The sequence below is a fragment of the Micromys minutus genome (genome assembly GCF_963924665.1).
Source record: "Micromys minutus genome assembly, chromosome: 27".
Taxonomy (NCBI): Eukaryota; Metazoa; Chordata; class Mammalia; order Rodentia; family Muridae; genus Micromys; species Micromys minutus.
The window spans coordinates 21,480,439-21,623,385 of NC_137962.1; the positions used below are offsets into that span (position 1 = coordinate 21,480,439).

The 142,947-nt window shown below is 48.0% G+C and overlaps 6 protein-coding genes across 8 annotated transcripts in view; 1 reads left to right on the forward strand and 5 right to left on the reverse strand.

Moving 5' to 3' along the window:
* The window catches only part of KCNH3 (potassium voltage-gated channel subfamily H member 3), a gene marked incomplete at both ends in the record, with an annotated part of 16,869 nt that extends 6,316 nt beyond the window's left edge, over positions 1-10,553 (reverse strand). The window contains 10 exons of one of the 2 annotated variants that reach the window (XM_080939100.1): positions 1,393-1,642; positions 2,033-2,232; positions 2,472-2,756; positions 5,783-5,990; positions 6,080-6,237; positions 6,616-6,859; positions 7,251-7,384; positions 8,039-8,173; positions 8,611-8,840; positions 10,407-10,553. In XM_080939100.1, the coding sequence (XP_080795226.1) occupies positions 1,393-1,642; positions 2,033-2,232; positions 2,472-2,756; positions 5,783-5,990; positions 6,080-6,237; positions 6,616-6,859; positions 7,251-7,384; positions 8,039-8,173; positions 8,611-8,740 (1,744 nt within the window). Of the gene's footprint in view, positions 1-1,392; positions 1,643-2,032; positions 2,233-2,471; positions 2,757-5,782; positions 5,991-6,079; positions 6,238-6,615; positions 6,860-7,250; positions 7,385-8,038; positions 8,174-8,610; positions 8,845-10,058; positions 10,135-10,406 lie in introns of those variants that run through there. The other variant, XM_080939101.1, reaches the window with a different exon arrangement.
* A 10,965-nt stretch (positions 10,554-21,518) lies between these two features.
* SPATS2 (spermatogenesis associated serine rich 2) lies at positions 21,519-87,483 on the reverse strand. Its single transcript, XM_080939111.1, has 13 exons — positions 87,359-87,483; positions 64,531-64,841; positions 56,404-56,483; positions 52,666-52,774; positions 51,752-51,801; positions 48,405-48,663; positions 47,426-47,605; positions 42,196-42,331; positions 31,117-31,175; positions 28,310-28,419; positions 25,038-25,140; positions 23,197-23,411; positions 21,519-22,540 (listed from the first exon to the last, which is right to left on the reverse strand). The coding sequence occupies exons 2-13, from the start codon at positions 64,553-64,555 to the stop codon at positions 22,241-22,243; spliced, it is 1,626 nt and encodes a 541-aa protein (XP_080795237.1). The 5' UTR covers positions 64,556-64,841; positions 87,359-87,483; the 3' UTR covers positions 21,519-22,240.
* A 17,164-nt stretch (positions 87,484-104,647) lies between these two features.
* DNAJC22 (DnaJ heat shock protein family (Hsp40) member C22) lies at positions 104,648-107,724 on the reverse strand (the record flags this gene model as incomplete). The annotated part of the gene is made up of 2 exons (XM_080939128.1): positions 104,648-104,833; positions 106,885-107,724. 2 exons carry the CDS (start codon positions 107,722-107,724, stop codon positions 104,648-104,650), a joined length of 1,026 nt encoding a protein of 341 aa, XP_080795254.1.
* A 12,310-nt stretch (positions 107,725-120,034) lies between these two features.
* Positions 120,035-122,918, forward strand: C1QL4 (complement C1q like 4; the record flags this gene model as incomplete). Its single annotated transcript, XM_080939135.1, has 2 exons — positions 120,035-120,571; positions 122,739-122,918. The coding sequence occupies 2 exons, from the start codon at positions 120,035-120,037 to the stop codon at positions 122,916-122,918; spliced, it is 717 nt and encodes a 238-aa protein (XP_080795261.1).
* Positions 122,919-124,333: 1,415 nt separating this feature from the next.
* Positions 124,334-131,341, reverse strand: TROAP (trophinin associated protein; the record flags this gene model as incomplete). Its single annotated transcript, XM_080939463.1, has 13 exons — positions 124,334-124,381; positions 124,502-124,695; positions 124,872-125,496; positions 125,651-125,785; positions 126,183-126,242; positions 126,391-126,474; positions 128,105-128,220; positions 128,645-128,721; positions 129,042-129,121; positions 129,495-129,632; positions 129,717-129,874; positions 130,894-131,086; positions 131,198-131,341. 13 exons carry the CDS (start codon positions 131,339-131,341, stop codon positions 124,334-124,336), a joined length of 2,052 nt encoding a protein of 683 aa, XP_080795589.1.
* An 8,562-nt stretch (positions 131,342-139,903) lies between these two features.
* PRPH (peripherin) overlaps positions 139,904-142,947 on the reverse strand; it is a gene marked incomplete at both ends in the record, with an annotated part of 3,305 nt that continues 261 nt past the window's right edge. The window contains 9 exons of one of the 2 annotated variants that reach the window (XM_080939123.1): positions 139,904-139,969; positions 140,573-140,652; positions 140,817-140,866; positions 140,947-141,167; positions 141,253-141,378; positions 141,479-141,646; positions 141,950-142,045; positions 142,235-142,295; positions 142,652-142,947. The exon at positions 142,652-142,947 is cut by the window's right edge and continues 261 nt beyond it. In XM_080939123.1, the coding sequence (XP_080795249.1) occupies positions 139,904-139,969; positions 140,573-140,652; positions 140,817-140,866; positions 140,947-141,167; positions 141,253-141,378; positions 141,479-141,646; positions 141,950-142,045; positions 142,235-142,295; positions 142,652-142,947 (1,164 nt within the window). Of the gene's footprint in view, positions 139,973-140,572; positions 140,653-140,816; positions 140,867-140,946; positions 141,168-141,252; positions 141,379-141,478; positions 141,647-141,949; positions 142,046-142,234; positions 142,296-142,651 lie in introns of both variants that reach the window. The other variant, XM_080939122.1, reaches the window with a different exon arrangement.

The window sequence follows — 142,947 nt, forward strand, 5'->3', positions numbered from 1 at the left end:
TCTCTCCTAAGTTCCTCAAGGGTCACTATCCACACTTGTGTTGTATATAACACTATATTTCCTTCCTTCCTCCTTCCTTCCTCCCTTCCTCCCCCTCCCTCTTCCCCCTCTCTTTCAGATGGCCTTGCTGCTTCCTAGGCTGGCTTAGAACTCAAGTCACTCAGGCGGTTCTCTTGTCTCAGTGTTCCACCTGCTTTGGACTCTGAGCAAATGCCACGATACACGGCCATAGCTCCATTTTCTCAGTTCCGGTATATGTTGTGTCTAAGCTCAGAAGCTGCGCTAACGAAAGATGGAAAAAAAAAGTGCTTTAACAGTCTGCCACCTTGCTCAGGCTCCGAGTCCCCTGGCAACGTTTCTTTCATCTAATGCTGTCGGAGGGCCCTCCTTCTCAACTGAGGGGGATGAGCACCAGGAGCTGCTAGAGTGGCCGGTAACACACATGTCACCACCTTCGGTGTTCTTTTCTGTCCTCGTCTCCATTGTGGCTGTGGGGCTCTAGTTGTCCCCAAAGCAAGGACTTGGCTGTGACCTGGTCATTACCTCTCTTCCCCCTGGATATGAACCCACCTGAATTACCCAGGCTACCTCGGTTCCTTGCCCTCCAGGGTTGCCAGGGAGAGCCTCCCACCACAGCAGAGCGCAGCCCCTGTGCAGGACTTTTACCGCAGAGGCTCTCCTGGTGCTTCTGTGCACACCTGGCCCTCCTCAAATGCTTGCCTTCTGAGGATGTCACTCTCCCAAGGCACCGGGCTCTACCACACATGCCGGCCGGCGCCTAGCTGGGCTGGGTGAATGATAATGGTCTCTGTACTGTTTCTGTGAGTTTCCAGAGTCTCTGAATGGAATGGACAGGCAGACAGTCCTCTGTGAGCCTGCTGTTTCCTCTACTGTGCTGGTCCCTCGTCCTCACTTAGGAAGCTTAGGTGCTACTTCCCCTCTTCCTTTGCCAAAGGCAGGGTGTGTTCTTCATCTGAGACAGTCTGCCCTGTCACGTGGAGGCTGAGCTCTGCTGTTGCCCCATCGGGGCTTTGGGTCTGCTCTGTGTGACCTGCCTTCTTTCTCCCTTACTAGAGCACTGTCCTCTGTACTGTCCGACATGGCTTCTCAATCCCATCATGCACTGGTTCTTCTTAAAAGCTGGACCCCCTCACTGGCCTCATCCTCGAAACTGCCTCAAAGTTGCCACCTCCTCCCATGTTGCTACTTTGTTACCACTGGCTCATCTTTTGAGCTTTGTCTAGGGCTCTGGCTCTTGCAGACTCCCTCCTGTCCGTTTTCTGCCCTCAGTGGCTTTGTATACACCCACTCTCTGATTTTTCCCTTGGAATAGCCGCCATGACTTCCCTAGACACATGAGCCCCCAAGCACCCTTTCTCCCATGGCACGAACCTAGAATGGCGAGCACGGTGCCACCTTTGAGGACCTCCATGGAGCCCGAGCACACAAAGTAAAGAGCCTGGAGAGCGTCGCCTTGGTGAATGAGGTACTCGCCAGGCGTGCAGAAGGCGGGCCTCAGGGCCAGGGACAGTGCCCGCAGACAGCCACGGCTCGCTGCTTCGAACAACGGTAGCTGCAGGACCTCCTTGTGCAGGTGCATAGCGATGTCTGCACGAAGCTCATCCGGGAGGCTCTGCAGCAGCTGCAAGCAGGCAGTAGGGGACAGTTGGGGTGGCAGAAGAGGAGGTCCCGGTCCCTTCCAGCCAGCCCCTGGCCACCATTTCCAACCTCAGAAGCAAGAGGGGGAACTGAAGGGGTTGCCAGTTTCCCACCCAGCATTAAGGTGCAGAGGGTACAGTCAAAGGACAAAAGCTCTTTGCAGTCCCCTCCTAGCCCCTTTCCTCCTCCTGGCCTCAGACTCTGACATCGGTAGGCACAGAGCCCACAGACCTAACTAGGGTTCTGCCAAAGAACCAGGAAAGCCATATTTCTGTATTTCCTACCCACCCACACCTCCACTCCGGATCATTGAGGTCAGGCACAAACCCCTTGAGGAGGTAAAGTCTAGGAGCAGCCTAGGAGGTCACCACACCTCAGTGGTATCGATGCCATTGTTCACAGCCCAGGTGGCTTGGAAGTACTCGAGCATCCGCTGCTTGAGGGGCTTGGGGATGCGGTGGATGCGGATGTAGTCTCGCAGGTCACGAGTGCGGCTGTGGTACAGAAAGCGCCGCGCATACATGCGCTGGATGATGGCCGTCACATTCCCAAACACCACTGCATGCATCAGAGCTGGTCAGGGATAGAGAGGAAGCGTCACCTCAGGCCTGGCCAGGCCTGATGTCCTAATGTAGTGCTAGCAAATCTGTCTTCCGCTCCCTGCCTATCCTCCTGTTGCTAGGCAGGGTGTGTGGGAATCTCTCTCTGCCCTGGTCTGGTAGATCACCAGAGACAGACTCTAGATCTCCAGTTGTGGGAACCCGGAGAGAGGTGGGCGTGGAGGGACCCAGAGGGCCATGGCCCAGCCTCACCTCCGATAAGCATGGTGCAAATGGAGAAGATCTTCTCGGTGTCCGTGTTAGCGGACACGTTGCCAAAGCCCACACTGGTGAGACTGCTGAGTGCGAAGTACAAGGAGGTGATGTAGGCGCTGCGGAGGGACGGGCCACCCAGCAGCTCCAGCCCGGTCCCGTTGGCTTCGCTGCCTTCACGGCTGCTGCAGTTTTCACTGTGACCAGAGCTGTTCCCTCCATCTGGACTCCGGCTCACCAGGTAATAGGGGGTCTCCAGCCTGCGTGCCAGCTCCTGCAGCCAGCCTGGGGGACCAGATGGGGCACTGAGACAGCAGGACACGTCCTGCCGCTCTGCGGATCTAGGTGTCCTAGTTGGCACCCCTGAAAATGGAGTACTTGCAAATGCAGGCCCACCTCTGTGGCTTCCGTCCAGCCTTCCTCTTCTTTTCTAGAACATCCTTATCTATTCCTTCACCTCTCAGCAAGACAGCCCAGGGGAAAGGCTGTCAAGCTCCACAGCCCGATCCCATAGGTGCCTCACACCCTCTCCAAGGCTGCTTGTCAATATCCCAGAATGCATCCAACAGGAGGAGGTAGGTGGCCAGGCAAAGAGGCTGGGGGTAGGGGTGGCATCTGGTTGCATTTAGCCTTAGCCTGGTCCTCAAGTTTGGATGGCTAAGGACACATCCTCTGTCCCGTTCATTCATACTATTTTTCTTTGTCCAAGCCCATCTGCTACTGAAAGCCCCGCCCCAACCATGCAGGCACGTACCTCCCCTCAATGCCACAAACCACTCCGTCTCACATATGCTGTCACCAAGACGCCCACGTGGATGTGTACACATATGCCACTGAAGTACCACACATGCTCTTCGCAGTGGAGAAGGCAAGGGCACACGTGAAAATATTCTACGGATGTCCAGTCACAACCAGGGCCACGCTTACTGCAATGGCCTGTGCATGCCTGAACGACTAATGACCACAGGACTCTGACACACGGGTAGAGATGGGGACACGCTTGCACACAGATGAATCTATATATGCACACTCACACCCATACACCCCCCACAAACAGACATTGGATGGTGTCCAAAGCTACTCAGTCTTCTCTGGACAATGGAAAAGAAGGGAAGCAAGTGCCAGTTCCCAGGGCCGACACACAGACCCTGTGCCACACACCAACACACAGACCCTGTGCCACACACCAACACACAGACCCCGTGCCACACACCAACACACAGACCCCGTGCCACACACCAACACACAGACCCCGTGCCACACACCAACACACAGACCCCGTGCCACACACCAACACACAGACCCCGTGCCACACACCAACACACAGACCCCGTGCCACACACCAACACACAGACCCCGTGCCACACACCAACACACAGACCCCGTGCCACACACCAACACACAGACCCCGTGCCACACACCAACACACAGACCCCGTGCCACACACTAACACACAGACCCCGTGCCACACACCAACACACAGACCCTGTGCCACACACCAACACACAGACCCTGTGCCACTCTAACACACAGACCCTGTGCCACACACCAACACACAGACCCCGTGCCACATTCCAATACACAGACCCTGTGCCACACACCAATACACAGACCCTGTGCCACACACCAATACACAGACCCTGTGCCATACTACCCAACATTTCTGTACAGGATTCTGAGGGAAATCCACATCCATTCTCTCAGTAGTAGCTGAATGCACACAGTGGCTGGGCTCCCACAGAGGGGCAGAGAGGGGCAGAGGGGCAGAGAGGGGCAGAGGGGCAGAGAGGGGCAGGGGGCAGAGAGGGGCAGAGGGGCAGAGGTTACATTGTAGGATAGGAGCTAAACTGAAGAGGATCTCCAGGAGGGGTGTCAAAGCTAAGGGTTCGTGGGCAGGGGTTTGGCAGCTTCCTGGGAGAGGAGATCAGTGTGCTTAGCCTTAAATGGTAGGGAGGATATTTTCTTAAACTTTCCTTCTTTCCTTCCTTCCTTTTTCCTTTCTTTCCTTGTGTGTGCACACATCCTGGTGTGCATGTGAAGGTCAGAGGACAATTTGTGGAAGTCCGTTCTCTCCCTCTACCATGTGGGCCCTGGGGAGCAGACTCAGGTTTGCAGGGCTTGGCAGTAAGCACGTTTACTCCTTAAACCATCGTGTGTGGACTCTAGACCAAGGGTTCCCAGATCTGTTGCAAAGAACGGGGTGCACCTGGAAATTTAGTGATTCAGGGCCACTTGGAGGTGAGCCAGAGATAGGGACAGGGACGGGCACAGGGTGGCAGCTGACCCTAGAGCTGCCTCATTATAGAGTCCCCCTGGGAAGGGGAGGTGCCAAGGAGCTGGCACAGCTGGAGTGTCCCCGTTTCCACATGCTCAGCAACTAGAGGGCTCAGGGGAGCAGCCAGGTGGGCCCTCTGAGCACGCACCTGTCTCCATGCACCTGTCAAGGAGAGGGTTCACAAGTACCTCATCGTCTCTTGGGGAGCTGGTCAGAGCAGGTTCTAAGAATGGCTGGTGACCCCACTGAGGTCACTGGACATGAGAGGTCACCCAAGCAACTAGGAACTCGATAAATGTCAGTCACTGAGAAGCCATCAGAGGGCTCGGGGTGTGATAGAAAAGGCACGCTCAGTTTGGGATGCACCGGAAGTTAGAAATGGCTGCGGTTGGGTTGGAGGAATGGGAAGGGTGAAAGTTGTGATGTCCTTACAGTGATGTCAGTGGAACCACTGTGGGGGGAGGGACACAAATAAAACCTGTCTGCTGTCTCTGAGACTTGGAGAGGCTGGAAAGAGAGCTCGGCACCAGAGTGGTTGACAGAGTCAGGAGCTACAGCCTTACAGCCCCAGAAAAATCACCGCAACCTCATGGGTGTTCTGGAGCCACGAGGGTGGAAACGCTCAGCAAGAGTTTAAGACCCAGTGAGTGGGAGGAAGGCGGAGAGAGGAAGGAGGGAAGACGCTGGGATAACAAGGCTGCCTTTAAGTTCAGGGAGAATTCGGATTCGGGTACCATAGTGAAAGACACAGGAAATGGGGCAATGGTCTGGAGAGGCCGTGGGGACCTCCAGGAAAGAAACTATCAGGCCAGCAGGTCCTTACCTGCCCATCCACAGCTGGACAAGAGCTTGAGAAATGTGACCAAGGTCACCAGGAGGATACTAGGGGTGACTATGACTCCAGGTCACCAGGCTGCCTCCACACCCCGGTGGCCACCGCCTACACGCACACCCCGTCTCGGACATCCCCACATCCATACACTTCCCCCCCCACCCCCCCCAGCATGCACGCAACCCTCCTCTCGGTCTGCAGTACCGATCTCAGGCAGCTCCGCCTCGCTGCTCTCGATCTCCTGTTGGCCGATGTAGAACCAAACGCAGGCCACCCAGTGAGCGAGCAGAGCAAACACAGCCATGAGCAGGGTCAGTACAACCGCACTGTACTGGGAGTACCGGTCCAGTCTCGGCAGCAGGCGCAGCAGCCGCAGCAGCCGCACCGTCTTCAGTAGGTGAGCCCCAACGTACTAAGACGGGAAAGGGAGGTTATCCCAGGCCAACTCTAGCCCTGCCCGAATCAGCCCAAAAGCTCACCGCCCAACTCAGCCATACTGACCACGTTGACCTTGAAGGCGTGTAGAAGGTCAAAGGGCAGTGCTGCTATGACATCCAGCAGGAACCAGGTGGTGACGTAATGGAGGCAAATGGACTTTGGGGCAAACACCACCTGGCCTGACTTGGACACAAACGTGGTGCGAAAATTCAGCACAATATCTGTGTGGGAAACAGGCAGTCAGCACTAGGGGAGGAGACAGCTCCACACCCAGCTGTCCGACACACGGTCCTGCCCCAGGCCTTTCCAGTCTGTGGCCTGACTAAGTTGTAACTCTAGCATGCACGCCGTGCTATGCCCATTTTACAGAGGGAGAAACTGAGGCTTGCTGAGGTTCTCCTCGGCTCAGGGCCGTAGAACACTTTATTGACAGAGAGATGCCTTTAGGGTCTAGGCTTGATTTGAAAACTCCTGGGTGACAAACCACAGAAGGACAAGGGAGAAACTTGTGGGACAATGGAAACCATGCAAAGGATCGTCCTTACAAAAGCCAGAGAGGCCTGGCCACAAGCAGAGCAGCGAGCACAGACCTCACATACCTAAGATGAAGAGGACCTCCACGGCCAGGTCACAGACACTAGGTGGGCCACGGGCAGCACTGGGCTCCCGTGCTGTGCTCACACACACGCTGTATGGCACAGTGACAGCCACGTAGAGTGTAGCAAGCAGGATGAAGCCATCCCAGGTGGCTCTCAGAGCCCCACAGTGCAGCAGAATAAAGGGTGACTTCCGGATAGCAGCGACTTTATATTCCGGCAAATTTGGCTTCTCTCCAAACACTCCCTTGAGTGAGGAGGGGCAGGGCCAGGTAGAGAAGAAAGGATACAGACAGAGGCTAAGTCAGGATGGTGTCACTCTCAAAGTGGTCCTGGCCCCTGCCTTATTTACAAGCTGAGCATTGGGAAAGGGCTGATGACTGAGCTGAAACCAAGCAATGGCTCAGGAGTAGAGCCAAAATTGAACCCAGGCCCATCTGACTCCAAAGCCAAGACTTTCTTTTTGAACTCTGGTGGATCAGAGTTGACTTATTCCCTCATCAGGTCCCACCCACAAAGGTCCCACCCAAATGGCTTTCTGGACATTTTCTCTGAGGTGGGTTTAGCTACCCTCTCGGATCTCTCAGCCCGCAGTACCCTGCCCCCAATCCAAACACACACCCAGGCGCTCAATTCACCTTATTGAGTTTGTGCTTGCCCTTGGGCTGCTTCTGCAGGTGACCAGAGAGGTGGTAGAGAACTGCCCGGCTTCGCCTGCGATTGGCATTAAAGCCTTTGGATCCTGCCCTACCATACCGGCGCCGGCCACCACCTGCAAAAAAAGAGGGTCCTGTGACAGTAAGCTGTAGGGTCCTGGGCATAGGACACTGGTTGCTCTTCTGTGAAGTGATCTGGCTTGTTGACCCCTTTTGTCTTTTCAGAGTGAGGGGTTAGGCATCCCCCCATGTCACTGGGTCACTTGTCAACCAGAGCTATGGAGTCCCTGGGGTACTCAGTATCCTAGTTCCAGGATCAGCTGCCTGGGAAATCTCTAAGAGGCTCTCAAGATGCAGAGTCGGTAGAGGTGTTGAAGCTCAGAGGAGCCCAAGCTAAAGACCTGCAAACCCCTGGCTGATGGTGTGGACTGCGCTCCCCAGATCTCCAGATGACAATGAGAGTTTGAACCAATGGCTAATGACAGCTCTGTGATTTAGAAAGCTTGCCCCAGCCCTTGGAGGGGGCTTTGCCCTGGGCTTTCCCAGATCGGGCAGGCTGTGTGGAAAGAAGTCTGGTGAGGAAGTTCTACCTCACCAGTCGGTGGGGAAGGGGAGCTTCCTGGCACAGGCGGGGTTTATTTGACAATCGCAACTTTGTTTCAACTGGCCTATTAGGACAAGAAGACCAGTGGGCGCCTTATAACCCACACTGAGTGTCACAATCACCTGAGACCAAGCCTCTGCGTCTATCAGAGCGACACAGCACCCACCTCTCTCCTTCCAGTTGTCAGGGCCTCCTCGGTTCTTGGTCTCGCTGATGTCCTTGTGAGAGACCAGGAAGAGGGCCACCTCCCCCTTCTCATTTTTTATAGGTATCACATCCAGGAGACACCAGAATGGAAGCCCTAGGCAAAGAGACAGACTTAGCTGCCTTCCATTCTTACCTTGTCCTGCCTAAGGCAACAAACCGGCATTCCCTGGTAAGAAGCTAGCAGAAACGGAGCTTCCTGGGGGCGGGGAGAGCAGCTGTATTGGGTTCACTCAGGACAAGGCTTTTGGGGGCGGGGGTGGGAGGTGGGGAGAGCAAAGGGAGCAGACGTGACTGTCAGCCACATTGACATGGGGTGGCTCCCCTCCCCCTTCTGAATTTGAGAAACTGACGAATGGAATGGAGTGGAGGGAAGGTTGAGACCAGCATGGGAGGCAGAGTCCAGGACAAGAGGTAGGGGCAGAGAAAAGGATAGAGGGGCAGATGGGTACATGAGAAGATAGGGAATGGGCGGGTTCCCTGCCCAGCATGGTGACACTGTAGGTGAGGCAAACTGGTGTCACCGTGCCTTACCGCTCTTCCGGTACAGGATCAGTTCAGCCTTGAATTCTTTGTGCTCATCCAGGGCCTTTCGGATCTGCTGTCGGACCAGCTCGCTGGTGTCCGGCCCATAGAGGAAGGAGCAGGCGCAGCCCCGCTGCATGACCTCAGCTCTGGAGAAACCCGTGAGGTCACAGAAGCCATCGGAGCAGTAGACCACAGGGAAGAGCCCCGCCACCTGGGCGTTGCCCAGCACGAAGTTACTGTCTGCAAGAGAACACGAGGGGCTCCCTTACCTACTAGCTCTGCTTCCCAAAATACCCGAAAAACGGTTTTTTATCCCCAAGGAATGCTGTGTGTGCTGGTCACGACCTGTTCACGAATGAGACTTAGCATGTCCATCTGTGCCAATCCCCTGCTGGATGTATGTGAGCGTATTTGAGAATCAACACAGGGCAATGCAGTCTGTTGAATGCAGTCCTGTGTGGGCACTGCTGTATAGTGTCCTGAGCAGTTTGAATAAGGGGTGGGGCTGGAGATTTCCAAAAGACTGCACCTCCTGCTTCTGCCAGGCTCACCCCCTAACTGGACGACCAGGCTGGCTGTGTGCCTCCTCCCACGGAGACCCACTTGGCCTGGGAAGCAGGTCACTGTCCATCCTATGCTGTGTTCGCACCCCCACTGCATGCCCTGGCTCAGGAACTGTTGAACGAAATCAAGAATGGCAGTGTGTGGACGGTGGTTGAACAACAGAGCCTGGAGCCAAGCATGTATTGGGGAGTGAGGGGTGCTGAATCAGCAGGCTTCAAGCCCAAAGCAGATGGAGAAGCCTGGGGTGCGGGGGGGGGGGGGGGGGGGCTCCGTGATGAGTTCCTACAGGCTGTCTACAACAGGAGGGAGAATGCTTGTCAGAACTGGGAAGCCCCACTGTGAGTGAGGGGGGAGGGACACTGTTTTCATGACTTCCCTGTGTTCAGAGCCAGAGGAACTCAGAATCTGGAAGCTCAAGTTGCCTTTTCCAAACTTCCCCAGTCTGGATGGGAGTCCCCAAGCTCAGCTTCTTTGGGGCTGGGTGGGCATTCCAAGCGATAGGTTTAGACTGTGTGGTGTGCTTGCAGACACAGTTCTCTGCTGAATCCCGCCTACTCTACCTTCCTTTGCAAATCTTATTTCTAAATCTGGGCTGTGAGCCCTCTGCGCTGTCCACCAGTACTGGTTCCGCACTTCACCCGACTCGGCCCTTGCAACCGCGCCAGGTCTGAGGACGGTATGGACCCCATTACTCACGGCCCGCACCTAGGGACATCTGCTAGCGGTGTTGACCCTGAAAACCTCCCAGAAACCTTCAGTTACTGGAAAGAAAGGATGGCCCTAGCTTCAAGAGGGGTGAGGAAGGGGATGGCTGGTGGGCACCAAGCAGCAGGTGGCAGTTCGGACAGTGGATTGCTCCCCGGAAGCTAGGGAGCTAGGGCCTGACTCACGGGTCCCGTCGAAGCGGGTGGCGATGGTGTCCAGGAAGGTGTTCTGCGGCGCCAGGAGCCCCCGCATGGCCGGCATCTTAGGCGGCGGGGGCCGCCCGCCCCATCCCTCCGGGGCGCGGGGACTCAGCGCCGGAGGAGGGCGCCTGGCTCGGCCGCCCCCCGCCGGGCCCCGCGCCCCTTAGAGTAGCCGTCGGGGTCCTATGCCCGGCCCAGGCTCGCAGGCCCCAGCAGCTGCCGGCGCGCGAGGGGGCGTCCGCGCCGTCGGGGCTGGGCGCATGGCGCGCGCGCGACCCCTCGCCGCCCACGGATTCCGGGCTGCAGGTCCCGCGGCCACCGCGCACTCTGCACCTTTCGTCCGCCCGCGGCTCCTGCTTCTGCTGGCGGGGTGGCTCCCGCTCGGGCTCGGCTCAGCGCCGGGTCCCCGCAGCTCCCTCCGTCTGTCGGGGAGAAGCGGCAGCCTACCTCCCGCACCGCCGCCTGCACCGGGGTAACCATGGAGACGGGGCACACCCAGTCAGGGCCGCCTCCTTAAAGAGACAGGCCTCCTGCAGAGGGATCCCCCTCCCCTAGGGACCTCGGTGGGGGCAGGGAAGGCTGCGGCCCCCTAGCGCTGCCAGGCTCCCTGAGGCGAGAACCACGGCCCGGTGGTCTCAGCCTGACAGCCTCGGGCTTCTGTCTCCTATAGTGGGACCAGGGGAGGGCTTGGGGGCGTGTGCGTGTGTTGTAGATGTGTTTCGGAACCAGAATAATGCCACGAGAACGGGAACTGGCGACCAGGCCGCGGGGAAGGTCCAATTGTTGAAGGTTTGGGCGCCCTGGGGAGCGCTTCTCTGAAAAGGGGGCTTCTGAACCTGTTTTTCCGTTTCAACCGAGCCTTTCCCAGACTCAGCTGGACTCCCTGAAAGTGCAGGCAGGAGCTGAGGAAACCCGAGGGTGGTTATCCCAAGGAGCGAAGTCCAGATACCTTGGGCTAGACCCTGGAGCACAGAGGGCGCATTTGGTAGGTGAACCCCAAGCCCTCCGTCTCGCCCCTCACATTTCTTCAAGTTTCTGTTGCCCCGCGAAGGTCGGAGACTGGTCCAGGCCGGACCCCTGTGTGTGCTCGGCTAGCCCCCGCTTCAGTCACTGACTTCGGTTCTCCCCGGAGCCCGCACCTCCAGCGAGGAGGCGGAAAGCAGGGGCGGACGGCCGTCTCCTGTCCCTGTCCCCGCGCGCCGCGACCGTCCCCGCGGCCTCTCCTGCCAGCGCCGCTCCTCCTCCCTCCTACGATTTGCCAGTGAGCGCGGCTGCCGCCCGCGCCCAGAGGAGCCGCCGGGGCCAAAACTGCAATTTGCTCTCCAATGGGTGAAGCCGGAGCTCAGCACTGCTCCCCTGCAGGAGACACACCCACTGCCACCAGAGTCGGAAAGAGGAGTGTATCCCGCTCCAACTACCCGTCAGCAGCTAGTATAGCCTAAGCTCAAGGCACCTGTATTTAAATGAGCAGGAGCTTTGGGAAGAAAGGGAGGAAATGTCCCCTCCCCCCCCCCCAGGCTGCTGCACCCTGGACTCCCAGGCGAGCCTAAAACGTCTGTAGATCTCATCCTGATGGGCCAGAGCTAAAGAGTAACCTCTCCATGCGCGCCTCTTTCTCTCCAGAGGTTAGATAGCATTCCGCTAACTAGAGGGACATTTTAAAACTCACTTAAGCCACGGTGAGGCTGTTGTCACCTGCGGAAATCAGCTAGCTAGGTTTAAGCACTGCTCTGAACTTGCTGTCCACGAGGTATTTTTTTAAGACAACTTGCTAACATGTCTGTGACTCAGTTCTCTTCATCCGTGAAATGAGAAGAACAGTAACTACCTCTGTGGGTTCTGAGGAAGGAAAAAGGGGACATATATACCTAGGGCAGTGTGTGGCACTTGCTTCATGCAAATGTTTATATTGTCTGATTTTGAGTGTCAGAGGGATCCTGAGAAACTCCCAGGGTAGTTATTTCACAAAGGGAGAAGAGAAAAGAAGGAAGAGAAGGAGAGAGAGAGGAGGAAAGGGAGAGGGAGGGAAAGGAGGACAAAGTCAGGGCTCCACACCAAGCCCAGACCCTGCTCCCAGCACACCTGAAGCTGGCCTTGCTTATACTGATCTGGGGTCCAAGCCATTCCTGGGAGGTCAAAAGATGGTCAGTCTTCTAGGTTGCTGACCTGGACTGACCTGGGCCAGCTTAAGGAGGTCAGGGATGCCAGAGACATCAGGTGGGGTGGGGTAGATGGGGTGGGAATTACCGAGGGTCACATTTACTGAGGCAAGTTTGCTGTGCAGAGTAAGTGCCCTCTGTGGCTTCCCTGCCGATCGAACACAGAGCAGTTCCTATTTGCCAGTGTGGGGATGCAAAGGGAGGTCATGGATCCTGCCTGACACACTGTTTATAGTAGCGACATTCTGTGTCACTATTGCTAAGCCTGGCCACATACTGGACGTTATGACCACTCTCTTCCTCCTCCTTTTTCTCTTTCTTCTTCCAAAGCAGGGTTTCTCTGTGCAGTCCTGGCAGTCTGTAACTCACTCTGGCCCCAGGATTAGAGGCTGTGCCAGTATGCACAGTATTGGGACCGCTCTATTTTTCTTTTAATATATGAGTACACTCTAGCTGTCTTCAGACACACCAGAAGAGGCATCAGATCCCATTACAGATGGCTGTGAGCCACCATGTGGTTGCTGGGATTTGAACTCAGGACCTCTGGATGATCAGTCAGTGCTCTTAACCACTGAGCTATCTCTCCATCCGGGACCACTCTTACCCCAGAATGAAATTGCAGCCTGATGTGCCTTTCATTCCTTCAACCCCCCACCCCACACACATATCTATATACTCTTAAGGTGGGTCATTTTTTTCTCTGTGGCGTGGCCTTTCTGCTTAAGCCCTGCATTCAGACATCTTCTTTCCACCTATGCCAGCCTCTCAGGTCTGTTCAGGTCGGGCACTTATTTGTTTATGTAGCTTTCCGTGGCTCTTAGTGATTAATGTCCTACCCACTCCTTCCACCACCCCTAAGATACACTTACACACGAAGGGATGGGGTGGGGGTGGGGTGGAGTACCTGTGGTTAGGAGCCAGGGAAGAGGAGGAGGTGGGGGTGTTGAAAAGGAAGGGAGCATCAGGCCACATGGCTGCTTTCTTCCCTGACATCATCTCTCTTTCCCCCAACCCCTGTACTCATCCTGGGCCATCCTTGGAAGGTTTGGGGAGGGACGAGGCTGAGGGGGAGCCCTACTCGGAGACAGCTCAAAACCTTTGTCAACAAGAAGAAACTCAGGAGGCTGCATTTTGGAGCTGCTGTGGGAGGCCCGTGGGAGTATTATCTACAAAAAGGAACATGGAGAGAGAGAGCGCAGAGCCCATCAGAGCAAGGAAAAAACTGCTCAAGACACAAAAGATGGAGAAAGCACTCCTCTCAACCCCAGAGCGCAGGCGGAGTCAGACATCCTATGCAGGGGGTGGGAACAGGTGGCTGTCGAGGAACAGGGCCCAGGGGCTCCTCCTCTCTGCCCACTCTCTGCACCCTCCTTTCAGGGGCCCCTGGCCCAATGGAGCCTGGCTCTCAGCCAATGCTGCTCTGGTGTGGTGGGAAGGTCTGGAATCAGCAGGATCTAGGGTGTGTTGCAGGGGTCTCTTTGTTTGTAACTTGATATTTATAAACAATGTTGTAAGGGCGGGGGAGGTAGAGTACTTGCCTTGCACTCACAAAGCGCTGGATTCCATCCTCAGGATCACATCACATATACTGGATGTGGTGGACCAGGTCTATAATCCCAGCACTTGTGGAGGCAGGAGGATCAAAAAATGTAACGTCATCCTCCCACACATAGAGAATTTGAGGGCTATCCTGGGCTACATGAGACCTTGTCTCACAAAAAAGAAAAAAAAAATCTAGTTATACAGGTGATATAGGTGGATGTCAAGGCAATACATGATTGGACAGTAGAAAGTGGATCAGGGACAAAGTTTTTGTGTAAGGCAGGAGAGAGGAAGAAGGGGGAGAATGAACATGGAAGATGAGGATAACCCATCCCCACCCGCACAGCTCTGGTTAGCCATGGGTAGTTATGTATACTGTCTAAGGGATGGATTTCTATAGGTCATTTTATCTTATCTAGGTGGGCAGTTTACTGTCTAAGGGATGGATTTCTATAGGTCATTTTATCTTATCTAGGTGGGCAGTTTACTGCCTAAGGGATGGATTTCTATAGGTCATTTTATCTTATCTAGGTGGGCAGTTTACTGCCTAAGGGATGGATTTCTATAGGTCATTTTATCTTATCTAGGTGGGCAGTTTATATCTTTGTCAACTGGTTGTAAGCTTATTGTGTAGATGGATTGTGAACTGAGAACTTAACATATAAACCTGATTGATAAATTATTGATTATTGAGTCATGATTTTATTGGGCTGTGGGGAATGTCAGCAAAGTTCCCGGCTGGCAGGGAGACAGCTAAGAGAGGGCAGATCATGGACCATGTGGCAGAGAAGCAGCTGGGGTGCACAGAGACGGCTCTGTGGCCAGTGGACCTCGCAGGTAGATGCTCTTTTAAAAATAATTACTGCAATAGGGTAGTGCTGTATAAGGTATAAGGTGCAGGTATACAGCTGGTGCTAAGACCAAGAACACAAACTCAAGGTAAGGCCTGGTAGAAGTCCTTGAGACCTGAGTTCTCAGTATCCCCCCCCCCCCCCCCCCCCCCCCGTCTTAGTCAAGGTTTCTATTCCTGCACAAACATCACGACCAAGAAGCAAGCTGGGGAGGAAAGGGTTTATTCAGCTTACACTTCCACACTGCTGTTCATCACCAAAGGAAGTCAGGACTGGAACCCAAGCAGGTCAGGAAGCAGGAGCTGATGCAGAGGCCATGGAGGGATGTCACTTACTGGCTTGCTTCCCCTGGCTTGCTCAGCCTGCTTTCTTATAGAATCCAGGTCTACCAGCCCAGGGATGGCTCCACCCACAATGGGCTGGGCCAGGGATGGCTCCACCCACAATGGGCTGGGCCCTCCCCCCCTTGATCACTAGTTGAGAAAATGCCTTACAGCTGGATCTCATGGAGGCATTTCCTCAAGGGAGGCTCCTTTCTCTGTGATAACCCCAGCTTGTGTCAAGTTGACACAAAACCACACACACACACACTTCTTTTTTTAAACAAGTTTTATTGGTGGAAAGGTCTAGCTTTTAAACCCCAAGGAAAATTCCTTTCACAAGTATACTTCATAGCACCCCATTAGCCTCCCAGATCCCCAAACTCCACACCAATCAGACTGCCTTTAAACTGCTCTGGAATGTACTGCTGCTGATTTTAGCCACTCAGAGACAAGCCCGCCTCCCCAGAAACCAGAGGAATGAAACATCTGTCCTTCTCCTCACCCACAGAGCCCACCTGCCTGTCCATCATGTCTAAAGTATCTCCAGCGCCTTCCAAAGTATCTTTTTCATTAGAAGATTGTGTTCAGACCACTTCTAACAACCCTGCCATCTTGGTCTTGACCTGGCCTTCTTCATCCGTGATTGATTTTTAGAACATCCCTTCTAGATGGAGGGTTCGGCTAGAGCAGAAGAAGTAGAGTAGAAGTTAGTTTTTATCACGGAATCCTAGCAGCTACGTGGTTTAGATAGAGAAACACAATACTGAGCACACAACTCAAGCAGAAGAACCAGATGGGCATCAAGAGTTGGCCAGGCTGACGGCAATTTTGCTCCTGCAATGCCCCGAGAGCATCCTTCAATAAACAGCCTAAGTGGGCTTGTTTTGACGGGTAGGCTGCTGCTGGCCTATAGAGTACCCAGGAAGAAGGCTCTTGACTGCAGCTCCCCAGAGTGGCAGGAGCCAATGAAGGAATACTCGACCCCCAGTGCATCTCATCTCCCCAGACTCTGTGTTCTACATCAGCCAAAATCAGCCAGTTTAAAATCTGGTTAGAGAGAGCCTAAGTCGGATTAAGCTGAAGAGACATAGAAGGAGACTTGACGTTTGCTTTAAGGAGTGGGTGGCATTTGTTCTTGTTTAGACGGCAGCAAAGGGGTGGGCAGGCGGGAAGAGCCACTGTGCTGATGATGGCGGTGAGTTTTCTCATCTAGAAACATCTTCGGATAGGCTTCCCTCATTATCATAAAATCCCCTCATCATCCATACGGTAATGACATTCTGACTTTCCCGTGGGGGATTCCGACCTGAGGGTCACTCCTGCAGCCTGTGGTGACTGTCCCTGAGCTCAGCTCTGCCTCCAGCCTGTCTCACCCATACAACCCTGAGGCTAGGCCAGGGGCTGCTGTCCTGGCAAGGAGACCAAAGCCCACCCACATGAGGAATGTGCACAGTAGAAGACACTGGACAGTGATGTTTCTGATTTCTTCTTTTGGATTAAGCGAGTCTGAAGAGTTAGAGGCAGGGCAGCCCCTGTCACAGGCTTTTTAGTAAGGGAGGGGGACAGAAGCAGGGGATCAGTGGGCACTGAGCTTGTCAGAGGTCAGGGGGCTCTCAGTATGCCTAAAGCACTCACAGCCATAACATAACAACTTCAGGTCTGGCTCAGAGATGTTTTATTACGGTTCAGTGCTCCGAGGGCAGCTAGCAAGCTATGAGACAGAGTAAGAAACAAGTCTCATCTGGACTCTCTTCACTTTTGTTTGCTGGCTGTCAAGCAAGGTTTTGCTGGCTGGGGGACGGTGGGGGAGAGGGGGGAGAGGTAAAGCCATTTCCTTGCCTTCGGCCTCAGTGGGGTGCAGGACCTATAAATACCACATGCAGGTATCCATGTGCCCAAAAGGCTACAGCCGGAAGCTGTAAAATATTCAAGTTTCTTTAAAGAATCCTTAGCCCCTGAAAGTCACTGGGTAAATGGACACCTGTTCCTTTCAGGGAGCGGGCTGCCACACAGACACACCCCACACTGAGGAGAGGCTGCCCGTATGAAGCACACAAATCAAACCCTCACTTTTGTTGGTCAGATGAGTTTCCACAAATCACTGCTTACATAGCTGAGCATCTCAGATACTCTAATTCACATCTAAGCTCCAAACTCTTTGCCCTACTCCCCACACATATACACAAGACTGTGTCCTCACCCAAGAACACCTGTCACAGCCATGACATGACCTCCATCCAACAGTTCTGCATTGTGCCTGTGTGTCTCAGCTGTCTCCTGTCCTCCTCTGCCACTGGGCCTCAACTCCAGCCTCTGAACCAATCAGTTTATCAGCTACTTGGGACTCTTAAGTTTTTTGTGTGTTGTTTTGTAAATAGAGTCCACTTCAGGTACTGTTCCTCAGATTCCTTGGTTTTTGAGACAAGGTTGCTCACTAGCCTGGAGCTCACCAAGTAGGCTAGGCTGGCTGGCCAGCGAGCCCCAGGGCTGTCTGTGTGTCTGCCTCAACTCTACCCCACCTGACAACGCGTTGGGGGATTAAACTCAGGTCCTTATTCCTACAGGCGAGCGTGTCCACTGACTGACCTGCCCCCACCTCTGCAAGCACTTCTGTTAAAGAACAGCTTAAACAATTCGGAAATATGATAGCAAGCAAGCTGCTCTGGGTGGTTGATCCCATCTAAAGAGGTGTTCTGGTCTCCATGATCCCCCGACCTCCCTGTAAATAAGGATATTGTAAGAATGCAAGCACAGGACCTGCCTCCACACCAGTATGTATGAGCCCGCCCAAACAGCCCCTTCTCCCTGTCACATTCCTCCAGATGAATTAATGATTGATGTAACGAGGTTAACTGGTTCCTGGTGATCTGTTCCATGGTTTGTGAAGGTTGTTTGTTTTCTATTTATAAGCATTGCTAAAACAAACACTGAGTGACACAGAAATCACTTCCCACTTGTGAGATCCATCTGTAGGACAAGTGACAAGAAATAGAACTGCTAACCCTATTGGTTCCTCATAGACTTCTTTTCTGAGACAACTCACTGCTGTGTTGTCCACGCTGACATCAAACTTGCAACCCCTGCTTTAGTTTTCCAAGTGTTGGACACCGTGGCCAGCTGATATCACTATGGGAGATAGTGCTCCAGATGTACACACCACTGTGTGTGCACGAGTATACACTCAGCATTAAGCTGTACACACATGTACACACTCAGCACTAACGTGTGAGTGCTTGTACACACTCACCATTAATGTGTGTGCACTGAGCTGTAAGCTAAGAGAGATAAAAACAACTGAAAGAGGCCGTGTGCAGGCTCACGCTTTTATTCCCTACACTTGGGAGGCAAAGGCAGGCAGATCTCTACGAATTCACACCCACCGGGTTTACACAGTGAGTTCCATTCAGAGTTCAGTTACATTGAGTCAAAACCAAGATGAAAGCCACTAAGGTCAACAGCTAAGGCTGACCTCTGGCTTCTCCATGTGTGTGTACATGGGAGCAAGCACGCTAATCTAATCCCCACCCCCACACAAACACCCACACGTTTTACTTTTAGAGTTTGTTTTTGAGACAGGTCTCATGATTAAGCCCAGGTTTGTCTTGAGGTAGTCTTTCTTGGGGTGGGCAGAAACTATCTGGTAAAGTGGAAATTTCTGCTTTAACAACTCAGTTGTATCATGCAATATTTTTTTCTGGAAGCTGTGTTATGAGAGGTATGTGGTTTTGCCAAAAACAGACAGGGAGTGTGATGCTTAGAAAGAATATAAATGGATCCCCACAAACGCTGAGAGGACACTCTTGATAGCTATACTGTGTAATGTTTTGCTTCTTTAGTGGTCTTCTTAGAGGTAAATGTGCAAAGAACTTCTCGTGGTATCACTCGTGCTGATTCGGCGGAGCCTTGCTGTTTCTACTGGATTGTACTGCAGCTACGGAGTCATGGCTGCTGTTTGCTATTGAACTGGACGGCTGGTTTTCGGACTACGAAGAGTGGAACTGCTTCTAACAGGTCCACAGCCACCTTTTCCTAATTAACCCCCACCTTCTGTTGGTGGGTTAGAAGGGAGGTTGAGGTTTTTAAGAACCCTAAATAAAGTAGGTTTGGAAAACTAAGCTTACAATCAGGTCCTCTGTTTTCTTAGACCCATGACCTACCTCACTATGTATCTGAGGACGATCTTGAACTTCTGACTCTCCTTCCTGCTCCTCCTAAGTACTGCCTTTATGGCGATATGTAGTCAAGCTTGGGGGACTAAAGGAATACACCAACATTCCCAGCTTTTATGCGTTTTCTTAAAATCAAAGTCAGTAGTTAAAAAGCAAAGGTAATCAGGGAGAAAAAAAAGTTGTTAAAATGTATGCATAATATAATTACCCATTATACAAAAGGAAGAAAAATAGTTACGTTCATGTCTGTTAAGAGTTCTAGAATGTCTCAGGAGAAAGTACATCATTAAGTACAAGCATGGCGTTTGGTTCCCAGAATTCAAGTGAAAAGTCCAGGCATGGTGGCTCACACTTGAAATACAAGCACAGGGAAGGTAGGACTTACAGATCCCCTGGGCCTTACTGGCCAGCGATCCTAGCCTGCTAGATCCAGGCCAGGGAGACCCTCCTTTAAGACAAGGTGGCAGTCCGGTGGGGGACTGCAGAGATGGCTCAGAGGTTTGGAGAGCACTGCTCCCGCGGAGGAGTGGAGTGTGGTTTCTAGCACTCACACTGGGCACCCCAATTCCTGTAACTCTAGCTCCAGGTGGGATGAGATCTGATGCCCCCTGCTGGCTTTCAGAACACCTGCGTGCATACATTCACACACAAATACATTAAGTCTAAAAACATCATTTAAAAAGCAAAGGGTTTGTTTTGACCACATATCCTTTTTGGTTTGGGGGGGGGGGGTTGGTGCTAGGGTCTAAACCCAGGGCCTTGCTTATGACAGGCCAATATCTTACCCCCAAGTCACATTACTATGACTAAAACACTGCCCCTCTTTTAAAGTTTTTGAGGAGGGTCTCACTGCTTAGTCCTAACTGGCACTGAACTCACTATGCAAGCCAGGCCAGCACTGAACTTTTGGGGACCAGCCTCCCAAGTGCAAGGACTATAAGCATTCACCATATGTCCAGCCAGTATATATATAAATAGTTTGTATGTATGTAAAGTGTATATGTATATAGTATGCATGTATATGTTATGTGTATAGTGTGTGTGTGCTGTGTGTATAGTGTGTGTGGAACATGCAGGTATATGTGTACACAGGTCAAAGTTCAGGTCAAACTTATTGTCTATCAGTTTTTGTTTTTACTTTTTATTTTTATTATTTTGTCTCTCTCTGTGCATGTGTGCGTGCATCTGTGCCCACCACATAGCACAAGTGCCTGTGGACCCCGAAGATGTTGGCTTCCCTGGAGCTGGAGTTGCAGGTGGTTGTGAGGCACCTCCACCTGGTTCTGTTGCCGTAGCGTCTCTCACTGAACCTGGCCTGCTGACTGGCCAGAGCCCGGGCCAGGAAAACCCTGGGACCACCTGTCAGTGCCTCCCCAGCTCTGGGATTCCAGATCTGCACTGAAGTCAGTGTCTGGCTGGGGATCTGAACTTGCGTTGGTACATTCACTGAGCAACTTTGCCAACAACTGTTTCTCCATTTTTTCCCCCAAAGGTAAGGTTATGAGTAGGCGCAGTGGCATGTCTCCAATTTCAGCTCCTCAGGAGGCTGAGGTGAACACGGCACAGGCTCAAGGTTTACCAGGGCAGCTTAGGAAGACTCTGTCTCTGAAGAAAATATAAGAGTGAGCTGAAGGTTTACTTCAATGATAGACACTTCCTTCCGTGTGTGTGTCCTTGGATTTAACTTCTAAACTAAAAAAAAAAAAAAAAAACCAAAACGGTAGAATTTCAATGTTGCTAAAAAGTAGGGACCTAAACAGACAATGAAGGGGCAGAGAAGGGAGAGACGCCCGCTTACCCTTCAGGGTCACTTCAGTGTCTAGGTTCCTGTCAAGGCGATTAAGAACGACAGGCTTTCTCCTGAGCCCCTGCCACAGGCCCTTGGTGCTCAGCCCCTTGGAAAATGGCTTCCACATACTGTGACTGCTGTGTTATTGGGTACATCTCGGTATCAGTGTCTCCCACTCCTCCTTTCCTCTTCAGCCAGCAGTCTTGGGTCTGTGAGCCAGGAGGCCCGAGGCGGCACAACTCAGGACTTGGAGAGAACATCCCACAGGAAAGAAGCGGGGAAGGAGGACACATCTACATCAGCCACATGCCAGAGCCAATGACACTCACTACCCCTGCGAAGGGACAGCTGTGACGCTCCTCTGAAGTCACCCTCGCTGAGGATCCTCCACTCGCTCACCCTGGCTTTGGCAGCGGACAAATGGGATGGGGATCGGATGCCGTCATCTACCCACGAGGCCTAAAGAGAAGGGGCTGAGGGAGTCACGTGATGCACTGGCTTTTATTTATTCACTTATAAAGATGACCGCAACAACCGTGACGAGTAACACCTCAGATTAACACTAATTATAGCATATAAATTTGGTTCATAACAGGATTCGGGAAGGGCAGGGAGAACAACAACAAAAAAACTCAAAATACTGAAACAAAGAAAAACATTTCTTTTAAAAAATTTAAAATGCTACTTTCCCATAACTTCCTTAGACTGGGTTTCAGCCTAAGGTAAGAGGAAACAAGGCTTTGGGCATTTGGAAGAAACTGCAGGTTAAGGTATGGTGCCAAGCATGGGACGGACCCTGACCTGAGTGTCAGATCTCAGGCACATTCCAGACAGAGGCAGTTCTCAGGTGTTCCCTGTGCTCTGTTTCACGAACTAACATATATTTCCCTTTTCTGGATGACCCAGTATTGCATATAATCCCTCACTCCACTCCCTTTCAAACTGTCGCCTAGTGGGAACCTGGCAGGCACCTGTGGCATCTGCTCCGAATGGACCGGAGACAGAGTAGCGCAGACATTCTTCCTCCTGGAGCCTCTGTAGGCAGCTGGAGGACAGGAGCGCTGGGAAGAAGGCTGCTCACCTTTGGGAAAACTGGTGATAGCTGCCCTGGTTCTTGGTGAAAACAACCCACCAGAGTCAGTCCTATCACTAGGAGAGGCCAAGGGAAAACAGCTTTCATTCAAAAAACGAGAGAAGAAATCAAAAATATTTAGGATGGCCCAAAGAGATATGCATAAATTTCTTTTTGTTATTAAATCTAAGTATACATTTCCTAAAGTCCAGTTATTAGGTTGAACCGGATGGGAGAGAAGAGAGGTCAACTGGAATTCCCTTCAAGAGTTCGCAGCTTCGGCCTGAGAGGCCCTTGGTTTGCGCTGTGGGAGCCCCCTTTTGAACGAAGGCTTGGGTGGGCTGGCTCCCGTTCCATTGGTCCCTGCAGAGAAAGGGCGACTCCACTCGCCAACGTTTCCTTGAGCTTGAGGAGGAACGCCCTGATACCTGGGCCCAGACGAATACCACGAGCTGTTTCTATGGCGACCCACGTTGTCATACCGTCCTTGGTTTGGGGGGTCAGCGGTCTTTTGGCTTTGTGGCCTGTAGCTTTGTCCTCCTCTCCTGTTGCCTGAAAATACCTACGGTAACAAAACAAGACACTGCTCACAGTGCTGACCTGACGACGCCTCGTTCTTCAGTGGGTTTATAGCCGTGTTCTGAGAGCAAGCCCACTATGCTTGGGATTCAATCCTATCTAGTCCGGCCTGTCTTAATCACAATGAAAACACCTTCCACTAATCTTTCCAGGCCTCTCATGCCTAGGTCTTCTCAAGAGGAGTTTCCGTCTCTTTAGACGCCCACAGGAAGAGTGAAACAGAAGAAAATCCCAAGCTCAGAATCAGATGAGCACCGCGTCACACAACGTCACAGAAGCGAGTGCACAAGGTCTGCTGTGCTGCCTGTCTCATACGGGACTCTCAAGTCCTGTAGCTCTCAGATGCACGGTGGTGAACTTGCACTTGAACTGCTGTCTACCCTGAGATGGGTGCTCAACTCCCAGTGTGGCTAATTACCAGACAATACAACCCACAACAAACTGCTAACAAGCCAAAGTCAGCTGTCTGCGGCAACAGGAAGCCTCAGTCAGCCGATGGTTTAGAACACCAGCTCAGAGGATTGCTAAGGAACAAAGCCAGCCAGGAAGAAGAGCTGAGAGGAAGGCAGCCAGTGGGCTACGAGCTCTTAACAACTGGCGCCACGCTTCCACGGCACGCTCAGGGTAAAGCCAGCTTACCTCCCGATGAGTCTGGCAGGGCCGGTCGCTGGGGTTCGTCATGGTTGCAGAAGCCTCTCTTGGGGCACAGTTTCTCTTGTTAGCACCTGGGAGGCTGGGAGCAGAGGCATTAGGGGAGGAGGAAGCAGCAGAGGTGTCACTTGGGCCACTCAAGGACGCAGGTACCAGCGAGCTGCACCGAGAACGGGTTGAATAGCTGTTCTTTGGATGAGACACTGAAACAGAAACATGAGGACTATGTTGTGGTCATGATACATTTCACGATGAGCAATTTAAGGAAAAGAACCTTTTGAGGGATGTCTCAGTGGGTAACAGACTTGCTGCACAAGCCTGACCAACAGACTGTAATGTCTAGAGCCCAATTCCGAGAGAGGAGACCAAACCATCCCACCCCCACCTTCCTGCACTGCTGCCTTCTCAGCATTTCTTCTACCCCCACTCCTGGCTGTAGACTAAACCCTGGAACTGGACAGGAAGGGCTGTATGTTCCTCAAGGACAGACTTTGCAAACAATCAAATCTCTGCTAAGTCCTTTTAAGATTGAATGGTGCAGGTAAAACAGAGCAGTTAAGTGAACTAGAACCTGGGCCAGTTACCTGAACAGAACTGTCTTTGCAACAAATGTGTCTTTCCAAGTTTCCTTCTGCTAAAATAGCCCCAAATTCAGTAAGCCAAGAACTATTCTTATTTTCAATTCAAATGCTGTCAGACATCAGTGATTTAAAGCTCTCCTTGGAGGTCCTCTTGGCTCTCTGCCTGGACTGTGATGGGTTAACAGTCACTGCCCTGAGGCCAGCACTTCATTCTTCTCTGTTACAGCCCCAGTGTCAACACTGAGAAGACAGGGGAGCAAGTTCAGAGCCTGATCTATTATTAATATATGATTACAAACTCTCACTCGGAGGCCCTCTATCCTCTCCTACCTTAAACAAAGTTTTTATTTTTTGTGTGTAAGTGTTAGCCTGAATATAGATACGTGCACCATGTGTATGCCTGGTCCCCATGAAGCCCAAAAGAAGACGCTGAATCTCTCGGAACAGGAGTTAAGCATGACAGTGCTCTACCATGTGGGCGTTGGGGACTGAACCCAGGTTCTTTGTAAGAGCAACGAGTGCTCGTAATCGCTGAGTCATCTCTCCAGCCCCAGGAAGATTTATTTTTATTGGTTTGTGTATGTCCCTCTGTGTGCTAGTGCTCTCAGAGGCCAGAAGGATGCCTGGGGATGGAGTTACGGGTGGGTCACAGCTATCAGATGTGGGTCCTGGAAACTGATCTCTGGCCCTCTGGAAGAGCAGCAAGTCCTATCTACCCCAAGCTGTCTCTCCAGCCCCAGCTCTTTCCCACTTGTGTGCCCAGCAAGACAAGAGCTGCGTCTCTTGAAGAATGAACAAGGTCCAGGACAGCGATGCTGAAGCAGGCTTGCCCTGCTGTGCCTCAGGTGCCACCCTCACACTATTGTACTGTGCCTCAGGTGCCACCCTCACACTATTGTACTGTGCCTCAGGTGCCACCCTCACACTATTGTACTGTGCCTCAGGTGCCACCCTCACACTATTGTACCACAGGCCCCTCAACTCATAGAAAGTAATGAGACAGTGCTCTGCCGGGGTGGGCGCCTGAGAGATGGAGGTGAGAGAAGTGCGTTTAAGACCAGCCTTGGGACTCAGAAAGTCTGTAGCCAGTGTAGCCTCCAGAAGAACAGAAGGTATCTTATACTTCAGGACTGAAGAGACTCCTAATGTACCCCAGTGACTTCACAAACCCACGACAAGAGAGGAGGCACCTAGGAGCGCGAGTGCCTCCCACCACCAGAGGACAGTGTCCTTAGCGTCCCCTCTCACCTTGTCCAAATGAGTCAATGCTCTGCTTCACAGTCTCCACGTCACAGGTGAAGCGGGCCACTCTTCCGAGGTCCTCGTCGTACTTGCGCTCACTAACAAAGTGCTGGAGGGAAGAGACACGGTTCCGGTAACAAGCATTGCATACAGAATCGAAAACACATAAACATACACATACATGAAACAGAATTATCTTTAATTTTCTCACTTTACTACTAACCACTCCATTACCAATGCCGAGTTATCAGACAAACATACTCATTCTCAAGGGTCTAAAGACAAGCTGCAAGGTTTGATGAAATTCTGTAAATGGCCAACACCCAACGGTTCAACCTAAAAAAATGTTAAGGAAGGAAAAAGAATTTATAGCAAAGGACCATCTCCCTACTGGGCTATTCTCCACATGAATCCATTTTACACAGAAGCAGAGGCAGCCAGAGTAATCATGGCTGCCAAATGACCCCGTGAGGCAGAGGTTTGTCTTTCAGTAGGAACCGCATTAGAAAAGCCACATGGTCTCGTTGTGAAGTAGGACTTCAGAGTCTTTGAAATAGGAGCAATCTCTTGAGATGGAAAATCATTCACATGGAAAGGCAACTCTCTGCAAACGAAACGTGTATGCTGCGAGTGATTTAATCCTTTTAAAAGCAGACTGTGCTGCCTAGCCCATTGGGTCAAAAGCTCTGCACACTATGAAAACTGTGACAGGATCAGGAATGAAGCACCTGTGGGGACCTACTAGATGAACAATGTCTCTGTGGTCTGGATCACTCCTCCACCGGCCCACACAGCACATGAGAAGGTGAAAGAGCAAAGTTCAGAGGTCAGAGAAAATGTGCACCCATTGAACTCAGGCCTGGAGCAGACATGACCTGGGAGTCGACTCCCACTTCAAACACATCCGAATTCTTGGAACGCATCCAGAATTACCAATACGGAAAGAAGAGAAAAATTACCCTTGAGATTTGACATCCTAAAAATTCTGAGCACACTGCAGCTTAGGAAAGCACACAAACCTATAATGGTGCTTTCAAATACAAAATATCTGTCTCATATTAATTCTGAAACAAATTCTAGGGTTTGTTGAGCCAAAGACATAATAGAAATGACAGAATACAAAGATCTGGAAACAAGACACTTAAATTGCACAGCACCCACTTCAGTGCCTTACACGGGAAAGAAACGGATTAGATTCTTAGTCAGCCCGCAGGGATATTTCTAGAACCCTTGTAGCCTTGTCAGAAGAGAACAGACGAAACCCATGGGAGGCAGAATTCTCATCTAATTACAAAGGAGTTTCTGGTGTCTCCCAAACAGCTGATGGAGACTGACAGACGCCAGTGTGAGGAGGACGCTCCATCCAGTGTCTCCTCGGGGACTGCCGGTGACTAGGAGACAGTCATTTAAATTTACACCTTTCGGCTCTTTTACCCCAGTCAGTTCTCAGGGAAGCAGCGAGGAACAGGGGGGTCTCAGCAGGTCTGTATGAACACTGACCGATGACGCCTGGAAGGTCCTAGGTCACCTCACTGCCATGCCTGTGCTTCCTGCAGACCACCTAAGCCTGCACATGAAGCATTCCTCTCAAACATGGCAGCAAAGTCCATGTGCAGAATCTGCAGTGATTAAAGGCTTAGCCCTACCCCGACTTCTTGCTCAAAAAGCATTCTGTTTATAAAGAATGACTTAGAACACACTTTCCAGGAGAACCTACAAACAATCCAACTTCTCTTGGGGTCACACACTTATTCTCAGAAATACAATTTCTTTTTAAAAACAATTCATTTACTTTCCTTTATGTGTAATAAGCATTTGCTATGCATATATACTTCATGTGTGCCTGGTGCCCAAGGAGGCCTTGGATAAAAGAGGGTGTTGAAGGCCCTGGAATTGGAGTCATAGACAGTTGTGAGCCACCACGTGAGTGCTGGGAATTGAACCTGGCTCCTCTGCAAAGTATTCTTAAAAAAAAAAAAAAAGAGATTTATTTATGAATTATATATAAGTACACTGTTGCTGTCTTCAGACACACCAGAAGAGGGCAGCAGATCTCATTACAGATGGTTGTGAGCCACCACGTGGTTGCTGGGAATTGAACTGAACACTTCTCCTTGCCCCCTCCTCAAGGCTTACTTATTTTTATTTGATGTATATGAGTGTTCTGCCTGCATGTGTGTACGTGTGGCTTGTGAGGCCAGAAGAAAGCATCAGCTACTCTGAGACTGGAATTACAGATGGTTGTGAACTACTATGTGGGTACTGGAAAAGCAACCACTGCTCTCTGTGAGCCAGCTCTCTAGGCCCCCAAACATTATTATTTACAGATATCAGGCCAAACATGTGCTCACATTTGTAATCCTCAAATTCAGGAGACCCAGGCAAGAGGATCTGAAATTGACATCAGTTTGAGCTACACATGGAACAAGGCCTTAAACTAATAAGGGTATGAACGCCAATCTTCTGCAATGGTTATGAGATTAAGATATAATAAAGGTCTTAAGTTGTTAACATTTCTCTATAAAACCAGTTGATCAAACTGTTAAGTAATGCTGTGTTCTGAGGCAGTGTGCTAGGCCCTCGTTAGTACAGTTCACAGTCTGGTGAGCCAGACAGATTAGCCACATAAAACTGTAACTGTGCTATGAAAGCCCATACAGAGGCCATGACAGGAAGGAGGGAGGTCAACAGTGGCTGGGCACAGATGGGAAGCATGTGTCAGTCCTTCTAATAGGAGGGCTAGCGAGTATGCACCAATGGTCTGTTAGGAGCCTGGGGTGGCACAGGCTGGTGTCAGAGCCAGTGTGCACAGAGCCCAGCAGGCAGTGGTAAGGATTACAGTGCTTAACCTAAGTGTGAGCAGGTCTGAGGGAGGCTCCTCACGTGTGAGAATCAGATAAGGGGTAGAAAGATCAGGACAATGGGAAAGACTCAACCAAGCCCACCACAGAAGGCTAAACCTAAACAACAGGTGAAGGTGCTTCATCTTGACAGCGAAATGGGAAGGAAAAACAAGACTCAGCAGTAGGTCCAAGGATGGGCAGGGTCTCCTAACAGACTTAATTCGTAAAAAGCAGATGTTTCCTAAGATTTCCTACCAGGACAATTGGATAGATAGATAACAGAACCATTTAAAGAAAAAGTCGGGAAAGGGGCCAAGCTTAGGAGGGAAGTTCATGGGTTTAGGATGTTAGGTGAAGCCATGACTCCTGGAGATTTGCTGTGGTGGAATTTCAGGAATTTTCAGATTCCTGAAAGCCAATGAATGGAGGTTTTACCTTGATGTCAGCCCTGAGTTCAACCAGCTGCTCCTCTGACATCCGGACGGCCACGTCTGTCATCTTCTTTAGAAGCTCTGCTTTCTTCTGCCGGCCGAGCAAGATTTCCACTGTGGAGGAAAAAGGAGCATCAGGTTTCTGCTGCGGTTAGAGGAGTTAGAGCCTCAGTGCCCACCTAGACAGTCAGGGGCCTAGCTGCACATTCATGCGGAAAATCAAGGCCCAGTTTCCAGCTGAGGGGTCTCTGAAGGTGGGTAAAAGACACACACTTCTGAATCACAAAGACTTATTATAAAATCACCTTCCATTTCTCTCTCCTCTTTCTACCCCCCATTTGTTCTCAAGAAGCATACAAATTTTTAAGACAGAACTATGTATAACATTTGAAACCAATTCCGCCAAGAACGAGTACAAAATGAGAAGCAGAAGTATCCATCCCTCCCAAGCCTGCTCTGTTGTCCTCTGCACAGAGAACCACTAACGACTTCCTTTGCATAGTCCAAACACTATCTCTTTATGTAGAGCACAGGCCTCGCCCGCCCTCAGATGGGGTCTACAGGACACGGCATCTTCCTTCACCAGGGCGGCTGTTTACCCACTGTTTGTGTCTTACTTACTCTACAGACTCCACAGACACACCCCCAGTCAGTGAGCACATCAGTAATGACAGGTATTCAAGCCCCTATAAAAACCCGTGTCTACAGATATGGTAAATATAAAAAATAAAGTCCTCCCTAAGAAGCTGAACCTGGGAGGGGTTGGTACCCAACATTTTTATTTTGGTTTCACACGTTTTTGGTTGATTTCTCAAGGCAGGGACCAGCTGCATTGCTGAGACCAGCCTAGAACTCAGCAATAAAGTTGGGTAAAATTTTGTAGCTTTTAATGTAAGAACTGGTCCAAACTGGGTGATGGGGCATTGCTGTGTCCATGCTTGTAGGTGTGTGAGCAACGTGCAGAGAACTGCTGGGTGCTTTCCTCAGCTGTTCTCCAAGGCATACAATGTAACAGTCTCCCAGCAAACACAGAGGCCATGTTTTGTCTAGACTGGCTGGACACTGGGCCTGTCTCCTACTTGTCTGTGCCAGCTCTAGGGTCACAGATCCACACTGCTGCACTCAGCTTTGCTGTGGGTACTGCAATTTGAACTCAGTGCCCCCTGCTTGTGAAGCAAGCATTTTATACCACAGGCATTTCCACTTCTCGGCTCAGGACATGGTCTCTCACTGGGATCTCGGCCTTGCCAACTGGCTAGGCTGCTGGTCCTTAAGTGTCAGGTGTTTGTTTCCTCTTCTCCAGGGCTGGAGTTATAGACATGTGCCAGCATGCCCAGCTTCTAACACATATATTCACGATAGAACACAAGAACATCATTGGTGGAGCCATCTTCCTAGCTCCCTAAAAGATACACACTTCTTTGTGTGTATATCATATATTTTTATCTGAACGTTTTACCTGAAGGTAGTATGTCTGTTTATCCCTGTATGCCTGGTGCCCATGGAGGTCACAAGAGGGCATCAGATCTCTTGGAGCTAGAGTTACAGGTGGTTCTTGGCTGTGTGGATGCTGGGAATAGAGCAGCTGGTGCTCTCAACTGCTGACCACTGCTCTAGCCCCGAAAAGATACATTTCTAAAAAGCACCTTTTCCTCAAAAGTAAAAACTGTGTCTTTTCACTAATTTTACTTTATCTGAACCACTATCTTGTTAAAACAAACAAACAAACAAACAAACAAAAAAATCAAAGGACAAGAACAGGCTATAGCTGGGAAATTCAGAGGTTTCAAGTGTGCTATTTAGTGCATACGCACTCTATTTCTGAGAAACTGGAGACAGAATCTCTGCTGTGCTCTCAACATCTCCCTCAGAGTGGCACTGAGTGTTTTCAGGTCACAGGCACAGTGACTTGTGAGTTACCACACCAACCTAACAAAGTACTTCTATTCTTATTTGTTTGAGGGTTGGTTAAGCAACCTTCCTATATCTTCAATACCATGAAGATAAAGCCCACTTCAGAGGGGTAAAGCGCCGCCACACAAACCTGACAACCTGAGTTCAATCCCTAAATCCCCTGGAGAAAGGAAAAAAATCAATTCCTTAAAGTTTTCTCTTGACCACCACACCTGTGTGACGCGCCTTCGCTGAGAACCACAACGGGTGTCTGCTTCTTCCACAAAAAGCCACACAAATTACCCCGGCAAGACTACTGCTCTACTTGAGCAAGCATCCGTGGCATCCCGGAGTCTCGGCCCACGGCCTTTTCCTTACTCTCTGACTACAGACACTGAGTAAGAGCCATCCTGAGATGGAAAAACAAAAAACGTCCATGACAGGAGACAAGGCACAAGCTTAACTGAAGGAGCACGGGGAGGCCCTCCGGACCATCCTGGTGGTTCTGCTTTATCAAAACATAAGAATAACGACAGTAAAAAATCCAGCGGACTGTTTAATCACTAGAAGGAAAAGCAAAACAAACAAGGCTCGGGTGGTTTCGGGGTGCTTCCTTTTCCTTAGGCCGATGCAAACGCTGTTATGCAACTGCTCAAGACTAATTTATAGACTCATTTTTGTTGTACTGATTGCTTAGCACATAGGCAATGACAACTGTCGGTGTAGATGTCCACTCTGAGCTCTGACTGAGAGGCAGAACCTTTTACTTGTGCGGCTGATAGTTTTTAAGTCTATGTAGACCAGGCTGGCCTCAAACTCACAAAGACTGGCCTGCCTCTGCCTTCCAAGTGCTAGTGAAGGCTTGTGCCACCACACCCTGGCTCTGTCCCACCTCTAATTAAGTATCGGTCATCTTACTTGCTTCAGCTTTCACTTTATCCATCTCAGCAAGCAATGCCACTTCTCGATCCATCAAACTAGGGGAAAAACGAGAAGAAAAAAGGGTTAGATGAGAAACTCAAATACCAAGATAGTATATCATTAATAATTAAGAAACAGCAACTGTTTCACTGAAAGCATACTTCTGAGAAACAATGTATGACCACATGAAAGTCTGGTGTCATATTCTCATCAAAGAATATTTTAAAAGATTCTCAATACAAGGACCCCACTCCCTTTGTTCCTTGTCGCAGTCCAGCGACTGTAAATCAGTTTAGAACCAGTAGGTGGCAGCAGCAAGCCACAAAACTCCCTTAGTTATGCTAACTTAAGTATTTCTGGAAATTACTTACTTCCACAATTTTTGGTTCATCTTAAAAAATATTATATATATGGCCTCATTGTGTATCTTAGCTGGTCTGGAACTCTATGTAGACCAGGCCAGCCTTAAACTCAGAGAGATCCACCTGCCTTGGCGTCTTGAATGCTGGGATAAAGGTGTGCACCACCATGCTGAGCTTGGTTTATATAGTGATACTGCTTCTAGTTCTATGAGGCAGAACGTCTGCAAGGGCACAGGGAAGCGTTCCAGTGTTAGGATCGATGCACCCAATGTGTGCAAACTGCTGTGCCTAGTCCAGTGGTGCTATAGTCCTTACAACAGACACAGCCCTTAGGATACAGTACAGTCTTTACGATACAGTGTAACCCTTTCTGATAAAAAAAAAAAAGTTAACAGTAACCAAAAAGGGTTGAATTAAAAGTTTCTCATTTTTTCCCCTTCTTCAGTGTTGGGTATCAGACCAAGGGCTTTGTTTATGTGGGGCATGTACTTGGAACTTTTTCTTTCCTCGCAGAGTTGGAGCACAGGGCCTCGTGTGTGCTATGCCAATTGGAGACACCACCATTCTCCTGTTGCCAGCTCCCCTAAGATGCACACATTGCGCCTATCAGATGACAAATTCTTTGACAAAACTTATAAAATATGTATTAAAGACTCCAGGAAAACAAGCAAGCTGTTCGCATCTCCCAGTCTTTATTGTGAAACGTGGAACTATACAGAATGTTGTCAACAAATCAAGTTCCACTATGACAGGACCAGGCCTTCCTTGTGGAAATATGAGCTGCTACATTGTGACGACATTCTTTCCACTGTAACAGTGAAGAGTTATTCATTTATAAACTTTAGTTTCTTAACGGATTTATTGAAGAGCACACACACACACACACACACACACACACACACACACACACACACACAATTTATAGAATAGCACACTGACTAGCAATGCAATATTACGAAAACACCTCTTACATTCTGCCAGACTAGAACACAGCCAGAGTTCACCTAGTCTGTGTGTCTAGCCCTCCTTTAGGAGAACAATGTAACAACCAACCTTACCTGTCTTGGACTTCCCACTAAGCAACTTTTACTACCTAAACTGATGCATCACCGTGATCTTAAACTACTAGTTCATGCCCCTGACCTAGAGCAATGCATATATTTAAGGCAAACATAGAGGTAGAAAGCAATCTCATCTCACAATGAACACCCAACATAAACACTGAACACATTCATCGATAATGTTGGGCACAATATTTGGTTGACTGTTTGATTACAAACATTTGTAATACTGTTTGTCATCTGGGTTAGTTGTAGTCAGTGAGTTAATCCCTTGGAAAACTTTTTAAAAAGAGTTCTATAAAGTATTATTTCTTCTATATGTGATGCTTTTTGTACTGTTCAATTAAGAGAAAAGCCCTTTTAGGGACAGACACACATATACAAACTTCTTTTTTTTTTTTGGTACCTTTTATCTTTTTTTTTGTATGAATGCTTTTCCTTGCATGTATGTCTGTTCACCATGTGTGTGCCTGATTGTATGGAGGTCAGAAGAGGGCACCAGTTCCTCTACTATAGGAGTTTCAGGCAGACAGGAGCCATTTTGTGGGTGCTGGGAATCAAGCCTAGGTCCTCTGCAAGAACCACATAGCCATCTCCCAGCCCTTAGACTAACTCCTGATTAAATGATACCAAGGGGGATACTCTGGTTTCTCTCCTATATGTGACACCAATCCACTGTTCATCACTAATGTGTTTAATCCATGCAAATGACAACATGAATCTCTCTCAGAGTTACTTTACATTTCCATACCAAAGACCAAGAAAAACTTGGTAAAGTTGTTTGCCTTGCAAGTCCAAGGATCTGCATCCAATTTACAGAACTCATGTAAAAGGGCTGGACTTGGTGACAAAGTACTTAGAACCCCAGGGCTGGGGAGGCAAACACTAGTAGATGCTTGGGACTTGTCAGCCAGTCTAGCTTCATTGGTGAGTTCTATGCCAGCAAGAGATCCTCCCTGAGAAGAGGTGGAAAAAAAGCTGGGCTTGCACCTCTAATCCTAGCACTCTGGAGGCAGAGGCAAGCAGACCTCTGAGGGCTCAAGGCCAGCATGGGCTACACATAGCAAGTACTAGGCTAGCCTGTCTCCAAAACCAAACCAAAACACCAAAACTCAAAACTGTACATATACATAAAAGGAGGTAGACAGGAGGAGCTGCAGAGATGACTCAGTGGTTTAGAGCACTGGTTTTTCAGAGGACCCAGGTTCACTCCTCAGCACCCACATGGAGGCTCTCAACTGTTCAGGGGATCCGATGCCCTCTTCTGATTGCTAGAGCCACCAGACACAAATGTGGGACACAGACAGGTATGCAGGCAAAGCATCAATACACTTAAATCTAATTTTTAAAAAAAAGTAAGAGAAAGAGAAGAGGGTGTGTTTCTAAGGATGGACCGAGGCTGCTCCCTCCTCCCCCAGTGCACAAAAATGCATTTAAAAGACCAATGAAAAGTGGCAATTACTTCCTTTTGTTTGTCATGTTGCCAAGGCAACATCTACTGAAATATCTTGGCGTTGGCTCAGAGTAAACAGGAATGGAAAACAGAGCTTGATCAGTGTTTGTAACTTCCCATTAAAGACTTTACAACTCTTTAAGATATAAAAACAAACATTAAAGACTGCAACAGCTCTCATTACAGGTACCTGACAAGATGGCTTCATGGTGGCAAAGAATGCCATCTTCTTGGGTCGTTCATTTAGGGAACGCCTCTGGGACAGTGCTATGACGCTCTGCCAGCACACAGAGGCACATACGCTACTTACTGTCTTATCCTTTTACAGTTTCGGTATTTTTCAAAGTTTTCATCATAGAAAGGTGGAGAAATGTGTTTACCACAACATAACCAGAGAAGGAGGAAAGTTAAAACAAGAACAACAAAAAGGTTAGGTATCAGGTAAGAGGTTATTTTTTTTTTAACCAATTAAATCCAGTAATTTAGTGTAATTCAACTTTGTAAAGCAGACATTTAACTAGTTTCTTATCTGTTGCTGAGATAAACAGAGGAAAGGCTCATCCAGGCTTTCTGTGACACTGACACCTCAGGCCCTGGGCTTCTCAGAGCTGCGCTCAGCGGCAGTGAGCACCACTGTGCTAACGCAACTTGCCCATGGCTGGGACCTGCCTGGAAAGACACTGGATTTTTTTTTTTTTTTTGGAGACAGGGTTTCTCTGCGTAGCCCTGGCTGTCCTGAAACTCACCTGGCAGAGCAGGCCTCGAACTCACAGAGATCCCCCTGCCTCCCAAATCCTGAGATTAAAGGTGTGCATCAGCACCACCTGGCTTGTAAATCACTGTATCTTTTCTTCAATTAAGTAACCTGCTTTGCATACCTGCCCACTAGTCTCTCCCCCTCTCAGGACTTCTTTTAACACTGCAATTGCTGAGCTGTGAGTGTTTGCACAATTCATTGTTCAGAGTAGCTGCTGCTGCGTGCAGCACTGGCGTCTCTAAGGTGCATTCTGTTCCAGTGGCTCCACGCAGGGCCTTTGGCCGATGTACCTTACGCGTTACTTTCGTTTTGATTCCAGCCTTGCCTTAGGAGCTCCTTGATACTAAAAACAGTTATCCCTTGTTTACAGTTATTGCATTAGAGAAACGGTATTTTAAATGCAACTGTGGTAACCCCACAGCCAATTACATATCTGGATAATACTCTAAACTGCACAGTAATGTTCCCAGGTAATATTTTTATTTGATTTTACTTTTTCAAAACTTAAAAACAGTCAGGCAGAGTGGCTCATGTCTTTAATCCCAGCACTCAGAAGGCAGAGGCAGGTGGATCTCTGTGAGTTTGAGGCCAGCCTGATCTACAGAGAGTTCCAGGACAGCCAGAGCTACACAGAGAAATCCTGCTTTGAAAAAAATTAACCAACCAACCAACCAAAAAATCCTTAAAGCATATTTTCTAACAGTATTTGTAAATCAAAGCAGAAATTGAAGCAAAGCCAATGAAAACAATATTTTTTCCCTCTGTTTAAGACTTTATTCTTCCCATTTAAAGTACATAAAAGAGAATTATCAATAGCTTTTGTTTCTTACGATTGTTTTTTGATACGGTCTCTGAATTTCCATGGCTGTCCTGGAGTTCACTACGTAGACCAGGCTGACCTCAGACTTGTAAGATCTGCCTGCCTCTGCCTCTGGGGAACCAGGATGGAAGGCGTGTGCCTCCGTGTCTGGCAATGGTTAAGTATGTTGGTGATTTACCTGCATGAATGTCTGTGGGCCACCTAAGTGTCCTTGGAGGCCCCAGTGCTCCAGATGACCATGAGCCTCTCTGTATGGGAAAACCACAGGTGCTCTTAGCTGCTGAGCCATCTGACCCCCAGTGGTTTTCATTAGCAGAGAACGAACACTCGCTGTTTTTAATTCTCCACATCCCTAGCACTGACCTGACTTTAGCACATTTATTCTCCTGTGCTCAAAACAAAATGGAGCATTTAAGGAGCCAGATAGGCTGGGAAGAGAGACTGCAGCAAAACCAAGCTGAAGAGCTAACCTCACATATTAACCTTGTCATAAAAATTCTGCTGTTCTCTTTGTAAGGAGGTTTTTCAGAGCCTCTGGATAGGTATTCCTCCCCCCCCCCTCTTTTTATTAAGAAAAGAAAAATTTTAAACTTAAGTGTGTGTTTATGTGAATGTGCACACATCTGGGTGCCCGTGGAGGCCAGAAGAGGGCACTGGACACCCTGGAGCAGAGTCACAGGCAGTTCTGCGTCCTCACTGTGGGCTCAGGCACCGTTCTTGCCTCTACAAGAACAGCGAACACTTTAACCACTGAGCCACCCGTCCCTCAGTCCTGTTTTCTGTTTTCAGATCACAGTTTTGGTAGGCTTCTCAGCAACCCTTTTGTCTCCGGCTCCTGACTTCTGGGTTTTTATAAGCACCCCGTACTTCAATTCTCCCAAACAGCTTTTGAGAAGTTTGCACTTTCCTTTCTGCCCTGGCCTGAAATGGCTGCACTCAGGATGTGAGGAGGTTGTGAGTGTGAGGCCAGCCTGACACAGTACACACAGCAGGACCACGAGACAGAGACATGGTGTTTTAGAATCTGCCAGGGAAAAGCAGCAGCACGCCTCACGTCTGCCTGGGCTTTCGTTTGAAACCACCGCTGCGTCTGCACAACGATTTTAGAGAATGACATCCACTCTAAGGCTCCAGAACAGAAGACTGTGAACTAGCAAGGCCAAGATGGCAGAACAAACAGCAGGGACACTCGCTTAGACAAACTCCATAAATCAACCAAAGCCGTGGGGAGGTGTTAATGCCAAGAATGACTTAGTTTTTGTAGAAAATAAAAATTATTTTTATTATTACATTATGACTTTTATTTCTACTCTAAATCATTATAATTTATGGGCAATGAAGTAAAAAATGAGAATAAAATGTCTTTAAATTTTCATGGTTTTTATCCAGTTTGCATATGTGTGTGGACATGTACCGTGGCACACACAGGTCAGAGGTCGGTTCTTGGGCATCTTTATACCATTTGGGTCACTAGACCCAGCAAGTGCCTATGTTTGCTGAGTCATCCCACCAGGCCCATAATGGAACTTGGTTTGTTGTTTGTCTTTTAGTTGTAGTTTGCTCTATGTGTATGACTGTTTTGATGGCGAGTATGTATGTGAACCACGTGCATGCCTGGTACCTGCAGAGGTCAAGGAATCAGATCCCTTGGAACTGGAGTTATGGAAGGCTGTGAGCCATCATGAGTGCTGGGAACAGAACCCTGGTCCTTTGCAGGAACGACAGGTGCTCTTTTAGAGACCGAGCCATCTCTCCAGTTCCCTCCACCCCTTGAGGCAGAATCTCATGTAGCCCAGGCTGGTCTTCAAGGCGTTGTGTATCCAAGGGTGATCTCAGACCATTGATCCTCCTGCCTCTACCCACCAAATGCCAGATTACAGACACACACCCCTGTACTTATTATATGCATAAAACAGTGCTGGAGGACAAACCCAACTTGGTACCTGCAAACAGGGAATCTCTATCAATTGGACCTGTGGAAATGTCTGTAAGGATGTTCTTGATTGCTAACTTGATGGAAGCCTAGCCCACTGTGGGTGGGCTGTATGCCCTGGGCGCCCCAGGCAGGTGGTGCTGGGTTGTATAAGAAGGGTGGCTAAAACAAACCTTCTAGCAAGCCTGGGAACAGACTTCCCACCCAACTTGGTTTGGCCAGTGTTTTATCACACCAACAGAAAGGAAACTAGAACCATATTCTTCATAGCAATTCTCACAGATGGTTAAAGAGACTCTCTTAATGTTGGTTTTTCATAAAACTAAAACCTTATTTTTATTCAAAAAAAAAAAAAGCCTATCATGTCTTCTGTTGGCCTTTTCTAGCCAACACACTGAATGGCAATCTTCCACCACACACCAAACCTTCCAGGACATATTTATTCTATATCCTGCTTCCTTAATAGTCTAAACTTAAGCAAGGTTACTCCTCTTGCAAAGTAAATTTTAACAAGAAAAGTAAACCTGGGTTGAGACAAGGTTATTGCTAAGTCACCTTACAGAAGGACAGATTATTAAGTTTAGACAATGAAGCTCTGATTCTATCCCCTTTAGCAATGGGTCAGCTTTTACTTAGCATTAATGTGAGAGACGTCACCACAGACATTTCTAAGGTGCCTGACAAGAAATGTCATCTTACTGTTGTAAATTTGCTGGAGTCTTTGCTTTTTTTTGATACTGTAACAAACCAACATGACTTTCTAATTGGCATCAATTCCAAGTTGGTTGGTGCCAAATGAAGTTAGCTTACCTGACAATTAAGTCTCCAAGTAACAATTACAAGGCACATGAAGGAAGGAAGGTAGCTGCTGTCAATCAACCTGAGAGAAAGGACTATCAGGAAGGGGCAGGTGATCTCTGAGTTCAGTGGGTCTGGTTGTTACACCTGCTCAACACTAAACACAGTGTCCAGGGAGGAACCATTTTATTTGCCACTTTTGAAGGAGGTTCCTCCTAGCTGGGTTCTGCAGGAACTCACAAGTCTCTCTCACAGACGTGTGTTTCCTGGTGTGGGTTTGCCGAGTGGGGTCAGGCCCTGTGGCTAAGTAAAAGCAAGAAGCTGGATGATCTTAGGGGATAGAGACCTATCAAAGCAGAGTTGTGGTAAACTATACATATCTCTGTTTTTCTCAAATATGCCAATAATACGGTAATAATCCTAAACAAAGAACATTATACTTTATCCTTGAAGATGTTCAGAACAGGGATGCATCGATTCCCTAGTAAATTTATCAGAAGTCAGACCAGAAAGAGTGGGGGCCTGGCTGAGCTCAGTGTGAGCCCCAGAGCATGCATCCAGTGGAGAAACGGCACCGACCTGCGAACGAAAGAAATCCGAGTGTGGAGATGAGAGATTTGGCAGGAGCAGAGATGGACACTAAGAGAAGACGCCACCCAACACCGGCTATAAAGCCGGAAGGTGGAAACGGCAAGGTGGACAGCGAGGCATCTTAACAATGCTGGGCAAGTGGCACATGCTTTAAACCCAGCACTTAGAAAGCTGAGGCATAAGGGCCACAGGTTCAAAGCCAGCCTAGGCTATATACAAAGTCCTCCCTGCACCAACAGGTAAGTACTTTCTCATTACTTCACTCTGTCCAACCCCAGAGACAAGGAGGACTGAGGGGCCCAACCACAGTCCTCCCCACCCAGCTCTCGCCCTCTGCAGTGGGACACAGTGACCTACTGGTCCACAGTAAGGACACCGATGAGCGGCCGTGGGGGCACTGTTAGTGTAAGTAGTTCTCACAGACACACAGGACACAGTCCAAATCCTCCACCAGGCTTGTCCTCCTCACATCTCCTTTCTAAATTAAATTATATTTATTTATTTGTATGTTTGGGGAGGTAGGGATGCATGCCATGGCACACGTGTGAAGTCAGAGAACAATTTCAGGAGATAATTCCTTCCAGTACATGAGTCCCGGGTATCAGAGTCCGGTATACGGGTCAGGCTTGGAGGCAAGCACCTGCTGAGCCATCTTGCCAGCCTGTTGTCTTTTCCTGACTTTTTAAAAATTTGGTATAAACAAACAAAAACTCAATTCCCCAGAAAAGAGCTAGGGTTTAAACACCACCTTAATTAATGTCTGACTAAAATAGGCTCTAATGGATCAGCATAAATTTCCCCCAGGAAAGATTCAATGTTCACATACATTTGAGAAAAAGAACTTTTAATTCACAATGCAAACTTTACAATTTGGAAAGCACTGAGGTTCAGGGTTAGATGTTTTAAAAAATTATTTTGAGGGCTGGGGTGATGGCTCAGTTGGTAAGAGCATTTGCTCTTCAACCATGGACCTGAGTGTGAATCCTCACAAGAATTTGAATCCACTAGCAGGAGGGCTCTGAGAGCTCGCTGGCCACCCGCCCTGGGGGGGAAAGCAAATGTGCAGAACAGCGAGAGGAGAGGTCCTGCCCTGAAGCAATGTTTCGGCACAGAGGAAGCCACACAACACCCTGCCTTGGCCTCCACGTGCCGACTCTCCAGTGCACACACAAAGTATTCATAGGGCTCAGTTTGCTGGGGACAACATACCATGACATACAAGGCGCCTGGGACCCTGAGAAGCAGGAGACACATCCCTCTAGGGGTGTGCCATCAAAAATAAAGAACTGCCTGCAGCAGGCCTAGATGGAGACATCTCAGAAGCCTTCAGGCAGCTCTTTGTAAGAAAGTTGTTCTCATTTCTCCTAACCTTAGCCCTGGACAACAGCTGAACAGACTTCATTTTTACATGACTACTTTTCAGTTGGCCTTGGTGTGCATAATTTTTCTATTATATCTGGCTTTCCTATTTCTTTCTCCTTCTGCTCTTGTGAATTCTGTGAAACTAGATGTGCCTTGATGTAATGATTCCTAAACCATCAAAACTTGAGGCACAGCACAGCACAGCACAGTCCTGATGGCCCAGGTGCCTGCTGTGTGCTCTCCTCCTGGAAACAATGCAATGACTGCACAGTGGCAGTTTGGATTAATGTTTGACTTGCAAAAAAGTTTGAAGAAATTAAGAAAATGATGCAGTGCCAATATTGGAAACCCCCAAAAAGGGAAAAGCTATTGAAGTTATGAAATGAGTTTTATACAACACTTGAGAGTAGTAGTTCCTGGTCTCCTTTGAACTGCATGAATAAGAAAATATAGAATACATAAAATGACAAATTAGTAAACCAAGTCAAACACTGGGGCTCTTAGGAGTGTGCAATGTGCAGAAGCAGAAGCTGGCGGAACTGTGAAGGGTTAACCTGACTCCTGGCCACGGCCTGGCAGCTTTGCCCCTGTCATTTATCATTAGAAGTTCATGAGAAACTGCTGGCGCTGACCTGGGAGCTCTGAGCTCTGAAGTATGGTAAGTTAAAAGTTAAGGTTTAAATGATAGCTTTGCAATTATTATTTTGGCCACAGATATAGGAATAGGAAAAGCTTGAAACTTTGGGGAACAATCATAATTCTTAATTCTTTGTGAGATGCAATCATTCTGTTGAACTTTTGAAAATGATTATACCATGTCTCTGTTTCTACCTGCTTTTTGGAGTAATAAGAGACTGAGGCAAGTTAAAGGCAGAGGAGTGTGTCTGAGTGAAAGGAGACCCCATGGAGGTGGGTGAGGAGTGTGTGCGAGTGTGCAGAGTGCACAGGATAGTGCAGAACGATCAGCCTCAAGCTGTGGAGTGAGCAAAGAAGAAAAAGTGCAATTTCAAGTCTTGAAATCTGCCTGTCAGCTTGTACCTGGAAAGTTGTCTGTGTATTTCTCATGCGCCTTCCAGACATCCCTGCTTCCAGCTGAGAACCCCGATCCTGCGTCAAGGCTGGACCCCAGCACTCGGTGAGTCAAATGTGAAGATCTACATCTGAATCCCCAGACCTGACAAAGCGGGCATGTGGCAGCACGTTTGTAACCCTAGTGTTCCTATGGTCATATGGGAGGCAGGGACAAGAGAATTCATGTGAGCTCCTGACGTATGGCAGGGCAAGCAGGAGGCCTGCTCCACCACGGTGGAGAGGAGCACTGATGCCTGAAGCTGTCCGCTGACCTGCGCACACACACACTTTTTCAAATCTCTACCACACCCGCTCTTGTCCTCACAGAACACAAACTGGTTCATCTTAGGAAATGAGGACAGAGGACAAGAGGAAGCACAAGATCAAAATCGAATCCTGATCAATATGACCAACAGGGTGAGAGGTAAGAAAGGGTTAAACAGGCATCTCTCCTTCACAGGTTTTGGTTTGTTTATTTTGTCTGTCTGTTTTAAAGTAAGATCTTGGTTGCAGGCAGGCTGGCTTCTCCTGCCTCAGCCTCCCCGGTGCTATGATTCCCAGGTGGACAACAGCTGACTTTCTCCTGTTCGGCTTGGTTGTAGCAGAGTATCACTTGCCAGTGTTGGTTTCTGACACACAGGCCCTTTTCTAGAATTATTTGTCTTCTCTAAAGCACTGAGAGTTCTCTGTGCCCCTCAACCCCACACTGGCAAGAGCAACAGAACAAAGCAGGGGGTTAAACACAGCACAGGTTTCCAGACTCTCCCCACTGTGGAGTTAGGAAGGGAGGAAGGACGCTAGAGAGTGTCTGGCCGTGTCCATAAACGGACTCGGGGCTAACGATGTATGAGCGGCGACTTAATCTTACCAGCTTTGCAATTCGGCAAAGGCTTGCTTCATTTTCTTAATGGACGCATCCATCTCTTCTTTAACAACAACTCGATACCGTGCAAGAGAAACAGTGCAGCGCTGGAGGTCTTTCACCGACTTCTCAATATTAGAACCTTGGAGGCAAAGAAAGATTATTTTTAAAAAGAAACATGTAAATTAAAAGATGAATCTGAATGTTTTAGGTCAAATGTCATATAAACTAAGACCAAATGATGACCCATTCCAACAAAAAAACTTCTATTTTTCAAAATTTCATGTTTATTTTTTGAAGTACCCTAAACAAAATGAAGTAACAGAACTGGATTTATCCTCCCGTCTTAAACAAGGAATGCCCAACACAGATGAAATATATAAAAACAATGGCTCTTAGCAATAGACAGCAGATAGTGCTTTCCCTGTAAAGCAGACGAGTGAAGAGAACCTCTGACTGCCCCACTCACCGTCGGGACAGTGTCTCAGCTGCAATAAAGAGAGAAGAGATCCCAGGCCTGACAGTCGCCTTGAGGTGAAAAAACGAGGCCAAAGCTAGAATTCCCGAGACTGGGGCTGGAGAGACGGCTCAGTGGTTAAGAGCACTGACTGCTCTTCCAGAGGTCGAGTTCAATTCCCAGCAACCATCTGTAATGGGATCTGATGCCCTCTTCTGGTCTGTCTGAAGACAGCTACAGTGTGCTTATATATAATAAATAAACAAATCTTTAAAAAAAGAAAAGCAATTCCCAAGACTGAGCACACAAAGAAGGACAGCCGTGGGTAGACAGAGCCCCAGAAGCTCAGCATTAGCGAGTGCAGACTTGAGGACATCACCGAGTCAGCAGAGGAGTGGACAACTCCAGGCTCCACCCAGGCCAGGGACAGTTCACACACTCATATAAACAGAAGGACTTCACAATGCACACAGGCTGCCTGGGAGGAGTCAGTATGAAAGGACAACAAAAGCTGAGGGTCTGGGCTCAGGGGTTAAGAGCACTGGCTGCTCTTCCAGAGAACCTGGGTTTGATTCCCAGCACACACTTTGTAGTTTATAACTGGATCCAATGCTGTTGCTTGGCTTCCATGAGCACTGAGCACATACATGACAGACACATTTGCAAGCACGTGGGTTGATGCTAAGGTGATACATGATTGGACAGTGGAGAGGTAGGCAGAGAAAAAGTAGGAAAACGGAAGAGGAACAGAGACTGGGAGAACAAGATGGACCTGGAGAAAGCAGATGTAGATCCAGGTGGACTTAATTAGCTATAGGTAGATATGAATACTTTAAGGGTTTCTGTAGGTCATTTTATCTCATACAGAAGGGCAGTTTGTATCTTTGTCCATTGGATGTAATCTTATTGTACAGAGGGTTTATGGATTGAGAATGTAATATATAAACCTTCATGAAAAGCACTTGGGCTAAGGAGTGACATTTGTGCTGGAGCGGTGATCCCACCTGGGACGGAGGCAGCAGGGCAGGCGCAGTGAACCGCCTGGGAAGGGGACTGTGCAGACCGAGTGACACAAAGTAGAGCGGCATCCTCGGAGTGAGACCGAGGGGGCCAATAAAGAGATAAGCCAGATTTTTTCTAATATTTACTGCAACACAGGCAAAGCACTCATATACATAAAATAAATAAAAATTAAGGTGGGGCTATTGGGTTAGTGGTAGAGTGCCTGGCATGCCCTGGCATTAATCCTAGGACTATAACAAAGTATTTTGGGGAGAGATATCAAACAGCTACCATCAGACAAATACAGACATGTTAAGCAGAAATATAGAAGACATTTCAAAATTCTTCAACTGAATTTTCGGAAATAAAAATAACAACAGAGTAAACTGTTAAGGAAAAAAGAGCAGTGTGGGTCTCAATAGGCCCTCTGCATACACGGAATGGCTGTGTGGCTTGGTCGTTACTGGGACTCCCACACGACACCTCTGACTCTTGCCTGCCCTTGGTACTCTTCGGCTACTGTTGCCTCATCCAGCCTTAACATGAGGGAAGATGCCCAGTCTCACTGCAATTCGATGGCCATGTTCAGCTGATGTCCTGAAGAGAACTGAGGAGTAGACTGGGGGGAGGAGAGCTGGAGAAGGCACTGTGGGGGGAGGGGACACTGCAGTGGATGTAATACATGAAGAGGGAAAAAAGAGCAGCGAATCTTAAGACAGCAACTTTAGAAACCATTTCAAGTGAAATGAAACACAGACAAGAAAGAGAACTATCTGAATAGATACCATATGTTCAAAGCCCCACAAATGACAGGGTCTAATCAAGTAATTCGCCCACCATGCAGACTTGAAGCTAGAAGGCTCTCGAATGACACGCCATCGAAGAGAAAGAGGAAGTCGATTCACCTACACAATATATTGTAAGTTTCTAGGAGCTCTGCTAAGCTTTCTACCTAACAATACCAATGTCACAGAAACAGGTGATTAGTTAGAATCACCACTGCAGAGGCTTACAGTTGTACAAAGACACACATTTTGTTTTTGTGCTTTTTTGTTTGTTTCTCTGTCTCTCAAACCTCTAGTTTTTGAGATCAGGTCTCACTCTGTAACTGTGGCTGGACTTGGAACTCATACATACACACACCAGGCTGGCTGTGAGCCTGCACCGATCCTCCTGCTTCTGCATCCCAAGGGCTGGATTGGATCAATATTTAGTGTGTGCATTGAATGTGCATGAATATGGGCATGCACACCATGGCAGAGGTTAGAGGTCAAAGGGTAACGGAATCAGCCGAGCACTTTTACGTCTTGAGTCCTCTTTTTGGCTCTGTTTTTATTTTTGAAACAGGGCCTCACATATTTCTGGCTGACCTTGAACTCAGTATGTAGCTGCTTCTTCCTTTCCTTCTTTCCTTCCTTGCTTCCCGCCACACCCAGCTTAGGACAAACATCCTTATTTTCTTCCTTCTTCTAGCTGCAAGCATGGGAATCACACCTAGTGCCCTGTACGAAGTCTTTCTCAAGTGTCACACTGAGTTAAACCCTAGCTCGGTCTGCATTTTTGAGACATGACCTCACTGCATACACCCTAGGCTGCTCTCAACCTTGTGATCCTGTCTGAGCATCCTGAAGGGCCGAGGTGATAGGTATGCACTACCACACCCAGCCCACACTTCCACTTTTGTGTGTCTGCCCATGTGTGAGTGCACCAGCATATGCCAGAGGCCAACCATAGGAGCTACCCTACTTATTTATTCATATATATATTTATTTAAGACTTACTTGTTTTTGGACTGGAGAGATGGTTCAGTGGTTAAAAGTACTGACTGCTCTTCCAAAGGACCTAAGTTCACTCCCCAGCAACCACATCTCACAACTAACTGTTCCTCACAACTATCACTCCAGTTCCAGGGGACCTGGCACCTTCACACAGACATTCATGCAGGCCAAAAAAAAAAAAAAAAACAAAAAAAACAAAAAAAACTTTTTTGTTTTATGTATGAGTATTTTGCCTGCATGTATGTGTGTGTACCATGTGTGTGTACCATGTGTGTGCCAGTGTCATCAGGTCAAAAGAAGGCATCAATCTGATCCAGTGCAACAAGTTATGTGAATGTCTGTGATTTATGTGGGAGTTGGGAACCAAACCCTGGTACTCTGCAACAAGTCTTCACTGTTACTCATCTCCCCAGTTCTCTGCCTGTTTCTGAGACAGTGGGAACCCTTGGCCATGCCAACAGGCAAAGCAGGCTGGCCTATCAGCCGGAGGCCCTTCTGTCCCCACAGAACAGAGCTCTTCATACACATGGCCACATCTAGCTTAGCCATGTGGCTCCTGGGCTCCTAACTCAGGTCCTCGAGACTGCTGACCATCTCTCTGATCCCTACACTTTCAATTTCACCAACTGTTCAGTGACTACTGGGACACTGCCCAGGCCAACCATAAACTCCCCGGCTTAAGGGACCCTCCTGCTTCAACCTCTGGAGCAGCTGGAACCAAAGTCTGCGCCAATGGATCTGTTTAATTCTTTAATATAAACTTATCTCAATACAATTTGACTTCCTTTGGAACCTAACAGTTTTTAAGCCCAGTGCAAACCTTATTTTTGCTTCACTAGATAATTCTCAGACCAGCCGTTTGGCAGCACGTTGAACAGGAAATGCTGACTAGAATGTCAGAGGGCAAAGGCCCTTGTCCCCAAACCTGACAGCCTGAGCTTGATCCACAGATGCCACAGTGGAGAAACAGAACTGACTTTTTCTTAGATGTCCACACACAGGTATATAGCAGGTAGGCACAGAGACAGACATGTACACACATACACATGCACACTCTTAGATTAAAAAATGAATGCAGCTCATGGAATAGATGATTTAAAAAATAGCTACAATTTATGACAGTCCTCTACATTTCTATTCACTGCTCACTCGAGTAGACCACCACACTTAGATATATGAAGTACTGAGTGGTCTCTGTTTAGTAACTAGTTGCTTATTTAAATAGTTCTTATAACATATAAGAAAAAAAAGTTGTTCAGTGTGGGAATCCACACCTTTGATCCCAGTTCTCAGGAGGCAGAGGCATGTGGATTTCTGTGAATTTGAGACCAGCCTAGTGTACACACAGAATTCCAGGCCAGCCAGGCTACACAGTGAGACCCTACCTCAAAACAACACACACACAGACACACAGACACAGAAACACAGACACAGACACAATACTAGTTGGTACTAAGTATTTCTTGCTGTTGAGATGACATCGACCACCTTAGCCCAAGCCCTGGAAAGCGTGGTCTTCTTTCCTCAGGCTCCTGAGTTAGGATTACAGGCATGCTCTAACACTGCAACTTTCTGCCACAATGACTACAATAGCCGGATATTTGAAAGTTAAGAGCCATTACCACTCAATAACAAGCATTTCAGGGGACATGCTGTTGTGAAAACCTCAGTCTGCCTTCTGACTTCAGTAAGGTCAGGAAGCTGCAGAGAGCAGACTGAAGGACGCAGCATCAACAGCTGCAGTAAAGCTCAGGAACAGCAGTGCTAGCCAGGTCATCCTACAGTAGCACTGGCTGCTGCTCACAAAAGGCCCTGCTGCTGAGGCAAGACTGCCCAGCATCTGATCTCTCGGACGCGCTGCAGCAGTGGGGACTGCAGCACGCGACAGAAATGATTACCCAGGGCATCTGCAACTTCAGCTTTAGGAGTGGTGGTCAATCTATTCTCTCTGCACAGAAACAGTTGTTTTTTCTCTCTCCCAAGTGGGACTTGGACTTACCTAGCTTTTTATTGGTGGAAGAGAGTGGAACATTCTCCATTCCCAGATTTGAGACCTGTGTTCCTGTGGCAGCTCTGGAGAGAGATTTGGCAGCATTCCGGGATTGCTGGACATTCGAGATAGAGTGCGCAGTCAAAGATTTGGGCTCAAAATCAGAGACACCATTCTCCAGCACAGATCCTGTCCAAGAGAGAACAGTGGTTACAGCACAGTGTGGGCAAACGGTCTGAGCCACCTTCAGTACAGAAAGAAAGCATAGAAACATGTTAGACAAAACCACGCCTATTAAAAAGGATATCAGCTTCCATAAGCTGCAATGAGGAAAAAGATTTTATAACGTCTCAGAGGGGGAAAGAGAATTAAAAGCTCCGTGGAGTAGACAGGGCAAAACTGGAAAGTGAGACAAATGCTGTGCACGGTGACGCGGGAGCCAGTGATTATCTTTGCGTTGATCGTCTGCAGTCAGGTACATCGTTTTTTTGAGTGTGTGTATTATATATATATATATATATATATATATATATATATATATATATATAAAACAGTACTAAATTCCAACACTAGCATTATATTTACAAAATTAGGAATACTAAAGCAGAGGGAACAAGATTAATAAATAAGTAATTTTTAAAATTTTAAATAAGTGTTTCTGAGAGTGACACCATCATCTGTCCATCACTGACTTGGTAGTATTCTATCATAGTTTGAAAGTCACCCTCTTATTTCTAATACTAAGGTACCCTCTGTCACTCAATGTCAGCAGTGTTGGCACTGTGTATTCAGACAACATTGAGACAAATGAGCAAGAGTTATATTTAAGTTCTTTGGTAAGTTATTCAACATGAACTCTCCTGTGCAGTAGGTAACACAAACTATAAAGTAAAAGACAAGTTACACTTGATGTAACGAGAAGTGTCTCAGGCAGGACCCCAGTATGTTTTGAGTGAATTAACTTCCCCAAATATGTCCACAGACTCACCGGTCTGGTCCAGCGTGTCTGCTGTGGCAAACTCGGAGTCCTCCAGTTCTCTGGCATCTAGTGAAAGCGTCTCCAGACCTTCACTGAGTGAGTCCACAGACTCGGAGTCGTTGATGGCACCGTTAACATGGTAACCATTGATGCTGCCTTTCTCTGAAGATGCAGGCTGCTCCTCTTGAATAGGTGCAGACTTGCTGGAGTCTAGTGCACTGCTACTTGCTTCTGATGCAGGTTTTGGCTTGCTTTTCTTCTTTTTGTTCTAAGGTTATCAAAGATTTGAAAAAAGAAAAAAGAAAAAAGAAAAAAGCAGACCCTCCAATACAACCCAGAGGTAACCAATGCCAGCTACCAAAACAAGTCAGTGTGACCAATTTTTCACACACTCTTCTAGAAACTGAAGATAATTTTGTTTACATCTAACTACTGTCAAAAATAACACTTTCTGTGTAAAATTGTATTCTGAATGAACTCAAGATCAACATGAAATATTTTTCATCGCAAAACCTATCTTAAAATAAAAAGTTTTAAAACATGAAAAAATTGTAACTATATTTTAAAGTGAAATATAAACAGAATGCTAAATAACCACAATAACCCAAAGGAAAGAATGTAATCTATAAATAACTGAATGAGACGTAACCTCAGTTCAACAATCGACAAACAATGAAACCTGTGCTGCAGTGTGGCTTTCCATCGAGCAGACTGGCAAAGGTCAAGGGGTTGAAATATGTAAGGCCGCTGGCGCCACACGACAGGCAGCTTGGACTGCTCTGGAAACCACCAGGCACTTCCATAAACACCAGCATGAGTGAGAATCTAGTAACGCTTTTCAAAGTTACAAATGCACATATCTTTCAACAGCAAGTCTAATGCTAGCAATTTATCCTGGCCAGGAATGACAAATGTATACAAGATTATTCAGCGCAGCCCCGTTATATTAATATTAATAAAGACTAGAAGCCATGCAAATATAGACCAGTAGGGGACTTATACATTCCAGGATCTGTTATATACAATGTGCAAATAAGAGAATATATATTCCTAATTATTTAATGTGAATGAAGTATCTTAGAGGCTACATAAGAAATTCCTAAGAGCCCGGGTTGTAGGTCAGTGGTGGAGCACTTGCCTAGCATACACAAGGCTGTACATTTAATCTCCAATGCCGAAACAAGCAAGCAAGCAAAGAAAAGAATGAATTAGTAAATAAAAAACCCAGCAGACACTTCTCTCTAAAGCTGGGGGATAAAACTCATCTGTCCTCCTGCCAGGCCTCAGATGGCCCTGTCCAGCAGGATGACTCCTGAACTTGGCATTCAACTTTCTCCTCTTCCTCCTGTTTCCTCCCATGTAACCTGGCCAAGGCTTCACACTATCAGCCACATATGGAATTCCTGCCCACAATCACTTCTTACTCAACGGACAGCGGAGACAGGTAACTGTTACCGCACTGCAGAGCCCCAAACAAAACCCAGTTTCCTTCTCCAGATTTTAAGAAATGTGCATACGATCTCACATACATATTTTTCAACCATGTACATATCATGTGTTGTTAATAATTTATATTCTGGGGTCAATAAATTATGACACTGGTGTTTTCTTGACTATTTAAAGCTATATTTGCCGGGTGCAAGAAAGTTAAATATGAAAAGCAACAGAAATAGAAAGCCTCATGAGAGCCTGGATAGTGTTACATGCCTCTGGGAAAAAGTTCTAAGGTTAATCAGCCAAGCCTGTGCCAAGACAAACAACTACACAGAGAAACCAAGAGACGGGCTAATGATAATAATAGTATTAATAAGAAAGCCAAGCCTCCTTGGTCAAGAAGTCGTTTCAGGGCTGGCAAGACCTCTCATGGTTAAAACCCATGCCACACAAGCTTGACAACCTGAATCCATGTGGAAGGGGAGAGCCAACTCCCTAAAGCTGCCATCTGCACCGTGGCAGGTACACCCCACAATAACACTCGTATACAACACAACAGTGAAATTTAAAAGAAAGCATTTCAGAAGCCAACACTAACCTAATGTAGGAAGGACACTCCTAACTGAGTTGGTAATTAAAAACCCATACTTGAGCATTTCTTAAAGGAACTACTTCTGGGTAGAGCTGTAGAAAGAATCCTGAACCCAGCTGATACCTTGTGAAGGAAGCATTTGGATTTAAATGAATATAGGTGGGGGATTAAGTACTAATACTTAGGCATTGTAACAAGAGCCCATATATGTTAATATTATTTTATTTTTGTTGTCTTTTCACAGGATTGTGTTATGTAGCCCACAACAGCCTTGAACTCCTGACCCTCCTATGCCCCTCTTCCACGCTAAGATCACAGGTATGGAGCACCACATCTGTATCTTTCTGCTTTATAGAGGAGCAAGCTCAAGTTAGCAATACCCACAGCCCACAAGACCAAAGTAGGACAGAAGACCAGCTCTGACCGACTGGAAGCCCACGTGCCTTCCACTCTTTAACACGGAGCAGCTGTCTCTGCAGCTGGAGGAGCGAAAGCTGGAATAGAAAGATGGGCAGCAAAGGTGCCAGTCGGACCTGGAGCCCAGAAAGCACATTCAGGTGAAAAGGAGGACAAATCCACAAAGCTGTCCTCTGACCACTGTGAGCTCACGCACATGCCAGCAATCAATCAATAAAGAGACAGGTACGTTTTAAGAAGAAAATGCTTCTTAAAAGGGGATAACATTTAGAATGTAAAATTTTTAAAAATTTAAGAAAAGAAGGAAATGTTGCCGTTTGGCTTTGAGTGAGAACTCACTAGTAGTGGGGACTATCTATACCAAGGCTACCTGGCTGCAAATATAAACCGTTCTAGCTAATGTAGGAAACAGATCCTGTTGAAAACCAGTTGCCCTTCGACATGCTCACTTGTGTCTCCTCTGTCTACAGCACCGCAGCAACTGCACCAGCAGACTTAGCTGTCTCTGCTGTGAAATCGCAGTGTCGAAATTGGCATTTGTGAGATGGAAAACAGAAGACATGTGTAAACACTTCTCCCAAATATCATAGGATGTGCAGGCAAGAGGCATGTCACCCAACCATGCCAGCAACGGGGCAGATTTGGCTGGCGAGGCAGGCCATGAACCTAATGCCTGTCCTCATGTCTGTCTGTGCACCATGCACACACCTAATGTCTGTGGAGATCAAAGAGGTCCAGATCTCGTGGAACTGGATTTGCAGCTGGCAAGCTGCCATGTGGTGCTGAGGACTGCACCCAGGTCCTCTGGAAGAGCAGTATGCTAATCTTACCTGTTAAGCCGTCTAGCCTAACATCTAATTTTAAAAATAAAAACAACATAAATATCACGTTCTTACATGTAATTCATTTTTACCTTTTTTTTGCCGGTTACTATCCATTCTTTGAGAACTTCACTGGCACTACCTGAAAAAGAAATCAAATGGAGATTTCCTCCTCTGCCGCACAAGGTCAAGAAGGAGTCAGTGCATTGCATCATTGCTACACGCTGGACTGAGCAGTCGGTGCTGTGCTGGCCTGAGGCCTCCAGGGCACTCAAGAATCTATCTGTACAGTCTTGGTCTGAGTATAAAGATGACTAGTCTCTACCCAAGTACACCGCCTTGACTGTGGTGTTTGGGAAATGCTGTGCCCTACACTAGACCCAACCCTAAAATTATAAAGAAAACATGACTACAGGAAAAGTTCATCCTAGACTTGCAAATTCAGGAGGAAAATGCACTAGAAGCCCTGACCTCATACCGCACTGTTCAAAGGCAGAACAGCTTCAAGTAAGTTTTTTTCAAACAAGTTCTATGGAAACAATTTTAAGAAACACTTATTAACTACAAGTCTAGGGAGTTGGACAAGGCTGTCATTTTTCCTATCTAACATAGAAAACCTAAGGAAACCAAACTCGCACATTTGAGTTCCCTGCCAGAACCAAACTAAATCATAGTGGAGTTTGGAAATAAATGCTGGGTCTTGAACTGGTCGTGTGTTCCCGGGCCGCTGATGGACTGATTCCTTTGCAACAGTCTCTTAAATTACTTTATCCAATTCCATTCAAATCCCACAGCCCATCAGATGCACAGTTTCTTTGTTTGGGGACGGGGAGAACATGTCTAATAGGAACTGAGTTTTCTTAGCTTGTCTCTTCCAGTTTTTCTAAACTTTTTCATTCTTGGGAATGAAAAGGTGTCCTATGTTAATGGAAGATCACAGTATACGGCGCTGTCATGAGACTGCGCTGCAGCTCAGTCTCAACGTCTAAACTTGAGATGACCTTACCTTCCATGAACGCTTGGACTGTTTTGTCCACACAGTTATCAAAGTGCTGCAAAACCAGGATGATCTCATTGTTGCTCTTATTGGGAACTATGGCACGCACCGCATTTATCTGCAAAAGATGACACCAGCAGGTCAGCAGGCAGCAGAAGTACGTCAGGACGCATGGCGGTGTCAGTGTGATCACTGTGTGGCGTCAGGAAGAACACACGTGACCAGTACGCAGAGAATAGTGAATAGAAAATAGTGACACCACATGAAAGCCTCATTTTGAAATTTAAAAACACAACATGGAGAGAAATAAAAGGGAGCAACTGAGAGATGGTCAGTGGATAAAAGCATTTACGGCCGTGTGGGAACCTGAGGGCAGTCTCCAGATCACATGGAGAGAACTGACTCTCCAAGTTGTCTTCTGACCTCCACAGCAGCTGCCTGGTACACATCTGTTCTCTCTCTGTGTCTCTCTGTCTCTCACACACACACACACACACACAGAAATAATAATAATTTTTTATATTTTTAAAGTTAGAAAGTGCTGCATATGGCAGCACAATCTGTTAATCACAGCACGGGAGGCAGGGGCAGGCAGATCTCTGTGAATTTGAGGCCAGGCCATTTTCAGAACAGCCAGGGCTACAAAAAAAAAAAAAAAAAAAAAAAAAAAAAAAAAAAGGGAAAGAAGAGAAGAACGTTACTTCAGTACTAGTGGCTCATCACTATCGTCACTACACTGTAGGGAAAGCAGAAATTTAATGACCCATTGACCCTAACAGCTCAGTTTTAAAATGTGTGTGGTACGAATGTCAAGCGTGTACATGACTACGTACATGTGTGTAGGTATACGCACCCATGCGCACTGCAGAGACTGTTCTACTCTGTAAGTCTCCGCCTTATTTCCATGAGACAGGGTCATTACTGAACCTACCGTGAGGCTGACAGCCAAGAGGCTCCAGTGATCTCCTGTCTGCCTGTCACGCCGCTGGGGTCATAGGTTTATCAGGTCTGTCTGTCTGCGGATGTGAGTCCTCTGCACACACTGCCCTTCCCTACTGAGGTAACTTACAGAGCAGCTGAGGTGATGACCCAGCTTAACACAACTCAAACGGAGCCCAGTGAAGACCTGCTAAACCACACTTCTCTCTCCAGGAATCTCTACTCAGAATTTGATTTCATTTCAATATATTTGCATTTTCGCGATGTGTATCTCCATAGGCAATATATATTTTATATTATATAAATATTATTCATCATGCATGCTTGTTTTCAGTTTTGTCAGAGCATTTCTTCATATTGATTTGTACATGTTATTCATATAGTTAACATGTATCTGTTATTCACATAGCTAACATACACTGTACATATTACTCACATAGCTGACACACACTGTACATGTTACATAGTTCACACACACTGTACATGTTACTCACATAGATAACATGCACTGTACATGTAACTCACATAGTTCACATACCCTGTACATGTAACTCACATAGCTAACATACACTGTACATGTAACTCACATAGTTCACATACCCTGTACATGTAACTCACATAGCTAACATACACTGTACATGTAACTCACATAGTTCACATACCCTGTACATGTAACTCACATAGCTAACATACACTGTACATGTAACTCACATAGTTAACACATACTGTACATGTTACTAACAAAGCTGACACACACTGTACTTGTTACTCACATAGCTAACACACACTGCACATGGCACTCCTATTGTATACTACACAACTTCACTCACTGCTCGTAGATAATTAGACATTTTTGTTTGCTAGTCTTCTGTTTGGTTTTTGCAGTGCTAGAGGTAAAGCCCAGGGTCTCAGTCATGCAAAGCAAGCACTCACTCTGGACTGCCGATCCTAGACCACTGCTTCATGTCTGTCTGTTAATGAGTCCTTATTCCTAGAACAATGTAAAAATCAGGTCTTCTGTGTAACTATCAGAATTCTGAATAGCACAAAGCCTATCATCATTTACTGATCAATTTACTGACCAATTACTGATAATTTCAAACTGCTCTATGACATGGGTACACCCGACTTGCTTGTTTTTGTTTGGGTGTCACTATGTGCTGAGTGCTGTGACTAAAGGCATGTGCCACCATGCCTGGCAGATATGCAGTTTTGCTAGACATTATGTCTTGAAATGAAAAACTAGATATAGTTTATAGGTGTTGGAAAGATGGCTTGGTGGTTAAGAGCGCTGGTCGATCTGAGAGGACCCAGCACCCACATGGTGTCTAACATCCGCCTGTAACTCTAGGTCAAGGGATCCGGCCTCTGCAGACACTGCAGGACCATGCTGCACAGACAGCACGCACGCAAAGCGCCCACTCACATCAAACAAACAAAAGCACATGGTTTATAGAATATTCACATGGTGTGGAGGCCAGAGGATAATCTCGGGTGTCCATCACTGTTCTGAGACAGGCTCTGACTGCCCTGGGCTGGGCTGGCAAACTCCAGGGGTCACTTCTGGGCACCACCAGTGCTGGGATCACAAGCATGTAGCGTATCGCTACATCCAGCTTTCTGTTTCTATGATGTTCTCTTCTGACTTGACTGTGTCAGGCACATACATGTCACATGTGCCCATACAGGCAAAACATTCATATACATAAAACAAATAGTTAAAGAACTGAGCCCTCTCTGCAGCCCCAATATTTTATTATTATGTATCTGTTTTACAGCTTGCAATTTCAGTGAGTGCTTTTTTTTTTTTTTTTTTTTTTGGATAAACTCTTGTGTGTCCTAATCATTTGTTGTTTTCATAGATTTTCCTGTGTAGATAATTGTATTTCCTTCCTTTTCAATTTTATTTGTCTTACAGTGCAATGTATAACTAATTATTTCTTAAGGAAGTGCTACAAGTAGTTTTGGTAGAAAATAATAGAACAAATGATCCAGGAGCTACATGAGCTGACTGTCACTAGTAAGTCACGGTTCCTACGACCTTTCAGTGGCCCCAGCTCACACACAGACATCTTCAATTCAAATACAACAAACACTGTTACAGAAGTTTAGACATGGGTCATCTCTTAACATTTATACCCTAGTCCATTATCATGTATAATTCATATCTGCCAATTAAAAGAAAACATTAAAAGTTTGGTCTCTGAGTAGGTGTGGTAGCACAGGTCTTTAGTTCCAGCACTCAGGCAGACACAGTCTGAACTTCCATAAGTTGAGGGCCAGCCTGGTCTACACAGTAAGTTCCAGGACAGCCAGGGCTACATAGAGAGACGCTGTCTCCAATAAAAAAGAAGAGACAAAGAAGAGAAGAGATGCATTCTCAGTCATAGGAATATTAGTAATGGCATTAATACTGGATGTCTTTAAAGAATTTAGAACAGCCATATATGGAGATGCTCAAAGAAAAGCATTCTGCACATTCTGATAAACTGTTCCCTCAGAGACACTGATTTATAGTGGTATTCTATTTTGTTCCTAGGATTCCATTTTCTTCTTTCTTCTCCCCCCTCACACCACCTCCTTCTTACAAATCAGGCCTCACAATGTGGCCCTGGTTGGCTTAGAACTTGCTATGTAGGCCACATTGCTGGTTTCAGAGCTCCACCTGCCTCTACCTCCAAGTACAGAAAGAAAGGCACATGCCTCTGTGCCCAGCAGATTTCATTTTCAGAATGCAATTGTGATAGTCACTGCTTATATTAATATATTTTCCTATATTGTTCAAATATCCATGAAAATTAGTCTTACCTTCTCCTTCATGTTCTCAAAGGTTCCTCCCTGGGCCAGTACAGTATTGGACTGCAAATCAAAAATGAATCCTGATGAATCTGAAATATAAAAGAAAAATATATTCAGCCTGATATAATCTATGTGCTCTATTCATCCAAGACTAACTACTTTTCCCTCATATAATTACTAACGATGGGCTGGAGAGACGGCTCAGTGGTTAAGAGCACTGTTTGCTCTCCCAGAGGTCCTGAGTTCAATTCCCACAGCCACGTGGTGGCTCACAACCATCTGTAATGGGATCTGATGCCCTCTTCTGGTGTGTCTGAAGACAGCAACAGTGTACTCATAAAATAAACAAATCTTAAAATAAAATTAAAAAAAACAGGTTTATATGTTTATATATAATTACTAACGACTTAGAAACTACTTGGAAATTTACACTACATAGATAGCTCATATAGTGATAAAACAAATTTTAAAAAAATGTTTGTTTTTATCAGGCTGGTGACGCACACCTTTAATCCCAGCACTTAGAAAGCAGAAGCAGGTGAGTTGAGGTCAGCCTGTTCTACATGATGAGTTCCAAGATAGCCAGAGCTATACAGTGAGACCTTGTCTCTAAAAAAATAAAAATAAATAAATATTAAAAAAGGTATTTTTATGTGTATGTTTGCTTGCATGTATGTATGTCAGAAGGACAGAAGGCATTGGAGGCCCTAGAATTGGAGTCCTAGGTGGTTGTCAGCTGCTATGTAAGTCCTAGAACCAAACGTAGGTTCTGTGCAAGAACAACAAGTGCTCTCAACTATTTATATTTTAAAGTATGTTTTGAGGAAAGTAGCAATATGCTAAGCATGTTAAGAGTATGCTACAATCCTTCATCTCTTTCTTAGCTATCCTACCTTAATTTGTAAGCCCCCTAAAATGCAAGTAACTGCCTGTGATGTTGTGGAGTGTGGGGGCATCACTAATTCACAACAAATAGAAGTAATTTGTCTCCTAGACTACCATGTATGTACTCTTAAGACTCTGAATTTCATGAATGCATTCACTGACTGATGTTCCCTGACTGGAGGTGTGATGAAGCAATATATCCAAGCTTGTATTACCAACACTATATCCAAGTTTGTATTACCAACACTATATCCAAGTTTGTATTACCAACACTATATCCAAGTTTGTATTACCAACACTTTACCAACACTATATCCAAGTTTGTATTACCAACACTATATCCAAGTTTCTATTACCAACACTATATCCAAGTTTCTATTACCAACACTATATCCAAGTTTCTATTACCAACACTATATCCAAGTTTGTATTACCAACACTATATCCAAGCTTGTATTACCAACACTATATCCAAGTTTGTATTACCAACACTATATCCAAGTTTCTATTACCAACACTATATCCAAGCTTGTGTTCAGCAAATAAAACTTAATCAGCAAGGCTAACAAAATCAAACCTCTAACAAGTTATTCAAGTTTTTTACTAAATTGTAAGTATATAATCAATAAATTACCTCAGCACACGTGTGTGCATTTGTGTGTGAGCTGCCAGCTACTGACTTACACCCGGGTAACAAGAGCTCTGGCACTGAGTCACACCCATAGCTGCACCTCTGCTTCAACACTGAATGCTTCAATTCTGTGAGAGGCAATCCATTCCCATGTGCACGGTTACCTTTTGAGGACGCTTATGCCAAAATGTAGGCTGTGCCTCAACAGTCTAGACTAAGGCCTAAGATCCCTTCCAGATGGTTTCAGTATGACTGATTCCTGAAACCCATGTGGGAGTAGTTTGAGAATTAAAATCTCAGCAAAGCAAGTGATAGGGGAAATTCTGACAAAGGGAGTATAAAAAACATTAAAATGCAATAGTATATTCCAAATTCTTTTGCTATTATTGCAAATGTATGTATTTCAGTTAAAGTTTCATTTAGAGTTTAAATTCTACCTTCATTCTAAATACCTCCTGGTTGCTAAGGAAGATCAAGTTCTGAAGATCTGAGTACGAGCGTCAAAGAGACATGACTAGAGCCCATGTCATTTTTAAGAGAATTCATTTTTACCATTACCAATAAACAGTGAATCCATTTAGATAAAACCTCTGTTAATGTAAAAAAATTCTTGGACACTTACACAAACTCAGCGTGTGTAAGCCTCGGTCTTCCAGATGACTACACAGCACGGTTAGTTCTCAATTACGCTTACCAGAGAAAGGGACGCACTGTACAAAGACGAAGACCCCATTTGACCAAAACACCATCACCTAGATACCTCCTCAGACTTATGGCCGATCAGCCAAATGATGTGATCTGAAGGCTGTAGTGCCAGCAGGGGACACACAATCGTGTGCTCATTTTGGAGATGCAAGCCACAATCTCTAGGACAGGGGACACACTTAGAGCAAAATATCAATGTATAGCCTATTTTAGACACAGATTCTTTCTAGCCTGTTAACTGTTCTCCTAACAACACACCAGCAAACAAAAAACTACAGAGGAATCAAATGGCAGGTCTGCAGTCAGATCCCACATTATTGAGTTTATCCAGCATGCTGATTAACAAAAATCAAGTATATAAAGTAAACCGGGGACGGTGGTGCCTGTTTATAATCACAGAACTAGACGGGTAAGTGAAGGGAGGGGGAGGGAGCAGAAAGGAAAGCCGCAATGGACAACACTGAGATAGTTTAAATACAGGGGCTGTTTTTGAAGGTCCTGGTGCACCACCACATCTTGGCTCATAAATGCAGTACTCATCCATACCCCCAAGGCCTAAAGAGTTAGGGGACCAGGAAGATAGCTCAATGCTCGTGGAAGCCAGAAAAGTATGTTGGATCCCTGCACTAGGGTTATGGGTGGGTGGTTATGAGCTGCTGTAAGGAACAGTTAGATCACCAAAAACGTTCGAGTAGAATGACTCAGACTGGGAGAGCTGTGTGATGTTCCCTTGTAGTCCGCAGTTCTGCTTCACTAGCAACGGTGCTGTCCTCCTGCAGCTGAGAACCACAGTAGCCAAAGTGAACGCACCACTTGGGAATCAGTGATTTCATCTAACAGGAGGGGCCTTTGGATGTATGCGTGTGAGTACTGTGTGCGCAGCATCCATGGGGCCAGAGAGCTTGTCAGCCCCTGGGCCTGCAGTTACAGGTGGTTGTGCCTGCGTGTGGGTGCCGAGAACCAAACCTGCTCCTCTATGAGAGCAGCCAGTGGAGGCTTAAAATTTTATTTCCTTTCTATTTCAGATTATAATATATTACTTCCTCCTCCCTTTACCCCTCCCAGGCTCTCTAATCTATCCCTCCTTGCTCTCTTTCAAACTGGTGGCTTCTTTTTCAGTGTTTTTGCTTTAGGAAGGTTTCCAGAGCATACTGCAGTGGTATTATTCAGAGCGAGCTAGAAATCATACCAAGTGGCATTTTATCATCTAAATTTCCCATCTCTGATTTGCTCCCTTTCCAAGCATGATTCTCTATTATTTAAACATTTGAAGGTTTGTGGTTTTGTTTGGTGTGCATGCACACGCATGTGCTCAAGCAAACACACACACACACACACACACTCGAGACTAAAGACAACCTCAGGTTTGTTCCTCCTTAGATCCTGTCCAGGTGGTTTTTAAAACAAGGCCTCTCCATAGCCCGGGGCTTGCCAGTTAGGCTAGGCTGACCGGCCAGCAAGCTTCCAGGCACGTGACACAAGCCCAGCTTTGGTTTGGACATTAAGCCAGGATCTCATCCTGTGCAGAAAGAACATTATGTATGGAGTGTGCTATCTCCTCAACCCCGTATTTCCTTTATTTTCTACGCGTCCTTTGTTTCTTACTATGATAGTCCTTTCTCTCGTTATTAAGTACTGTTAGTAGAATAGAAGATTATCACTCTGATACTAAAATCGGTGGCTTGAGAATACTGTAGGCGTAAGTTAACAGTTTCGTGACCGTGGCTTTCTTTCTGTTTTTTGAGACGAGCTCCCTCCACACAGCTCTGGCCTGCCTCTGCCTCACATGGGACTAAAGCCGAGCACTGCACACTCGGTGCCGCAGCTTCTGCCCATGTACATCTGCAGCAGAACCTGAGCTGCAGGTTCCAGTAGTTCATGTGAACAAACAGCTCCATTTATAATTTTGTAACAGTTCTCCAAGCTGGTATCAAAGTAGCAGGTCTAAGGCTCACTGATAACGAAAGAGCTAAGATATCACCTTATTTGACATGTATTTATTTCTGGCAACTTGCTGACCTACCTTTATGACCTACCATGTAGGTCACCTCTCTGCTTTGCCCTTCATCTGCACATAGCTGTCCCCTCCCTCCATCCCCTCCCATTCCTTTTTCCCCTTCCCTCCCTCTTTTCCTTCCTTCTTTCCTACCTTTCATCCCTCTCTCCTTACCTCCCTTCCCTCCCTTTTCCTTCCCTTCCTTCCTATCTATCCTGTAATCCAGTGCTAGGGGTGGAGATGGTTTGAGAAGCTGTCGCTGTGGTCTGTGCAGCTCACAACCACTTCTACTTTACACCTGTTCAGACACTCCTTTCAGTTTACATTTTAAACACGTTTTATGTTTGTTTGCTTATTTGTGTGTGCGTGTATCCGTATAGGGACATGTATGACATGGTTTTGTGTATGTGTATCTGTGACGTGGCTTCCGTGTGGAGCTCAGAGGACAACCTGGAGGAGTCCACTTTCTCCTCCTACCATGTGAGGTAGATCATCAGGCTTGGCGGTGAGACCTTTGCCTGAAGATTTGTTGTGTGGACTCCTGAGTTCACTTTTTAATAATTCTCTATGTGGCCTTGTCTGTCCTGGCACTGGCTCTATAGACCAGGCTGGCCTCAAACTCACTGAGCTCCCTGCCTCCTGAGTGCAGGGATTAAAGAGTGCACCACTGTGCCTGGCTTACTTTTTAATTTTCAAAAGACAGTTGAATAAAAGAAAGGTGACTAGTGATAGTCTGATGACCACTATCTGGGCTTCCAGACTCCTTACCACTAATTTAACTGCCTTTACCTGCATTTAATTGGGTCTCATCGTTTCTTGCCTTTCTTTGGCCATAGTAAATGTAAATCATATTGTTCCTCATCTCATTTTCTGTCCGTGTAAGGAATATCAGTGAGTTATATAACAAGAACCTAAGAAAGCTGACATGCCACGCTGGAGTAACGGGACTCTGCAGAGCAGAGGGTCAGGTGAACGCCAGCAGGGACGCTGGACGGCATGGGACACCGACTCCCTGGCCACTGCACCGGACTCAGCATGTTCCTTTGGACAGGGACAGTACTATAACTCATTTTCTCATTTCTCATCAGTGAAAACTTGAGCAAGCCCCCAGTACTGGGAGTGCCGCTCAGTGACAGCTTTCACAGGCGGAAGCCTCGGTTTGAGTACGAGGGACTCTCAGATTATAATCCCATTTTTCACCTCACTTTGTCAAAGGAAATACTTTGTCACCATTTATATGGTGGGAAATAGTGTAAATCTAAATAAAAGATACAAATTTAGTATCTCCCGGAGAATCTCTAGACATCCTCCACCTGAGGCGACTCTTCTGTGCACTTAAGTTTGCTCTAAGCAGTCTAGAGTGGAGGGTGGGATTCCTGTGAGGAGCAATCTGTTAAAAGTCCCCTTCAACACTTCACAGAGCCTCTGTGTGTTCATGTTGCCTTTGGACTTCTTGGAGCAGAGTCCAGCTGGTGGCAGTTTTAGTAGTCTATACCAGAAGTGGTGTGCTGGGAGTGTGTTGCATGTATTATCATCATCATCATCATCATCATCATCATCGTTATTATTTATTTTTGTTGTTGTTGTTAAGTATTTTGAGACAGGGTCTCACTTTGTAACCCTGGTCGGGCTGCGTGAGATTTACTGTAGGGACCAAACTGTCCTGGAACTCACAGATCACCTGGCTCTGACTCCTGAGAGCTGGGGCTGTAGATGGGGCCAACTGAATTGTTTGGCAGTTCTGTTTAATCTTCAATGGAGCCACCATTGGTTTACAGCAGTCATGCACCAGTTCCTAAAACAACTTTGCCTGTTTTCTTTCCTCTCTTCTCCCCCTCCCCTTTTCTCCTTTTTCTCTTCTCCCTCTTTTTCTTCTCTCCCTCTCTTCCTGCCTCAGCCTTCCAGGTGCTGAGGTGATAAGCCAGACACCATTTCCTGAACCTCTGTCTGGTTTTTGAAGCCCACAGAACAAAATTTTATATGTGGGGTTGGCAGGTGGGGAGGTGGTGCACACTTTTAATCCCAGCACTCGGGAGGCAGATTGCTGAGTTCGAGGCCAGCCTGGTCCAGAGTGAGTTCCAGGAAGTAATTCAAGTGACACTGTTTTCTGAATGGTCTTAAGTGTGTGCTATTTGAAATGACTAAGAATTTCAAGCTGATTCCCAATAGTCTGAAGCGAGTAATGATAAGGAAGCTCAGGCAGGCATGGGTGCTTTTACCAAAGAGGGTGGGGTCGAAGTCAGAGGGCTCTTCATCTTGTTTGAATCTTAAGAATAATTTAACACAACTTCTTTCTTTAAAAATGTATCTCTGAAGACTTCTGACCGGTCAGCAAACAGAGAAAAAGGGCTGTTGAGTGCTTGGCAGTAAAGGGGATGTTTTTATCACTTCCTCCAAAGCCCAAGGCATATATCTTGGAGGAAGGACGGAAGTAGTGTGACCTCATGACAGCTGTGATAACTTCCACAAAATGTACCCACGATTGAGCCTTGCTGTGGTGGAAGAGGGAGGGGCTCATGGGACCCACATCCCTCCCTGAGACGTGCAGTTAATAGTTGATGTGGGAGGAAGATGTTTTCTTTAGTGGTGTAGTCACAGCCCTCCATGCTCCTGTGACCAACTCTAATGAAATGTATTGGTCGGTTACAAAAGGGGTAGTGCCTCAGGGTTAAGAGCAGGGGTGGTTCTTGATCATCAGGTGGGTGGGAGCTCAGTAAAGGGCTTACAGCACAAACATGGGGACGTGAATCCATCTTGAGTTCGGGTATGCACTGTAAAGCTCAGCACTTGAGAGGTAGAGGCAGGGGGACCACTCCTTAAACAAGAAGCATGCTCTTACCACAGCTAAATAGAAAACAAATTCCGTTAGATTTTGTGTGTGGGTGCAGATGCCTGTGTGTTCACACGGTTGTGGACCCAGAGTTCAGGCTTGGGTGTCATTCTGGAGCCAATGCCTTGGTTTCTGAGATGGTCTTTCATTGGCCTGGAGCTCACTGAGTAGCTCTGGGATCTGCATGTCTCAGCGTCCCCTAAGCTGGGGTTACAAACAACACTTGTGGCTTTTTGAAAATGAGTTCTGGGATTGGAGAGATGGCTCAATGGTTACAGGACTGGCTGCATTTTCAGAGGACCCAGGTTCAGTTGCTTTTTTGGTAATCTAAATATTCCTTACATCTTATTTTCTTTATGAAAATCTGTTATATGACAAAAGGATAGCTTTCAAAGCTGAGTACCTTTACCATATTTCTTTGCTTCCCTCTGTGTAACCTCTCCTCATACTTCCTGCCTGAGTCTTCCATTTTGCCAGGGTGGCAAAGCTAGAAGGAAAGCTAAAGAAGGAAATGAGCCTGGAAGCCCTCACTCTTGCACCATTTCCTTCCCCCAGTGTCTTAGTCAGGGTTTCTATTCCTGCCTGCACAAACATCATGACCAAGAAGCAAGTTGGGGAGGAAAGGGTTTATTCAGCTTTCACTTCCATATCGCTGGTCATCACCAGAGGAAGTCAGGACTGGAACCCAAGCAGGTCAGGAAGCAGGAGCTGATGCAGAGGCCATGGAGGGATGTCACTTACTGGCTTGCTTCCCTGGTGTGCTCAGCCTGCTTTCTTATAGAACCCAGGTCTACCAGCCCAGGGATGGCTCCACCCACAATGGGCTGGGCCCTCCCCCTTGATCACTAGTTGATAAAATGTCTTCCAGCTGGATCTCATGGAGGCATTTCCCCAACTGAGGCTCCTTTCTCTGTGATAACTCCAGCTTGTGTCAAGTTGACACAAAACCAGCCAGTACACCCAGGAACAGGAAACATCAGGCAGGAAGCATCTCCCATCACACATCTCCCTCCCTAAAGTATACTCCACTAAGCAACACACATCCCCAGAGTTATTCTTTTAACAATTTACGTACATATGTGATCTTACCTTTCTGGCTTTGTTTCCTAGACATTGCCGTTTTCTCACGATCAAATTTAAAAAAAGAAAAAAAGAAAGAAAAGAAAAAAGAAAAACAAAAAGAGAGAAAAAAAAACAACCAGAAGAAATTATCTTTGTCCAAGTTCTGGGAATCCTGCTAATTTAAAAGTGGCAGTAGAAGTCTATAGTTGAAGTAATGAATACAGAATCCTGTTGTTTAAAGTTCTGTTCACTAGCTGTCGGTTTCCTTCCCTTCTCTGGTATCAACTTCTTGTCAGGATGTATCATTGCAGTCAGTCATGCCTTTCTCCAGGGAGATTCTGGAAGGAAAATACAAACACACTTACTATTACAGTAACGAGCATGATTCATGGGATCTGAAATTCTACCAAACGAGTTTCAGTTAATAAAAAGCACCATTTTCTGAAGCAAGCCTAATCTAAGAGTCTGATGGTGTTAGTTGAGAAGTATGCTTCTTCTCTTGGCCCCTTCTCTCTGGGACTCAGATCTCTGGCACTTTAGCTTACCCGCATGGCACGGTGCTCTAGTACAGAGCAAGTCCTTCACTAGAGCGTCTTTCTGCAGCAGATGGAGATTATTACAGGAAGCCACAAGTGACCAAAATGCAAAGAACTGCTCACCAGTGGCGCCCAGCCCAAGCTGAGGACCACTCACCTGGGGCCCAGGCCGATGTATCTGAACAGCCCCTATGCTTGAGGCTTGGGGAACACTGAGAAAGTGGGGGGAGGATTGCAAGAGACAGAGGACCAGAAGACTGTCTAGATATGACACTCAACTATAAATACAGCTGTCCAAACAAGACCTGACAATGACAACAGCAGCTGGCAGGCCATGGATGAGGGGCTCCCTCAGGCCTCATCCTTAGACGAGGAAACACAACCAGTAACTGCTGAGGGAGGGTTAGTCTCCCCAGGGACCGGCCCCTAAATGGCTACCCAATACCAAGGCTCGGCCCTGAAATATACACAGGAAAGCAACACCCAATGGACTCAGCAGACAGCATGTATGTATCTATTGCATACCTACATGTAAGAATAATAATTAAGAAAAAAGAGGCCATGACTTTGAGACAGGAAGGCAGAACATGGAAGAGGTGAGACAGAGGAAAGAAATGATATGATTATATTTTAATGTATTTTAAAAGTACATTTTCATTTTTATTTTGAAATATATTTATGCTAGGTAGTGTGGTGCATGCACATCTTTAATCCTAGTACTCAAGAGACAGGGGCAGATGGATCTCTGAGTTCAAGACCAGCCTGGTCTACAGATTGAATTCCAGGACAGACAGGGCTACTGAGAAACCCTGTCTCCAGAGGGGGTGGGGAGAGACTGGTTTTTATTTCTTCTAATTCATAAGAAATAACTCTATAAAAAAAAAATACAATCAAGGGACTGAAGAGGTGGCTCAGCGGTTGAGAGCACTGGCTGCTCCTCTACAGGATGAGGTTCAATTCCAGCAACCACGTGTCAGCTTACGACTGTCTGTAAGGCTAGTTCCAGGGACTATACATATACACACAGGCAAAATACCCATACATAAAATAAGATAAAAATACAGTTGATAGTCTGGTGTCTGTCAAGAATGCTCAAAATACACTATACAACAGGACATGCCTATCACAAGAGAAAGCCTTGGAAGTAACTCCTGTGAACTCCATTCATTTATTTATTCTTTCATTCGTTCATTCATTCTTTCACTATTTACGGGTGTCTGATTAGCTACATGTATGTCCATGCACCATGCACAAGCGGTACCCTGAGTCAGACCTCTTAGGTCTAGAGTTACAGATTGTGAGGCTTCTTTTGGGTGCTGGGAACTGAACTTTATTCCTCTGGAACATTAGTCAGTGCTCTTAACTGAGCCACTTTTTATATAAGTCTTTTATTGTACTTGTACAACTGAGCCCAAATTGTACTTGTGACCAGGATCTTGTTTCTGGAGCTAGGTAACTGAGGTCTCATTCATCAGCCTGCTGCACAGTTCCCTTCTTAGAAACATAGATGCCATCCAAACACTCTCTGATATCTTGTTTTTAACTCTTGTGGCTTGATGAATCAGTCGCTGAATTTGAAACAAGCTCAGTATCATTTCCTTCGAGGATTAATTCATCCTTCTGGGCTTGAGAGACAGAACAAGCAACACCTGTCCTCATCTGAACCCTGTAGATCTATTTTTCACACAAGAAATTTCAGATTTCAACCAAAGACTCCTTCTCCTGAATAACGACGTTGAGAGGGAAGTGAGCATCCACAGACCTCATCTTGTAACAGAAGCCCAGCGTAACACCCTTGACCATGTTCTGATCATGACTGCACAGTACCCTACCATTTGTCAATCCGAACCTCTTCTTTGTCTTTCCAAGGAGATTCGGCTCTACAAAGATGTGATTGAAGTCCCCCGTAGAGTTCCCCTAGGGCCCTTCACAGTGACTGTGCGCCCCTCGGAGGGATGTTCAGTCTGATTGCTGAGAATGGTCTTCATTTCCACAGTAGATGGGGCAAAGAGAGAACGTCCTTCATCATCACGTTCATCTATCAACTGCTTTACTGTATCCTATAAAACAAACACATGCAAACCACCCATGCCCGTGGCAGAACCCTGGACTATGTATCCTTTAAAAAAGATTTGCATCCTTCTTATACAAATGACAATATCATGCTGGGGTCAGAGGCCTGTGAGTCTTCTCTCAGCCTAGTGTCTGTGATAAATGGTATCCTTGGTAACAAGCAAGAACTTGGCCTAAAGTTACTGTCATAGTCGACACAAATAACAGACAAGGAGATTAAACAAAAATTAAAGGGGAAATCTGGAAGTAAAACTAGGAAACCTTGAAGTATGCCACAGATTCAAAATAAAGATATCACAGAGGGTTAATATTAATACCCAAACATCTCTGGCTGACCCCCAGCCTGCACATAGGTGCAGAAAGGTCATGAGAAGGTCTCATGAAAAATAAGTTAAACTATACTCTGAAAGAGTCTCAGTTTCGAAAATACTCCCAACACACACACACACACACACACACACACACACACACACACACACACACAACCCTGCAGGCAGGGGGTGGAAACATAATCCTTAACCAAGCATTAATTGGCCACTAAGCTAGCAGACACTCACATACTGGTGTCCTTCTAGTAAGCCAAACTTAAAACTTTTTAAATTTAAGAACAGTAACAAGCCAAGTGTGGTGGCTCATGCTTTTAATCCTTTCAGACAGATCTCTGTGAACTTGGGGCTAGCCTGGCCCACCCAGCAAGTTCCAGAACATCCAGGACTGTGAAGAGAGATGCTGGCATTGAGGATACAGCTCACTGTACACTGCTTGCTTGCCAAATATGCTCTAGGTCCCATACCAGAGGGGGGCGGGAACAGCAAACAAATGGTAAAAATATAACTCAAAGTTCCTACAAAGTACTGTGTGCAATTAAAAAAAAAAGTGCCAGGCTTAGTGGTGCACACCCTCAACCCCGCACCCGGCGGTGAGAGCAGGAGGATATGAGTTTGAGGCCAGCCTGGTCTACACAGTGAGTTCCAGGACAGCTGGGGCTATGTACAGAGACCTTGGCACAAAAAGCTAATTTTAAAATTAAAATCTGGGAGTTGGAGAGATGGCTCAGCAGTTAAGAACACTGGCTGCTCTTCCAGAGGTCCTGAGTTCAATTCCCAGCAACCACATGGTGGCTCACAACCACCAAATGGGATCTGATGCCCTTTTCTGGTGTGTGAGGACAGCTACAGTGTACTCACATACATTAGGCAAACAGACAGACAGACAAGGTTGTACCTCATACTGCAGCTGGATTTGGTAAAGTGCTTTGAAGGCAAGAAGTGGTCACAGAGAACAACAGAGATCTAGCACCATGAGAAGCCAGGAGAGGCCATTGGTGAAAGTACAGAGGTTCAGTCCATGGCAGGACTGTTGAGTCATCAAGGCGGGAAGCATGGCAGGGTCCAGGCAAGCATACATCTTGTTCTGCAGGGAAACAGAAGACTGTCTTCCAGACAGCTAGGAGGAGGGTCTCAAACCCCTCAGTGACACACTTCCTCCAACAAGGCCACACCTCCAGAAGAGCAGCAGCAGTGGAGTGGAATCAACCAGAACCTAGAGTGCTACAGAGGGCAGAGCTGGAGAAGTGACCCAACCCTGCTGGAGGAGCCCAGAAGATCATGTGTGGATCCCAGACATTGGAACAAGAAGCTGTAAAAAGTTGCCTTGGAGTCCCCAAGATGTTAGAGATGCCAGAGTCATGGGAGACCTACCGAAGAAAGCTGCTAACAGGGGGGAGTAGAAGCAGCTGAGGAGAATGAAGTTTTTTTCTGGTGAATACCAGATCTGCTAGCAGTCAACATGGATGAAAGGAATTGGACATCTTAAGAGCACTTTGACATCAGACGTGGAATCTGGAGTTTGTTCTACTAGCTTTGGCCTTGCTCTGGTCCTGTATTTCCTAACAATGACATTTTGGAATGGCAATGTACATCCTGTCATGATGGAGGTATCTGACCTGCTTTTAGACTGTTAACTGATTAGATTAATCTCAGAAGAGACTTTGCACTTTTTACATTGTTGAGACTGTAATAGACATAGGGACATTTGAAGCTGGACTAAATGTATTTTGCATTATGCTATGACTAGGTATGACCCCCACAGACTCATGTGTTTAAAACAAGCCTCTGGGGGACAGAAGGTGCAATGTGGCAATTTGAATATGCTTAGTCCAGGGAGTGGCACTATTAGGAGGTGTGGCCTTGTTGGAGGAAGTGTGTCACTGAGGGGGTGGGCTTTGAGACCCTCCTCCTAGCTGTCTGGAAGAGTCTTCTGTTTCCCTGCAGAACAAAAGATGTATGCTTGCCTGGACCCTGCCATGCTTCCCGCCTTGATGACTCAACAGTCCTGCCATGGACTGAACCTCTGTACCTGTAAGCCCCAATCAGACGGTGTCCTTTGTAAGCATTACCTTTGTCATGGTGTCTCTTCACAGCAACAGAAACCCTAACTAAAACAAGAACATTTGCTGCTCATGCTCAAGACTCAGGTTCAATTCCCAGTACCCATATGGTAGCTCACTACTGGTCTGCATCTGAGTTCCAGGAGATCCAACGCCTTCTTCTAGCCTCCACAGGCACCAGGCATGCAAGTGGTTATCAGACATACATCCAGGTAAAACATCCATAAACATAACATTTTAAAAATTCTTCATGTACAGATTGCAATTACAATTAAGCATAACTTCTGCAGGAAAATTAAAACCACTTCAGACAAAAACAAACTGGTTCCAACAGAATGGAAAAGGCACAGAAAAAGAGAAAGCAGGAGAAAGGGCAAGGCAACATGTACCTACAGAAAAGTAATAGCTTTCCTCATCATGCGAGGACTTCCAAATAGAAATTTAAAAGTGCTAGCTTTCATCTGCTAAGTCACTAAAACACCCTGAATTATTTAGCAGCAGTTAATTAATCTTTCTTTGCTTTTTCCTAGACAAATGTTAATGTTAAATGTTTGTTTTAGCAAATATCAAAAAATATATAATCATAGTTTGGTAAGGCATCTTAAGGAACAAGATATATATCCCCCTTTATGATGATTCTTTACATAGTGAATAATACAGATATTTGAAACTATTTTTAAGATTTATTTTTATTTTATTCTGTGTATGAGTGTTTGGAAAGCATGTAAGTGCACCACGTGCATGTGCACCACGTGCATGTGTACCGCGTGCATGCATGCAAGGCCTGCAGAGTGCAGAAGAGAGCAGTCAGGTCCCCTCAGCCCCTATCCAAGACTATTCCACGTGCTGAACTATTTAAAGAGACTGTACATCGCTGTACTGAATAGTTCATAAAAAGGAAAAAGAGGTTGGGGCATGCCTGTAATTCCAGCACCTGGGGGCTGAAGCAAAAACACTGCTGGGCGTCCAAGGCTAGCCTGGGATAAACAGCAAAATCTCATTTGAAAACCACCAAAACCATCTATTTAACCCATAATGTACCTGGGTTTTTGTTTCTCTTCTGTTGTTATTGTTTGGGGCAGGTTACCACTATGCCACTGGATGACCGAGCTCTCAGACTGGCCTGCTTCTGTCTCCTCAGTGTCGAGATTAAAGGCACGCACCACTGCAACCACACACCGTGGTTGATTTAAATATTTGTCTGGCTTTGGGACTAATAGCAAAGAAAGGTCTTCTAATCCAAAGGGAGATGGGATCTTTCCTGCTCACAAGGCAAATATTTAGCTCTTACTTTAAAAAAAGAAACAAAAAACAAAAAAAAAAGGTTTGTTTGGTTTAGTTTTGTCTTGTCCATGATGGCCTGGAACTCACACTCCTCCGCCTGCTTGTGTGTGATGCTGCGTCACAAGATGTACAGCCATGCAGCCTGTCCGTACACTTTCAACCTGGTAAGCACTGCTTTCACAACGAGCCCCACAACTACCTAGTCACCTCTGCTTTGTCCCGAAGTTCTAATATTTTAAAACTAACTGCAGATTTGTCACAAACTGCTGAGCATGATGGTACACATCTGTAATCTGAGTGCTAGAGACCAACCTGAGCTACACAGTGAGCCCTTGTGTCTCTCTCTCTCTCTCTCTCTCTCTCTCTCTCTCTCTCTCTCTCTCTCACACACACACACACACACACACACAAGAAAGAGAGGACAGGACAGGACAGGAGAGGACAGAAGAGCGAACCTTGGGGCTACAGAGACAGGTGGCTCAGCAGCTATGAGCACTTGTTGCTCTTGCAGAGCACCCAAGTCTGGATCTCAGCACCCACCCACATGGTGACTCACAACCAACTTCAACTCCAGTTCCAGGGATTGGACACCTTTTTCTCATCTCCTGGGAAGCAGGCACACACAAGATATATACATATACATGCAGGCAAAACACTCATGCATATAAAATAAATATAAATAAAAACTAAAGGCTGGGACGTAGCTCAGTGGTAAAGTACTCACCCAAGTGCAGATGAGCCTGAGCTTCATCTCCAGCACTGAAGAAAAAACTCAGAAACTGCCAGGAGTCCACGGTGGCTCATAAATAATATCAACACTCAGGAGGCAGAGGCACAGACCTAGAGGGTCAGCACTAGCCTCAACTACTTTTTAAAAGAACTAGAGATTGAGTGAGTCAAGGTGGTGGCACATGCCTACAACACCAGCACTCAGGTGACAGAAGGACCAAGTTCAACTGAGCCAGTCTCAGGAAAACCACTCCTGGGGCTAGAGAGATGGCCCAACAGTTAAGAGCACTGGTTGCTCCAGGTTCAGTTCCCAGTACCCACAGAAGTTCACATCCATCCCTAACTCCAATTCCAGTGGACCTGAACCTTGTTTGGCCTCTTCAGGTACCAAGCACACTCGTAGTGTGTAGACTTACACATGGGATATGCAAAATATTCATACACATTAAAGAAAAGTCTTCAGAAAAATTTCAAGCTGTTCCTAATACTATAAAACATAATTTGTCAAGATCAAGACACAGCCAGATGGTAGAACATGCCTAAAAGGCTAGCACAGGGGGCTCGGGGAGAGAGAACTCCAGCTTGAAACCAGCTTAGGACCAGGTCTCCTGCAAGAGCAGCCAGTGCTCTCAAGCCCTGTTTATGTGTTTGTGTGTGATGTGCACGGTCAAAGGCCAGGAAGACACTCAGTTCCCTGGAGCTGGAGTCCCAGGCAGCTGTGAGCAGCCTGACTTGAGTGCTGAGACCCAAACGCATGTCTCTGGAAGAGAGCAGTTAAGTGTTCTTAGCTTCTAAGTCATTTTTCCAGCCTCCTTTTTAACAGCTAAATATATCTGAAAATCAGACGCAGCTGACAGATTTTTTTTATCGTTATGTGTGTATTTCAAGTTCCTGGGCCACTACTATCTTGGAAAAAGAAAAAAACAGGAAAAGCAATACACGAAATGTATTACATGCTTAAGAATGAAGGCACCAGACTCTCAGACATCTGCCTGCCTCTGGGTGGCAAAGTCTGAGTGTTGGGGTTAAAGGCATATGCGCCACCACCAGGCTGGTACTAGACTCTTAAAATAACTTTCTCTTTAAAAACAGGCTCTCATACATCCTAGAATAGCCTTGAACTTAATACACATTGAAGAATGACCCCGGCGCCATCCTCTACTCTGAAAAGGCTAGATGGGTGCCACAACTCCAGACTTACGCACTGTTGTGGGTCAAGTCCACAGCTTCTTGAAAGCTATGTGAGCGCTCTACCAACTGAGCTACATTCCTGACCTTGAAATAGCTTGTGTTTTCTGATTTTTATTTATGTGTACAGATGATCTGCTGTGTGTCTGTGCAGTGTTCCTGGTGCCCACAAAAGCCAGAGGAATACGCCAGATCTGTGGTGGTTTGAATGAGAATGGCCCAGGTTTATATGTTTGAATGGTTGGTCCCTAGTTGGTGGAACTATTTGCAGAAGGATTAAGAGGTGTAGCTTTGTTGGGGGAGGTTTGTTGCTTGTGGTGGGCTTTGAGGTTAAGACCCCAAACCAGGCCCAGTCTCTCGTCTTTGTGCCTGTGGATCAGATGTGAGCTCTTAGCTACTGCTCCAGTGCCAATATGCCCGCCTGCTACCATGTTTCCTGTCATGACAGACATGGACTGACCCTCTGAGACTATAAGCAACTCTCAGTCAAATGCTTTTATATATTGCCTTGGCCATGGTGTCTCTACACACAGTAGAACAGTAACTAAGACAGGATCCCCTGAAATTGGAGTTACAGCTGGTTATGAGCTGGGATCTTCTCTGGAGCAGCCAGTGTCATTAACAACTTTTAATGTAAGATCTCCATTTGAGATTTTGGTACCCTGCAGGCTAGTAAATTCAAACCGGAAACCAGTTCATATTTTCCCCAAAAGTTTTCCTTCCTGTGGCTTCACCAGACCTCGGCTGAGACACTAGTCACCCTGCTGTACAGTTCTAAATGGTGGGTTCACTGATGGTTTGTCTTGTTTCCTTCCTTTTTCTGGACTCAGGTTCTTGCTTTGGAGTTTACACTGGCCTGGAATCCACAATGTTACTGCCTTGGCCTGCTGCCTGCTAGGATTACAGCTGTACCAGCATGTCTGGCTTCATCCACAGTTTTAGGCTTTCTCAGCTGTCTTAGTGGTCCTTCAACAGACTGTTCACTTAAGCCTGGTTCCACTTTCTAGTAGTACATAGACAAAAGGGCGTCTTATTACAGATGATAAAAGATGTTCATCTGAGAAACGGGACAACTAGAGAGTGGTGCTGCCTGGGACCCCAGCACTGCCTCACGTTTGAGTCCAGCCAGCCAGGGCAAGGCTGTCCAGCAAGACTCTGCCTCAGAAGAACAAAACAAAATCAGAGGTTGGGTGTGAGGTGGCTCAAGGGGACAGCATTTGCAACCGAGCCCTGAAAACCTAGTTTTCATCCCTGGAACCCACATGGCAGAAAGTGGTACATGTCTCAAATGTTGCCCTCTGATGCCTGCACGCAAACCACACACATTCAACTCAACAGTAATGGGTACAGTCACCTGGTGAAGAGCAGGAGAGCTCAGGGCAAAGCTGGGTAACATAGGGAGACAGCATCAAACAGCCTCTGAATAACCCCTACTTGCTGAATACACCCGATCTGAACCACTTACACTGAGAAAATACCCTTGTTTGGATTTGCATTCAGCTTTCTGTGTTCTGCTTAAAACAACTAACACCCTCTAAATCACAGCATAACAAAATGAACAGTCTACCTACAACCCCGCCAGCAAATAGTCATCAGGGCTGAGGAGACGGCTCAGTGGTTAAGAGCACTGACTGCTCTTCCAGAGGCCCTGAGCTCAATTCCCAGCAACCACATGGTGGCTCACAACCATCTGTAATGGGATCCGATGTCCTCTTCTGGTGCATCTGAAGAGAGTGACAGTGTACTCACATAAAATAAATAAATCTTAAAAAAAAAAAAAAAAAAAAAAAAAAGCAGTCATCAAGTAGCACAGTGATGCACTTGCTCCCACGACTCAGCTGGCTGAGGCAGGAGGATTAGGATTGAGGCTACACTGAACTACACAGTAAGACCTTGTTGAACAAACAAAAGATCCTCCATGCAGAGTAAAAATCTAAATTGATTCTAATGTTGATCTCCTGTCTCTGTCTGCTTTGAGCTAGCAGCTAATAAGGCCACATTGTAGCAGCATAAAGACGCAGGTAATCCAGGGCTGGCCGCACAGCTCAGCTGAGACTGTTTGCCTCCAGCCTTCACTAGCATCAAGTAGGGATGGGAGAGCAATGCCTCATTAGTGCCATTAAATGCAAAGAGTGGGCTTCCCCAATGACTTCCCAAAGACATTCTGTGGCATTTACAAGCAACTGTCTCATGACAGGACAGAATGAAGGAGCATCGGCTAAACACCGCTATAACGAGATGATGACTAGACGATCTCGATCTTGGGGAGAGTTAAACACTTAGAGCACTGTACAGCAAGCTCACTGCTAATGCTGAATGTATTCAAAGCACCTTTAATGTTTATTTTTCCTTTGCAAATGGCCCTGTAAGTAACAGTTGTTAGACCCATCCCTTGTCCCCACCAGACTTCAGTGAAGGACAACCAACCAAGCATCAGGATGCTCTCTTGAACACCCCAGCTCTGAACACCCTGTGGCTGCCTTGAGGTATGTTCCTAGCACCTACAGCTGCTTGCTGCTTTAATGGGCATTGTCTCAGCCACAAGAGCTTCAACCAGCTGGGGCTGGACATCTGCTGGTCTCACAGGTCTCTAAATGACCCTGTGGCTATTTTCACCCAGGTTAGAAAAGAAGCCCAGCAAGGAGGCCTGGGACTGGTGCAAATGTGGCTTCTCATTTGTGAATTATGCTATGATTGGTGGAAATAAGCCCTTCAGAATGAGGCACTGCCATGTGATTGGTACAGAGTTCTTCATTTACATGAAAGTCTACAACAGAGGCAAACATCAAACATCCTTGCTCCGCCCACACCACACACACACACACACACACACACACACACACACACACCCTTTCTGGTTCTCCCTACTGTCACATCTGGCCCAGTAAAAGGCTTGTCTCCACTGCTGGTGCTGCACACCTATATTCACAGCACTCTAGAGGCTGAGGCAGGAGGACTGACCCAAAGGCTGGAAAATAGAGACAGCATCAACAGGAGGAAGCACTGGTGACACTGAGACGTGAACCTGTACCCACTGAATTGAAAGATGGCACACAGGGTCCTGGAGTGGTCACCTGAACAGATGTCACGCAGTGTGGACAGAACCAGTCGAGCAGGAAACACCGAGTACTCAGGAAAACAGCACCTGAGTAATTTACTCTTCCAGACAGCTTGCCTCTGGGTACCTGTGTCTGGTGAAGCCTAAGAAAAGCAAGGCTATCACAGGAGAGACAGAGGCAGAGGTAAAGGAAGAACAACTGATTGATAATGTCTCTCAAGATTTCAAAGTGATAAACAATTTGGGGTTTTTTCAAACAATTTTTTATTAATTAATTATCTTTTATTTTTATGTTCATGTGGTTGTGAGTTCATGTACACAACACGCATGCAAGATCCCGTAGAACAGAAGAGGGCATCCGATGCCCTGGAACTGGAATTACAGATGAAATTGCCATGTGGGTGCTGGGATTCAAACCTAGGTCCTCTGGAAGAACAGTCAATGCTTTTAATCCCAAATTGGTTTTTGGGAGGGGGGGTGTTGTTTTGTTTTATCTATATTATGTGTATTTATGTCTGTGTGTCTCCCATATTTGTATGGATGCCCACAGAGGCCAGAAGAAGGCAGTAGATCCTCTGGAGCTGGAACTGCCACTCCTCATGGGTGCTAGGAACCAAACTGTGCTTCTAACTGCTGAGCATCTCTCTAGCCCCCAATCTGATATATTTCTCATAGGGTTCTTTCTGTCAGTTTTTAACAAACATAAACACGGAGGGAAGGAAAAAACCTTTGGTTGTTAGTAGTAGGGAGAGAACCCAGACCCTCATGCACGATAGACAAGTGTTTTACCAATGAGCTACATCTACATCACCAGCCTTCTCGTCCAAATAAAATACAACAAAATAAGCTTTTCAGATTGGGTCTCATATAGCTCAAGCTGGCCTTAAACTCCCTATGTAGCCAATGCTGGCCTTGAACGTCCTCTGCCAATACCCTGAGTTCTGGGACCAAAGACACCTTGGTGCCCAGCCCTTTCTAGCCTACTTTTGTCCTTTATCACCAGTTTAGCAGGCTGAGCTCAAAACAAGGACAGCAGAAGCAGCAGCAAGAGGTAGCAGGCTGAAGACAGCAGCAGTGACCCAGTCAGTGGAAGAGGTGCCAACTCTAAAGAAGCAAGTTCAAATACCGTAGGTATGAGGATTGTAAAACTGGCCACTCTCAAGACCTGAGGGTCATGATATCCTGGACCCAAGAGCCCCAAGGCTGTCGCTTAGGGCCAAGACACTGGCACCTAAGGTTTACCCAAGAACCTCCTATTGCTCCTTGCTGAGGTAAGCTGCCCCACACTTGCTGCTGGAAGCTGAGGCTTGTGATTAGCTGTCACCCAATGGTGGTTAAAGCCCAGAGCAACACACCTCAACTAGCCAGCCTAAATTGTCATGGCAATGTCTTCTAAAGCTTAGAGCAACAGGCTCCAGTTTCAGGGCTTAGAGCTACAAGTCTCTGGATCCACCAGATCAACCTCTAAACTGGCACTCAAAGGCTCAGAGCTGTTCTTTGCCTACCCACAATTCCTAGCCAGGTAGCACATTAGGACTGCAGAGTGGTAAGAATGGCACTGAGGATGACTGAGACACTGAGGATTCAGGGCATTAATTAAAAGCAGAATATCAACACTGACAGTTAACCTTTAACTGACAATAAACAGATCTTTGTAGCCTCACCTACGGAAAAAATAAGCAGTATTTTCTGCAATGCGGGTCACAGTCAGGAAATGTAACGATGACTGTGGTATCAGCTAATGTTTATCGTGTGCACTAACATGCATGTACAATTACTGAGGTAACTGTTCCTAGTCACTGAGGTTCCATAGTCACAGGAAATCTGAAACAGGGACGAAGGGTCTAAAGCTAGCACCAGGCCAGCCTTGGTTACATAGAGACTCTAGCTCAAAATTAATTAATGGATTTAATTAATTCTAAAAATGGACAAAAGACTTCAAATTCATTCCTCTGGAGAAAATACAAAAAAAGGCAAACAACACATGATAAAATACTCAACTATGAGCTGAAAAATTAGATGTCTGAGTGCTGAAGAGTACTTACTGCTCTTCTGGGACCCTGGTTCAATTTCCAGGACCCACATGGCAGCCCAAAACTGTAGGTAACTCCAGTTAGGGGATATAGTGCCCTCTTCTCTCTTCTGTTCTCCACAGACTGCTGCACACACATGTAAGCACACACACATATATATGTACATGTACACATATATACATTTTTTTCTGAAAAGATGTTCAGCGTCATTAGTCACTGGAGTATAAATCAGGACCACAACAAGGAGGGCTGGAGAGGCAGCTCAGTGGTTAAGAGCACTGGCTCTTCTTGCAAAGGACCCAGACTTGGGTCTCAGAACCTACATGGCAGCTCACAATCATTCATAATTTGAATTCTCGGGGATGTAATACCCTTTGTTGGCCTCTGTGGGCACCAGGCACACATGATGCATGCAGACCAAACACTCATATACATAACTAGGGCTGGAAGCAGAGTTTGGAAGTCTTTGGCCAACATACATGAAGCTGTGAGTTCGATCCCAAATGTGACATAAACCGGATGAAGTGCACACCTCCAGTGCCAGCACTTAGGTGGAGTCAGGAGGATCAGAAATTCAGTCATCAACAACTGGATCCTAAACTAAAATAACTGAACCCAGCCAGAGCTACACGAGACTCAGTCTTAAAAACGAAACAAAAATCACCCACAAAACCCACATAACAACTTCACACCTAAGATGTCTACAATAACAAGAAAAGTCTGGAGAAGTAGGAAGGATGTGGAGGAATTCAGACCACATGTATGCTGCAACATTAAGTGCTGCCTCTCTGGGACCCCGCATGGTAGCTCCCCAGACCTTAGTACGGAAGTCCTACTCAACCCATCAGTTCCACTCAAGTGCAGCTCCAAAAGGACTGAGAGCAGGCCCTCAGATAGCACAAGTCACAAATGCTCACACCAGAATCCCCAGCTGAAGACAATCTCTCACTGTGTAGCCAGGGCAGACCTAGGGCTTACTAGGTAGACCAGGATGGTCTCAAGAACTTACAGACATCAGTCTGCCTCCCCCGCTGCATGCTGGGATTAAATGAGCCCAGGCCCAGCAGCACTTGTCATAACAGCCAAAGGTAGAATGAACAACGGCCAAAAGAGAGATAAGCGAAATGTGCCATCCATAAAATAGCATTTAGCCACAAAAACGAGTACAATTCTGCCAGAAATTCGTGAACTATAATCAGTACTGGCTTGGTTATAACATCGTTCGATAGGTCTTCATTTCGGGTTTCAGACTGGTTGGTTACTGTCAGCAAAGGCAGGAGGACCACAAGTTTGAATGCAGTCTTGGTTACATGTGGAGAAAAGGAAAATACAACGACACTTCTGTATGAAAGGGCCATGGTGAAACCCATTACGCTGTATACTTCCTTTAAAATTAAAAACAATAATTTTTAAAAATCAGGAAGGATTCTAATTCTGAGGCGCAGAGGTTAAAGAGCACTGGCTGCTCTTGCAGGGGGCCCAGGTTCAGTTCCCAGCACCCACACAGCAGCTCACAACCTTCTATAACTCCGGTCGGTGCCAGGAGTTCTAATACCGTCTTCTGGCCTCCAAGGACACCAGACATGCGCAGCCTGTACAGACTGCATGCAGCCAAAATATCCATATGCATTAAATAAACGAAAAAGATGGAAGGCCTGCAACAGTGTGCCCTAGTACCTGTAACCCTAGTACTGGCCAAACCAGAAGGAAAACTGTTAGCTGAAGGGTAACATATATATATATATATATATACACACACACACACACATATATACATATATACAGGAGGGCAAAACACCTACACACATGAAATAAAAATGAAATTTCAAGGGGCTAGAGAGCAGGCTCGGCAGCCAAGAGCTCTTGTTCTTGTAAAGGACCTGAGTTCAGTTTCTACAGAAGCAGGTGAAGCTCTGAGTTCAAAGCCTCACTGCAAGTTCCAAGCCAGCCAGGACTAACAGTGGGACCCTGTCAGAAAATTAAACTTAATTAACTGAAATATAAATGTAATAGAGCCCTTCTTGATGAGATCCTTGCATAGAGGGTTTGTTCAGAATTCGCAGGTGGGCTCACAAAGCAACTTACTATAAAGGAATAACCAGAGTAAGGAGAAAAGCCACTTGTGTGACACACTAATGCATACTTAGAATCTAAGTAACAGTAGGCCAGCAAGAACCAGCTGTGTGCTAACCACACTGACAAGCTATAATCACAGACCAAGTGGATAATTCAAGGAGAAACAGTGCTCTTGGGTTAAGAGTAGGCTTAAAACAGCAGCAAGCCAATTACTACTCAACAGAACCATGCAGTCAACACAGAAGACACTGCAGGGTTACTAACTGATGTTTTCACTACTACCCACACCAAAGGAACTGATATCAGCAGTGTTTTCAAGTTTAAAAAATTCTTTCACACACACACACACACACACACACACACACACACACACACACACACCCCACTTAACTACAATATATAGTAGTCTTATCCTAAATCTCCTCTTCAGCCCCAACACTCTTTAGCCTAACTAAAGAATGCACACACATATATATTCTCCACTGCAAATAATCGTGTCATTCTTCTGGTTAAATAATGTTTTAAAAAACTCCGTATTACCAGAATTCCAATGTTAACTTAGGGTCTAGGCCAGTAAAAAAGCCTCCTGCAACTGGTGAAAATCCCACAAAACTTCTAATCCACTTGTATCTAACCACAAATTCACCACAGGACACTGGCTACTAAGCTAAGCTACATCTTCACTCTGAGAACGTCTTAAAGGTTTGGAACTTCCACAGGAGGTGAACATCGATGAAGTAGGCTTCAAACCCACTCCTACTAGCCACCGGGCTGCAGTGGACACTTGGCAGTAAATGCTGGCCTCTGGTGAAGCCTCAGTGTCCAGCAAACTAAGACCAAAGGGTTTATAAACCTCCAGTGTGTAAGAGCTCAGGGTCAATTCAACTATCCCACAGCTGACCTGAGCTTCAGAGACCCCTCCACAGGTAAGTGTGGCCTCACTAAGTTCCCAGCCAAAGAGCATATGAATCCAGAGTCACTCTGAGACCCAATAATCATAGGCAAGATGTAGGCATAATTAACCTCCACGGGACATTTAGAAAAAATAAACCGAGAGTCAAGACCATCCTCAGGGACTGTTTGCTATAGCTATTTCAAACTTTATATTTGGTATTATGTGACAACTCAGATCCATGAAAAGAAAGAAATGGAATCAAATGACTTCAGTTTAACTTTCTATTCTATTCAAGCATTCCAGCGAGCTATCACAAATATTTGAAGTAGCTAGGTGCGACAGCATATATCTGTAATCTCAGGATACTGAGGCAGAAGGATTGTCTGGGTTGGCTCAAGTTTCCAGGCCAATCTTGATTACACAGAGGATTTGAGACCAGCCCAACCTAAACAATAAGACCCTGCCTAGAAACTAAACAGACAACAACAATCAAGCACATGTCTGGCAGTGAAATTATTTTCTATTTTCTTTCTTTAATGAGATCATTTTCAATGAATGAACTAAATATAAAAGATCAACAGTAACCAGCAACTGATACGTGTAAAACCTCTGTGAACGAAGAAAAAAATACATCTGAGCAAGCACACTGACAACATCCTACACTACTGACTTGTTTTACAGCCACAACACTCTGAAGACAACACTCACATCTGCATATGTAGATGTAAAGATCTGTGCAGGATAAATGGTTCCTTCTCCATTAGAAAAAGGGACCAAAACATTTCCTTTGAAATCTATTCTACTGCTTGGGTCCTGACAGTATAGGCAAAGTTAGAGAGAAAGCACCACCCCTTATACAGAGTGCTATCTTCAGCCAAGCAGGGAGTAACATTACCATTTGAAATAACTAAACTTTCTCAAAGCAGTACTTGTAGAGATCCCGACAAAGGGCACCTAACTCTGGAAGGGAAAGGTAAGGGCTACCATGAGTTCAAGGTCAACCTGGAAGGCTGAAGTGGGGACGAACCCTTGAAATCCCAGGCAGGCTGCTTTCTGTGAGTTCAAGGTCAGCCTGGTCTACACACTGAGTTCCAGGTCAGCCAGGGCTCCACAGAGAGACCATGTTTCAGAACAAATGAAGCAAACACAAAGCCAACCTGGACTACATACTAAATTCCATTCCACTTTGGGCAACAGACAGAGATCCTGCCTCAAAAACAAATGAGCCAGGTAAGTGGCCCACGCTCGTATCCCAGCCCAGCCCTTGCATAGTAGAGGCAGACAGGAGGATCGGGAATTCAAATCATCTAAGGTGCACTTTTAAGTCCGAGGCCTGTCTGGGCTATGACAACCCAATCTCAAAGGAAAAGGACACTGGGTCATACAGTAATTCTTCACTGTTGTATTGTGTGAGACAGGCCAGTGCTTTAGCCCAGGCTGCCCTTGAACTGCAGGAAGGTCTCATGATCCAGTCCCTGGAGTTCCTGATTGCAGGCACAAACCACAGCACCTTGCTTAATCCAGCAAAATCACTAAAAACTGAAAGTAAGGACTCTAGATATTATTCATAACAGCCCAAAGGCATCAAGCAGCCTAGATGCCCACTGAGGATGGAAAAACAAATTAACAGTGTTACAGGATGCTCTAGTGAACACCTGGGCTCAGCTACTCAGAGAATGAGGCAAGAGGCTTATTTGAACCCAGGAATTCAATGGCTTAGTGCATATGGCCCTAAATTCAATCCTCAGTGCACTGCAGCATGTATGTATGTACATACACACACACACACACACACACACACACACACACACAGAGATAGAAAAATACAGGATCCCATTATCTACAGAATACTGTCCCTCATAGGAACAGGAGGGACACAGTAGAATTACGGTTGACAGAGGCTCTATGGAGACGGTGAAGTTGTTGTTTAGTACACAGTGACCCTTTTCCTTTTGGAAAAAGGAAGTCCAGACAGATGATGGTGTCCGTCCAGCCATGAGAGTATCTCATGCTGCAGTCTGTCCATTTAAAATGGTCAAAATGTCCTATAGCCTAATTCTGGTTTAATAAATAAGTAAGTTTGTAGCTTGTTTATTTGCTTGTTTATTTGAAACAGAGTCTCCCTGTGTAGACCTGACTGAGCTGGATTTATTATTGTTAACACAGCCACAAATAAATAAAACAACCAAGAAAGAATTAACCCTTTGTGGCAAAAATATATTTAAAAAAAAAAAAATGTAAGGTGGCCGACCAGGCATGCTTTGCTGACTAGAGCCCAGATGAATTCCCCAGAAAGTCAGGCCCTCAGTACAAAGGGAATGGACAGGCACCCTTCTACCAACTGCTCTCAGCAGCTAAGAAAGCTGAGCCCTTCTAAGTACAAGGTCTTTTGGTCACGTGATGGAGGGGCTCCGCCTTCCCTCAAACAAAACAAATAGGCGCCTTTCCTTCCAGTCTCCAGTTAAGGCAGCAAGATTGATCTAAGCAGCTGCATTTCTAAGGCAGAAGTGCTCCAAAAGAGCCGGGTCTTTGTCATTCCCTGCTTTCATATGGTGTCTCTGCCATGGGAAACTACAGGTAGCAATTTACAGAAACAGTACATAGGCATTTCTTCCCATACCAATATTGGGTGACTGTTCAGCACCTGGAACACATGAAGCCTTAGCAAAAGAAAACGCCCTGCCCTCCCCTCCCCTCTTGTTATTCACACCTGTAGCCTGATCAACCTCTAAGGATCTGCTGGTGTTTTTGGCCAGTAAACCTATAGCTCCTCCCTCAGGCCCCAGCTGTTTCTCTGTTCTATCCATTCTGGGTTTCCTGCCTATATTTAGCTATAATGCCGGTATCAACAGTGGGATCAACAGGTGCTTGGAGAGCCCTTGAGCACTGAGCAGTTTTCAATTGTTTTCCCAAGTTAATTGGTTCTGGCCCTGCAACTGGCTGCCTTGACTCCTCTAAGTATGAGTACCTCGCACTGCACACTTCAACTAGACTAAACAATAGAAGTGTGATCGCAAGGCAAGCCTCAGTGAGATGTTTTAGCACTATTACCAGAACCCTGGAAGCCTTTAAAACCACAGGAGCAGCAAACTTTTCTAAGAGTCTACAGATGAAATTACAAACCAAGCAGAGCAAAAGCACTGTTTGTTGTCAAGACAGATGTGTGCATGCCTGTAATCGAAACATCTGGAAGGTTAAGGCACAAAGATTAAGGAGAGACTGGGCTATACTACAAGACCATCTCCAGAAGGGGAGAGGAGGCAAGGAGAAAAAAAAAATTAACTATTGTCATAACAGACTCAAGTTCCGACCAGTTCACACTGCTTTATGAACACACAGACAGACAGACACACTGTTTTATAAAGGGTGGATATGCCAGTTCACTCCTCCAATCCCACCAGTTGGGAGATCCTGAGCTACAACATGAAACCTATAAAACTTGTGTCAGTAGAGTAAGGGAGGGTCCGAGGACCTGGCCTGGAGGCACATGTTAATCCGAATGCTCAGGAGTCAGAGGTAGATGGCTCTCTGTGAGTTTGAGGCCAGCCTCGTCTAACAGAGCTCCTAGTCAGCAAGGACTACTGGTAAGACTGCCTCAGAAGAAAGAGAAAAAACACCAGTGAAGAGGAGCATGTGTCTCAGTCAGTTGACAGAGTCCATGCGGCCCTAAATTCCACGCCACAGGAATGTGGCATGGCTGCCTGACTATAATCCCCTATAATCTGGGAGCAGGACTGACAAGTTAAAGAAGCCATGGAAACAGATAGGTCTGGATCCAGCTTCCTTACTCATTCTATGACCCTAACAAATTATTTAAACTCTAAATTTATTTATTTTAGTTTTCTAAACAAGATTTCTCTGTGTAGCCCTGACAACCCTGAAAATCACTCTGTAGACCAGGCTGGCCTCAAACTGCCTGTCTCTGCCTCCCGAGTGCTGGGATGAAAGAGGTTTGCCTACTGCCTGGCTTTTTTTTTTCTCTCTCTCTAATTTTATAAAGAGACTTATATTAAATGTGATGGCTAATTTTTTTTAAAGATTTATTTATTATATATAAGTATACTGTGTCTGTCTTTGACACACCAGAAGAGGGCACCAGATCTCATTACAGATGGTTGTGAGCCACCATGTGGTTGCTGGGAACTGAACTCAGGACCTCTGGAACAGTCAGTGCTCTTAACCGCTGAGCCATCTCTCCAGCCCCACGATGGTTAATTAAATGAGATTATACATGAAAAAGCAATTTTAGCACTTCCCCTAGCCCACTAAAAGGTCAAGAGTCACACATCACCACTGAGGACACTATACTCTCTTCTGGCTTTGACCAGAAGGTGAGGGGTGAGACGGGGCCTCCCATAACTCAAATCCAGGATGATCTCAACAATGTAAGTAAAGAGGGATGCCCTTGAGCTTCTGACCCTCAGGCCTCTACTTCCCAAGTGCTGAGATTACACTCCTACACAGGCACACCTGGTTTCTCACGTGACCCTTGTATAAGAAAAGTACCATTTATCTAGGCATGGCTGCCTCAGCTGCCTGCAACCCCAGAACTGGAGGCTGAGACAGAATTAATTATGAATTCCAGGCCAGCTTGGGTGACAGTGTCTCTAAATTTTTTTTTTTTAAATTTAAATACAATTTAGAGACCTGACAAATGTCTCTAGTGGTTAAGAGTGTGTACTGCTCTTGTGGAGGCTCAGAGTTCTATTCCCAGTACCCGTACCTCAGGAGGCTCAAAACTAACAGACCTCCAGTTCCAGGGAATCCCACCCCCTCTTCTGGCTTCTGGAGGGTCACCGCACTCAAATGCACAAACACTGACACATCATTTAAAAATAATGTTTATTTTTAATGTTTTCACTTATTTTTATTGTTTTGTTTCTCAAGATAGGATTTCTCTGCATAGCCCTGGCTATCCTGGAACTCACACCATAAACCAGGCTGGCCTCGAACTCACAGAGGTCTGCCTGCCTCTGCCTCCTGAGTGCTGGGATTAAAGGCATGCACCATCATCATCCAACTATAAATAAGAATTTTTAGAGGTATATTTCAGATCATAATTTTTGGATATTTATAAGGTAACCTAATGCTGTCTGCTATCAGAAACACAGCTGAAAAACATAAACCCATGACTGCCCAGAATTTTAGTTTAGATGAGTCAGCAAAACTTTATGTCTCACAAATGAAAAGCTTAAGGTACACATCTATGAATGCATAATGATAATTATATCTTCAAAATCAGTGATCTTCTAGTCAGTGCTGAATCAAATTTGGTCTGGAAATCAAAGTACCAAGAAAAATACAAGTCCAGGATAGTAGTGGTTCACATCAGTAATCCTAGCAGCTGGGAGTCTGGGGCAGACTGACCACTTCAAGGCCCACAGAGGTTACACAACAGGTCACGAGCCAGCCTAGGTTACAGATAAAGACTATGACCTTCCCCCCCCCCCCGGGGGTCGGTGAGGGTGGGGGGAATACAAAGTCCATAACCCAGAAATACTTCTTCACAGTACTCCCAAACCATCTTAACTCAAAGCGCAAGAACATTGAGGCAGCTTGATCATTAGGAATCAGCATCACTGAACAATTTCTAAAAACAAACAAACAAACAAAAAAAAAACCCAAATCTCTTCCCCAAGCACAAAGCCAGAATCAGATGGTTTAATGAACATATATCAGCAGGAACATTTCTCAGTGGGAAACGAAAATTCCAACAAAGGACAGACAACTTAAAAAAATTTTTTTAAATCACAGTTACTCATTACTTTTCAGCCCAAACCCCGTAAACTCCGCAGTATCGCTGACCTCACTCATGGTGAAGTATTGTGAAGTGTTTCAATAAATATGGAGAAATTATGTACAGTAGTCTGCTGAGCTGATGGGGAATAAATATTACGGTTTTGCTTTACAATAAAATGAACTATAAATAATAATAATTACCCGGAGACTGGCTTGCATGCCTTAGCAAGGGGTCAAGACTAACCCACTTTCTTTTAAAAAAAAAAAAAAATCCAATCATCTTGGATGAATTAGGAGACTAAGCACCCCTCTAGTACACCTATCCTAGGCTCTGCTTTAATTCAAACCCAAACTCGTATTTCTTTGCCTCTCTTTGCCTTCTCTAGCCCAGTTTTCCTCTCAAATTCCGAAACTGTCCTTCTACCCTTTAAGTCCCATGATGGTACTTGCGTCCTAAGCACCGCTGACACCATGCAGAAGACTTTACACGTGCCCATCTCGCCGCACTTCACATTTCAAATGACCCATCATTTCATTCACTCGATCCCGCACGTAGTTTCTTAAATCTAGGACCGCACACACGCTCACGCCAGAGTCCCCCTCACTCCATTGTTTCTCCGGCCTATCCTCTGGAAACTCCCCAACTCGGACCCGTGGGCTTCGCTCGCCCCATTAGCCCCGGAAACCCGCGGCCCTCTCCGCACTGCAGGTCCCAAAGGGCTCCGGGTCCCCCTCCTCTCGGTACCCCAACCCCCAACAACTGCCCCTTCCCTCTTTTCCCTTCCTCGAGCCCTCCCTCCACCTCCGGCCCCTCTCGCCCCCGCCACCCACTTCACCCAACACCCCCAGCCTCACCTGGCCCGGGCTCCCTGCAGCCGCCGCGTCCCCCAGTTCCGGGCTCTGCGTTCCGGACGCTCCCGGGTCTGGGATGAGGAAAGAAGAGCCTCCGCCTCCTCCTCGCCCTCGTCCTCGGGAGCCGCCGCCGTCGCTGCCGCGCTCCTCCCCCAGCTCGCCCGAGGCCCGCCGCCGCCCCGCCCCCACCGCCGCCTTCCCCGCTTTCCTCGTCCGCCGGGCGGCGGGCAGAGACTCGCTGGCGCGGCTGCGGCCGGAGTGCCCGCGGAACCACAGCGACCCTCGCCCGCCCGCACTCGCGCCGCTCGCCCCCTCGCCCCGCCTCGGAGCCCGCGCGTGCGCGCGCGTGCGCCCCCGCCAGCCGGAGCGCAGGGCGCGTGCTCGCGCCGGCGCGACCCCGATGCGCCGCGCGCGGGAGACCCGAGCCGGGGAGGAGGGGGGCGGCCGGGTTACCGCTCCTCTCGGGCTCTGTCCCTTCGCCTCGGGTTCGCGCGCCTGAGGTGCGGAAGATGGGGAATTACTGAAGGAGTTGAAGGAGCGAGTCAGGGGGCCAAACGGGAAGGAACGGCGAGGTGAGCGGGGCGCGTACTCGCGTCCGCGTGCGGGAAAGGCGACCTAAAGCGGCCGGGCTAGGAGTGGGCGCCAGCGTGCCCCTAAGTGAAGAGCCGAGCGGGAACTGACGGAAAGAGCCGAAACTCTCCGGAGGTGGCCGAAGATTCCCAATGGGAACCTAGAGCGTTTTGCTCCGGGTCTGCAGGCACGTCCGTCCTTAGCTGGGAACAATTCAGCCGCTTACTCTTTTTAACTTTGCCGGTTTCCGGACCCACCTTCTGCTCCTAAAGGTCATTCCAGAGCCACCGGGCCACCCAGCCTGGTGGGAGAGGATGTGCGGGGCAAACGACCTGACACTTTCTGCGTCCCTCTACGTGGCTGTGATTAGTAACACCTGTTGTCGAATCTTTTTGTTAAATGCCAATCTTCGTAATCAGTGAAATCTCCAGCCTCTATAGGACCAGAATCATCTCTAGTATGGATGTAACTTCTAAGTTAGTATCTTACCGGTTGGCTGGTCAGGAGAGAGAGGTTAAGAAGGGCATGTCCAACCCACATTCAAGCCGGGGAACTTTACTTTTTATCCGCTTTGGCGGTTATTTAAAAAACCGGAATAGTGAACTTTGTGGAAAGCAGTCATGTCACAATTTCAAAAGATTGGATATGCCTGGTAGAGATTGAGATTTAGACTAAATCACCACTGAAAATATTACTCACAAATCACTTCTTTTGAAGCCAAACAAAGGAGCTTGGGACAGAACTATGTCAAGTGTGAGCTTTTAGATGGGTGCTACTGGCGGAGCACAGTTTATCCACACGTTTATCACTCCAGTCCTAGGTCACATAACTGACCGTGGTACAGTATGTGTCTGCCAAGTCATATGTCTTCATCGGATCCTTGTTCTTTTTGCTTTACGCTGTTTTTATTTTTGTTTGTTGGGACAAGATGTGGCCATGTGGCTCTCTGCTGGCCCCCAACTCTGGATCCTCCTGTCTCAGCCTCCTGATTACTTAGAAGGAGGTGGGGGAGGAAAATAGTTTATAAAACACATCTACACAGAGAGAGAAAGAGAGAGAGATCATACTCACAAATATACTCGGTATGATTTAGTATATCTTCATAGAAAAAATCTGAGTAGTTGGGAGGAGAGCTCAGTCCCTTGGGTGAGAGCAGAAAAAGTCTCACAAGATTTTACTTTTTAAAACTCTTACCCCTAGGGTCTGGGGAGATGGCTCAGTGGTTAAGAACACTGGCTGCTCTTCCAGAGGTCCTGAGTTCAATTCCCAGCAACCATTTGGTGGCTCACAACCATTGACTGGATCGGATGCCCTCCTCCCTCTTCTGCCTTGAAGGTGTACGTGCAGATACAGAACCCGTACACTTTTTAAAAAATTAAAAGAATACGTAAAAAATAAATCAATTTTAAAAATATCACCCAAAGAGTTAGGGTTACCTAAAATACATGTCTTGCTGAGCGGGGCTAATGAGGGACCCCACGATTTATGGCTTAACTCTGCTTTTGTGTTACAGTTCTGGTCCCTGGAAGGACATTCAATACACGTTTCAAAACTGTTACCTTTAATATTAACTTGTGGGGCTGGAATGATGGGTCAGTGGCTAAGTACACCTGCTGCTCTGGTGAAGTGCCTTGCTTCAGATCCCAGCACCCACACAGTAACTCACAACCATACTTCATGCAGATTGCAGGGGACCCGAAGCCGCCTTCTGACCTCTACGGGCAACAGGTATGTGGTGCAGATGAAACACTAATAAACACACACAAAGTAAATCTGAAATTTTGAAACAAGTATCAATTTCGCCATGAGCCTTTGTACCACACACATACATTCCCCACTGCATGCCTTACTTCAAAATAAAAGTCACCAATACGGGCCATGACATAATTACAAAGCGGTTACAATTAGAGTGACATCACACTTGAGTGTACACATGCATACATACACACAAATATACACACAATATAAATGTAATTGAAAGTAAGGCAAATCTCTTCTTGAAATATTGTAAAAGGAAATTATCACTTTAACAATAACATCCAAGGTCTGGAGAGATGGCTCAGTGGTAAAGCGCATTGGCTGCTCTCCCAGAGGTCCTGAGTTCAATTCCCTGCACCCACATGGCAGCTCTCACTTTGTAACTCCAGTTTTAGGGCTTCCAACACCCTCACACAGACATTCATGCAGACAAAACATCAGTGCACATAAAATAAACCATAAAGAAGAAAAAACATCCAGCAGGGTATGGTGGTGGTGCACACCTTTAATCCTAGCACTTGGGAGGCAGAGGTGGACATGAGTTTGAGGCCAGCTTGGTCTATATAGTGAGTTCCAGTCCAGCCAAAGTTACCCTGTCTGAAGATAGATAGATAGATAGATAGACAGACAGACAGACAGACAGATAGATAGATAGATAGACAGACAGATAGACAGACAGACTATAGATAAAGACAGACAGACATAGATAAAGCTAACGCCCAGGTCTTAGCTTATAGCTCAGTGTGGAACACTTGCCAAGTATAAAGCAGGAACCTGAGCTCCGTAAGAAGACCCTGACTGGAGCACACAGGCCTGGGGGTGTGGTCCTGTGAGAGCACTTGCTTAGCAATGGCGAGGCCCTGAGTTTGGTCCCCAGCACTGAAAGAAAAGAAAACTAAGTTCCAGGTGCTTCTGACTGAAGCTGCAAACCATAACAGGCACAAACCGGAGCAGAGGAGAGCTACGAGCCTGTGGTTGTCCTTTGCCTATGCTTCCTACCTCTGTGTGCTCGTACATGTGTGCCCGTGTGTTTGTGTGTGACTCGACATCTATGCAGGTGCATATAGAAGCCAGAGGAAAGTAATTCACCTTTCCTCCTCCTCTTCCTCCTTCCCCTCCTCCACCACTACCACCTGCTCTTTCTTCTTTTCTTCTTCCTCCTCCTCCACCTCCTCCTCGTTTTTTAGTGTGTATGGGGTGTTTTGCCTGTGTGTGAGTCTGTGCACCGACCTCTCTGGTATCTGATGCCCTTGGAGGCCAGGAGAAGGTGTCCGATTTCCTGGAACTGGAGTTACAGACATTGTGAGCTGCCATGTGGGTGCTGGGAATTGAACCTGGGTTCTCTGGAAGAGCAGCATATCTCTGGTTTTTTTCTTCAGCTGACAGCAAGAGGATTTATTATACACGAGTTACACAAGAGAGAACAGAACTAGCCCAGAATGCCAAAGGTCCAGGGCAGAGGGTCAGCAGACTGTTCTGGTTTTAAGAAAGGCAATCCTTTTCCCGGGTGATCTCGGCGAGGTGATCTTCCAGGTCTACTGAGACTTATTACCACAGCAGCATACAGTCCAAAAACTAGTTCCGGTGTCCGGGCCCCCAGCGTCCCTCCGCTCCTGCAGGCTTCCTGGGTGCACAAGCTGGTTTACTTGGACCTCTGCCTCATCTTCCCTTGCGCTTCAGCCCTGCACATTCTCTTCTCGCCACTTCGCGCTCATGGCACAGGAGTTTTCAGGAAGATGGCGCTAAGACCGAGAGCGCACCTTAACTCTTAATCTCTTAACTACTGAGCCATTTCTCAACCTAACCTTTTTCTTTTTTTTTTTTTTTTTTTTTTTTTTTTTTTTTTTTGAGTCAAGTCTTTCAGTGGCTTGGAACGAGCTGAGTAAGCTAGACTGGCTGCCAGTGGTCCCCACCTCCCCAGCACTGGAAGTGCAGGCGCTTTACCCAGTGAGACATTTCTACTGTCCGCTACTTCTACCTCAAGCATTACGGCGGCAGTGCAAACACAGCCTCAAAAGTTAGCTTCAAGGGGGCTGGAAAGATAGCTCATCGGTTAAGAGCACTGACTGCTCTTCCAGAGGTCCTGAGTTCAATTCCCAGCAACCACATGGTGGCTCACAACTATCTGAAATGAGATCTGATGCCCTCTTCTGGTCTGTCTGAAGAGAGCTACAATGTGCTCAAATAATAAGATAAACAAATTATTTTTTAAAAAAAAAGTTAGCTCCATGGGATATTATCTAAGAAAATTATTTCACAACCAGATAATTTTAGAAAACATAGAGTTTGCACCAGAGCATTTACTAGTATGGTAATAAGCCTGGTTCCTGTTGAGGGGCACAGGCTGTTATACACTCTACAGCTTTCCCCAAAGAAGAAACCCCCATCCGGAGAGGTTTTTGCAGGTTTCAGGTTTCTCTCAACATTCTTTGATGGGGGGGGGTTGGTTTATTTAGTGACAGGGTCTCACTTTATTAACTGGCCTGGAACTCATTTAGACCAGGCTGGCCTGGAACTCATAGAGAGAGCCACCTGCCTCTCCCTCCCAAGTGCAGGGATGAAAGCAATATACCACCCCATGCCAGTGCCAACATTTTTCAAATACTTATTTTATGTGTGTAGTGGTTTTGCATGCATGCATGTCTGTACCTCACATGCATGCAGTGCCCACAGAGACCAGAAAAGGATGTTGGGTCCCCTGGAACTGGAATTACGGAGTTTGTGAGCTACCATGTGGGTACTGGGAATTGAACCCAGGTCTTCTGGATTAACTCATGATAGACTATTTAAGGGGCTCAGTTAGTTTAACATTTACCGCATTACAGATAACAAAACTGAGACCCAAGCCAGGTGTACTGGAGCACAGCAGTGAGTCCAATACTCGGGAGGCTGCGGCAGGATGATTGTAAGTTCAAGGGTAATGCGGCCTGTGTAGCAAGATCCTATATCAAAACCTAAAAGGCAGAGCCGCATACAGGCCTTAATTGCCTAGCATGCCAGAGGCCCTGGTTTAATCTCCAGCGCTGTGACAAACACCTTCAGTGTAATCTGTCCCTCTGTGAAGGATGAGACTAACACGGCTGTACTGTCACCTGAGTTTCCATCCCGACATTGCCCGTCATATTGTGATGTAACACTTCAGTGGTAAAAGCCAGCCTAAAACTTGAGCACACTCTTTCATTTCCGAATTCTGCCTCATTTCTTTTTTCTTCAAGAGTTATCCAGGCACAGGCCAGGACCGTGGCTGAGTGTGTGAAAGCGATTGTCTCAAAAGCCTGGTGATCTGAGTTAGATTCCTGAAGACACAGTGAGAATGGAGAACCGTCTCCTGAATGTTGTTCTATGACCTCTCTATGTGCGCTGTAGTATGCACGCATCAGTACATGGATACACACGCAGATCACACACATACACCCTGTCATCAGCATTATCATCACACATGTGCACACACACACACACATACAATAGTAATAATAAATAAGATTCAAAACAAAAATACTCAACCATGGTGGAAATACATATAATTTCAGCACCTGGGAGGCCCAGGTTGAAGACTGTAAATCCGAGGCCCATTGGGAATACCTAAGAACACCGCCTGGCTGCTCGAACAGTATTTCATAATTTATAAAGCACTTGCAACAAATCGCCTCCTCTGATTGTTTCATCATCCCCGTGATACAGACATTATCCCCACGTAGGAAATGAAAAAAAACCGAGCCTCAAACCAGTTAAATAATTTACCCGAGATTACAGATTTATTAAACAGTCGGTCCCGTGCTTTGAAAGAAGACAAACTCTTGCCCTTAAGGAGTTTGGTGAAGTTGAGGAAAGCCTTGTAAACAGGAGACAATTACAGAGCAACAGCGAGGAAACACTCCAGAGACCCGAACAACTTAAACAAGCCTGCGAAAGGAATTCAGGGGGAGAGATTACTGAGTGTCAGACTCATCAGTGGAGGGATAACCCTTAAGCTAGGTCATAAAAGACGTTCGAAGAGTCAGACTAGCAGACAAAAAGAAAAAAAAAAAGAATTGCAGGAGGGAACGGTCGGTGACGTCAGCAGAGATAGGAGCTCTGAGGGAGAACCGGAGCCTGAGGGTCTGGAACGGCAGGATGCTGCCCGGAGCCTGAGGGTCTGGAACGGCAGGATGCTGCCCGGGTGACAATAGGTTCCTTCCCTCTGTGCCTGGACTAAGCATCACTGATGAGAGGGTCCCAGGGAGGAGATCAAGGAAAAAAGCAAAGAAAAACAAACAACAACAAAAACCCAAACCAAGTCCAAGTGGAAAAGTAACTGTCCCCATGATGGCTCCTAGACCTGTCCCAGGAGGACAAAGCAGAACGGGAGACAGTCACCAAGTCCTTCCTCGTTTGCTCCAAGCCCTTGATTGTTTTCTTCTTAGTTTTATTGTTTTATTTTTCTTTTCTTTTCTTTCTTTCTTTCTTTCTTTGTTTTTTTTTTTTTGTTTTTTTTTTTTTTTTTTTTTTTGATTTTCGAAACAGAATCTTTCTGTTGAGCCCTGGCTGTCCTGGAACTCACTCTGTAAGCCAGGCTGGCCTTGAACTCGAGATCTGCCTGCCTCTGCCTCCTGAGTGCTGGGATTAAAGGCATGAACCACGAAACTGGACTCCTTTCTTTCTTCCTTTATTTTAAATGTGTGTGGTGTTTCCCCTAAGTGTCTATCTGTATTACGTGCCTTTGAAGGCCAGAATAGCTTTGCTTCAGCCCCACAATTTCTTTTAGAGATTTAATTATATATATGCCTGCATGTACATTTGCACACCAGAAGACATTGGACCCCATGGGACTACAGTTAGAGACAGATGGCTGTGAGCCACCATGTGGCTGCTGGGAATTGAACTCAGGACCTCTGGAAGGGCAGCCACTGCTCTTAACCACTGAGCCAGCTCTCCAGCCCCGTACACATTATTTTAAGAGATAAGTTTAGAGCTAGACAGATAGCTGTCAAGAGTCTGTACTGTTGTGGCAGAGAACCTGAATTTGGTTCCCAGTATCCATGTCAGGTGACCACAGGTGGCCACTTGTAGCTCCAGCTCCAGGGGATCTAACACCCTCTTGGGACCTCCTAGAGCACATGCACCCACATGATCTCATCCCCCACCACACACACACACACATGCACATCATTTAAAGATTGACAAAGCCACGTTTTCAAACTGATCCGCTGCCCTGTTTTCCTTGGCACAGAAGTGGAACTGAAGAGGTCTGGAACATAACGGGTTAATGTTTTTCCTTTTCAACCTTCCCATAGGAGACACTGCTTACATCCAGTTGAAGCTCCTTAGTACAATTTAAACAGCCAAAGTCCAAAGTCCTTGCTTAGAGTTGCCATCTTTTACAAATAAATGGAGGGACAGATAAAGTTTGGATGCTCATTAGGACAAAGGAAGAGAATGTGATGAGGGAAGAAGGATGGGGAGAGATGGGGAGGGGAGAGAGGAAGGGTGGGGAGGGGGACAAAACAAAACAAAACAAAAAAAAACAAGTGACATCTAGTTCAACCAGAGCACCCGAGTAAAATTTTCAAGACTCACTTTAGCAAAACAAAACTAAACCCAACCAACAAAAGAGCTGAGTGCGGTTCTGTCCCTGAGGTGGCCTAAGAATCTGGAAGACAACCAACCAGAGCCCGAAGCTAGTCGGGAAAACAAGGTCAGGGTGCACCTGCGAGGGTCACTGTCCTCCGGGAGTTTCTCTGCCCGCCACCTTGGGGGATCTAGTGATTCAACTCGGGCGGCAAGTTGCAGCCGTGGGCCTTTATACACTGGGTTCAAGCGAAATGGATGGACAGATCTCCCCAGGGAATTACAGGTGACAAAGACCCGCCCTGCATCTGGAGCCTGCCTTTAACTACACTCATTGGTTTGACTTCACAATTAATTCGGTCCTTTTCACACACACACCAAAAAAAGGTGGTAGTGGAGTGATCGAACTCTGGAAATTATCCTCCAGACTTTTTAAAGCACAGGCGGAAATGGGTGGAGAGAGGGCTCAGCAATACTGACAGTTCCAGGGGACCTGGGTTCAATTTCCGGGACCCACGTGGCAGCTCAGAACTATCTATAACACCACTTTCAAGGAGTCTGATGCCCTTTTCTAGTCTTTGAGGGCACTGTACATATGTGTTACACAGACATATGTGCAGGCAAAACACTCATACACACTAAAAAATAAATACCAACAAATTTAAATTTTTATCTAAAAAAAAAAAGTGAAGGGTTGAAAATGGCCACGTTTTGCCATTTGAAAAACTGTAGTCTAACTAAGGCAAAATAAAGTAAGATAAAAAACTATACTTTCTGCTACCTTTTAAAAAATTAGTTTAATGTATGAGTGTTTTACCTGCATGTACACCTGCATGCCAGAAGAAAGCATCAGACCCCATTACAGATGGTTGTGAGCCACCATGTGGTTGATGGGAATTGAACTCAGGACCTCTGGAAGGGCAGACAGTGCTCTAACCACTGAGCCATTGAGCCATCTCTCCAATATCAGCTAGCTTCCTAGGACCACCCAGCATTAAAAAAAGAGAAAAAAGGGGGGCTGGAAAGATGGTTCAGTGGTTAAGAGCACAGGCTGCTCTTCAAAAGGATCTAGGTTTTTTTCCCATCATCCACAGGGTAGCTCACTACCATTTTGCAACTCCAGCCCCAGGGGATTCCCTGCCCTCTTGCCTCTTCCTGTACTGCATGCATGTGCTATGCAGACAGACAAATACCCATACACATTTAAAAAAAAATAAAAGGTTAAAAAAAAAGGTAAGAAAACCACAATAGAATAAAGTTAAGTCCAGAATCCTCAAAAAACCCCGCAGGTCTTAGAATAGCCACAAACAAGCGGTGCCTGTCGAGGGGGAGGTGGCTTCATTAGCCGGATTCCCCTAGCACACCTGGGTTTGAGGCTCAGCACCACTTGGCCCAAGCGGGGTGGTATCTGCCGCATTTGGGAGGCAGCATTTGGGAGGTGGCATTTGGGAGGGGAGCAGTTCAGAGCCATTCTCAGCTACTAAAGTGAGATTCCGTCTCAAAACAAACAAACTAGAAGCTCAAAGAATAGCAGCCAAAAACAAAGAAAGGGGAGAGAGGAAAGAGAGAGGGGAAGAAAGAAAGAAAGAGGGAACACTAATAAATTCTGCCTGATTTAAAGGATGATATATGTCCAGACCTTGAGAACTTAATAGCCCCCACGGTACCCTGTTCTGTCTGAACACGCGTCAAATTGCATTAGTTCTGGGCACCACAATTTCAGAGCGATATTGACAAGAGCTGTAAAAATGTTCGTGCCCTTTGACCTAATAATCTCACCCATGGGAATTTATTCTAAGGATGATAACTCAGGAGAATAGATGAAATCCAGGCATGAAGGTACCATCAATGCAACATCCTTAACTCTATACTATATACCTACGTGTACAACATAATAAAGGTACAAAATAAAGGTCCCTTCAAACGGCGCCTTTGAATAGCTTTAAGATGTGAATTATGTAAATATAGAAGAAGGGCTGGAGAGATGGCTCAGGGTTAGAACACTGACTGCTCTTCCAGAGGTCTTGTGTTCAAATTCCAGCAACCTCATGGTGGCTCACAACCATCTGCAATGAGATCTGGTGTGTCTGAAGACAGCCACAGTGTACTTATATATGACAAACAAATCTTTAAAAACATAAATATAAAAGAAACACGATGATGCATTTGATCACATGGCTGAACCCTGAAAAAAATCACTATACACAAAAGAAGTCCTGCAGGCACAAAGGGCAACATATTGTCTGGTTCCATTTACATAAAAAATATCCAGGATAGAGCTAGGAGTGGCAGCTCCTGACTGTGATCTTGGCACTGGGGAAACCGAGGCAGAATGATTGGCAGGTGTCTGAAGCTAGCCTGGGCTACATAAGTTCCACGCCAGCCTGAGCTATAGTGTAAGAGCCTGTCTCAAAAGACAAATCGGGTCACTCTGCCATGGTAGAGCAGGTCTGTCATACCAACACTTGAGAAGCTCAGAAGCTCAAGGTTGGAGTCAGCCTGGGATCCATGAGACCCTGGCTGAACAAAAAACAAAACAAACAAAAACAAAACTCCGGAAAGTGGGGGAGAATTAGAACGGATGGCAGATATAGAGGAGGGGGGAGACCTAGGGAAACTAAATTAGTTAATTAATTAAAGCAGACGCCAGAGCAAGCAAGTCTATAGAAACAGAACAGAGAATACAGGGTGGTTGCCAGTGGCTACTAGGAAACAGTAAGGAAGAGTGACTGCAAGAGAGTGTGCGGTATCTGGGGATGTGTGAAAACATTGCAGAATTAAAGAGTCTGAATAGCTGAGACTCTTTAGTAAGTAGAGTAATAGTAAATAGAATAGGCTCAATACCCTAGCGTTGTAAACTTTCTTAGACAGGGTTTCTTAATGTAACCCTAGCTATCCTAGAACTCTTTATGTAGACCAGGCTGGTCTCCTTTAGCTCACACATAGATTAATCTACCTATACTTTTTTTTTTTTTTAATGTATGAGTGCTCTACTGCATATACATCTGCCTGCCAGAAGAGGGCATCAAATCCCCTTATAGATGGTTGTGAGCCACCATGTGGTTGCTGGGAATTGAACTCAGGACCTCTGGAAGAGGAGCCAGTGTTCTTAACCACTGGGCCATCTCTCCAGCCCTAACACTGCCTACTTTAAAAGGATGACTAGTTATGCAGTTCTGTTTGCCTGTAGTCAGGACTCTGGAGGTGAAGCCGGAACGATCGGGAGCTCAGGATCAGTCTTAGCCACAGAAAACCCAAGGCCAGCCTGGGTCACATGACCCCCTGCCATAAAATAACACAGAACAAAACGGATGAATCTGCAAGGCATGGTGATATAGGCCTGTGATCCTTGGGCAGAAGGAACCGGGAAGATTGTGAATTTGAGGCCAGCCTGGGCTGTAAGAATAAAGCCCTGCCTCAACAACAAAAAAATGAAACTCAAAAGGTTATATTTGACAACGTCCTGATCTTCTTTTTAGGGTGGTGCTTCTCAGCGTCCCTAATGCTGTGACCTTTAACACAGTTCCTCAGGCTGTGCTGACCCCCAACCATAAAATGGTTTCTGTTGCTACCTCATAATTGCAGTCTTGCTACTATCATGAATCATGACGTAAATATCTATGCTTTCTGATGGCCTTAGGGGACCCTTGTGAAAGGGTCATTTGACCCCCAAAAAAGATGTTATCCACAGTTTGAGAGCCACTGTTTGAGGTGGCTATGCTGTCAACTAAACCAAGGCCTTGGGGATGCTTGACAAGTACTCTACCACTAAGCTACACTCCCCAACACCTCCTCCCCTTTAAAAATTTTTGTAGGGGTTGCACAATGGCTTAGTGAATAAAACCATTGTTTGCACAAACCTGATGGCCTAAGTTCACTTCCCAGATCCCAGTGTGGAAGAAAACGGAATCCTGAAGGCTGCCCTCTGACCTCCAGGTAACACTCACAGACAGGCGCACACACAATGAGAAGAATAATAAATTTAAATAAAATTAACTTAAAAATGTTTTTCTTAGCCAGATATGGTTAAGACCTGCCGATAACCCCAGCACTGGGGAGCTGAGCTGAGTATCTATGCAGCTTACAAGACCCCAACTCAAAAAATAAATGATGTGCTTCTTTAGAGGCAGGCCTCACTGCACAGCCTTGGCCTGGCACTCCTTAAGTAAACTAGGCTGGCTTGGAACTCACAGGCATCCTCCTGCCTCGTCCTCTGGAGTGCTGGAATTAGAAGCTTGCACCACTACACCCTGCTAATTTATTTCCTTACCAAAATAATGTCCACGAGAGGGCAGGCAGAAGGTGACAAGCCAGGCTGTTTGACATCAGCCTCAAGTGAGAAGAACCACAGGAACCAATGTTTGCTGTTATCTTAGGTCACCAAAGTCTCAGTTCCTCACCTTACAAGGAAGAAAACAAGACCGTGGCAGTCAACACCCATCCGGTCACCCTCCTGGCCACCCTCCCGGTCAGCAGGAAAGGCAGAAGGGGCTGAGCCTGGTGGCTGAACACCTGGAATCTCTGATATAAGAGAACTGTGACCTACACAGCAAGTTACAGGTCCGCCAGGGTGACCCGAGACCCTGCCTGAGGAGGCAGGAGAGCCCAGCGCCTGACACCTTTTGTCCTCTTGTATCTACTAAACTGTAGTTTCAGAAACGTCTTATTTGGTGTGGGAAAGGGGAAATGGAGGGAAGAGAAGGATAGGTTCTCCTCTTTGTAGCCGGAGGGGCTGAATCTGAGAAGGAATTATATTGAAGAAAATGTCAGCCCCCCCACCCCCAAAATAAAGTAACAACTGTTTTTCCTCCTTTTCGAGGCTGAAAATCAAAATGGGGCCTCAAAAGCACTCTTTTTTTTCTTTTATTTATTAATTATATTTATATGAGTACACTGTAGCTGTCTTCAGACACATCAAAAGAGATCCTCGGATCCCATTACAGATGCCTGTGAGCCATATGTGGTTGCTGGGAATTAAACTCAGGACCTCTGGAAGGACAGTCGGTGCTCTAACCACTGAGCCATCTTGTCAACCCCCTCAAAAGTAGGTATGGTGGCTCAGGCCTGTGATCCCAGCACTTAGGAGTCTTAGGCAGAAGGATAGCTGTAAAGGAAAGGCTAGCCTTGTCTATATAGTGAGTTCTAGGCCATCTTGATCTAAGTGTGTCTAAACATGCACAGGGAAGGAGACTCCTCAGGTCAGATCCCAGCTTCATAAAATCATTAAATAACTTCCACTGAGCTTGCTTGTCCAAGCCCTTAATCACACCTGTTTGGGAAACTGATGCAGGAGGATCACAAGTTCAAATCCTGCCTGGGCTAGAAAGTGAGTTCTAGGACAACCAGGCAAATAGCAAGACCTTGCCTTGAAATAAAAGGAAGGGCCGCTATTGGACATTGTTTTTAGTGCTGTGACTCAATCTCTTCAGTGTCCAGAAGCTGAAGGTCTCTGTCCCTAATTGGGTTTTTGATCCATCAATAAAGATGTCAACAGTCAATGGCTGGGAACGGGTCAGGACACTTAGTTGTGTGGGTAGGACTCAGAGGAAGAGGGAATCACTATGACTGGGGTAGAGGGATAACAGGGGAAGGTTTTAGGAGTGCCCAGCCTTTAAGGTAACCAAGGCGGTTTTAAAATGTGTGTGTGTGTGTGTGTGTGTGTGTGTGTGTGTGTGTGTGTGTGTGTGTGTGCGCGCGCTCTCGAGAGCATTTCATTTGCATATCCAAAGATAATTCCTGGGCAGGTACGCACATTCGATCCACTAGGAGCCAAAGTGGTGTAGCCACAAGATCCAGCTCCTAGGTTCAACTCACAGTTCAGTTTCCAACACACACACACACACACACACACACACACACACACACACACCCCAAAGTGGGAAAGAGAAGGGATCTCCAATTCAAGCAAAGGTGAAAATGATCATACATGAAGAAATCAATTGCCAAGATCCTGTGATATGTGGTACGGAGACTGGGGCTTCTCAATTCCCTTCCAATACAGAGTCTACGAGTTTTTGATTTGTAGACTCAGGCTGTGGTGGTGCACACCTTTAATCCCTGTACGCAGGATGCGAGGGCCAGCCTAGTCTGCACGGTGAGTTCCATCCAGGACACCCAAGGCTCAAAAACAAACAAACAAACAAATAAATAAACGTGTGTGCCTGTTGCCCTAGGAGACTAGAAGTGGGTGCTGGATCCCCCGGAACAGGAGTCAAGACAGTTACTAGCTGCCATGTGAATACACAGGGAACAGAACCAGATCCTCTACAAGAACAGCCAGTTTCAGGGGGAAAAAATCAGATTCTTTATAGGGCTGGTGAGACAGCTGCTGCCAGGCCAGAAACCCCAGGCCCCCACAATAGAAGGTGAGGGCTGCGACTTCAAGCTGTTTGTTGCCTGAACACAAACATTTCAGGATAAAAAGTGAGAGGGGGGTACTTGGCTGATTTGGCTTTTTTGCTTTTGGTGTCTGTTTGGTTTGGTTTAGGTTTTTTGTTTGTTTTTGTTTGTGAGACAGGGCTTTTCTCTAGCCCCGGCTGTCCTGGAACACCCTCGGTAGACCAGGGTGGCCTTGAACTCAGAGATCCACCTGCCTTTGTTTCAAAATCTAGAGTCACCACTACTGGGTGGAAGTGGGTGTTTGTTTGTTTGCTTTTTAATGTGTGAATACTAAAAGAAACTGTTGAGTTGGAGAGGTTTCTCAGTGGTTAGAGCACTGACTGCTCTTCCAGGGGTCCTGAGTTCAAGTCCCAGCAACCACATGGTGGCTCACAACCATCTGTAATGGAACCGGATGCCCTCTTCTGGTGTTTCTGAAGACAGCTGCTGTATACTACTCATATACATAAAGTAAATAATTCTTCAAAAGAAATTGTCTACGATTTGTTGTTGCTGCTTTGCTTTTTGACAGGACCTCCCACCTGGCCCAAAGCGATGCCTCTACCTCAGCAAGCGATGCCTCTACCTCAGCATCTCAGCAGTTATGAGGCGACTCACTTCGCCAGCCCTGACAACCTTGCAGAGATGAAGTTTGACTACAATAAACAGACAATAGATAAATTTACAAGAGAAATCTACATCCATATGCATATGTATGGGGAGAACCAAGGGCAAACGATTATCCAGGGAGAGGTCTAGATGCTTCTAAGTCCTTCCTCATGGGAGGAGGGGACAAGATGAGGACAGTTCGAAGAGCAGGACATGATTTTAGCTGAATGGGGGCCCAGCCCTCAAGCAACAGCAGGCTGTTCTTTGGGGGGAATCACCATAGATTGTGATAAAAATCCACTCAGATGCAAGGCGTTCTTTCATCTTCTCCTTGCAGACGGGACATATTTAAAGAAAACATGAAGGGGCACAATCCACACTGTGGGTGGTTTCAATATCATCTTGTCACAAATTAGAACCCACCACTAGAGAGGATGGTGTCTCACCTGAAGTGTTCTGATTGCCCTTGACTGGTCAGGAAAGCCCTGGTGTGGGCCGGAGAAAGGTCGCGTCTGCGTGGCCTTCCTCTCAGTACTGCATTCGTAGTTTGCTCTTGTTGCAGACAGGGATCCCTTTGCTGATGGCCGACCTATGTTCTGAAGCTCTCCTTGTGGAATGAGGACCAACATCTTTCCAGACACTTACCTTGCTCCTCCTGCCTGGGAGGATGGAAGCATCCTGCCTTGTGGATTAAGCAACTATGGGTTGTTTGTTGCCCCTCAGAAAAAGACAGCTATTCTAGAACAACAACTGTTGAAGTACCCAGCCTCAAGGACCAAGTACTGGTTCTAGAACAACAACTATTGAAGTACCCAGCCTCAAGGACCAAGTACCGGTTCTAGAACAACAACTATTGAAGTACCCAGCCTCAAGGACCAAGTACCGGTTCTCCGTGTCTCAGGGGTATTTTGGCCATTACTATTTTAAAGCTCACCACACACACACACACACACACACACACACGCACACACACACAGAGTGTGTTTGAGGCTAGCCTAGGCTAAATAATGAGTTCCGGGCAAGCCTGGATTATAGTATAAGACCTTGTCAAAAAACGAGCAAAACAAAACAAACAAAAACAAAACAAAACCCCTTCAGTCCGAGGAGGTTGGTATCACGGAGCTCAGCTAACATGGTCCTGGGATCTCAGGAATGCTAAACACATGCTGTCAGGACATATCACCAGCTTAAGACACGGCGTATACTACATCCAGAAGAAGATCAAGAAAACCAGCAAATTAAGGTATGTAATTTTAGCACGTTTCTGGTTTTTCTGTCTTCCTCTGCAAAGTGAGACATCCTGGTCTCCTTCTCCACGTCCAGCTAGAATTGAATAAGGTTTCCTCAAACTACACAAACAGCCATTTCCCCCGGGCTTCCCCCAGCTTGCCTTAAAGGCACATGGGATATAAAACCATGAATCTTCCCAAGAGGCCTGTCTCCGTGTCATTTCCTGTTGCCGTGATAAAAGACCCTGACAGAAACAGCTTAAGAGAAAAGGATTCATTCTGACTTACAGGTCAAGCATAGTCCATCATGTTCGGGCAGTCAGGGCAGGACCTCCAGGGCGCCGGTCACGTGGGCTGGCCACGTGGACTTCACGGTAGGCAGAGAGCCCTGAGTGAATGCGCGTCCATAAGCCAATGTTTCCTCCTCTCATTCAGTCCTGAGTTCAGTCCATGAAGACAGTGCTGCCTGCGGTCAAGGTGGATCCCCATCCTAATTAGCCTAGTTAGGAAAATCCCCTCACAGGGGCCTGAGAGATGGCTCAGCGGTTAAGAGCACTGACTACTCTTCCAGAGGTCCTGAGTTCAATTCCCAGCAACCACATGGTGGCTCACAACCATCTGTAATGGGATCTCACGCCCTCTTCTAGTGTGTCTGAAGACAGCTACTGTGTACTCATATTTAAAATAATAAATCTTTAAAATCTTAAGGGGCCAACTTGGCCTAGCCAGTGGCTCACTGGGCCTTTGTTACTCTCTCTCTCAATATAAGACATGTTTCTGGAACTTTGACATTAAACCCCTGTCTCACCTGTTGAAATCTCTCTTGTCACAGGACAACACATAACCTTCATGTTTTCCTTCAGCCTCCTAACTCAGTGCTGTGGACAGTTATAGGTGTTAAATGACCTCTTGGTCATATATCAGTGTCTTGGGGTAGGATTCTGTGATGTAGTCATTGAAAGATATATTTTATTAATTTTATATTACCCCTTTTACTCTGCAGTCTTAGGAAAGTGTAATCGAGGAGACAGTAGCCAAGAATTTAGAAAATCAACACATAATATATATTTTCCAACACGTGCTTTCTCATCCCTTTAAAGTTTTCCTCGCCTCTCCTTCGAGCAGCTTCTTTAAGACTGTCAGGCGCCGGGTTTTGAAGACTGAGCTGACAATACTGAATTCATCCTTGGGGAGTTGCTTTTCACCTCCAGGATGCTCTGGGCTTCTTGGGCTGATTCAAGACTTCATACGCAGCCTGGATGTCCAGGAAGTGCCTCTGGGCCTCCTCCGTCTGGTGCCGGTTGTGGTCTGGGTGCCAGACCTTTACCAGGTCTCGGTAACTCCGATGTATTTCTTCACTGGTTGCTCCTTCTTGAATGCCCAGAACCTTGGTGGAACAGAATTCACAAATTAGCATCTCATAAGTGCTCGGGTCCGAGAGCCTCTCCCTGCTCCCTGCCAAATCAAGCTAGTTAGTACTAGAATGTCCCAGAGCTTTAGGCAGAACTTCAGTCCTTGGCCAAGGGTATATTTTATCAGTAGAGCATGTCCTTGATTGGAGTCAGGTCGTGGGTTTGATCCACACACAACAGTGAGATACAAAAGAACAAGAGAACTCACACAAACAAAAACAACCCCCCCCCAAATCTCAGGGTATCATGTCAGTCTCAGGGTTTCTTGAATGTCAGCTGCCGCTTCCAGCCTCGATCTCCACATACTCGACAAGATTTCTCCACAAAAGAAATAAGTGTATGTATGCCCCCCAAAAACCTGAGAAAACGCTTGCAGGAATTTCATTGAAAAAAGACCTAAGCTAGAAATGACCTAAATATCAGCAATAAATTGATTAAATAAGACAATAAGACACAGGTAGGGTACGATACAGCAAGAAACACAGACTGTTTCATATTTCATGTTAAATGTAATAAGTCTTTTTTTAAGGATTTATTTATTTATTCTATGTAGATGAGTACACTGTAGCTGTCTTCAGACATACCAGAAGAGGGCATTAGATCCCATTACAGATGGTTGTGAGCCACCATGTGGTTGCTGGGATTTGTACTCAGGACCTCTGGAAGAGCAGCCAGCACTCTTAACTGCTGAGCCATCTCTCCAGTCCTCCTCCTACCCCGTTAATAAGTCTTATAAATAGAATGTTGAATGCAAAAAGTCAGATCCATACTAGATGAACCCATTTATTTTATAGTCAAGAATAGATAAAACTTGGACAAAGAGAAATAAGAGAGAGAGAGAGAAACTAACTAAAAACCTCATCTAGTTGACATGACATGGTGGTATGTGCTGTTAATATCCATATGAGGCAGGAGGATTATAAATTGGAGGCCAGTTTGGGCCTCTACATTAGCCTGGTTTAGGCCAGCTAAAGGCTACAAAGTGAAAACCTGTCTCAAGAAAAATAAAAAATGGGGGGAGTGGCTTGCAAAGTCGCTCAGCAAGTAACTAAGTGCCAAGCATCATGGCTTCCCTCCGTGGAATACACATGGTGGAAGGAGAGATGCCAGTCTTGCCAGTTGCCCTCTGACCTAAACCATTCATGTTATGACACATGAACTTACACACAATGATACATTTTTAAACCTGATATGTCCTGATAGGACTTGGGATATGGCTAGGGGTTACCATGCCCACGTAGGGTACATAGGATTTCTGAATGTAATCTCCCACACTGTGAAACAAACTGAAACCCTAATCCACTGTGGTAGGGCTGGAGAGATGGCTCAGTGGTTAAAAGCACTGACTGTTCTTCCAGAGGTCCTGAGTTCAAATCCCAGCAAACACATGGTGGCCCTCAACCATCTGTAATGGGACCCGATGCCCTCTTCAGGTATGTCTGAAAACAGCTGCAGTGTACTCATATAGATTAAATTTTAAAAATCTATTAAAAAAAAGAAGAAGAAGAAGAAGAAAATCCACTGTGGTAGACCTCAGAAAGAAGGTAACTTTCATATAGATTGGGGAGGGACAGAAAGGAATCTTCTTGGGGCTGTAGAGATGGCTCAGTGATTAAGAGCATTGATTGCTCTTTCAAAGGTCTTGAGTTCAATTCTGGTCTGTCTGAAAACAGCTACAATGTACTCATATAAAATAAATAAATCTTAAAAAAAAAAAGAAAGGAAGAAAGGAAGGAAGGATCTTCTTGGAGCTGATTTTGTCCCCCACCTCAACCCGAGGAGCACATACACAACCTTAGAAAACTGTGTTAGACTTTGACTAAGAAGTAATTCATGTATCTTTCTCATGTGCCTTCAGGAAGTACAGAGAAGCCCAAAGAAGTCAGGATCTCCTTTTAGGGCATAGCCAGCAAAGCTCAGAGCAGAGCTTCCTCATGCAAACTACCACCCCCTGCTCCCTGGACGTCCAACAGAGTCCAGACAGGCCCTGAGGAGACTTACCCACAGAGTGGGAAGAAAAGCTTACCTGGTAAGCCAGCTGACGTTTCTCATCCTGAAAACTGCCAACAAATTCATAGAGCTTTTCCCACTCCTGGAACTGGCTGCTGTTGAAGCCGGGATCCCCAACCAGTAGCCACCAGATCCGGCAAGGCAGAAGCAAGGCCGACTCCACGAGGCGGCCAAGAAGTGGGAAAAAGCTGAACCAACTCAAGAAGGAACCAAGGGTTTCCGCCACGTAGTTAATGGTGGCAGCCGTATTGCACAGAGTACTGTAGGCCAGTGGGCCGGTGAAGGCGAGGTAAGCTAAGCCCACACGGTAGAGCCGCACACTGAGCGTTTCTGCGGAGGCTGAGATTTTGTATCGGCGATGCTTCTGGGCTGTAATGCTGGCAGCCAAACTGATGGGCAGAATGGCTACGGGGCGGCCGTAGAACACCGGGGAAGTGAGGAAGGCTGCTCCTAAGGTGTTCTTAAAGTCTGAGGTCTGGTTACCCACAGCGGCTACCAGCAAGACCCCTAAGCCAACCGCCAGTGGGAGACCCACTATATAGAAGTTGGCCATGGAAGAAAGGCTGATCAGAGCCACGAAACCAAAATAGACACCCACTACCATCTGGGAAGCAAAGCGAAGGAGACTCAGAGGTGGTCTCTCCTCTTCTGGCCTCTGTTTCCAGCTCTGGCCTCTGTTGGCTTGAGCTACAAAGCTTGGAAGCTTCCAGAATTCCCAGAGCCAGCCCAACCCACCACCTCCCAGGGTGAGCATCCAGAGTAGGGCATGGCTGTCCCTTCCCAGGTATAGATGGTGGAGTCCAACAGGACCCCCCAAAGCCCAAAGGGCATAGGTCATCAGGAGCCCTTTGGCCATCCTCTACGGCAAGAGTCTCAGAGCAAATCCAGCGGTGTTTGACATCGATCAAACGGCAGAAATCTCAAGGTCCTCTGTGAGAAGAGTTACCCTTAGACCTGAGGGGTGGAGCAAGAAGACTCAGTAGTTATAAAAGTCAAGCTAGTCCTACCTCAGGGTCTCTCAGGCACTAGATGTCTCCTGCCTTTGGTTAACACCCCGGTCCTCTTGTTTACAGTCACAGTGACTCCATATTTAGGGGACAAAAATGCTTCAATTAATTTTTTTTCATTTACTTATTAATTAATTAATATTTGAAGCAGAGTCTTATATTATGTGTCCCAAATTGGTCTTATGTGGCCATAGCTGAGGACATCCTGACCTTTCTGTTCCCACCTCCCCAAGTACTTATAGGTACTTACAGGGTTATAGGTATGTGCTAACATGTCCAGTGAAGAGAATGCTTTAAGTGACTTCAGTTGGGACACTGAGAACTAGGTGCCACAACAACCACCACCACAACAACAACCACAACAACAAGCCCAAACCAGAAGCTTGAGGAGAGATGGCTCAGTGGTTAGAGCACTGACTGCTCTTCCTGAGGTCCTGAGTTCAATTCCCAGCAACCACATGGTGGCTCACAAGCATCTGTAATGGGATCTGATGCCCTCTTCTGAAGACAGCTACAGCGTGCTTACATAGAATAAATAAACAAATAAATATTTTTTTAAAAAAAAAGAAAGAAAAGGCTTGGGGCTAAAGGATGACCCTGGGGTCACTTACTGCTCTTCCAAAGGACCAGGGTCCAATTCCCAGCACCCACACGGCAGCTCTTCTGAACTCCAGGATCATCAGGCGTACACGCAGTGCACACACAGCTTGAGCGAAACACCCATGCACATAAAGTAAAATTTAAAAAGAATAAGAATAATAAGGGGGATTAAAAAGAAGCTTAAATTTCAGTCCTCCCCTCCGACTCAGGAATAGTAACGCCTCACCGGGGAAGGGCTGAAGAGAATACTTTTTCACTGTTTCAAACACCTTTGAAAGCCAAAGTCTTATCCAAGCCCATCCCTTTAACACCGTGAGTGTGTGCGCGCGCACACGCTCTCTGTAACCTGGGCAAAGGTTTTTAACCTTTCTCCAGCTCTCCCATCTCCGCAGACCATGGCTTTCTCCCACAAGGCAAATTTAAAAGGGATCCTGAACTCCTTCCACTTAAACATTCCGGAAAACATGTTGATCTAGACTTTAGCACCCCACAGTCCAGCCTATCCCTATCAACAAGATTGAAGCGCCTCTACAAAGAGGCTGCAAAAATCCTCAGAATATCAGATCTGCCTGCCAACATGTCTTACCTACTTCAAGAGAACTCACCCTCAGGCAGTCCCAGCAGGGCCGCAGTACAGACAAAGTCCCAGCTTCTGACCAGTCATTTCCTTTGACCACAGATTCAAAATGGCCCCTCTGCCACTGCTCCCACTGACACACAAGTGGACTTTGTCTCTCAGTGCTGTGTGTCTGAAGTCAGGCCACCTCCTCCAGGCCCCGCCTCGAAAGCCCTGGCCAGCCCCTTTAGAGCCACCTTCCGGCCCTGCCTTCCTCTGCTCGCCCTCTCTACTCGTCGGAAAGCTTTCCCCAGGCTCGCCCAGTTTTACTCCGTAGGGCCTGGAACCGCGCCCCACTCTCGGCGGAGCGCACCTCTTGCAGTACATCACTACAAACGCCAGGTGGCGCTGTCGCTTACGGAAGGGAGGGTCCCAAAAAGTCCCAGCTCTCATTTTTGCAAGGTTGGGACATTCCTGGTCAAAGCTGTCCGGATTGTGTGGCTCCCTGGCGAGAGAGAGAGAGAGAGAGAGAGAGAGAGAGAGAGAGAGAGAGAGAGAGAGAGAGAGAGAGAGAGAGAGAGAGAGAGAGAGAGAGAGAGAGAGAGAGAGAGAGAGAGAGAGAGAGAGAGAGAAGCGATCCTATCAATAAAATTTAAAATCTCGATTTCCTCTTCTGTCCGCCATAAATGGGAGGTGATCCCTGTCTCACTTCAGGCTGCGTGCTTCTCTCTCCACACTCCAAGACGGCCATCAATAGAATCACTTCTAATTTCCTAAGGGAGAGACAGCCACCCATAGGCAAAAGGGAGAGCCCATCAAGAATCCCCAATTTTGCCTCACTACCTTGCTTCCAGGCCTTGCAGTCAGGGGACTCCACATCCACCCGAGAGTCTGAGCCTGCATAGCCCAGAATCCAGAGAGCCCGAAGCTGTTCTGACCCTTGTAGCCTGAAGCCAGGGGGAAAACGCACCAGCGAGGGATAGAGGGTGGGGGCGTGCCATCAGAAGAGTAAGGCCAAACCCAGGACTCAGGGGGCGAGGAGCCTGCCTTCTCGGATGGGCGCTGGAATGGAGCTGGCATACAAGATGCCTTCAGTCCATTCCTGAGCAGCTCCGTGACCTTGGCCAAGTCACACCCTTTCCTGAGCTTCAGTTTCTTTTAAAAGAAGCTTGGATCTCCAAGATTTCCCAGGCTTGGCTAGAGGTAGGGAGGAAGCCAGTGGCCTCACTTAGGGTCACCTGTCAGCAGTAGGCAGAATGTTTTAGCTTCCTCCAAGGTCTAGTCCTAGCCGGGGTGGGAATGCGGCTCGGGATATGACCCCTTTAGGGCTGAGGAGGGGCGACGAAACGACAACCCAGCCACGGCTGGGGACGGGGGGGGGGGTGGGGGGGCGGACTGGGGCGCTGAATAATGAATGAGACTTAATTGGGCCCGCTCTGCGCGGCGGCGCGCTAAGCTTGGCAAACAGCGCGGGCAGCAGCCTCCGCCGCTGGACAAACAAACTCGCTCGGGCGCCGGGAGCCCAGTGCGAACCGCCCGGAGGGGGAGGGGACCCCGGGGAGCCAGGACTCCTGCCCGCAGGAGGGACCCAGAAGTGCCCCCAAAACGCGGGAGGGATGAATGCTCCGGACCCAGAAGGAAAGGACTAGGGAGGGAGCAGAGCAGATTTTTACTGTAGAGCCCTGGGACCCAAGGGCAATGTAAGCGCGTGGAAAAGATGGAGAAAAGAGCGGATGGAGAAGAGAGTGAGAAACGAGCAAGAAAAAGGCACATCTGGAGGAGGGTGGCGGAGGGTGAGGGGAGAGAGAACCATTACTGCGAGGAAAGGGCAGAGCGATGGAGAAACGAGAAGGGAGGCACGGGGGACCTGGAGGAGAGGAATTGAAGAAGAGTCAGGGAGGGGGATGAGAGGTGACCGGAATGAGAACAGGGGTGAGGGGGTGGGCGAGAGGCGCCCTTGCCTGCGCCTCGCCCCGCTCGCTCCCGCCCTAGCGCTCTCTCCAGCCGTCCGCACTCACTTTGTCACAATTACGGGGCCGTCACTCGGCCGGGATTGTTTTCCCCAAATTGTTGTTCTATAAACTGGCGCGGGGTGGGAGGTGGGGGGGGGTCTGACAAGCTGAAGCGGGAGGGGAGCGTGTGAGCAGCTGTCGAGGGCATGGTAACGTATCTACCGGCCACTGGCCCAGGGTTGGCCTTGGCTGCTAGAGGAACCCAAGAGGAAATTGATGGCCACCCCAACCTTCGCCACTGATTCGGATTTTCACCTTCTAGGCCTCTCTGGGTCTCAGCTGCCTCGGTTTCCCCAACCGAAGGCGGCAGGTATTGGAGGCCGAGGCGATGACCAGGTACGAGGAGAGGTTCCCTAGCCTTTCCCCAGTCTCTCTGGCCAGCGCCCTCGAGTGTCCTCTCACGTCGCAGGTTTGCCACTCTCCTTCCTAAGTGCGCCCAGATCCCCTCGCCCCCGCGCCGCTCGCTACCCTAGCCCACCCTGCCGCTCCTGGATTCTGCAAACATCTGTTGCGCCCACTGAGGGAGAACTGCGCTAGCTTCCAGCTGCCCCCCCTCTCCGCCCCCAACACCCGCCCTCCGCCTCTTCCCCGCCAGCCCAGCCTGTCGGCTCCGTGACAGCCGCCGCCGAAGCCCGGGCCCCGCGGGAGCGGCCGGAGAGGAGACGCTGCATGGCTGGCTCCGACACCGGCCTCCCTCGCGGCTCCAGGGGCAACGGAGGGTGGCGGCCGCTGAAGCGAGACCGGAGTTGGCCGCGGGAGTTGGCAGGGCTAGACGGGGGAGGGGGGCAGGCGCTGGGTGGGCTCCTTTTAAATCCTGTCTTTCTCAGTTGGTCGCCCTCGGTCCAGCCTGAGCCGGGACCCTTCCGGCTGAGCGCGCGTGGGATTCAGTAGGTTACCCGGTCCTACCCCCCCCCACAACGCCCCTCAGTCCGGGTGATTTACACCCGGGCTCCGCTCAGCGGCCTCTTCCCAATCAGAAATATCGACCCCGGGCGGGGCCCTCGGGCCGCATCGATCCCTCTAAGGCTCGGGATTTAAAAATGTCAAATTTGCCTTTTCCAAGCGGGTGGAGGGGGCGGGGGCCAGGAGGAGGGCCGTTTGCAAGGGAGGGTGGACAGCCGGGCATCGACCAGGCGCTTGTGCCCGGAATGAAAAGCGACGGCGGGCGTGCCCTGGCATGGCCTGGTCATTCTTGTGTTCTCATTTGTGGTGACAAGGAAGCTCTACCCCTACTGCCTTGATTCCACAGCACTTTGACACTGGGTCATTCCCAGAGGCAGGAGCCTAAAGAGGAGCAAAGACGAGAGAGAAAATTGAAAGAGATCCCTAAAGGTTAAAACATAGGAGGAAGAGACAAAACTATAGTGACCCCAAGAACAAGGTAGGCTGGGAAGAGGAAGGGGAATGAAAGCCGCCGCCTTAAAGGTTCCCTGCATAAACCAGTGTTCCAAAGACCCAGAATCCCCTGCTCTCTGTATAAGTCCAGGAGGTTCAGCCCTGGCCAGGGTAGGCTCAACTTCTTAGTTTTAGAATGAAACGGGAAAGAGGTGATTACAGTGTAACTAGTATTGTCTTCCCAAGGTGTGAATTAGTAATTAGCTAGGCCCAAGAGTCCAAAGAGTCCAGCGACTACTGCTTCTCCGGGGCCCCAAGAGATGGACTCGCTTAGAGATCAAAAGGTCTGGTCTTTCTGTTGGGCGGTGTCTGCAGTCCAGGCCATGCCTAAATCCCAGCACTGGGGAGGCAGAAGCAGGTGGATCTCTGAGTTGGAGGCCAGACTGGTCTACAGAGTGAGTTCCAGGGAAGCCAAGGCTACACGGAGAAACCCTGTCTTGAACAACAAAAAAAAAGAAAAAGAAAAAAAAGGAGAGAAGGAGACAAAAAGGAGAGAGTCTGGTTTTCTCACCCCGAACATCACACAGGTGTCTACTCGATACTCAGTCCTTTCTCTGAGGTCACTGCCAGCCAGGGGAAGCCAGATGGATTAGAGACCACATTGTGGAGACTGCATAGGCTGCCCATGTAGGGCTGTCGGTTATGAAGAACCCTTGCAGTAGTCACTTCTCCGGGGCTAAGCAATCAGATCTCCAGACTTGGACGAGGGGAGCGTGTCCGTGTCCGCTGCTTTCAGGGCTTGGGTTAGGGATGCTGGGAGGGGTGTGGTGGCTCGCGTGATAAAATCAGTGGGACACATCACCGGCACTGCCACGCAAAGTCAGGGGTTCCGATGCACCATACCCTCTATCCATTGCTGCCACGCACGCCATTGTCTGACTGAGCAATCACAATTCATCTGAGGTCAGGCACCAAAGCGCCTAGTTTTAAAACCTAGCTACATCCTTTCTCGGTTATCTGACCTTAAATCACCTAATCCAAGGACAGAGTTTGTTTCCATCTCCCTCATTCTTTAATTAAGGATTCGGCCAACAGCCGGGAGTTCTAAGTTCAAGGTAGTCAGGGCCGGGGGGGGGGGGGGGGGTCAAAGTGAAAAAGCAGGAATAGAAGGAGCGATGGGACTGTTAAACGTTCCCTTGCTCCCGTTTCTGCCACTGGCCTCTTTCCAGCACGTCCACTCGCCGCCCACCCGGCCCCCGTCCGCCTGTCACCGGGATAATGAATGCGCGCTCGGGGCCCTGGGCCCCCCCAGAGTCGTTCATCACTGCCAGCACCGCCCACCTCTGCCTCCCGCCGGGAGGGCTCGTCGGCAGCTAGGGCCCTGCTCCCCCCCACCCCCCCACTCCAACCCCGGACCACTAATTGTCAGATTGAGATGTTGATTTGTCAGCTGGGAGGCAGAGCCAAAGAATCCACAGTAAAAACCTGGCCTCCTTGAACTTCCTCTTGGCTCCACTTGGGCTCGCCCGGATTTGGAGCATTTCTTGATTTGATGTGGATGGTTTGGATTTTACTCAGGAGAGCGGGGATAAGAAGCGCAGTGTTATTCTAGTCCGATAGGAGGCGCCATAGCCTAGAGGCCTGGCATTTTCCTGAAATGGGGTGGCCTTTGGTTTGGTTCCATTGCCGGAAAATGGAGACCCCCAAAGGTTTAGTCCTCCAGTCTCCCAGCAGGGGACACCCAGGACTTTGATCTGGCAACTACTTAGTCTCCACTAACCCACCCCAACGCACCCCAGGAAGGCCTTAGGGCGCGGGTGCCAAGTTCCCCTTAGGGGATGCCCAAATTCTTTCCTCATCCTCCGAGTGCCTGGGAGGGATGCTCTTCGCTCTCCAGCAGGAGCCGCACCTGCAGGAGTCTGCTCCGCCCCGGCCCGGGCGCCTAGGTTGCAGTCCCAGCCCCGCCCTCTCCCGGGCCCCGGAGCTCCCCGGCGGCGGGCTGAGTGACGGGCAGCGGGTGATTATGCGGGAGGGGGAGCGGGGTGCGCCGCGGGCGGCAGCGCTGACCCTTCACATTTCCGATCCGCCGGGACCCTCATCCATCCGAAGCTGCTCTTTGTCTGGCCGCCTAATTGCTGGCGGACAGGATGGATGGCGGGACCGACAGCCGCGGAATCCCTAATAAAGGCCGCGGCCGCGGGGGAGGGAGCTCGGGAAGGAGGGGGAGCGAGTGGGAAGGGATGGAAGGAGATGGCAGGAAGACTAGGCTGCCGCTGCGGGCTCTGAGGCGATGCTTGCTGAGCTCACTGAAGCCAGGCTTGGCCCAGGGTGTAGGGCAAAAAGTGTGGGGTCCACTCTTGTCTGAGGGCGGTGGGTATGGGGCTGGTTAAGTCTGCTGCTTGTCAAAGAACTAGCCAACCACTCCTCCCCACCCCACCCCACCCCCCGTACAGAAAGAGCATCTTAGGGCCTACCTCACTTACCAGAGCTCTGGAGTCTTGGAGCTTAGCGCTTCTTCCTGGGCTCTCAACAGTTCGTACCCCTCCTTCGGCACCTCATCCGCCTCCTTTCACCTGTCGGTCTCCCTCCCGGCGGCGGGGAGGAATTCAGTATCCCAGTGGAGAAGAGAGGGGGTATGACAGCTGTCTGTGCAGTTAATTGCCACATTTCATTAACCAGAGGCTGGAGAGGGCCAGAGGTGGTGATGGGAGTAAGGGGTGGGGTTGCCAGCTCCGAAGGAGGTGGAGAGGGTGCGGAAGACTAAAAGAGATGCCTCGTCTGGATAAGTGCCGGGCTGCGGAGAGAAACCAGCACTCCGGCCTAATAAACATTGAAGGACTCTCTACTCAACCTAGAGAGTGAGGATCCCGCTCCCAGGCCAGAGGGGCTTTGAACCAAAGGTTGTCTAGGGCAAGGGGACCGACGTAGCTGGTAAGTGCAAACCCTAGCTTGGTGTCTGCAAGTGCTTTCTGAGCCTTTGGTGCAAACACATGGTCGCCAAAAGGAAGAAAACGACACGCTTAGGTCTAGTTACCAGTTTATTTCCCCCGCATAGGCATCAGAAGGAGTTTGGGGTTTTTCCTTTGAGGGCAGTTAGCAACACTTCCCCTGACTTCATCCCTCCTTTTCCTGCACCCCCTCCGATGATATCTGAACTATTCTTTGTAACTAACTTTGGCCTTTTGTTGGCCAATAGTTTAGCCCTGGTGGGTGTCAAAGTTGACAGGCTGGGAACGTCAGAAGTTAAAACCTGGCGGTGTGTAAGTTAAGACTTGTTACCGTCAACATGGAGATGGTTGGATCCCTGTAAACAGCTGGCTGCCTACCCCTGTTCAGCTTCTCCACCCTTGCATTGGCTCTGTTACCGGCGTCTCTTTCCCAAGCCCATTTAGGAATATCTCCTTACATGGTGGTAACTGGACAAATGATCTCCCCGTTCTGGACCCAAGTTTGTGCATCTTTTACAGGCGGGGATAAAAGCCATCTCTCGGGGATGCAGAAAGGATGCGACGAGGACGTGCATGACCGAAGCCATGAATTAAATAAGCATTTAATAATCTTATCTCCAATCCTATGCAACTGCAAGACCTGTGCTCAAACATGAGACAGAGTTCTCTCCTTTTTATACATGGTCTAATGTCAGGCAACCCAAGCTGCTTCTAGCATGTTTCCTTTAAAGGGAACTGAAAGCCAGACCATGGAAGGGGAGAGAGAATGGAATTCTCTACTGGTTCTGAAGAGGAGGAAAGGAAGGGGTTGTTAGATTTTGATGGAACACCAGCCAGGTGCTCTCTCTCTCTCTCTCTCTCTCTCTCTCTCTCTCTCTCTCTCTCTCCCTCCCTCCCTCTCCCTGTGTGTGTGTGTGTGTGTGTGTGTGTGTGTGTGTGAGAGAGAGAGAGAGAGAGAGAGAGAGAGAGAGAGAGAAGCCATAACTTCCAGTCTTCCCATCCTTTCTGATGCCGACCTCTTCACCCCTTCTCATCCCTAGAGGGCATCTAGGTCAGTGACAGTAAGCATGAGAGAAAGAACTAAAAGAAAGAACCTTCAAGGAGCCAGGACCTTTCTGCTAGACTTCATAAAAATTTAACATGAAAACTTCTGCAGAGTAGAAGGCACATAACACATGCAAATCATATGCTAATCACATGCTAATTTAAAGTCTGGCCCTTGGAGCTCTGACTCACACCTTGGCTATATAGACTTGAGGGGAAATTCTGGGGAAACCCCTAGGTTCCAGGAAGGTAGGGAATTTCCCTTAGGGTCTTGGCATGGCATGCTTGTTTTAGGATTGGAGAGAAGTTGGGTGTGTAATCTGAGATTAGGATCAGTGTAAATGCAGAGTCATTGGTAGAGGTTGGTGCAGGATTCAGATTGGGTCGTGTTTGGTTAGGAGATTGTGGGAGTCATTCCTCCTCACCTCCTTCGCACCAGCCCTGTACTGTTCATACTGCACCCCCTGGCTGCCTACCTCCCATTCTTCTGCTTCACTGGGACCTCCTAGTTTGATCCCCAGAGAGGCTTTAGGTGAACAATTCCTGACCCCTACCCATTTCCCAGCATTCGCTCATAGATTTTGGCCCCAGGAAGACCTCCTGGATTCACCCTTACTGGATACCTTCGTGGACCAATGTGACAGCTGTAGGGGAAGCTATGAGAACCTGGTGAGCTGGCAGCTTCATTCCAGAGCGTGGGGAAAGAGCAACAGAACATGAATAAATTCATAGAGCTGGCCCCTTGGCTCCCTGTGAGCCAAGCCTGCTCCCCCTACACACACACACACACACACACACACACACACACACACACACCAAACACAACCACTGCCTCCTGCAGCCGGGCTGGCTAGTCACTGCTGCTCAGAGCTTGGGCTGGAGATAGCAGGGGAGGAGTGCTCTAGAGAAGAAACCTGGCTTCCAAAAGGGGTTAAGGTGAGGGGATGAAAAAGGGGGTGTTGGGAGCTAGGATGAACAGCTAGACAGAGAGGCCCCTCTGCTGAATGGAGAGAGAAGAATGTGGGAAGAGGGGTGTCAGGACTTGGGGTGGATGAGGCCTGAGGCTATGCAGGGGAGACTGGTGTGAACCCGGGATTTGTTTTCTCTGATCCATCCATCATGCAGCCTGGGGGAGCAGATATGGCATTAGACATGCACAGGGCCGACATGGCCCTCAGCCCCCCCACCCCCAGGAAGACAAATGGTGACAAAGACCTTGAATAAAATTTGTATTTATGGAGGAGGAGAAGCCCTTCCCCCACTGCCTGCCAATCCATTCTCTACCAATCCTTGCAGGCAGGTTGGGACTTCACCCTACTCCCAGCAAAGGCCCCAGCCCTAGCCCAGCCCCAACCCCAGCCTGGCCCCAGTCCAGCCCCAGTCCCAGCCTCGGCCCAGCCTCAGGCCCTTCTTTCTCCAGATTGAGAATAACAAGATAGGGGTCCAAGGAAGGGGTGCAGGAAATGAGAGATGAAGAAATCACCTATCAACAACTAGGCCCTGGTGGGCATGCCTTGTGCCCTCCTCATTCCACACTCTTGACTTGCCTAGGCTGCTCTCTCCTGCTAGGCCCTAGACACCCCTAGACCTTTCAGTCTTAATTCCCATCTCCCATCCCCTGAGAAGCTGCAGCTACTGGCTTTCCCTTATACTCTGACGAAAGCCAGTCTTGGTCACTCTGAAAGCAGACCTAGTCACCTAATACCTAACCCACATTTGAACTGTGTTACTATGCACAATCAACATCCATTACCTGGGGTCTGAAATTTGTAGATTTTTCTCTAGTTAATAAACAGTTGGGGAGGTCAAAAGGAGCCAAGACTGGGGCCGATGAAGACTGGGCTAGGGCAACACAGAGGCTGTGCCAGTCTGGGAAGAACAAGTGAGACTAGCTTTTGACTTTCTCGCCAGGGCTTCAGTCCTCAGACAGGATAGCTGGCCTCTGCGGGTCTCAGATTTTAGTGCTAAGAGACATAACAAACACCCTCCTCGAGCAGCCTCACACATGAGTACACAAAGACAGCCCACAATTCTACTCACCCAGGGACAGCAAGGCCAGGATCTTATGGCCTTCCCGCCACACACCCAATATCCAGCACAAAACACAGGCCCATAGCCTACCACTCCGCTTGCAGAACTGCCCCGCCCCCGCGTCTTCTTCACAGTTGATATGTCACATTGGAGTCCGAACACGGACCTGGGTGTCTCTCTGCAGCGCGCCATTTACATTTCTCTCTCGATCTGTCAACCTGTCTGGGCTCCCTTCTCTCTTTCTCTGTCTCTGTCTCTCCCTCTCGGGCTCTGGGGCTGTCAGTCTCTTTTCGAAGCTTTGTCTCTCTGTCTCTGTTTCTGTCTCTGGTTTCTCGGCTGTACGTTTCCTAATCATTCCCTAGTTTCTCTCTCTCTCTCTCTCTCTCTCTCTCTCTCTCTCTGCTGCTATGTGTTACAAGACCCCCCTCAATCATAAAGAGACCAGGGTGGGAGCGGCAGATTTTCTTTTTCCCAGTCTGGTCAACAAGTACCGGTTGAACCCTTTGCCCCATATTCGGTATTTGGTTGGGGGGCACCGGGGGACTGTGATGGCGAATTTTTATTTATTTCTGTTTTCTGTTTTCTGTATATGAGTCCCCTCGCCCCTGGTTTGGCTCTGCAGTCCCTCTCTGAGGTTTTTATATGTATATTGTACCCTGACCCCTGTTTAACCCATCACTGTGTCCGTCTTTCTTTAAGCTCTGAGAATGCCAAACTCCAGGTACAGGATGAAAGTGAAGATACATACGGTGGTGAGGGTGAGGGCTGAGGATCGCTGCAGAGCCCCCGAACAGGCAAGGAACCTGGAGGCCCGGGGCTCGGCGGGGAGGTGGGGGGAGGTGGCGCGGCCTGCCCCGCCCCCGTGCTTCCCGCTCTGGGCGCCAGGGGTCGCTCCGCCTGCGGCCGCTTATAGTCGCTCCTGCCGTGCAGCGACTCACACCACCCGCACTGCTGCCAGGGAGGAAGGTTAGGGACGCAGAGAGGGAGAGCGCTTGCGGGAGAGGGACGCCTGGCTAGGGCTCTGATGAGGGCTGCGGCCACCGCTGCCGAAGGAGGCAGGTAGTGTTTTTCACGAGCTAGAGTGCAAGATCTCCGACGAGGTCGCATCCAGTGAGACCCCCCCTCCCAGCCCCCGGCCAGCTCAGAGCCTGGGACGTCGGGAGAGCGGGGAGAGGTCCCTGGTTTAGCCGGGAGAAATCAACGAGGGGAGTCCGGGACCCAGACACAGCGGTCCGCAAGAAAGCAACTGTCTGGAGAGGTGGCATCCTAGACCTGTGAGAAGCCAGCCGTCCAAGAAGCTGCAGGTCTCAGGCGCCCTGGATCCTTAGAACTGCACCCGAGGGTAATATCAAGATAGGTTCTGAACCCTCAAGGGCTGTCCTTGGCCCAGCTCACAGGGGAGATCGCCACCCTGACAGGCGGTTTGGGGAACAGCACTGCTGTCACAGGAGGAATTCGCCGCGGCAAGGTGGTCGGGCACAGCCGTCGGGAGATCCAGACCGGGGCCCGAGCCCGCGGAGAGCCCCGGGCCTCCGCCGCAATTGCGCCCAAAAGTGAGGAGGATTTGCTGGCCCTGGCCGCGTCACGGCTGAGCCGCCGCAAGCGGGTGGCGGGCGCAGCCGTCGGGGTGGCCATGGTGCTGCTGCTGCTGGTAGCCATCCCGCTACTGGTGCACAGCTCTCGCGGACCAACACACTATGAGATGTTAGGTCGCTGTCGCATGGTGTGTGACCCCCACGCATCCCGAGGCCAAGGCCCCGACGGTGCGCCCGCCTCGGTGCCTCCCTTCCCTCCAGGTGCCAAGGGAGAGGTGGGGCGGCGAGGAAAGGCAGGCCTGAGGGGGCCACCAGGACCCCCAGGTCCCAGAGGGCCCCCTGGAGAGCCAGGCAGGCCAGGTCCCCCAGGTCCTCCTGGTCCAGGCCCTGGAGGGGCAGCGCCCCCTGCCGGCTATGTACCCCGAATTGCCTTCTATGCGGGTCTAAAGCGGCCTCACGAGGGTTATGAAGTGTTGCGATTTGACGACGTGGTGACCAACGTGGGCAACGCTTATGAGGCAGCCAGCGGCAAGTTCACCTGTCCCATGCCAGGCGTCTATTTCTTCGCTTACCATGTGCTCATGCGCGGCGGTGACGGTACCAGCATGTGGGCCGATCTGATGAAGAACGGACAGGTGAGGTTGCCCCTCTACTTAGCCCCAGATCTTGCTAATGACTTGCTAAAACTTTCTGCGCTCAGTTTACAACCCAGCTCCTCCTCTGAAACACTATCAGGATATCCAAGACTGCCAGGCTACCCAAATTCTAACGTCACTTAATTTAGTCAAAGAGGAAGAATTGGGGGCCTGGAAAAGATGAGAGTCTCAAAGGGCATTAGACTGGGGTCAGAACTAGAACTCGGGACTCAAAGTATAATTTCTCGGCAGCCCCAACCTCACACTCCATCTGTAGCCTGTCAAATCAAATGTCCTTGGCGCCTTACCTACCCCTTAGCTTCTTCTTTCTTTCTGCCTTGAGTTTTCCTATTTGGCCGAATTGTCAGTCAGTGGGTTTCCTGGCCCTGGCATGGAAGAAGCTATTAGAGAACCTGGTTTCCGAATGGGATTTCTTGTTTTGGGTTGTGGGAATCTTCCCCCAGGTGAAGTCATTCAGCTTGGATTTTTCAAAGAAAAGTGGAAAGGGGGAGGGAGGAAGAAAACACTAACTTGCCTCTTTGCTAGGTCCTATTTGTTTATCCCCAGGGCCTGGAGCCAAACCTAGACCAAGCCTTGCCCTCAGCTAACACTGAGTCTGTAGGCAGATGTGGACAATGGTCTGCTGGCTGGGGCTATATAAGTAATGGGATGAACCTATTTGGGTTTGGAAAAGCCGGAAGACAATGGACAGGAAGAAGGGAGGCCTGTTCTAGGGGCCTACACCTTCCCCCACAACCTCTCAGATTCTGCTAGGTGTTACCCCATGGGTAGTGGAAAACCATTGCCACCTAAGGTTTGAGAGGGTAGCCCCCCAAAAGACTCGCATGATCCCATAGGCTGGGTGGAGAGAGCTGCCTCTACAGGATGAGGAAGGTTTGGTCTGAACAGTGACCTCTGAACGTTCCGTGGATGGGGTGGGGCCCTGGCGCACCAGGCCTTACTACTCAGGGTCCCTTAAGCCTTGAGCCCTACCATGTGGCTGAAATGCTCCAAGATCCCAAGAGGACACCACCCCAGCCCACCTTCTGCTTCAGCTTTGGGGGTCTGTTTCTAGCAAGCCGGAGCATGAGGAAAGGGAGTTGTTGCCAGGCAGTGCAAGTCTTTCCGGGGTTGATGGTGTTTGTGAGGTAATGAATGTCCATATGACCCAAGTGTGCCTATGACCATGGGATGTGTGAGGTGAGGTGTCTTCCTTCTCGTGGCACCGAGTAGGTAGACCTGGTCTGTGCCAGGAATCAGGTTGGAGTGTGGTGGTTTTAGGGGGGGAGGGGTGTTGCAGCTCCCTCTCTGTATTCCATGGAGTCTACACTGCAGCCCTGGGAACGGTAAATAATGATTAGAATAATGATGAATAATTAATGATTTAATAACCAGTCCCGATGGGATGGAAACTGGGGGAAGGGGCTGGAGGTGTGACTGCTGCAAACTGGAGATCACAGACCAAAGGCAGTCCCCCACATGGTGGGGACCACATGACACTCCCTAGGCAAGCCCAGGAGGCCAAGAGGGAAACCCTTCATTTTCCTCCTGGTACAGGTATAGCACATGTGTAGACACATTTGCCCCTGCACCTTGGGAACGCTAATTTAGGAATTCCAAGCCAGCATAGAATCCTAAAAGTATCCTGGAAGCTTTTCTTTTTAGCATGAGAAGAGTAATTCTATAGAACATTTTCTATATACAGAACACGGTTCTGGATTTCAGGAGTAATTACTCATTTAATTTTAACCACCTCATGAGTTAGGTTCCATTATTATTACCCCTTATTGCTCTAGTCGAGGCCCAGAGAAGACATGATGTGCGTGCCCAAGTCATGCCTGAGAAGCTCTGCAGTCTCCTAGCTCCGTGGTTCTCAACCTTCCTAATGCTGCAACTCTTTTGATACAGTTCTTCATCTTGTGGCGGTCCCCAATCATAAAATTATTTCCTTGCTATTTCATGAATCATGATGTGAATATCTGATATGCAGAATATTTAGTATACAACTTCTAAAAGGGTCAGTTGAGTCCCACAGGTTGAGAACCGCTCCCCCAGGACCTACGCCATCCTTGCTCCAGCAACCAACCAACTCAACCCCATTGGTCAATTCAGCTCTGCACAGGGTATGAGATCCAATGGGTCTTTTTTTTCCCTCTTCCCTCACTAGGTCCGTGCTAGCGCCATTGCTCAAGATGCGGATCAGAACTATGACTATGCCAGTAACAGCGTCATTCTGCACCTAGATGTGGGTGATGAGGTCTTCATCAAGCTGGATGGTGGGAAGGTGCACGGCGGGAACACGAACAAGTACAGCACCTTCTCGGGATTCATCATCTACCCGGACTGAGCCCAGCACATTCTCTTACTCATGTCTGTTCGCCCGCCCCCTCACCCCTCGCTCTAACCCACACCCACCTCCTGCTAGCCCTACCCAAGGCCCCATCCTCAGAGCCTGCGGACTCCCCAGGACACCCACACGGGGGTGATTGGATTCTTGGGGCTCAAGGGTTTTAAGTGGTTGGGGGAGTCTAGAGATGGGAAGGCCAGGACGAAGAGAGCAGCTTCGGGAGGGGCCACCTTGTGCTCCAGTGAAACCGGGCCAGAAAGAGACAAAATTCCAGCATAGCCCTCCCTTTGCCTGGAGCTGGGGGAAGCTTCGCTAATGGAGACCAACGTCTCATGGGGAAAAGGGGACATCCTGACAGCTTGGAAGGAAAGGGCAGAATCGGAAGGAACCTGTCTAGGTGAGAAGACTCTGGCACAGTTTAGATACAGACTTCAGTAGCCACTTTCTTCCCTCCCCCGTCCCCATCTTTCAGGCTCCAACCACAGGCGGCCCTCCTATGAACTGGAGGAGCCAAGGACTTCCTAGCATTAAGAACCCATTTTGTACAGTCCGCATTCCACCCCTCTCCAGGGTAGGTCCTGGAGATACAGATGCTGTCACTTCTCCCAATAAAGTGAGGTTGGGGATTGTGTGTCTGCCTCCCTTGGTACAGAGATGGAGGGAAAACTGTAGTGGCTGGTCCTTTGCCTGATGCCCTGAAAGGGCCTCTCACCCTGCTTGTGGATCTCAGCAGGGTGATCTATCTTTGATCTATGCAGTTAAGCCTGGCCAGGCCTTAGATCCAGAAAAGGAGTACCAAGGGAAGAGGGAGTGGAGGGAGGTGCTGTCCTTACAGGCAGGAATGAGGAAGACTCTAAGGGTTTGGTGTGCCTGCACAGGAAAAGAATTCGAGCCATTTTTTTTTCTTGGTGTTGGTTTATTTGTGGTTTTCCCCCTTTTGAGATAGATCATAGCTTTTCCCCAAGGTTGCCTCCAACTCTTGGGTTCAAGTGATTCTCCTGCCTCAGCCTCCAGGTAGCTTAGGGCCACAGGTACCAACTGTGCTCTTGATGAGGGAATACTTGGTGGCACCCCCTCCCTGTCCCCAGAGTGAGACTGATCTCAAGAGAGAACAGGTTCCGTAATTTCCCCTTAACCCACTCAAGAATTTCTGAGAATGTAGGCTGGACAGCCACTTTCTGGAGGACAGCTGGCGAAGAGGAAGGCCATGGTCCCGAGTGCTTAATCTCCTCTATATTGGAACACACTGCCACCATGTGGGCCACCAGAGAGCAACAGCACTGGCTGACCCATTCAAACACAATTTATAGAAACTTTATTAAAGGATAAAAGGGTGTTGGCTCCCACTCCAATGGGCCAGTCAACAATAAATAAGGGGTGAGTGCGGCAGAAAAGAAGCCCAGCAAAGGCCGGAGTCATAATGGAGAGTCCTGTGGGACCGCAGGGCCAACCGGAACGAAACACTGGAGAAAAGAAAGAGGGCGTGTCATATTCCATCACTTCTCCGTAGAGGTAGCAAGATCAGCCTGCCACTGACCAACAGGCTTGCGCCATGCTGGCTGGGCTGTATACCAAAGGCTCACCAGGGCATCTTGCCATTCAAGCATCGTGGCCACAGGATTGGTGCAGACCCGGGTGGGCCCTGGAGGTGGGGTTCGGCTAGTGTAGAAGGCGCATTCATCATCCAGGCGAGCCTCATGGAAGCAGTGGATGGCAGAGAGACATGCTTTGAGGCGCTGCCTCAGAGCTAGGGTTCGAGGGGCCACAGTGCCAGGGCCTGAAGGCCATGAAGAGTTTAGAGGGGCCTCTGGAGTTATACTTCTTCCAGGTGCTGCCCTTTCCCGTCCCCCATGAGCACAGCCACTTGGTAACACAGGGAAAGAAAGCATGGCATGGCCTCGTGCAAGGCAGGGCCCACCCCAGAGAGAAAGAACCTTTTCTTCATGTCCTTACCTGAATGGCCTAGTGGGGTTCTCAAGGAGTGGAGTGAGTGGATGGGAGGGCTGGCACACACCGGGCTTTGTGAGGAGAAGGTCAAGCTGGTGGTTGCTGGAGGCCCCTGACTGCAACAGGGCTGTGGGCTAGACTCTTGATTTCTAGCTTCTAGAGGGCAGGCTGCTGATCCCGGCTCTATCCTAGGGCAGGCCTCAGGCGGCTCGGCCTGTCCCTGACAACTAGACAGAGGGGGTCCAGACAGTGCTGGAAGGCAAGGCTCTGACGGCTCGGGCTCAGCTCTATGTGGCACTGGGGGCTTTAGTTCTGTGGTAGAGCAGGGCTGACGTGCCTTAGTCTCCTCCCCAGGGCAGGCCTGTGGTTCCCCATGCTCTTCCGAAAGCTGGGGCTGTGGCTCCTTACACTCTTCTGCAGGGAGGGGCTCTGTCACATCAGAGTGTTTTGACGGTCCAAGATGGGACGTTTCAGAATTGTGTTCTGGAGCACTCAGAGTTCTAGAGATTTCAGCCACAAGGGGCTGAAGTTCAGTCATATTTAAAGCAGAGCCTTCATTCTGAGCTGCACAACTGCCCATTGCCAGCCCTTCCACCTCCTGCCGCAAGAGCTGTTGCAAAACCTTGATGCGCTGTGGTAGGAGAGAGTATCCCAGCGTGTCACTGTGTGTTCACAAGGGACCCCACACTGTCATCTCCCACACCTCTACCCTTCTCCCCAGCTCCCCCTCCCTGAGCCTCCTCATGAAGGAGAAGCCATCAGGGCTGCTGCCCCTACAGGCCCACCTGCATCCTTAGCTCCTGGTGGCTGGGGCTTTTCTTGGGGTGAGGTCCAGAAGTGCCTGCCACAGATGGTTTCCCGGGTCCCTTCTGCAAGGTGATAAGACTCTCCTGGTCAAACAACTTCACAGCAATCCGCTCCTGCCACAGAGGAGAGGGCAGGTGAAGATGCCACACTGGGGTGAAAATACTGACCTCACCCTCTTGGAAAGGATCTAAACTCCCTCCCTGGTCATCCTTTTAAGAACCAGGCCTACACCAGAGCTGATATTAGCTCTCAAGAAGTGAAGACAAGAGAATCGAGAGTTTGCTCAGGCTGTTGAGATGTTCATATACACACACACAAGAAATTTTTTCCAGAATCTGAGACTAGCAGAAGATAGATACAAAGACAGACAGACATTCTAAATATAGAATAGGAAGGACAGACGGAGAGGTGAGAGGCAAATACACCTACCTTAAATCACAAGGCTGCCAGCCCTCCAGGCCAGTGGGACGGTGCCACAGACCTCAGTACTGGAAGGCTTTTGACACTTACCCAGGGCAGGGCAGGCTCTTCAGGGGAGGATTGAGGGGAGAGGCCACTCGGCCGCTGGGTCTGTGTCAGACAGAACAGACCATCTGTGAGTGACACCCACTCCTCTGGCCTGTCATAAACTCCCCAGTCCTCATCCAGTGCTGGCCTGCCCCTCTCCCTTCCTCCCTAGTCCTGGCCCACACTGGTTTCCTTCTCTGCTTTCTCTTACCTGCTGAACTCTGGGTAGTGATCGGAGGGGTGTGAATTGGGTTTTCCGTCGAATGGTGAAGCATTTTGTGGATGAGTATGTGGTCTGAGGAGAGACATGGTGGCTGAGTAGGGGGTTGCAGCCAAAGTCTTCCCATCCTGCCCAGCCCAAGGGTTGTTGATACAAATCACAGCTGAGAGGCCTAGGGAGCAAACACCCTCAGCCTGTCTAAAATGGAGACTGTTAGGTGACAGAAGGTGGTACTTTATGTGGGCTAGGCTGCAGGATCAGGAGCAGGCAGCAGATGGGAGCCATCACTGTCAGTGGAGAAAAAAGGCAGGAAGAGTGGCCTCCTGATTCCCCTTCCTGTTCTCACCACTGCAGTAGCAACTCTTGAGGCTGGCTTGGAACTTCGGATCCTCCTGCCTCTACCTCCCGAGGCTGGGATTACAGGCATGTGCCACCATGTGCGGCGTCCCCATGTGCGGCGTCCCCATGTGCAGTGTCCCCATATGCAGTATCCCCATATACAGCACTTGCACAGGTTTCAAGAGAAACCAATTCCTTCTCCCTAGTCAGTTTCCCCTTGGCTTTCTGTTCAGCCCAACAAGAGCTGAGAACTTACACTGCTCTGTCTGTCTGTCCTTACCTCATCTCGCCTGTAGTCACTGTGAACTCATTTCGGACCCTCTTCTAGGCTTCGATCTCCCTGGTCTGTTTTGCTGGCTCACAAATACTACGTCTCCTCTCCTTGGGGTTTAAACCTGCAGCCCTTGGTTAAATGCCCCCTCATCTATATGAGTCCACCTCACTTCTTGGTCTCACACACAAACCTCATCTTCCCAGTGACAGTACCCTAACCGAACTACATTTTATAAAAAGATGGCTTAGCAGCCCCTTTATAAACATCAAACAATTTTTTTCTAATTTATGCATGTGTTGGGTGCCCATGTGAGCCAGAAGAGGGCATCAGATGCCCTGAGAGGGAATTACAGGCATTTATAAGTTTAGAGCCAGTGGGAGCGAGTTACCAGCCCTATTCATCCATTCCCCTACATACACCCACACAGACACCACACACCCACACAGACACCACACACCCACACCACACCCCACACAGACACCACACACCCACACACCTTCTATCACCTATTTTTAAACACAAGGTCTTGCTGTACAGCTGAGGCTGTCCTGGAACTCACCATGGAGCAGCCCAGGTAATTCTCCTGCCTCCAGGTGTGGGGTTAGTCATGTACCACCAAGCATGGCTCTAAACTACTAATTTATGATACCAATCCCCCCACCTAAATCCTTTCAGTTCCTTACACTTTCAGAAGGTACGTGTCACTATGTGACATCCTACATATTTTACATTTGTGGGGTTTTTTGTTTTGTTTTGTCTTTTGTTGAGATTATATATATATATATTTGCTCTTCACCCCTTCTAGAATATACATACTCTGGAACTGCATTCAAAAGCTAATCAGCAAATACCTGTGGAATGAAGGAATTAATATGTGTGGTTGGAAGTGTTGGTCGTTTCTTGGCTGTGGCACTGATTTGGTAGTGGCACACATGCCAGTCTGTCACCTCTTACCCCAGGCCCCAGATACCCAACAAAGAAAGTCCCAACTTCAGCAAAATACCAAATACCCTGAGCCCCACCAATTCTACCCACAATCCTCAGTGTGCCGCCTGAACGCCCTGCCCCCATCCCAGGAGGGTCTTGTCTCACCCTGGTGTGTGTTAGACTTTCTTTTAATGGTACCCGTTGAGCCAGACCCAGTTGGGGTCTTCCTCCTCCATCTGAGTGAGGGACAGCCTCATGTTCTTCTCTGAGGGTTGAGGGAGCTGGGAGGAGACAGGACATTCGTTTACTGTAGTATCTAGAACCAAAGTCAACCCATTCAGCAACCCCTGAAAGCACCATGAGACCTTGGCAAACACTATCAATCCCAAGGCCCCGGGTGGGCTGAAGGTGGCCATGGCTCACAAGGGACTGGGACAGAGAGAACACGGTAGAAACTGTCTTGTAGGAAGTGGCAGGGAGAGGTCAGGCACAGAGACCTTCCCAGAGGTCTTGTCTGCTTCGTGTGTACGGGTGTGTGCTTCTGGGATTGAATGCTTGGTGAACACTCTCTACCACTGAGCTAGACAGCCAACTTCTCCCTTACCCCACTCCCTGAGGCCTGCTGACCCTTTCCCTGCCTTGTTCCTGGTGCAGGCCCTCACCCTTGCTTTGCTCCTGCATCCACACACATCCACACACACTCACCAGGCCGCACTGGGGTCTTCAGGAGCAGTCTTGAGGCCTGGCTCGCTGAAGTTCTGCTGTCAGCACAGTGTCCATCCCTGAGTGTCAAGCAAGGGCTGGGCATTAGCTAAAGGCTTTGCCAACACCATGTCGGTACCTCTAACGGTACCAGTGTTATCCTCACTTGGCCGATGGACACAAGACACAGACAGGCTAAGGTAAGCTCGCACAGCTGGTAGTGGTTAAGAATTAAACTCAAAGCCATTTCCTGTCAGTTTATGCGGTAGCCCAGTGAAAGAGAACTTCACACGCCTGTGCAGAGAAGGCCCAGCTATCAGAGTGTGAACCCCACTGCCCTGCCAGTGACATGCTTTGCCCATTCCCTCTGGGGTCAAAAGGGAATCTACACTCTCCTTACCTGCTACTGCCACAGGTCTCTCTTCGGAGCTCTTGTAAACTGGGGCGAGCAGAGGAATGAAAGGAACCCAAAGGTGGATTCTGACCCAGAGCAAGACAGGAAACAGAATGAGAAGCAGGCCCCAAGCTAGACACAAACATCACCCCGTCTCTCCCAACAGAACCCACTGGTTTGTTCATCCTGAGATATGTCCCAAGGCCTACTTTGTTCCAGGAAGAAGCTTCTAGGAGGACTGAGTGTCAGCCCCTCAAGAGTCCTCACCAGAGGGGCTGGAGAGATGGCTCAGTGGTTAAGAGTACCAATTGATCTTCCAGAGGTCCCGAGTTCAATTCCCAGCAACCCCATGGTGGCTCACAACCATTAGTAATGGGATCTGATGCCCTCTTCTGGTGTCTGAAGACAAGCTCCAGTGTACTTATATAAAATAAATAAATCTTAAAAAAGAGTACTCACCAGAGCCTCTAACCTATGTGGGGAAAAAGTGTGGTCTCGAGGTCCAGGGCCCTCTAGTCTTGAGAAACAGGAAGCCCTGGTGGGATCCACTTGATGGTTGGGGATTCTGGGAGCCAGGTATGCGGAAGACCGTGTACCCTAGACGGCCAACAGAGGCTATTAGCAAGACTCAGAATTGACCCCTTAGTTCACCCCAACCTGGTCTCCTATCCTTCTCATTACCTGGCCCCTCTGGGTGGTGCCTCCATTTCTCTCACGAACTAGCACTCTCTGAGCCAGACTGGACCGGTACCCCAGGGGACAGCTCTTCACTCCCTCACCTGACAGGATGGTGGCCAGGGCTGCAGGGTCAGCCACAAACTCTATAGCCCCTGTGGCCTCTGAAAGGGAAGAGACAGGATTAGAAGGAACAGGAATAGGGGAGGCTGAGGAACAGGTGTTGCTCACCTAGTGACAGTGAGCAAAAGAAACATTATCCAAGCCAGGCTATGTGGTGCACACCTGCAATCCCAGAATTTAGGATATGGAGGCAGGAGAACCAGGTGTTCAAGGCCAGCCACCAGCTCATAGAGAGCTCAGAGCCTGGGCTACATAAGATCTTGAGAGAAGAGAGAAGATCACTCGGTTGAACCTAAGCTCACCAAATGTTTGAAGAATTTCATTGCTCTGAACATTGGGGGTATAAAATAAAACAAAGGTTTTGTCATACAGAACATATCACCGGGGGCTGGAGGGATGCTGTGGGGACTGAGAACACACTATCACTGTTCTTGCATAGAACTGACTGGTCTTCAGTTCTTAGCATCTCTGTCAGGTGGCTAGCCTGGAACTCCAGCCCTAAGACAATCCAACACCTCCAGCCAGTCTCCACCAGCATCTGCTCTCACACACACCCCCAACACATACACATCATTCAAAACAATCTCTTGGGGGCTGGAGAGAGAAGGCTCAGCGGTTAAGAGCCACTGTTTTTCTGAGACCTGTATCCTGTTTCCAGGACCCACAGTCAGTCATAGCTTATAGCCAGCTATAACTTTAGCTCTAGGGATTACAATGTAACTCCATGGGCACTGCATACACATGAACTCACATACAATAAAAAAATCTCTAAAAAAAAAAAAATATATATATATATATATATATATATATTATTGACAGACAAGGCCTCCCAATCACAGAGATCACCTGCCTCTGCCTCCTAAAATGCTGGGATCAGAGGCGTGAGCTACCATGCCAGGCAAAAGATGGCACTTTGCTTCTTAGCTAGAGCACAGAGCTTTCTGGACAAGGCCCAAGACTCTTACAGTATGCAAGAGTCCGGAAGGCATGCAAAACTCCCATTCTGTGTCTCCCATCCTAACTCAGCCAAGTAGGCTGTCCCCAGGCCTCCAACAGGTACCTGTCTGGGGATGATTGGTGACAAACCCCACATTTGATCCCCCAGAGCTAGGCTTGAGTTCCTCCAAAGGGTTCCGCAGGTGAGTGGTCCTCGATCTTTGTGACTTTTCTGTCTGGTGTAAGGTTTTCGATCTGACGCCTGCTTTGTCAGGGAGTGGACGTTGGGTACTAAGCGGTGGTTTCTGTGATGCTCTCTGAAAGGAAGGGGAAAAGGCTGGGATTCAGCGCTGGGGAGGGCAGGCGTGCATTGCTGACATGAGCTGCCTCCTTGTGGTTACTCTTTTCACCCATCAAGCCCCTCTTACCCTTGGATCTTGGTTCTCCTGGTCCAGAGAGCCCGACTTGACTGAGGAGAAATCTGAGCATCTTTGAGAGAGTACTGGAATCTTGCTAGGGTTGGGAGATACACCTCGGAGGTGGGGATCCTTACTGGTCTGGAGGGTAGTCATGGCGGCTATAATTGAGACGAGAGAAGAAGGCAGACAGGACTGAGGACCAAAGCAAATCACTTCTCAAGCCATGGGTGCTGATATCCCTGATTCTTCTCCTTTGGTCCTAATCCATGTGCCCTAGAGGCCTCCACCGGCAGCAAGGCCGCTCTCCTGGCGACTCCTCCAGAAACCCAAGACCTCTATCTCGCCCCGGGACTCCAGACTGCTCTCCTCCCTAGGAACCTCGGGAGGACTGCCTTCTAAGATCCCCGTGCCGCACCATTCCAGGAGCCCCTCGGGGTCACCACTACTTTCTTAGGTTTTTCCGCTGATTTTTCTGGGTTTCTGCTGCTGCGGCTCCAGCTTCAGAGGCTTCCCCGGTTTGTAAAATACGCCAAGCTTGTGATTGGCTAGTTCCCGCTGACGCGGAAGCGCGTGACGTCACGCCAGCCACCCAATACGCAGGCTCCGGAGGCGGGGCCAGAGAGGGACAAGTCGCCGAAACGTTTTCCGGATGGGACAACAACTGACCAGCCCTCACGGCCAATCCGAGACCGGAGCGCGAGTGGCAGGCTTAGGGGAAAGCCAGGATGCTGTTCTGAAGCCCGGGAAGGCGAGTCGGGGCTGCAACGGGCACTACTGTTCTCTCGCGAGATCTGGAGCCAGCCCTTCGGCTGGCTCCTCATGAAGGCCGCGGAATTGTGGGAAAGGATGCCTGGCCATCAAGCATACTATTGACCATACTCTGAACGCAGTGCAAGGCCGGGTTTGGGGAACTATTCCAGGAAGCATGGGCACTTCTAGCGGGAGATGAGAAACCTAATGGGGGAGAGGGCCAGAGGTAACTGAACTGAGCCCAACAAGAAAGAGGAGGCAGGAAATTGTTTGTCCACTCAGACCTCACAACCTGGTGGGGTGTGGTCAGACCCAGAGTGACTGGAGCTCAGAATTGAAGGGCTTCTCCTGTGTGGGGAGATGTCCGCATCTTCTGGTTGCCGTCCACTAGTCTGGAGAGAGGGCTCACCCGCTACTCTTTGGCAGGCAGGTGTGAGGCGCCAGATGATGGAGATGGGAATAGACCGTATTTCACCCCACCCGCACACACAAAAGCTCTTTCTACCCCAGGCTGGCTTCAAACTCGCAGCTTCCTGCTTCAGCTTCCCAAGTGCTAGGGTTGCACACGCCCTGCACAGAAATCCGTTTGGAGTTTAAAGGATGCTGATCAGCAAGCCAGGGACATAGGCGTTATTCATTAAGTGCTTCCGGATCTCCGCTTCCATACTCCATTTCTTTTCACACCTACGGATTTTATATCTACTGAGTATCTACTCAGCTGTTTAGCCAGATGAAGCAGAGTACGCAGAGACAGTCAGCTTGGTCTAAAAGGCGATTGTCTTCCAAATAATCTCCTTGCCCAACCCCTCCAGTCTTTTAAAATATATATGGCTTTAATTTAAAAAAATGTGTATTTTTTTTTTCAATGTAGAAATGCCCTGTCTGTATTACACCTACACGCCAGATGAGGGCATCAGATCCCTTTATAGATGGTCCTGAGCCACCATATGGTTGATGGGAATTGAACTCAGGAAAGAACAGCCAGTGTTCTTAACCTCTGAGCCATCTCTCCAGCTCTGAAATAATTTTTATGCAATATATCCTAATAACAGTTTCCTCTTACTTCTCCACACATATTTTCCTTCTCCTTAGAAAACAAACACCAGAACAGAAAAAGAAAAAAAGCACAAGAAACACATAAAAAAACAAAGCCCATAAAACCACAAAGTTGGAAACCATAATATATGAGCGAAAGACCGGTAAGACAAACAATGCCCAAACAAAGCCATATGAGACAAGAAGGCTACAAAAACACCATTGACTTTGTTTGGTGTTGGCTATCTACTACTGGGCATGGGACTCACCCACTCTTAAGTGTGGTTAATATACCCAGTGAGACTCCATTGGGGAAGACTAACTTTGCAAGCACTTGTCACTTGGAGGTAGCTTCTTGGTTAGGGATGGAAGCTTGTGGCTTCTTTCGCTTGCCTCTCAGGCTGGAACTCAGTCTGGCTTGAACCGGGTCCTGTGTGTACTGCCACAGTCTCTGTGAGCTCACATGTGGAAGACCATGGTTTACGGAGTCATCCATCCCCTCTGACTCTCAACGTCTTCCTGCCTTCTCTTCTGAATAGTTCCTTGAGCCCTCGGGGGAGCCCCCAGTCTTTCTGTCCACACGAATCCGTTTCTTCTTATAGTAGCTAGAGAAATTTTCTGAAATGCCGTGCTTTAGTTATCTGCACAGTAAACCTAGCATGCTGCGCCGCCCCACGCTGCCAACTTGCTCTCTGTCTTCTGGGAAGGAGAATTCTCAAAAAGAAGCTATTTACAAAGGCTGGGTAAAACCTCAATAACCGGGGGCTAAAAAGAGGGCTCAGAGGTTAAGCGCACTGGCTGTTCTTCCAGAGGACCCGGGTTCAATTCCCAGCACCCATACAGCAGCTTACAACTATCTGTAAAACCCTGTTCCAGATAATCTGACTCCCTTACACATGCAGGCAAAACACCAATGTATATACAATAAAAATAAATAAAACTTCAGTGACTGAAGGAGGTGAAATGTTACAGTTAAAGATACCAGTTATGGGCTGGAGAGATGGCTCAGAGGCAAGAGCACTGTCTGCTCTTCCAGAGGCTCTGAGTTCAAGTCCCAGCAACCATCTATCCTAGGGTCAGATGTCCTCTTCTGGAATGCAGGTATACATACAGATAGAACACACATTTACATAAGAGAGGCAGTCAGTGCTCTTAACTGAGCCATCTCTCCAGCCCAAAATAAATCTTTAAAAACAAACACACACACAAAGAAAGAAAGAAACCAACTACAATTATCCTTGTTCTCCACCCATTCTTTGCCCACCTTATACAGGTGGGAACTTCGTGGATTATATTAACAAAACCCAGTTTTCCACCCATCAAAGGGCTAAAAGGCTCTCATCCCATCAGAGGCCCCAAGTTGAGATTCCCTCACAAGGTGTCCTTTCTGATGTTTCCACCAATGTATTTTTATTTTATTTCTACTTTTTATTTGTGTGTTTTGCCTGCATATATGCATGTGCACCACATGCATGTCCGATGCCTACAGAGGTGAGAAGATGGCATCAGATCCCCTGGAGCTGGAGTTAAATGACTGGGAGCCACCATGTGGGTTCTGGGAATCAAACCTAGGTCCTTTGCAAGCACAACAAGTGTTTGTAATCACTGACCCATCTCTCCAGTCCCCAACAATGTGTTTCTAAAATCCTCTGAAGGGCAGGAGGTGGTAATGCATACCTTCAATCTTAGCACACTGAATGCCAAGACCTACAGCTCCCTGTGAATTTGAGGCCAGCCTTGTCTACATAACAAATTCCAGGCCAGCCAAGGCTAAATAATCACTCCCTGTCTCAAAAATAAAATAAAGTGGGCTGGAGAGATGGCTGCGTGGTTAAGAGCACTGACTGCTCTTCCAGAGGTCTTGAGTTCAATTCCCAGTAACCACATGGTGGCTCACAACCATCTGTAATGAGATCTGATGCCCTCTTCCAGTATGTCTGAAGACAGCTACAGTGTACTCATATATAAAATAAATAAGTCTTTAAAAATAAAACAAAATGCCTTGATTTATAACTCTCTGTTCTGTTGCCTTCAGAACACTGGGCTTCTGCCTCAGGACAGTGGAACCTAGGATGACCTAGATCCAGGTGCCTGGGTCATAGTCACGAGGGTTTGGAACCATAAAAAACTACCTCTTCTCTCTGAGTTGAGACCTGTGTTGCACTGACACTAACTTCATGACATCACCTATGTCCTCAGGTCTGCCCTGCTTCCTCTATGCCTCTGGCTGGAACGCTTCCTGACTTTCTGTCCATGTAACCGTCTGTCTGTCTGTCTGTCTTTTATTACTTCCTCAGACAGGCTCTGCTGGAGCCCTTCTGTGAACACCCACTGAGTCTGCGAACAATGCCTTGGTTAGTTCTCTCTACCCTCTAAGCTGACTGGCTAACTCTGGTTATGTGTGCTGTTTATTTACTCAGAGTATGCAGCTCGGCTGGGACTTATATATTCATCCATAAGAATACAAGGATTATTAACCTCTGCCTTTTCTGACAGAAGGTGCTGAGATGATCCTTTATCTCCACCCTTCTCAACCTTCCTAGCATTGTAGCCTTTTAATACATGTGGTGAGACCCCACCATAACATCATTTCATTGCTACTTAGTAACTCTATTCTTACTACTGTTACTAATCGTAATGTAAGTACCTCACATACAAGAAATCTGATATGCTGCCCCAAAGGGGTCATGGCCCACAGGTTGGGAACTGCTACTACGTTTCATTCGCCTTCCTGTTTGCAGTGGCTCCTGTGAGCATTTATATTTAGACCTGAATCTTTGCTGAATGAGTCTGTAAATGAAAAAATGTATTCAGGAGGAAACATTAAAAGCAATGCCCAAGCTCTTGGAAGGCAAAAGCCGAAGGGATCTTATGTTGAAAGCTGATCAGGGCCACAGAGTAAGACTTTGTCTCTAAAATAAGAAAGAAGAGGCTGAGTAGAGAGATCGATCAGTAAAATGCTCGCCACACAAGCATGAGTTCTAGCCCCAGGACAGTACAAAAAGCAGGGTGTGGTGGTTCATGCTTGTAATCCCAGTGCTGAGAAGGCACAGAAAGAGAGATCTCTAGGCCTTGATGGTCTGTTGCAGTAAATCTCCAACACCAATACGCCCACGCAAAAGCCACACAACTCAGTTACAGTATTTATAAGCTGCAGGCCTAGACTGGACAGATCCACTCTATCCCCCAGCTATGAGAACCCTTGCTATTCATGGTTTCTCCAGGCCACTCGGTTCTGCTCCATCTTCCTTCCACCTTCTCTTCCTCCATCTTCCTCAGTCTCCCCCATCTTCCTCAGTATTTTCTCTCTGCTGCTCAGTCTCACCTGTGAACTGTCACATGCCTTGTTCTATCATCTTTTCCTGCTCCTGTCTCCAACCTTCATTTTCCGGATCGAAAGGCAGTAGCTTAAAACTACCCACTACTCTGGTCGGCCAGCTTAACCTAATCATTAAGATCTAGGTTCTAGTGAGACCGTTTCAAAGCATCAAACGCAGCCTGGAGACATGGCTCAACAGTTCTTAGCCCACGCTATGATTCCAGAGGCCCTGCGTTTGGTTTTCAGCACCCGAAGCTGCTGCTCACACCCATCGCTAACTCCAGCTACAAGGGATCTGACAGCTTCTTATGCCCTCTATATGTTCCTACACATGTGATATGAACTCACACACACACACACAATCACACACACATACACATAAATACAAATTTAAAGTAAAACATGTGGAGGTGGACATCTGGCCTCCACAGGTATATGCACACGTATGTACCGGCACAGAGATACATACTGAAGGGACTCTAACCAGTCCCAGCATGGCGAACACCCTTCTTTCCCATTCTGTCTGCTTTGCTAAAAACCACTAGATTCCATTCCTGAAGCTATCACTTCCTTCTCCTGAGGCTGACTACCAAGGTCTAGCTATCAAAGTAGGTCCAACGATCTAAAGACCACTTTGGCGGCCCTAATTAACTTGTCCAATCAAAATGAAACACTTCAGGGCTGGAGAGATGGCTCAGTGGTTAAGAGCACTGACTGCTCTTCCTGAGGTCCAGAGTTCACTTCCCAGCAATCACATGGCAGCTCACAACCAACTGTAATGGGATCTGATGCCTTCTTCTGGTGTTTCTGAAAACAGCTACAATGTACTCATATAAATTAAATAAATCGTGTGTGTGTGTGTGTGTGTGTGTGTGTGTGTGTGTGTGTGTTTAAAAAAACACTCAGGACTTAAGGAACTCAAAAGTTCTGGAGATCTCTGAAACTTCCCAGATTCACAATGCCCCTTGTGAATGTTACACAAGTTACACAAGTGATAAGGACTCTGACCTGTCAAGCTGCCTGCAAACTGTGCAACCAGGGCTCTGGCAGTCATGAACTGTCATTCATGTGGGGTGAACTTTTGGTGACACAACTGCCTTTGAGCTGTCTATACATCCGTAAGTGACTCCTCCCCCACACTCCTGTAAGTAACTCCAGGAAGCTCATGGGCTCACCACACTGAACTTTGGTGGTATTGTTTGTTAGTTTGCTCAGCTATCAGCTCAATGGCTGGGATGAGTAGATATTTTCACACCTCCCAAGGATTAGTGTCACACAGCGACTATATTGTGCGTTCAAAGGCACCTGGCTCCTCAAGACCCTGTCTAGAAAATAATATCAAAACAAAAACAAAACTCAACAAACAAACAAACAACAACAAATGGGTGAGATGGGCTCTACCTGAGAGAAGTTCCAATATTTTCTTTGGGGTGGGGGTCCAGAGAGAACATAGCTGCAGATCTATGGGGAGCTCCACCTGAACATGTTAACTTGTACCATCCTAATGAGAGGCCAAACCGACTCCATCTTGAGACTGGACTCTCTCTCTCTCTCTCTCTCTCTCTCTCACTATATATATATATATATATATATATATATATATATATATATATATATATATATATATATATATATATGACTTATTTCTTGATTTAATGTGTGTGAGTACACTGTAGCTGTCAGACACACCAGAAGAGGGCATCAGATCCCATTATAAATGGTTGTGAGCCACCATGTGGTTGCTGGGAATTGAACTCAGGACCTCTGGAAGAGCAGTCAGTGCTCTTAACCGCTGAGCCATTTCTCCAGCCCATGGACTCTGTCTTAAAAGAAAAGAAAAGAAAAAAAAAAAAAGCCTGGGAACTTGACCTGCAGCTGAACCTAAGCTGCACCCAACTACCAGGAAGGACCCCGTCGATCATCATTGGCCCACACCCCAGAATTACTCCATAGCTACTCCCTGGCAACAGTCAATCAAAGATGAGTCTGATTGTTTCAGGTGTACTTTCAGACCATTTGTGATTATATGTGGTCTTGCTTCAGAGCACTCACCTATAGGTTTACAATAGTCACTCAATGAGATGCTTCCCAGGCTGGACCACCCCTCACTTGCTCCCATTTCCTATAAAACCCTGTTCCAATGAGGGTTCGGGGATGCTTGACCAAACTGTCCTGTGGGTGGGCGGTGAGTAAGCCCAAACTTAAGTTTGTAATAAAGAGACCCTAATGTGATTACATCAGAATCAGCTCCTGGTTGGTCTTTTTGGGCTCTTGAAAGAGACACTAAGGGAAGGGAAATGGACATTCAGCATGTCCAGGGGGAAAACAGACACTGAGAGGTCAAAGGTCAGACATTGTGTGTCTGTAATTTCAGTACTGAGCAGAATGAGGCAGAGAAATCATCACAAGTGTGAGGCACTTCTGGTCTATGGAGTAAATTCCAGATTGCCTCAAAAGTATAGCAAGACTTTATCTCAGGGGGGAAAAATGCCAGTAAGATAATCCCAGCACTCGGGAGGCAAAGGCAGACAGATCTCTAAATTCAGGTCCGCCTGGTCTACAGAGTGAGTTCCAGAACAGCCAGAGCTACACAGAGGAATGCTGGGTCTTAGTTTAGGTTTCTATTGCTGCAACAAAAACATCATGATCAAAAAGAAAGTTGGGGAGGAAAGGGTTTATTCAGCATATACTTCCACATTGCTGTTCTTCATCAAAGGAAGTCAGGACTGGAACTCAAACAGGGCAGGAACGTGGAGGCAGGAGCTGATGCAGAGGCCATGGAGGGATGTTGCTTTCTGGCTTGCTCCTCATGGCTTGCTCAGCCTGCTTTCTTATAGAACCCAGGACCACCAGTCCAGAGATGGTCCCGCCCACAATGAGCTGAGATCTCCCGCATCAATCACTGATTGAGAAGATGCCTTACAGCTGGATCTCATAGATCCAGATCCTCACACATCTGCCTCCGAAATGCTGGGATTAAAGGTGTATACTGCCACCACCCAACCACTGTGTCTATCTTGTTGGGCTTTTTAATTAGTGTGTGTGTGTGTGTGTGTGTGTGTGTGTGTGTGTGTGTGTGTAGGCATCCCTGTGCTATGGTGCTCACATGGAGGAAGGTATAGACATAGCTGCATATATCTGAAATCTCAATGCTTGAGACACTGATGCAAGATTGAAAGTTAGTTCAAGGCTAGCCTGGGCTACAGCCAAAGATCCTTTAAAAAAAGGAACAGAGAAGTTTGAGAAAACCCAGCGGGGCCCACTGGAGTCCACGAGTGCCAAGAAAATGATTCAGAAAAGAAACCACCGCCAGACAAATGCAGTAAGGAGTTTCTCTCAGTAGTGATTTTATTTGACTCAGAGTGATCCTCACACCCTGGCCCACCCCACTGACCATGGGGGTCATTCTTGAGCAGATTTGCTGTCCTGGGTTTCTTCATCCACCTTTTACAAGGACAGGAAAGCTATGGGTCACATCTATGCATCAGGGAGAGGCTGTGCCTCTAGGAGGGGCCGCGCCACATGCAGAGCAGGACTGGGTACCGACTAAGGCTAAGTGGGGCTCAGGCTTTATTCGGGCTTAGGTCAGGGTCAGAGCTCCGGCCGAGGGCTCAGTAGCTGTGAATGGAAGGCTTGTCCAGTTCACCGTGCTGCTCTTTCTGAGACTCTGTCACCACCTGCTGGGGGGTGTAAGGCAAACAGGGGACAATCAGCACCACCCTCCCCAGAATCACCCTGTGCCCTGCCTGCACAGCTTGGCAGAACCACAATTTATACACTGCTGTTGTTGTTGCTGCTGTCGCTGTCCTGTCTTTCTTAATGATTTGATTATTTTACGTACAATGGTGATTTAACTGCATGTTATGTCTGGGTGCAGGTGTGGGACCCCCTTCCAACAGGAGTTTTAAACACAGTTGTGAGCTGTTCCATGGGTGCTGGGAATTGGACCCAGGTCCTCTGGAAGAGTAGCCAGTGCTCTTAATCCATCTCTCCAGCCCCCTTGTTTTGTTTTTCTGAGACAGGTTCTCTGTGTAGCTTTGGCTATCCTGGAACTCACCCTGTAGACCAGGCTAGCCTCAGACTCAGAGTTCCACCTGCCTCAGCTTCCCAGGTCCTGGGACTAAAGGTGTGCACCACCACCGGCTGGCTATTCACTCATCTATCTGGTGTCCCTCTCTGGCTTAGCAGGAAGAAGAACTTGTCACACAAACCTTACTGACTTTGATCCCTGAAACTCACATTAGACATGGTGGAGTTCTGGATCAAGCGGTTTGTCTCACCTCTCCATCCCGAGTCTCGATCGTCCTGATCAGAACCATCTTCCGGCTGTGGCTATCCTGGGGAGGCTCCACCTCAGGCACTGGAGAAGGTGGGAGAGAGGATACGGCACGGTTTGGGAGACTATCCTTTCCCACTCCAAACCTCAGTACGTGAGGAGGAATCTAGATTGAGCACAGCCAGACCATGCGGGGCAGAAGGTATGAAGGAGATGCAAGCTGGAAGCCAGGCGCCGAGGTCACTCACCAGTCGTCTTTAAACTCAGGGAGGCAAAGGAATGAACCGGCACTGAGATCCTGCGGGCAAATCACACAGCCTGGTTATTTCCTTCATCAGGCCTCTATCTCTGCCCTGTCACAGTAGCCTCTCCACTCACCGGCTCTCCTCCCCTTCCAGTAACTTCCTGTAGGTGGCTATCTCGATATCCAGGGCCATCTTGACGTTGAGGAGCTCCTGATACTCTCGCAGGTGCCTCGCCATCTCTTCCTTCAGCTGTCGAAGCTCTTCCTCCAGCCGGGCCGCGCCCGCTTGGTACCCTCCAGCCTCCAGGGCGAACTGCTCCTCCAGCTCCCGCAGCTGTCTGAGCAGTGCCTCGTTCTAGGGGTAGGGGAGGAAGATGGGGGGCGGTCGGAAGGGTGTTCAGCATCCACCCACTGCCCCCAGATAGCCTTACGGTGCTCACCGTGCCACGCAGCCCGTCCACCTCGCACGTCAGACTCTGGATCTGACGTCGGGACTCGTTCATCTCCTGCTTGGCCTGGCGTAGGGCCTCATGGTTGCGGTTGGCGGCGTCGGACAGGTCAGCATACTGCACAATGGCAGACAAGCCCGGCTGGGATGCGCGCCGCCATTCCCAGTGCCTCCCAACCCCCGACCCCCCTCCCCAGGGTCCAACCCTGCTCTCGCACTTTCGACTTATACCACTCCTCTGCCTCCTGCAGATTCTTCGCCGCGATGTTCTCATACTGAGCACGGATGTCCCTCAGCGCCGCGGTCAGCTCTGGCTTCACTGTTGCCTCTACCTCCACCTGCTGCACCTGCTGGCTCTCCACGCTCACCTGCAGGTCTCGAAGCTCCTACAGGACAGGAAAGGCGGGGGTTGTGAATAGAAAAAAAAAAAAAAAGAAGAAGAGGGGACACATGCATGAACAGAAAGGGGCGCTAGGGAGTGCACCCCGCTCTGCATTCTGAGACCTGAGCTCAGGCTGCCCTTAAGCCAGTTGTCAGGTTCGGGGTGTAGCTACCCCTCTCGCCAACAGGTGGCGCATGGGTGGGAGTCAAAAACACCTGTAAAGGGTGGGGTTGTCATCACAGCCCTGTGGTCTACGCAGCTTCAGTGAGGTCTCTCCCAAGCCTTCCCAGACACCCCGACCACCCACCTCTTCGTGTAGCTTCTTGAGGAACTCAATTTCGTCCATCAGAGACTCAATCTTGCGCTCTAGTTCTAGGCGGGACAGTGTGGCGTCGTCCACGTCCTTCGTGAGTGGGAATGGGGGTTCAAGAAAAAGGAAGGCTCCTCAGGCAAAGGAAGGGCCAGGTCTTCCCTGTCTGCCTCGGAAGCACGGAGTCGCCTCCCCGGACCCACCGATGCCACCCCTGGAGACGCAGCTGGGAGTGCAGCTGGTGTGTTGGGACTCGACGACTCGACGTGACCCCTCACTCACCTTACGGAAGAGCACCAGGTTGTGCTCCGCGTCCTCCCGCTTGCGGGTTTCTTCTTCTAACCTGACAGGCCGAGTGGGAAGATACTGAGCTGTGAGGTGACCTTCCAGACCTCGAGCCACATCCAGCACCCCGCCCCCATCTACTTAGGTAGCTGTCGTGGATCTAAAGCGAGGGATTCACCCTGGCCGTCTAACGGATTGGGAACAGAGAAGGGAGTCCCCATAATGTCTGTGGTCACTTTCCCTAGACTCTCGGAACAAAGTGCTCGGAGCATCCCCCCCAACCCCCTCCCCCTTGGATGCTGCAGGCTCCGGCTGGGGTTGGCCAGCCCGGCCACGCCCTAGGGCTGTTAGATCCCGAGGGGACCGCAGGGGGAGCAGGGGGAGCGTCTGGCAGGCTGGATCCCGCCCTCTGACCTCTGCTTGAGCGCCGCCAGGTCCTCTGCCAGCCCGTCGCGCTCCACCTGCACCCGGTCGCGCTCCCGGCCCAGCAGCTCCAGTTCGCGCCGCAGCTCGCGCAGCTCCTGCTGGCACAGCTGGTCGGCGCGCGCCGGCTCCTGGCCCCGCGCCTGGCTCAGCTCCCCGCGCAGGGCTGCGTTCTGCTGCTCCAGGAAGCGCACCTTCTCGATGAAGTTGGCGAAGCGGTCGTTGAGCTCCTGTAGCTCTTGCTTCTCGTTGCTCCGAGTGGCCAGGAACTCCTGGTTGAGGGCCTC

Bases quoted from the DNA above. Each gene is read 5' to 3' on its own strand.
- SPATS2 (XM_080939111.1), bottom strand. From the start codon at position 64,555: ATGTCTAGGAAACAAAGCCAGAAAG. The intron at 52,775-56,403 runs GTAAGACTAATT...CATCTTTTGCAG, and splicing joins TTGAGAACATGAAGGAGAAG to ATAAATGCGGTGCGTGCCAT. The intron at 25,141-28,309 runs GTAAAACCTCCA...TCTTCCCTCCAG, and splicing joins AACTCAGGGCTGACATCAAG to CACTTTGTTAGTGAGCGCAA.